The sequence below is a fragment of the Neoarius graeffei genome, chromosome 19 (assembly GCF_027579695.1).
Source record: "Neoarius graeffei isolate fNeoGra1 chromosome 19, fNeoGra1.pri, whole genome shotgun sequence".
Lineage (NCBI taxonomy): Eukaryota > Metazoa > Chordata > Actinopteri > Siluriformes > Ariidae > Neoarius > Neoarius graeffei.
Window position 1 is genome coordinate 30,161,467 of NC_083587.1, and position 144,179 is coordinate 30,305,645.

Sequence of the window (144,179 nt, forward strand, 5' to 3'; positions counted from 1 at the left end):
ACTGAGTAATGCGAGTTAACATTTCAACAAGTGTGTAATGTCATAAATTATATAGTTAACTGCCGATTGTGCAACTAACAGCTAAAGGTCATGTGTGTTTTGTCTCCCTGTGTTCTCTATGAGGCTTTAATAAGATTTAGTAATAGTAAAGTCCTGCACAGATGACATCAGAGGATACAGTGTCTTAATTAGTGACCCTGCTTATGTGAAGGACTTTTTTTTTAAGTGGATTAAATTATAAACAACACCTAAAGTGAGCTGTAAGCATAGCAGATAAGTGCTTGGTCCAGCTTATCATTCAAACCTTAAGTTGTTTTAATTTTCTGTTGAGTGCATATAACTAACCAAACACAAGTATTTTTTAAATGAATTAGTGGAAAATAGTGAAATAAAACCATGAAAATATTATTTCTTATGCAAAAAATAGGATGCCCTGAATCAACAATTAGATGCTAGACCTGATTTTTTTTATTTATTTTGTTTTTAAGGTCTTTAAAGATTGTGGTCTAGGTGCTATTAAAAAATAAAAAATAAAATACTTCTATACTCAAGCAAAATCCGGCAATCTCAGAGGCATGAACAACATGCAGGTGGTTATTTGCATAATCTGAATGGGACACTCAGAAATTCAACTTAAGTAGATCCATATAAATATTAGTGTAACCTTGTGTAAGTATTGACATAACCTTTGGAATCTTGTAACAAATAATTAGAAAAAACTTTTTGGAAATTGTGTATAAATTCATGTATTTGGGACACAGCCTTAACTGGTGAAGTGAAAAATGACAAAATATTGTTTGAGAACTATAATTTGTCTCCATTGCAGTAACCCATTCCTCATTGTTGGAGTAAAACCTGGTCTTGATAGTGAACATGAGTGTGCAGCTACTTAGTTCAGACAATAAATTTTTATCTTAGCAGGCAGGTAAATTTTGGACATGACATTCACCCATATGAAACCCCAGACCAATCATCACAGTTTCATATTATTCATCAAAAATCTGTCAGATATTTTGTATTGGGAGGGTTTTGCGTAGAGACTTAAAAGCCAGAAGCAAAATTTGGAATTTCATCTCCTCTTTGAGAAAAGACAATCTAAAACCAGTTAAATAAACTCACCCTACAAATAAATATCCACACAAATAACAGGTCCTTGTACACAAGACTTTATTTTATGATTTGTTATTATCTGAATGTAAAAGTATGGAAATTATTAAGGCATGAATAGGAATGCAAAAACCATTTTTTTTTCTTGGAGAGGAACTATGTTTCTGCACTGTAAAAATGAAGAATACTTGGGGCTCCCTGTAGGGTTCCTCAGTTTACTGGCAGAAACTTAGAGACCAGCTCTCTGAGGAAGCTTACAATTAGTCTCAATTGCATATCAAACGTTTTTTTTTTTTTTTTGGTGTAAATAATCAGATCTTTGGTAGAGGTATAATGATAATAATAAACTGTAGATGTAGATGTGGCTGAGTCTGGTTTACTTCATCATAAAGTGTACCAGCCGTCCACTTGGCTACATAGTGAGCATTATCAAATAACCTAGTATTTAAATTAATAGTGTATATGCTTAGCCTGCTGCCACCACGACCCGACTTCAGATAAGTGGAAGAAAATGGATGGATGGAGTGTACAGTGGGTACGGAAAGTATTCAGACCCCTTTAAATTTTTCACTCTTTGTTTCATTGCAGCCATTTGCTAAAATCAAAAAAGTTCATTTTATTTCTCATTAATGTACACTCAGCACCCCATCTTGACAGAAAAAAAAACAGAAATGTAGAAATTTTTGCAAATTTATTAAAAAAGAAAAACTGAAATATCACATGGTCATAAGTATTCAGACCCTTTGCTCAGTATTGAGTAGAAGCACCCTTTTGAGCTTGTACAGCCATGAGTCTTCTTGGGAATGATGCAACAAGTTTTTCACACCTTGATTTGGGGAACCGGCGGCACGGTGGTGTAGTGGTTAGCACTGTCGCCTCACAGCAAGAAGGTCCTGGGTTCGAGCCCCGGGGCCGGCGAGGGCCTTTCTGTGTGGAGTTTGCATGTTCTCCCCGTGTCCGCGTGGGTTTCCTCCGGGTGCTCCGGTTTCCCCCACAGTCCAAAGACATGCAGGTTAGGTTAACTGGTGACTCTAAATTGACCATAGGTGTGAATGGTTGTCTGTGTCTATGTGTCAGCCCTGTGATGACCTGGCGACTTGTCCAGGGTGTACCCCGCCTTTCGCCCGTAGTCAGCTGGGATAGGCTCCAGCTTGCCTGCGACCCTGTAGAAGGATAAAGCGGCTAGAGATAATGAGATGAGATGAGATGAGATTTGGGGAACCTCTGCCATTCTTCCTTGCAGATCCTCTCCAGTTCCGTCAGGTTGGATGGTGAACGTTGGTGGACCGCCATTTTCAGGTCTCTCCAGAGATGCTCAATTGGGTTTAGGTCAGGGCTCTGGCTGGGCCAGTCAAGAATGGTCACAGAGTTGTTCCAAAGCCACTCCTTTGTTATTTTAGCTGTGTGCTTAGGGTCATTGTCTTGTTGGAAGGTGAACCTTCGGCCCAGTCTGAGGTCCTGAGCACTCTGGAAGAGGTTTTCTTCCAGGATATCTCTGTACTTGGTCGCATTCATCTTTCCTTCAATTGCAACCAGTCGTCCTGTCCCTGCAGCTGAAAAACACCCCCATAGCATGATGCTGCCACCAGCATGTTTCACTGTTGGGATTGTATTGGGCAGGTGATGAGCAGTGCCTGGTTTTCTCCACACATACCGCTTAGAATTAACGCCAAAAAGTTCCGTCTTCATCTCATCAGACCAGAGAATCTTATTTCTCATAGTCTGGGAGTCCTTCATGTGTTTTTTGGCAAACTCTATGCGGGCTTTCATATGTCTTGCACTGAGGAGAGGCTTCCGTCGGGCCACTCTGCCATAAAGCCCCGACTGGTGGAGGGTTGCAGTGATAGTTGACTTTGTGGAACTTTCTCCCATCTCCCTACTGCATCTCTGGAGCTCAGCCACAGTGATCTTTGGGTTCTTCTTTACCTCTCTCACCAAGGCTCTTCTCCCACGATTGCTCAGTTTGGCTGGATGGCCAGGTCTAGGAAGAGTTCTGGTCATCCCAAACTTCTTCCATTTAAGGATTATGGAGGCCACTGTGCTCTTAGGAATCTTGAGTGCTGCAGAAATTCTTTTGTAACCTTGGCCAGATCTTTGCCTTGCCACAATTCTGTCTCTGAGCTCCTTGGGCAGTTCCTTCGACCTCATGATTCTCATTTGCTCTGACATGCACCGTGAGCTGTAAGGTCTTATATAGACAGGTGTGTGCCTTTCCTAATCAAGTCCAATCAGTTTAATTAAACACAACTGGACTCCAATGAAGGAGTAGAACCATCTCAAGGAGGATCAGAAGAAACAGACAGCATGTGAGTTAAATATGAGTGTCAAAGCAAAGGGTCTGAATACTTATGACCATGTGATATTTCAGTTTTTCTTTTTTAATAAATTAGCAAAAATTTCTACATTTTCTGTTTTTTTTTTTTCTGTCAAGATGGGGTGCTGAGTGTACATTAATGAGAAATAAAATGAACTTTTTTGATTTTAGCAAATGGCTACAATGAAACAAAGAGTGAAAAATTTAAAGGGGTCTGAATACTTTCCGTACCCACTGTATATGTTTGGTGGTCTGGGAAAACCCACTGAATGTCACTGTGGTTAAATTCTGGCAACCAGCAAAAATGAATGAAAAATTTTTTTTCTCCCATTATGAAACTTTGAAATCTCTACTTTAAGAAAACATACAGTATATACTTTACCTAAACAGTGTGGAAATGTTTTTTATTTAAGCTATTTTTCTAAGGCGGCACGATGGTGTAGTGGTTAGCACTGTTGCCTCACAGCAAGAAGGTTCTGGGTTCAAGCCCAGTGCCTGATGGGGGCCTTTCTGTGTGGAGTTTGCATGTTCTCCCCATATCTGCATGGGTTTCCTCCGGGTGCTCCAGTTTCCCCCACAGTCCAAAGACATGCAGGTTAGGCTAATTGGTGGCTCTAAATTGACTGTACTGTAGGTGTGAATGGTTGTTTGTCTCTGTGTCAGCCCTGCGATGATCTGGTGATTTGTCCAGGCTGTACCCCGCCTCTCACCCATAGTCAGCTGGGATAGGCTCCAGCTTGCCCGTGACCCTGCACAGGATTAGCGGTTATGGATAATGGATGGATCGATTATTTTTCTAACCTTGCCTTAGTGTCCAAAACCTAACTAGGTAAGTGAACATTTTCCCCAATTTCATCAGTTACTAGCATACAGGAACGGACACAACCATAATCTATTCAGTTTGTAATCAGGTACTGACTATACTAAAAAGAGTTATGAATAATTTAATTATTTATTATGCACAAGCTAGTTCTGAACCACGAATTTGATTGAATAAGCGGCATTCTGCGAGTGCACATATTTAGTACTACCACGTTGGGATATTTCACCATCTGAAACACTCAGCTCATCTGTGTTCATGAGGTAAAATTCCAATTCCAGCAACAGTCCCAGTGAAACCGTTAGGGCAGTACAGTTAGCGCCATAATCAGCTGACACGGCAAATGTCCATTACATGAATATAACTCCTGACTCAGAATATGAAAGCTTGTCAGATGAAAATGAAAAGGACGAAGGGATGCCAATTTCACTGAAAGTACCTTTAATTGAAATGTACAAATTATTGCGAGCTAGCTGACGGATTATCAGTGAGTGTGGTTTCTGCAGGATCTAATTCTGTTCACAGAACAAAAATAAACAAAATATTTGGCCATATTTTGTTTGAAATGGTAATTATTTGATATTAATTTCTTATTTAATAAAGCTGTTATATTAAATCAATGTCACACTTGCAATCATACTGTTATACTGAATATCAGCATTGAATATTGGTGCAGTATTGCTTAATTAAGACGTTAATAAAAAGAAATTTAGTCACAGAACAGAACTGTTCATTAAGGATGCTTCTAATCTCGCTTAAAAACATCAATCATGAACTAATGATTAATTTTCTACAGTGACAACGATGAGGCTCATGTTTCAGTGTGGCAAGTGATGATGCTGATAATTAAAATGATAATCCATTTCCGATTCTTCCTTCAGAAGTTCTTTAAAATTTGTCCGAAATGTTTTCCATAAATAGACTGGGTAATAATGTAGAGGAAGATGGGGCTTCTTTCACTGAAATCTTTAAATATGATTTCCTCTGCTTTCACTTTTGCGGATAATCAGACTTGAACATGCTAGAACTTTGCTTGTTATTGTACTTTTCAGATCTACATATAGACGAATATGTCAAAATTAGACCATGCGAAGGGATTTCCTCCACAAATATCCATCTTGCTGGCATAAATTAAATCTCTCAAGCTTTCACCGCCACACACTGAGTGAAATTTTTTTTTAGGCTTTTTTCACCTTTATTGGATACAACAGTGTAGAGACAGGAAATGAGCAGGAGGGATCAGGAAATGACCTTGGGCCGGAATCGAACCCGGGTCCCTAGATTTATGGTATGGCACCTTATCCACCTGAGCCATGACGCTCCCACACTGAGTGAAATTTTGCCACAAGAAGTTGGTTTCTTAAGATCTTTTAGAAATCTTTTGCTCGAGCATGGTCTAGATTATTTTGAAGTTCCTTAAGGAACATTTGCTTGGTTAAAAAAAACAAACAAGCAAAACTTATATACTTAAGAATAAAGTACATTGAAATAAAGTACGAACCTTCAAATGAAAGGAATCAGAAAATTAGGAACTGGGGTGGGTTTCCCTATAACATTGCACTTTAAGGCTAAAGAGCGAGATTAAAAACATCCTTAAGCAATGAACATTGTCTCTGTACATGGTTTTCCCAAACTCACTCATAAGAAGCAGTCTTAAGAGCAACTTTGATACGAGTGTCTTTGCATGAGGTCACATGGCATTTGTTTTCACCAAAAAACAATGAAATATAAAGCATTAAAACATGTTAATATATTGTATTGTTGTTAAGCATCACATATACAGTGGGGCAAAAAAGTATTTAGTCAGCCACCAATTGTGCAAGTTCTCCCACTTAAAAAGATGAGAGAGGCTTGTAATTTTCATCATAGGTACACTTCAACTATGAGAGACAGAATGGGGGGAAAGAATCCAGGAAATCACATTGTAGGATTTTTAATGAATTAATTGGTAAATTCCTCGGTAAAATAAGTATTTGGTCACTTACAAACAAGCAAGATTTCTGGCTCTCACAGACCTGTAACTTCTTCTTTAAGAGGCTCCTCTGTCCTCCACTCGTTACCTGTATTAATGGCACCTGTTTGAACTCATTATCAGTATAAAAGACACCTGTACACAACCTCAAACAGTCACACTCCAAACTCCACTATGGCCAAGACCAAAGAGCTGTCAAAGGACACCAGAAACAAAATTGTAGACCTGCACCAGGCTGGGAAGACTGAATCTGCAATAGGTAAGCAGCTTGGTGTGAAGAAATCAACTGTGGGAGCAATTATTAGAAAATGGAAGACATACAAGACCACTGATAATCTCCCTCGATCTGGGGCTCCACGCAAGATCTCACCCTGTGGGGTTAAAATGATCACAAGAATGGTGAGCAAAAACCCCAGAACCACACGGGGGGACCTAGTGAATGACCTGCAGAGAGCTGGGACCAAAGTAACAAAGGCTACCGTCAGTAACACACTATGCCGCCAGGGACTCAAATCCTGCAGTGCCAGACGTGTCCCCCTGCTTAAGCCAGTACATGTCCAGGCCTGTCTGAAGTTTGCTAGAGAGCATTTGGATGATCCAGAAGAGGATTGGGAGAATGTCATATGGTCAGATGAAACCAAAATAGAACTTTTTGGTAAAAACTCAACTTGTCGTGTTTGGAGGAGAAAGAATGCTGAGTTGCATCCAAAGAACACCATACCTACTGTGAAGCATGGGGATGGAAACATCATGCTTTGGGGCTGTTTTTCTGCAAAGGGACCAGGACGACTGATCCGTGTAAAGGAAAGAATGAATGGGGCTATGTATCATGAGATTTTGAGTGAAAACCTCCTTCCATCAGCAAGGGCATTGAAGATGAAACGTGGCTGGGTCTTTCAGCATGACAATGATCCCAAACACACTGCCTGGGCAATGAAGGAGTGGCTTCGTAAGAAGCATTTCAAGGTCCTGGAGTGGCCTAGCCAGTCTCCAGATCTCAACCCCATAGAAAATATTTGGAGGGAGTTGAAAGTCCGTGTTGCCCAGCGACAGCCCCAAAACATCATTGCTCTAGAGGAGATCTGCATGGAGGAATGGGCCAAAATACCAGCAACAGTGTGTGAAAACCTTGTGAAGACTTACAGAAAACGTTTGACCTCTGTCATTGCCAACAAAGGGTATATAACAAAGTATTGAGATGAACTTTTGTTATTGACCAAATACTTATTTTCCACCATAATTTGCAAATAAATTCTTTAAAAATCAGACAATGTGATTTTCTGGATTTTTTTTTTCTCATTTTGTCTCTCATAGTTGAGGTATACCTCTGATGAAAATTACAGGCCTCTCTCATCTTTTTAAGTAGGAGAACTTGCACAATTGGTGACTGACTAAATACTTTTTTGCCCCACTGTATAATGTGGTACTTAATAATTTAAACCATTTTACATTTTTTGTAGAGTAACATCTTTTATTCCAAGGGTATTTTTTTTACAGTGTCTTGCAAAAGTATTCATCCCCCTTGGTGTTTGTCCTGTTTTGTCGCATTACAAGCTGGAGTTAAAATGGATTTTCAGGGGGCTAGCACCATTTGATTTACACAACATGCCTACCACTTTAAAGGTGCAAATTGTTTTTTATTGCGACACAAACAATAATTAAGATGAAAAAACAGAAATCTGGAGTGTGCATAGGTATTCACCCCCTTTCATATGAAACCCCTAAATAAGAGCTGGTCCAACCAATTCACTTCATAAGTCACATAATTAGTTGATTAAGATCCATCTGTGTTCAAAGTGTCACATGATCTGTCACATGATGTCTGTATAAATCAACCTATTCTGGAAGGACCCTGACTCTGCAACACTACTAAGCAAGCAACATGAAAACCAAAGAGCACTCCAAACAGCTCAGAGACAAAGTTGTGGAGAAGTATAGATTAGGGTTGGGCTATAAAAAATATCCCAAACTTTGAATATCCCAGGGAGCACCATTAAATCCATTATAGCAAAATGGAAAGAATATGGCACCACTACAAACCTGACAAGAGAAGGCTGCCCACCAAAACTCAGACCAGGCAAGGAGGGCATTAATCAGAGATGCAACAAAGACATCAAAGATAACACTGAAAGAGCTGCGAAGATCCACAGCAGAGATGGGAGTACCTGTCCATAGGACCACTTTAAGCTGTACACTCCACAGAGCGGGGCTTTATGGAAGAGTGGCTAGAAAATAGTCACTGCTTAAGAAAACACATTTGGAGTTTGCCCAACAGCATGTGGCAGACTCCCCAAACACATGGAAGAAGATTCTCTGGTCAAATGAGACTAAAATTGATCTTTTTTGGCCATCATGGGAAATGCCTTGTGTAGCACAAACCCAACACCCTGAGAACACCATCCCTACAATGAAGCATGGTGGTGGCAGCATCATGCTGTGGGGATGTTTTTCATCTGCGGGGACAGGAAAGCTGGTCAGGACTGAAGGAAAGATGGATGGCACTAAATACAGGGCAATTCTGGAGGAAAACCTGTTTGAGTCAGCCAAAGGTTCAAGACTGGGACAAAGGTTCACATTCCGCCAGGACAATGACCCTAAACATACTGCTAAAGCTACATTGGAGTGGTTTAAAGGGAAACATTTAAATGTCTTGGAATGGCCTAGTCAGAGCCCAGACCTCAATCCAATTGAGAATCTGTGGCATAACTTGAAGATTGCTGTACACCAACACAACCCATCTAACTTGAATGAGTTGGAGCAGTTTTGCCTTGAGGAATGGGCAAAAATCCCAGTGGCTAGATGTGCTAAGCTAATGGAGACATACCCCAATAGCCTTGCAGCTGTAATTGCAGCAAAAGGTGGCTCGACAAAGTATTGACTTGGGGCTGGGGGGGGGATACCTATGTACTCTCCAGATTTTTTTTTCCATCTTATTGTTTGTGTCATAAAAAAACAACAGTTTTCACCTTTACAGTGGTGGACATGTTGTTGTAAATCAAATGGTGCTAACCCTCCAAAAACCCATTTTAATTTTGGCTTCTAATGCAACAAAACAGAACAAACATGAAGGGGGGTGAATACTTTTGCAAGACACTGTAATTAAATGAACAAATGTTCACACTAAAGAATGAGCAAATAATCAGCTAAATAATTAAGTAAATGTTTTACCTGTGCCCGCTTATTTCATTGTTACCCAATCATGCAGTAATGATTATTTCAACTGTTATCCACAATGGCTTGCAATGCACAAGAAAAGTAATTGAACATTGGCAGCCGATTCAACACCAGTTTCCACCCACCAATTGTGAGAGTCCCTTGGAGGCGCATGCGCATTCTGTGTTTTTGGCTGCGAGGAGACGTTCTTTGGCTACGACATTGTTCAGGAAAACCATGTTAGCTTAAAGATGGATCTTAAGAGGTAGTTAAAGATACACTTAGCCTTAAAAGGCTTTCAGAAAACCCACCTCTGTTCTTTTCTGATGGAATGGAGGCTTTCTTGAGCTGTGGATGTGCAGGAAAATTCCTGATATCTGAGTTAACTGATATTGTTAAATGTAAGTTTGAAAATTCCATCGCAGTACTGGTGCTAATGTCTCACAACATGTCCATAAACTACCCTAGGATTTTGGTTAAATGAAAAGCATTAGGGTTAAGGTGCTTGATGACTCAGTGAATCGAAAATCTTGAGTGCATATGATGGAACCCAGTTCTGATGTTTGAGGTCCCTGAAAAATTTACACCCTGTCAGAGATCTTCCAGTAACACCATCATTTAATAGGATGTTAGCCCAACTTCAAATCTCCTCTTAGGTTCTTTGAGTATGCTACAAGGGGTGTATTCTTTGATACAAAGTCTGCATTCTTTAGGATAATAAACAGCATTAACTGTACAATTAATGTCATTAAATATATATTTTATATTTGTCTCTAAAAACAAAGCAATGCAGTGGCAAAAGCAATGGATTTTGAATAATGGCCAGCCATGCATTTTAAAGTCATAAAAGTGCCTTGAGTTTGTCCAGAAAACAGTGAATGATGTACTACAGCATTTTAAGATGATGTCAGAGAGATTTGGGCCAAAGAACAGAGGATTATATGAAATAAAAAAAAAAAAAAACCTTCTTTGACCATCTAGATCTTAAAACCCTTAAAAGCCGATTGTGTTTCTGAAACAGGTTCTTACACAAATTTAGTTAGTTGTACAAGAACCTATTTGATGTTATTATTTGGATTAATGCAATTGTATTATATTACGGTATTTTATTTAAAAAGGGCAGCCAGAGCCAAACAATAGCTAAACTATTAAACAAGTATTCATGACCTTTACATTTGTCTCATAGTTCAAGTACAAAACTAAAGAAACTATAGAGCAAAAGTTTGTGCTAATTCATGTTAGGGGTTCAGAGCGAAACACCTACATAAAGTCCATATAGTGATTAGCGGCTCCTCTGAGACTCCAGCTGGTTTTCTCATTGAGAATGGTCATGGCACACCCCCGCCGTCTGAGACTGAGCCTCATGGGTAAACATCAGTGTTTCCCATTAAAACTTTTACCACAGTTATTTGTTGTAGAGATTCTGTGGATGACATTACGGGTGGTCAGTGTGTGCTAATTATTACTGACAGGTCAGATACTGGTGGCAGAAATGTCAACCCCAAAAAGGAAAAACACATAATTGTGCTTATAGAGTTATTTTACAAATGTCCCTCATAGAAATTATGAAATGATCCCACTTTGCTGACACATCTGTCGTTGTTCAAATGGTTGGGAGGGCAAAGGAAACAAGCAACATTTTTAACCAGCTTCTCATTTTCTTTATCATTAAAATGATTTGTAAAGAGTTAATTTTGACATTTTGTTATAGGCCTATTTAATCTTTTTTCTGTCAAAATTTTCTGCCTTTTTTTTTTATTTTCACATTTTTAAATATTCCACTGGAAATTTTTGGTGGTTGAAACTGTCTAATGTTACTTGTCTAATATATTTGCCAAGACAAATATACGTTAATAGATTTTATTTCACATTAATGAACTCAAATCTTTCTTCATTTATCCTGACTGTCAAAAGACAAAATTGAGTTAAGATGAGGACACTGGGCAAAACATTATTATTGTGAGATGGAGGAAGAAAGCGGGGGTTCCAAGAATCAATTAATATTGGAAAGTTCAAAACAACTGTCAATCATTCCACATTTATAAGATGTGGCTATTAAATAATGAGAGGAATGCTGTAATTCAGTTTTAATGAACAGTTACACTCACTGGCCACTTTAATAGGAACTTGTGCTTGATTCTAAGATCCCTGTTCTTGAACCCAATGTGGTCTTCTGCTGTTGCATGCTGAGATGCTTTTCTGCTTACCACGGTTGTAAAGAGTTGCTATATCCTTCCTGGCAGCTCAAACCAATCTGGCCATTTTCCTCTGACCTGTCTTATCAACAAGTCATTTGTTTCCACCCACAGAACTGTCGCTCACTTAATGTTTTTTGCACCATTCTGTGTAAACTCTAGAGACTGTTGTGTGTGAAACCCCCAGGAGATCAGCAGTTTCTGAAATACTCAAACCAGTCCATCTGGCTCAAACCAACACCCATGCCACAGTGAAAGTCACAGAGATCACAATTTTTCCCATTCTGATGTTTGAAGTGAACATTAACTGAAGCTCTTGATTTGTATCTGCATGATTGCATCAGCATTGTGCTGCTGTCAAGGGATCGGCTAATTAGATAACTGCATCAAACAGCAGGTGGATGGGTGTTCCTAATAAAGTGGCCAGTGAGTGTACATTTCGGTTTCTTTCCCCTTCAATAAATTCACCTTCAGCAATGACACACCACTGCGTTCTGGTCTTCCAATGATCAAAGCAGTGCAGTAGGTCTTCTTCCATTAGTTGTCTCAGAAGCTCTGTCATTTTCTTCTTCACGTCTGGAACGAATTGAAACAGGTCTGTTCTGACACTTGATCAAAAAGAAAATTGCAAGCGAATTTGTGTAGGCATTTCGGAAAACCAATCGATTCAATCCCAATTTTTTTGGAAAGCGACAAGACTTGGATGTTCCAGTATGATCCTGAGACAAAATGGTAGTCAATGCAGTGGAAAACACCATCACCAAAGCTGAAGAAAGCTTGATAAAGCAAGTCCAGGCTCGAGGCCATCTTGATTGTTTTCTTTGACATTAAGGGCATGATTATGGAGAATTGGGTTCCAGATGGAGCAATAGTAAACCAACACTATTATAAACAGGTTCCAGAAATTTTGCCAGAATAAAGGGTCAGAAGAATGAAAGCACAGGTGTGGGAAAATGGTTTCATCCTTCAACAGGACAGCGTGCCAGCACACTCAGTGCTCTCAGTGAAGCATTACAGTACTTGACCACCCTCTGTATTCACCTGATCTAGCACCATGCAACTTTTTCTTTTCCCTAAAATCAAGTCTGCACTCAAAGGAACCTGTTTTGAGTCTGTTCCAGTAAGAAAGAAGAAAATGACGATGCTTCTGAGTCAACTAATGGAAGAAGACCTACTGCACTGCTTTGATCAGTAGGGTGCATCAGTTGCCCTCACTTTCATAAAATCTGATGCATTTTTGTTTGGGTGTTCCTTTTCACCAATAAAGACATCCTGTAAAATTTTTTGACCATATTCAAAAGTCTAATGGTGGCACCATGAGGTTCATTTTTTGCCAAATGTTTTCACATAAGGTTTGAATCACAATGTTGGAGTCCATTTATTGATTTCTTGTGAGCCAGAGATCATGTTAAGAACCTTTGCAAGGGATTGAGAAGCATTAATGTGATTCATAATACATTTGTATTGTTTAAAAGTAGTTGAACAATGATTCAATGAACAGCTAAAACTCAAACTGTGCTTGATAATATATTTAGAATATGTACTAAAACTGTGTATCTAAGATATTTGGTATACTCTATAAGGTGCCATAATGTTTCATGAAAAGTGATTGAAATTTTGTCATAAAAGTCATAAAATAGCAGCTTTTTCCATAACTTTGAGCTCCTGGTGCCACCATTAAACTTTTGAATTTTGTCAAAATATTTCACCCAGTGTGTTTTCTTACCAAAAGGAACATAAAAACAAAAATGCATCATGATCAGAGGAACTTTTCATTTTTAGGGGGCAACTGATGCACCCTATTGATCAGTGGAAGACCAGAATGCAGTGGTGTGCAGTTGCTAAAGGTAAATACTGTATACTAAAGGGGAAAGGAATTGAATTGTAAGCTTTCTTCATTAAATTTGAATTACAGAATTAGTCTGGTTATTTAATAGCCACACATCGTATATGTAGATTGGCTCATCTTCCACCCTTATTGGGGAAAATTGGACAAATGTGAAGGTTGTGAAATGTGTGAAACTTGCTGTTCACCTGACCAACCAAAAAATCTCTTATAAACAAAATGAAGGCAAAACGAACCCAAATGTGTTTTATAAACACAGGTTTAGCTCAAAAATACATAACCGTGTGACCATGTAATGAATGTAACCATGTTTCTTCAAATAGGGAAAACGTGTTTGCTTGGTAATGAGTTGTCTTTTCATCTGTTTAATGGGTGATATATATTTTCAGTCATTTGTGCATCCAGAATGTACCTTTCAGAGAATTACCCAGAAAGACATTGAAGATGAGTTGTTGGTCATTTTTTGGTCTGGCCCACTTGACATTGGACAAAGTGTAACATGGCCCATTATGTAAAATTAGTTTTACACCCCTGGACTATAGAGATCTTGCAGTCACGTGACCGGAAAGTACACAACCGCCATCTTGTCGGTCAGAAACACCGCTGAATACTGCTGCACTCGTGTACAGAATGGATCAATTTCAACCGACGGACTACACGGCTCATTTTTCTAATGAACAGATAACTAGATAGATGTCTAAAATAAACGATCTACAGATTTGTGACCCTTATGGCTTACCGGACGGAGTTTTCATGACCGGATTTTGAACTGCCAGCAGAATACCCAGACGTGTATAATTACCTCATTAACTTTCCCTCGCTGTTCAGTGGTGAAGCACTGCGTGCTTATAAATCTCTGCACAGTTATCTTTACAGAAAATCAGGATTTGTCAGCGACTCAGATGTGGCATCTTGTAAACAAGAATCCTCATTGGACGGGTAAGTCACTTAAGTATTGAGTATAGCACTGACCAGCCATAGAATAGAATAAGGTAATTCCAGCTGTAATTCCAAATCGTCCGTCTTGTTTACATGGATCTGGCGTTGGAGAGGTAGAGGCTTAGCAGTGGAGGTTTGAGTGGCTGTTTTCTGAGCTTAGTCAACAGGCCGGCTCTGCAGCCTCGCTTTTGCTTCCGCTCCCGACGGCGCCTCCTTTGCTTTGCTTCCGATAACAATCCACGGAGACCCCGCTGGTCTCGCTGTCTCGTCCGGAATGTTGTGCATGCGATGGAAATCGCTACAAACCGTCATTTTCTGCTGGAAACCAATGTCCAGTAAGTCCATACGGTTGTAGTGGATATTGAAGTCCTGTACAGACGAACAACACGCAAAAATACACACAAAAAACATAAAAAACGTGCACAGGTAGGGAGAGCTTGTAGCCGCAGCCGTTGTAGTAGAATTGTATATAGTAGGTTTTTCCAGAAGAAAAGGTAGAAGTAGAAGCAGAAGTAGAAGGCGGAAATATGGCGTTTGACTGACAAGATGGCGTCTGTCACAATCTGGATCGGCTGTGACGTCACATGCAAGTGCTCCATACACTCATATCTGTGACTATATGAAATCTGAGTTCATTACAAGAGAAGTGTTAGACTACACCTCTAAAAGCACCTATTATTCAGTATTCACACTGTCAAGTGCTGATTAGCAAATATTCACATAAGCGAAACCCCACAATCTTAGTGGTTGTCCATGTTGGACAGTGAAAGTGAAGACTGAAAGAATGGCAGGAATGTTGTTCTGTGGGGTTAAAAGCACACTTCTGCAGCTCGTTTTACGTCACTACCACCCACAGTTTTCCTCCACATATGGACAAGTAATAGAGGTCCATTTCCTCGCCTGCTTCTAGATGACAAGGGTCAATTCACTAACGCCCTCTTTGTTGAAAACACCTGGACAAAAACCACACCATTACCCCTCAATCAGATTGATTGTTCTCTTTCCCAAATCACTGTGGTTGAACATGACCCCCACTGTAGAAGAGTTTCTTCTAAATGCTGTATGTTACAAGGTCAAAACATCATGCAAGCTATAAAGATGAGACAAAGAAGGAAGAAAAGACTCCTTACTGATGATCCAGAAAGCAAAGCATTACCGCTGTTGACCCCAATCTCATGAGAAATGTGGTTGATGCTGAGAAGTCAGGAGAAGTGGAATGGAGTCATTGCTTTTGATGATGGAGAATGGACCAGTGACAGTGACTCTTTTGTTTCCACTGTGATTATTGTGGTCTTTAGCTTCTTTATGCTTTGTCTTAAGGGCTTTAATTATATTATGACATTGGAGCCAGGACCATATCCTTGGTTTGCCATGACCTGAGAAATGTCTTTGCAGACAGCCTGTTTTCTGTTGTTAGATAGAAGGTGTGATGGTCATTATGTACATAACACACACTCATTCACACCTAGTGGCAATGAAATGGAGCTAATCCACCTACTGGTATGTTTCAGGAAGGTGGAGGGGAGTTCCTGAGCTCATTTTCCTGAGCTCAGGAACTGTTTAGGATTAACTATCATTCTGCCACTCAACAGATTTTATTTTATTTTTTACATAAATCTAACTATAATAGGTGCTTGGTACGTTTTAAACTCATACAAGTTGTTCACTGACCCTTCCTGCTCTTTAATATATCTAATTATTATACACACAGGCCAGTTTTTCGATGGAATAAAAACACGTGTTCTATTCCCTTCTAGCGGGTTTAATTTATTTGGTTTGATAGCATGCAATATTGTTCGCATATCGCTTATCCTACATGTATTACGTCACTCTACCCAATGGAGAATGAGCATTGAATATGGTTTACGATATTGCATGGTTGTCAAGACAACATGATGTCACATGTCGGAGCTGATGTGAATATTCAGTGAGAGAGTTTTCTGCTGTGCATGCACAGAAGCATTTCTTTGTTCACTGGAAAAGAGAAAGACGCATTGAGCACCCAAAAGGCTACCAAAACTTCATTAGATATTCTTCATGCATATTTACAAGAGAAAAACATACCAATGAACATCAAAAGTCTGGAAAAGAGTGTGTATAATAATAATAATAATAATAATAATAATAATAATAATGGCTTTTTTTGTGGTCTATCAGATATATTCTATTCAGCTAGCATGATATTGAATTCATCTTCGATTCGTTCAATATCATGCTAGCTGAATGGAATATATCTGATATACCATTCAACTCCAGCCAATATTATTTAAATATTCGCCCCTTTCACATATCCCACAATCCACTGCGCGGTTGGGAACTTCCGGTGGTCAGGCCCAGGCTGCTGATAACAGTACAAAAAACAATATTGGGCTATATAATCAATTTCAATGTTCAAATATCGGATGTTCAAATATTATTACAGGTTTACATGGTCTCTCAGATTTTTTCAAGATTAATACTGCTCAAAATGATCACACATTTACAATTTGTCATCAGTGTAAATGTACACTGTTAATATTGTTGGCCATAGTTATGGTGCTGAGTAGTTGGAACATGTATTTCGTGTAAACAGTGCAGAGAGTGAAAGTGAAAGGGCTATATGGGTGATAATATAAGGATGACCAATTAAAAGCTTCATGACGAAAAATATCATGGAACCAGTAACTAGACATATAAAAGCAATCTAATAACATCACATTTCAGCTTGCATCTGATATTTAAACATCAAAACTGATGACAAATTTACACTGATGACAAATTATAAATGTGCAATCATTTCAAGCAGTATTAATCTTGAAAAAAATCTGAGAAACCGTGTAAACCTGTAATAATATTTGAACATCTGATATTTGAACATTGAAATTGATTACATAGCCCAATATTGGTTTTTGTACTGTTATCAGCAGCCTGGGCCTGGCCACCAGAAGTTCCCAACCGTGCAGTGGATTCTGGGATGTGTGAAAGGGGCGAATACATCTGATTCCAAAAAAGTTGGGATGCTGTGTAAAGCATAAATAAAAACAGAATGCAATGATTTGCGAATGCTTTTCAACATATATTCAATTAAATACAATATGTAATGTTCAAACTGATAAACTTTATTGTTTGTATTTTTTTGTAAATATACTCTTATTCTGAATTTGATGCCTGCAACATGTTCCAAAAAATTTGGGATGGGGCAAGAAAAGACTGGGGAAGTTGTGGAATGCTCACAAAACACTTGTTTGGAACCTTCTACAGGTAAACAGATTAATTGGTAACGGGTGATAATATCATGATTAGGTATGACAGGGGCATCCTTGAAAGGCTCAGTCATTCACAAGCAAGGATGAGGTGAGGTTCACCACTTTAAGAACAACGTATATCAATGTACAATTTCAAGGAACTTATGGATTTCACTATCGACAGTCCATAATATCAACAGATTCAGAACAATCCAGAGAAATCTCTGCAGATAAGTGGTAATGCCATCCATGACCTTTGATCCCTCAGGCAGAACTACATTAAAATCTGTCATGATTGTATAAAAGACATTACTACATAGGCTCAGGAACACTTCAGAAAACTGTTGTCAGTAAACACAGTCCATGCATCTACAAATGCAAAGTGAAAGCCGTATGTCAGCAACATCCAGAAACAATGTTGAATTCTCTGGGCCGGAGCTCATCTAAGATGGACTGATGCAAAGTGGAAAAGTGTGCTGTGCTCTGATGAGTCCACATTTCAAATTGTCTTTGGAAATCATGGCTGTTGTATCCTATGGGCTAAAGAGGAAAATAAACATCCAGATTGTTATCAGCACAAAGTTAAAAAGCCAGCATCTCTGATGGTATGGAATGTGTTAGTGTCCATGGCATGGGGAACTTGCACATCTGTGAAGGCACCATTAATGCTGAAAGGTACATACAGCTTTTGGAGCAACATATGCTGCCATCCAGATAATGTATTTTTCAGGGACGCCCCTGCTTATTCCAGCAAAACAATGCCAAGCCACATTCTGCCTGTGTTACAACAGTGTGGCTTCATAATAAAAGAGTGTGGGTGCTAAACTGGCCTGCCTGTCTTCCATTGAACATGTGTGGCACATTATGAAGCACAAAATACAACAGAGACCCCGGATTGTTGAGCAACTGAAGTCATATCAAGCAAGAATGGAAAAGAATTTTACTTTCAAAACTTCAACAACTTAGTGTCCTAAGTTCACTTACACTTACTCAGTGTTGTTAAAAGAAAAGGTGATGCAACACAGTGGTAAACACGCCCCTGTTCCAATTTTTTTTGTAATGTGTTGCAGGCATCAAATTCAGAATGAGGGTATATGTACAAAAAACAGTAAAGCTGATCAGTTTGGACATTAAATGTCATTGTATTGTATTGAATTGAATATAGGTTGAAAAGGATTTGTAAGTCCTTTAAAACAAAGTAATATATATGTTTTGAAGATTATTATATTACTCTTGTAGTCCTTGCTGTTTAAAGTCAGAGTTCTTTCAACTCCAAGTGCCAAAATAAAGAATCTGTCAAACTGTGTCTTTGAACTCAAATGCCAATTTTAAGTAAACACCCAATGAGCGTTGATAAATATTTACTTAAATTTATGAGACATATGGTCTTATAGTCTACTGTTACTTTTATTATGGGTATCCAACAGATCCTGTATGTTTTTCTGGGCTGTGGCGATGGAGGAATCCCATACCTCTGTGATTATACTACATTTGCAAATAGTTTAGTCAGGATTTATATCCTGTTCTGTAAGTAGAGATGGATCAAATTATGAAACAAATGAACCTAATTTCACATTTTGTGAATTAAAATGGTTTAACCAGATATTTTTAAAAGGTGGTTCTTCCAACCCAAATGCCATTTTCAACAGCACAGTCTTCGGTGAGTGATTGCTGGCACGTGTGCGTTCCACTAAATTCACCACGTTGTGATTTAATGCATCTTTATGGAATTTATTCTGGAAAAATACACTTCACATGATGACCAAGACAAAAATCAATGCCTGTCAAAGGGACAAATGGTGCATCACTTAAGAGTGCTGTGGGATATGACCTACAGCTCTTATATACAGGTCTTTTTATATTTCAACGAGGTATGTGATGATTTATCTCTTTTATTATACACCATGGTCATAAATTTCTATAGAAATAGGGTAACACTTTATGTTAAGGACATATTGTGGGTTAATTAAGGTCTCATCCAAATTAGGCAAATGTTTTATTCACTATAAATTAAACATTACTCATAAACACTTGTATTATTTCATGATTGAACATGTTACATAAGCATGACTAATAAATAATTGATTAGTTGTGATAATGTGTAATAAATATTCTGTTAGCATAGCTGAGCGATATCAGTAGTGAATAAACCATTTACAAATGTCAAATTCAGGCAAAATTTATTTAACCATGAAAAAAGACCTTTCTAACCCCTGATATGTGTTCCTTAAAATATTTCTGCTGCCAGAAATAGTTTATATGCTCAGAATTATGATATAATGGTATAGAGTATAGGGACTTTGTTCATGGATGGTCAGAGGGAAAATACCCCCCCCCATAAATAAATAAATGCCAGTCAAACAAACAAACAAACAAACAAACAAAAAAAGAAACATGGACGCATGGTATTTTGTGGAAGTTTAAGTGAATCTAGTGTTGTTTGCAAGTTGATGTTGCGTTTTGTTAATTTTTTTTAAATTCGAATTTCATTAACACTAGATCTTTTCAATAAATTCTGAAAGTATAAAACAGGCTAATTTTACACATTTTCCATTTTCCTTTCCCCCTGAAGCTAGATCATCTATCCCTGCCATTATTACTAACATGGCACGAGTGGAAGCTCCTCTTCTGAGATCTTTTTTTCTTTCAGCTTTGCGGTTTCTGCTTTTTTTTTTTCTTTTGCAGTAAACATAAATTGTCAAACACACAGTTCTTTGGCTCATGCTGCTGGTACAACTTGAATTTAATCTCTGTAGTTAGGACGTTACAGCTCATTTATTTTCAGTCATTGCAGTTCCCACATCTGTCCATGTTTAAAGGATATACGCAGAACCTTTATTTTTAAATAAATTTCTAAGTGAATAGTATCTCCATCCTTGACTCTTGTATGCTGCATAAATAGGAATAAAAAATATATATATTTGAGAGTTAAAATCAACTGCAAAGTTGGCTTTCGAGCCGCCCCGCTGAGCCAGCCAGCCCTGAGTGCATGACGTCACAGCAGTAACCGGTTTTAAGGCCGAGGCCTTTGACAGCTATAGACCAAAGTCATATAAATAAAAATTTATAGTGTAAGAAATACCATTACCGACTTGCTCAACTAAGACTGATTTGACTTTATTGATTGTGGGTTGACTCTCATTAAAACAGGATAGGTGTTATAACTTAGGCAACATACATGTACGTACATGCATTTTCACTGATAAAACGTAAAAGGCTAATTAAATAATCAGATGAACTGAGACAATCACATTCTGAAGCAAATTAAATAATCTTATACCGGTAACTTAAACACACAATACAAGTTACATGTATTAATCTAAATGCAGGTAAACAATGTGTTGTTTTATATCCAAATAAGAGTCAGAGCTTACCCGTCTGTGTTCTCGCTTCTTGAAGGCCGATCTTGTGGCCAATTGTTTTGAAACAATCTGACTTTCAGTTGTTCATTCAGTTCTCCGTTCATTTGATTCTTCCATGTAAGGGCAAGATAGCAGCAATATCCAGTGGGGAAATCAGACAGCTTCTCCACTCATTCTCCATTTTCTCCATACTGAGTACTCCGCCATTACTGCTCGGCTCAGGCAATTACTAAAACCTGGGACGGGACGGAACATCACCGGTTTTAGCAATAACTGCAGGGAGGTCACTGCCCGAGTGATATGTCATGTCCCGTTCTGTCCTGGGTTTTACCAACAACCCTCAGCTCACACTCCGGGAGAACTGGTGCAACTGAACTTACTTTCCTTTTTTTTAAATAAAATAAATACTTTCCTTTTCTTGTAGTTTTCTTTTTCTTTAATTGTTGGTACTGCATACATGTCAACCTTTGGTCAATCAAACCTGTATAACCAACCTCCAAAATCCGTATTCCCCTTATAAAATCCGTATAAGATGCAAATTAAAATAATTTACCTAAAATTTGAATGATAATTAACAATGATATATCCCAGTTACTTTTTATTCAATATTAATAACAATAAACCTTCAGAATGAATACAAAGCTCCAATGTTTGACAAAAACACAAAGTGTTATCAGTGTAGTTACGAAGGAAATACTTCGTTGTTTGGAGACAGGTTTCACCGAGCGGCTATTATGCACGAGACTTCATATTAGCCACAAAGTCAGAAAAATCTGTTCGTAAAATTACGTTATAATGACCAAATACAATGAAAAGTATTTTTCCAGTCTCACCTGTGAAAGGTAATCCCATGTGATCTCGTTTGGACGGTAAACCTGTTGGTACAGTTAAACGCAGCACATGAATGAGGCATCTTTATTCTCAGCTACTGTCTAGACGCTATACCAGAGACGGGTGAAGAATCTCCACTTTGCCACATCCAATATGGCGGCGAGGATGACGTATGATTCTACACAGAAGGCGGCGTCTATGTTTATCTATGACTTCACGGTTGGCGGGATTCTCGCAATGCGGTGTGCGCATGATCAAAAGTGGAACGAAGTCTCGCTACCACAAGATAACGCGCGATTTCATAAGACTCTTTACTGGCTGTCTGTGCTTTCTGTGATGTACAGTACGTTTGTAAATGTTATGCGCTCTTTTATCATCGTGGGAATTGATTATAGCTCTAAATAAATATTGAAGTTTTTTTAAAGAATCCGTACAACTTTATTTATACGCCCGTATACTACGTTTATTGAATCAAATCCGTATAAAATATGGACATTCCGTATACAGTAGGTTGACATGTATGTACTGCACCTTCTTTCAGTATGGTCTTATAGCCAACACTCCTCAACAGATCAGAGGTCTCATACGAGTCTTCAGTAAAATGTGCAGAACAGAGGAGAGACCACTTCGTAGGCGCCCAGTGTGCCCGTGAACACACAAAATGCGTCCAAATCTTTGCAGTTTGAACATTCTTGGGCCATGAATGCAACGTAAATCCACTTTCTGTCGTGTTGCTGCACCGGCCAGCAACACATCTACATGGCATGGCGATAAATTAGCTCAAAATGGAGGCTCGGAGTTGCAGTCAGCTCTGTGTTTTAGTATAGCGGAAATGGCGATGAGACCGATAGACTTCCTGCTGTGACGTTATGGACGTCAAGGTCATTCACTCAGACCACTACCTATAGGAATCATTTTAATCATAAAAATTACTATATTAGATTTATTGTTAATGCTTAAAACTATTCCTGTGCCATTCTTGAGGTCTCAAGGCATTTATAAATGAAAGTGAGGCCATGGTTCTGTGTATCTCCTTTAAAGTTCCTAGTGGCCTTATAGAGAAGTTTTTTTCCCCCTTTGGTTGGTGTATTGGTTGAAATTTGTTACAATACCATTTGTATTGTAAACTCCTGATGCTAAGAAAGATTAATCAACGTTCTAGCAGTTTTCTTAACAGAATTAATGAACCTTGTCATCTCTGCTACAGCTTTATAGCATTAAATGAAACTGCTAGTGCTATAACTCATAACCTTAGAGTTATACTGGCTGAGCAATTAATTATTGGCCTGACTTGCAACCTGTATTATACATTATATAACCTGAAGGAAATACACCAAGTCAACCTTAACCCACTATGTCCAGGTATTTTCATTAGAATGTCAAATATTAATATTGTCCTCCATTTTATATGATCTTTACAAGCAAAATATTATATCTATTTGTATTCCTGTACCTGTCCAATCTGAACCATTTACTTGTATTTGGTTATGCCCTTATTACGTAGTTTAAAATACACCAGAACATCTCCAAGAAATGAATACAAAAATGCCTAAAATATCTCGAAATATCTTTAAGAATTCCTTAATCAAAGAATATGCACAAATATGCAGTTTGCAATATTCCCCTGTCTTGCGGCTAGCCTCTATATCTAACTGCTAATAAACTTGCTCATATTTGTCATATTAAATTTATTTTTTAATTCTATGTCTATGGATTGGAAGCTCTGAAAACAAAAGCTCTGTTCATAACATATTTATAAACTCAGATTTACGTAGGAACTACAAGGGCTTTTTTTTCTCTATATGACGAAGGCTTTTCGGGAAACTCTTCATCATTCGGTTCAAAGGTCAACACTAAATGTCAGCTTGATCATCATTCAACAAATTAAAGGTCATAAACTCAGATGTCAGAGTTTTTCCCAACCATGACAAGCTTGCCTTTTATGAGTAACAATGTTTTGCCATGTATGGAACTGTTGCTTTAATGCTGTGTAATCGCTAACTGAAATATTCCATCTGTAGGGAATATTGACCTTTCTTTGACATGATGATAACATCTAACAAAAGTAAGACGTCAGTGCTTTAACTCTGGTGTGAGTAAAACCTTTAATTTTCTGGTCAAGACAAAATGTCCAGTTTTATGTTCTAACTAAAAGTTGAATGGTGAAATAAAAGTGACGATGGTGTCTTATTTCTTCCTATTCCATCCATCTCTTATGTCTTCCACTGCACCTGCTATCACAAGGATCCCTGAGCATGTGGGACAGATTTTAGGGCTCTATTTCTGTCAGGGCTATTTCTATTCATCATGATTGAGGTAAAGAGTAGATAGATTTGAGAGTTTTAAAATAAACTTTACAGCTGCATTGCAATAAAATCTAAAGAGATAGCCAGGGCAACGTGACATAACATTACTTACAAGTGAATGTCACAGAGCATTAGTTATAGCTTTTCTCAGACATCTCAGTCTGTGTCATGCTGAGCCATTACACCTGGATTCAAACCGAGACTGCGTTCAGGCTGGTGTCAAAGGTCACATCAAAACATTGTGATTTTAACAGCAAAGAAAAATGTTCCTCTCTTCCCTGGAGATCTCACTGTTGAAGAAAACACACACGCGCACACACACACACACACACACACACACACACACACACACACACACACACACACACAAAGGAAGATTAGCCAAAGCAACCTTTACACTATGCCTGTCTTCCAAGCAGTACAATTCATGTCCAGTTGTACCAGGGCTCTAATTGTATCTCTATCTGTACCTGTTTAATACTTCAAATAACTACAGTATCAGTCAAAAGTTTGGACACCCCCTCCTCATTCATAGGTTTTTCTATATTTTGACTATTGTCTACTCTGTAGAGCAATACTGAAGACATCAAAACTATGAAATAACATATGAATTGTATATGGAATTACAACCCCAAATCATAAAAAATTGAAATTAAAACTGAAAATAATGATTTGTAAATAATATTTGACCTGTATTGCACTCAAAACAATACAACAGCACATGATTTGATGCTGTAACTCATTAATTAATTAATTAATTAATTAATTTTCAAAATAAAGCCTTTTCCATTTTGATTCTTGCAACACATTTCAAAAAAAGTTGGGCCGGTAAAGCTCTTTATAATGTTGCCATTCTTTATCACAAAACTCTCACAAAAAAGATGTTTAGGGACTGAAGACACCAAATGATGCAGTGTTTCAGGTGTTATTTTGTCCCGTTCTTCCTGCAAACAGGTCTCAAGGTGTGCAACAGTACAAAGTCGTCATTGTCATAGTTTTCATTTCAAAATTCACCACACATTCCCTATTGGGAACAGAGGGGACAGACACTCTCTTCTTCCACAGCTGTGCCTTTGTAATGTGTGCAGAATGTGGTTCTGAACTGTTGTTGAAATATCCTTGGAAAATTGTCATCTTGAAGGCAGCATATGTTGCTCCAAAATCTCAATGTACTTTTCTGCATTAATGCTGCCATCACAGAAGTGTAAGTTACCTTTGCCAAGGGCACTGACACAACCCCATACCATGAGACACCCTGGCTTTTGGACTTGTTGCTGGTAACAGTCTGGATGGTCCTTTTTGTCTTTGGTCTGGAGCACATGGCGTTCATTTCTTACAAAAAAGACCTGGAATTCTGATTTGTCTGACCACAATACACGTTTCCACTGTGTGATGGTCCATCCCAGGTACCTCCAAGCCCAGAGAAGTTGACGGCGCTTCTGGACACAGTTAACATAAAGCTTCCTTTTTGCACAGTAAAGTTTTAACTGACATTTGTGGATGTAACTCTGTATTGTGGTGCTTGACAAAGTTTTGTCAAAGTAATCCCAAGCCCATGTGGTTATATCAGCTATAGATGAGTGATGGGTCTTGATGCTATGCTGTCTGAGGGATCAGAGATCACGGGTGTTCAGCTTAGGCTTGAGCCCTTGCCCTTTACGCACCAAAATTCCTCCAAATTCCTTGAATTGTTTAAGGATATTATGTACCGTAGAGGATAAAATATCCAAAGCCCTTTGTATCTTTCTTCGAGGAACAATGTTTTAAACATTTCAATAATTTTCTCATGGATTTGTTGGCAAACTGGGGATTCTTGGCCCATTTTCGCTCCTCAAAGACTAGGCCTTTCCTGGATACTGCTTTTGTACTGAATCATGATTACAATCACATCATTATTTAATGGTTTTACCTCATTACTAGCCCTAAATTTCCCCTGTCTCAACGTTTTTTTGGAATGTGTTACGGGCCTGGAACATAGCAATGGATGTACAGTGATCTCCACAATTATTGGCACCCCTTGAATTATTTATTTATTTATTGAAATAAATTTGTTCAGAGAAAAACAAATCCATCATCACAAAATAATTATTTTCAACAAGACCATGTGCCACTATTATTGGCACCCCTGCATTTAATACTCTGTACAACCTCCCTTTGTCAGTCAAACAACACTGAGTCTCTCCTATAACATTTTATAAGGTTGGAGATACAGAGCAGGGCATCTGAGACCATTCCTCTTGACACAATCTCTCCAGATCATCCAGGGTCCTCGACCCTCTCTTGTGCTCTCTCCTCTTCTGATCACCCCGCAGGCTTTCAATGGGGTTCAGGTCAGGGGACTGAGATAGCCATGGCAGAAGCTTGAGTCTGTGCTCAGCAAACCATTTTTGTGCTGATTTGGACCTATGTTTTGGATCATTGTCCTGCTGGAAGATCCAATGACAACCCAGTTTTAATTTCCTGGCAGAGGCAGCCAGATTTTGATGTAAAATGTGCTGGTATTTCATAGAGTCCTGTTGGCATGGAGATGGCATATGATGGTAGTTTTGGAGACTTGGAAACCCCACTTTTACTTTTTCTTGTAATTCACCAACAGTGATCTTTTTTTTTTTTTGCCTCTCTTACCATCCTCTTCACTGTACATGAGGGCAAACTCTGGATGATGGACTATATTTGCATGACAAATGAAGTGTGGAGTGAGGGACTCCTGCACTGACCTGCCCCATCTACCACTGTGTTATTGTTTGTCTTGACCTTTTCTTTCCTCATTCAAATCATTTGTTTTCAGTAGTTTTTGGTGTTTTTCTGGTTCTGACTTTTTTTTTTCACTTAAGATAATGGATCTGTTGACAATGGATCTGTTAGACTTAAGATAATGGAACATGTTTACTAGAAATTTGCTCCATAAATAATTTTTGTCAACATCTTTTAATGTTATGTCCAGTATTTAATTCACATAGTAACATATGTTGCTCCTAACACCCACTGCTGATAGTTGTCATCTCTTATTGACTATGTGCGTCATGTATTACGTCCTTTTGTGCTTTCTGCTCTCAGCCAATAAGAACACGCTTTTGCTTGCTAGTCATGGCCTTAACTTTTGCACATTTCTGTAGCACTGTGTCAAAAACTGTATATATTTTGACATTCTGCATCCTGAAGGTTGAAAGGATTGCGTATTTTATCACATCTGTGTAGTGTAGCTGAGCTTGCTGGAGTGTTTTGACAAAGTGATTACGCTCTAGTAGCACGTCACTGCGCTGAAAAACACGTACACTTGCCAACAAGTTTTCAGTTAAGTTACCTTTTCATCTTTTCACCTTCTGACTCCTGCATATTTTCCCATCTGGGACAAAAGAAATTGCAGTCTGTTTTCATGAAAGTTCGCCTGTACTGCTCTTTATTATTACTAGTTTCATTTTTCAGCAAGAAAGTGTGTGCAAATGTAAGCTGTGTTTTTCCTAATTTTCACTCCTTTCCCCATAGTTCTCTTATCCAGCTGTAGTTTCCAAGTACTTGTGATTTGTTGGTCGGATAAGATATTTACTGCAGCCAAACTGAGAACAAGTCTTGTCTATATATATATATGTATATGTATGTACACAGTATCAGTCACGCCTACTCATTCATAGATTTTTCTGTATTTTGACTATTTCCTGCATTACAATACTGAAGACATCGAAACTATGAAATAACATATGGAACAGATATAGAATTATGTGATAAACAAAAAAGTGTTAAAAATATGTTTAAATTTTAGAATCTTCAGCGTAGCCAGATTTTACCTTGATGTCGCTTTACACATTATTGGCATTATCTTAACCAGCTTCATGAGGTTCCACTGGCATCTGGAATGCTTTTCAATTAACAGGTGTGCCTCGTCAAAAGTTAATTAGTGGAATCTCTTGCCTTCTTGATATGTTTGAGATCAAATAATAAATAGTAAATAATAAAAAATACTAAATCAATATATAGCCCTATTCTACAACTGTAGTAATGTGTATTATGCCAAGAACCACTCAACTAAGTAAAGAGAAACAACATCCATTATTCCTTTAAGACATGAAGTGTCTTTTAATTAATAAAAAATAAAGAAAAAACATTGGATTAGAAGTTGTGTCCAAACTTTTGACTGGTACTGTATAATTAGGATATATCTAGGAACCATCATCTGCCAGGACCTGAAGTGCAAGAATAACCTAGTCTCCGTCATGAAAAAAAAAGGCACAACAGAGGATGTACTTCCATTTAAGTAAGTACAACCTTCCTGAAGAGCTTTTAACCCAGTTCTACAGTGGTGTTACAGAGTCTGTCCTCTGGAATTCTATCACTGCCTGGATTGGCTCAGGGTTAGCAATATGAACTCAGACTAGAGGATATCCTGGACCACAGAAGATCACTGGCACAGACCTGCTCACCATTCAAGACTTGTACTCTGAGTCAGTAAACGACCAGCTAAAATGATCCTCGGCCCCTCGCATCCTAGTCAACCCATTTTCAAATGCCTCCCTTCTGAGTAGTGATGATAATAATAATAATAATCTCATCTCATTATCTCTAGCCACTTTATCCTGTTCTACAGGGTCGCAGGCGAGCTGGAGCCTATCCCAGCTGACTATGGGCGAAAGGCGGGGTACACCCTGGACAAGTCGCCAGGTCATCACAGGGCTGACATATAGACACAGACAATCATTCACACTCACATTCACACCTATGGTCAATTTAGAGTCACCAGTTAACCTAACCTGCCTATCTTTGGGGGAAACCGGAGCACCTGGAGGAAACCCACACGGACACGGGGAGAACATGCAAACTCTGTACAGAAAGGCCCTCGTCGGCCACGGGGCTCGAACCCGGACCTTTTTGCTGTGAGGTGACAGCGCTAACCACTACACCACCGTGCCGCCCCTAATAATAATCTCATCTCATCTCATTATCTCTAGCTGCTTTATCCTTCTACAGGGTCGCAGGCAAGCTGGAGCCTATCCCAGCTGACTATGGGCGAAAGGCGGGGTACACCCTGGACAAGTCGCCAGGTCATCACAGGGCTGACACATAGACACAGACAATCATTCACACTCACATTCACACCTACGGTCAATTTAGAGTCATCAGTTAACCTAACCTGCATATCTTTGGACTGTGGGGGAAACCGGAGCACCCGGAAGAAACCCACGCAGACACGGGGAGAACATGCAAACTCCACACAGAAAGGCCCTCGCCGGCCCCGGGGCTCGAACCCAGGACCTTCTTGCTGTGAGGCGACAGCGCTAACCACTACACCACCGTGCCGCCCCTAATAATAATAATAATAATAATAATAATAATGTAACTTATTTTGTGCCTTTCTTACACCCAAGGTCGCTTTACAATTACAATTTAAAAACGTCTACCAAAAGAGGTCAGAATGTAACTCCAGTGGCGTAGCTGGCCACAGTCCCACCAAAATATGCACGAAGGTAAATCCCACACCGCCTGCACAGCCGCAATGATGCCACCAGGCAACAGCACTCGGAACACCATGCAATGGATCCAGAAAGCGAACACAAAAGCACTACCGCACAGAGCGCCAGGCAACTCCTGTGTTAAAGAGAGCAACAAGCTCACTGCAGTCCATAGCAAACAGAACATGCATCACCCATGGCAGACCAAGGCCTGAGGAAACCACCACCCAAAACTGGGTTTGGAGCTATGCCACAACCGGCAGACAAAGAACAAACATCAAAACATTCAAACACATTAAAAAGAAAGGAAAGGGAAAAAAATTAAAAAAGAAAATGCTCCAGTGAGAAGCGGCAGCCAAAACGCGCATAGCGTACTCTCAACCAGAAATGAAATGTTCCTTTGGAATATTCAGTGCTACAAATCTGTGTGTCAAAACATCTAGACACAAGAATAGTTTCATTAGACTCATGAACAGTAATAGGTAATGCACATTTCTTAAACTTACAGGTCTTCTTCTTCTTCTCGAGTCACTACACAACTTTAGATTAAACTGTCCCTATCCAGTGTTGGATGCATTGTTTCACACAGGGGGACAATGCTTCTAGGTCTTCTTGGGTGCAGGGATCTGGTAGAAGTGGGCAAACTAGTAGATGTTGCATTGTCTGCTCCTCTGCAGACAGGGAGCTGGTGTCATTCTCTCTATACTCCCACTTCACGAGATTGGTTTTGCAGCAGCCTACAGTAGTTCTCATACGGTTAAGACATGACCAGAAGGGCCATGCTTCACTGGAGCCAGGGGAAGGGTTTCCTTAGGGCTTCCTTAGATCACCCTGTGCAGTGCTTGGGCAAGATGTTTGGTCCACAGGGACAGTTGCTGATTGTGAGGGCTGTTGATCAACAGAATGTATGAAGCTGTGCCTTGATTTCAGCCTTTTTCCCATTGGCACATGGTTGAAAAGAGGGTGGTGAGGGTTACTTTCCTGTTTCAGTTTCTCTTTCTGGGATGCAACAGTCCTTCTAATGCTAGGGGGTGCGATGCCACACAACAAGTAAAGGTCATCTACCTTCATGGGAACATACAGAACAATATCACCATGATTACCATTGCACTATTAAATCATGCACCTTTTTCTGTACCATGGAGTAGAACTTTATATATATTAACCCTACCACTATGGCCCCTAGAAGCACTGGAGAACAGGAAAAAAAAACCTACAAGAATGTCCTAGATATCCTACATATCACTACTGCCAACATGTAAACTCCTTGACTCTGATAGTTTCTCAACCTCCACTACATCACTCACGTACATTATTGATTTAAACTGAAATCACAGCTGGGCCCTAATTCTTCATTTACTGATTTCTTGCAGAAGATCAATGCACTTAATTATAAGTTTGTATCTCAGTGTTCACTGGAGCAGAGTTTTTAGAAGACAATGAGAGACAGTGTTTTGCTGTGAGTAACTTTCCTTTATTTAGAACTTACCCACTTACTGCCTTTAAAAGAAACTTTAAAAGAGCATAGTTTGAAAAAGTCTATAATAAACTATCATGCTGAAAAGGTTTAGATAGTTTGGCTTCACTGGGTAAAGTGTTGCCAGATTACACTGGATTCAATGCGATTGAGCTCCTAACTGCCTTAGCCGCAGTTGTAATTTGTGAACATTACATTTTGGGCTGGTTCAAAACCATAATCTGGCCTGGAAAAAGGACAAAAAAAAAAATCTGCCAACTTTAATTGGGCTAGTTTTGTTAACCTCTCTTCATAACTTAGAATGAGGGGTTGTGGGTGGTTTTAGAGTATATAAGACATAAAGTCTCACTCCAAAAGCATGAGAATTGGAAAGCCTAGCCATAACACTCTCAGATTCCAAACTTGTGAGTGATCGCATCAAATTATGAAAACAGTACTATTCATTCATCTTTCCCATCATCTATTCAGAGCTACACTTTGCATAAGTATTCAAAAATAATGCATATAAACAGAGTGGGGTGGGGATGTGGATGTATTGGTTGGGTCGAGTAGAATCAATACACAATTGCCATAAGACACCCCATAATTATAGGTGAATGGTGCCCAACCTGTGTCCACTCCAGATTTTATGAAAGACTAATGAACTATCAAAACAAGCTCAAGACAACGTTTTGGGAAAGTATCAATCAGGATTTTATAAAATAATAACTCAAATTTCAAACATCCTGTGAAATACAATTAAATCCATTATTAAAGAAGTAGAATTGGGGGATTTCTTAACCACCAAAAGTCTAGTCTTTCATGTGTCTAAGATGTGTGGCAGAAATACTCTTAAAATATACTTTAAACAGGAAGGACGCTATTAAGGGAAAACTATTTTAAATATGTGACCTTCTATGATGTTGACCATGTTTGGATCAATTTCAAAATCTAATCAGTTAATCTGCTGGTTATAATGATAATTCCATATACACTAGCAGTCAGAAGTTTATATACATGAACATGAAAGTCCTCATGGATATGAATGTCCTGGCAATATTGGGCTTTCAATGATGTCTTTGAACTGTTCTTTTTCTGTGGTAGAATGATTGTACAACATATATCTTTACTAGAAAAAAAGGAACATGAAGTTTTAATTTATTTTGGGGTCAAATATATATGTATACACAACTAATATTTAGTTAAATGTCCTTTAGCAAGTTTCACCTTGACCAGATGCTTTTGGTAGCCATCAACAAGCTTCTGGCAGAATTCTGGTTGGATATTTGACCACTCAATTAAAGTTAAATTAAAAGATCAATTAAATTTGGGTGGCATGGTGGTGTAGTAGTTAGCACTGTCACCTCACAGCAAGAAGGTTCTAAGTTTGAACCCAGTGGCCGACAGGGGCCTTTCTGTGGGGAGTTTGCATGCCCTCCCCATGTCTGTGTGGGTTTCCTCTGGGTGCTTCGATTTCCCCCATAGTCCAAAGACATGCAGGTTAGGCTAATTGGTGGCTCTAAATTAAATTGGCTCTAAATGTCAATGCCTCTGCAACGTGCTCTTAGCATATAATACAGAGCTTCCAGTCAGTCTTGCCTGTGCAAGAAGTTGATGGTCCTTGACCATGAAGACTCACAAGTTTGAATTTATTTGATATTTTCTCATACAGTGAAAACTGTTAATGCAGCAAAGGCTGAGGGGCTATCCTTTTACCACCTTTAACCACAGGAAACATATTCAAGTATGGGATACAACTAGGTTTGGATGTAAAAATTTATCTATACCTACCCCGATCGTTCATCCAGTGCCATTTAATTCCTGTGCGATCTGTACACCATCCGGGTAACTATATTAAAGTAATATAAAGCCCCATTATCCTTGCCTCAGCTCTCCTGTGCTGGCACATCCTGTGTATTCAGGTGCAGCTATCTAACTACATCTAAATATGCAAACTACAATATTAGATGTGGGGCTAATATTAGATAGCATTTAGGAAACTAAAATACACTATTACTAAACTATGACCAGAACCAGTACATTGATTACTGACTACAGAAAGCATGGCATTATAAAACAGAGTGTATTTAGCTGACACTGAACCTCATGCTGAGTTTCTCAGCAGTGGTGTCGCCAGTGTGCCCTGGCTGTGTTTTGACATCCACTCTATTACATTTTATTTGAATTAAATAATTGAATGAAATGGTGTTCATATTGAATTGTGAGGTAGATGGAAGCTTCCAAGCAATTCTAATGTTCCTATTTCAAATTCTGCATCTAGAAAAATGTAAAATTCTACACTGAGATCATCCATAACTGACCAGTCCACCTCACAACTGAAAACTGGCAGCCATCTTGAATTTTCCATGATGGGGGTGGATGCAAAAGGCAATTCATAATGATATGGTAAATAAATTTAACAAATTGTGTCCTCAATATCAAATTATATCCATCACACATAAAATGTTTGTTGCTGGCAGCCATTTTGAAAAATGGCTCCATATCGAGTTATTTTCAGAATGTCTTTGGCTATAAGTGTACCAAATTTCATGCTTTTATCGCAAAGTGCACAATTGTTTTGGTTATCTGCCCCACTAAAAGATGTACAGCATGTTGGACAATCATTCTGCCCCCACAAAAGAACAGTTCAAAGAAATCACTGAAAGCCCAATATTGCCATGACCTTCATATCCATATATGTAAACTTCTGACCACAACTGTAAATCCTAGATACAATCAACCACTCATTCTTGAAATATCACATTAAGAAGATTCTTGGATAGACAAGTGTTAGGTTTTGATCTGTCTGTACTGAAGGAGGTTGAATTGACAAAGTTTGATCTAGGAATGTAGACCTCTGTTGCCTCAGAGATTCTGCCTCACAGATCGATTGGGGAGCAGTCAGTGACAGACAAAGCTGCTAAGAGATGTTTCTCTGTTTATTGTACGACAAACATGAGTACAGTGTTTTGCAAAAGTATTCATTCCCCTTGGTATTTGTCCTGTTTTGTCATATTACAAAAATAACACGGAAGGAGCTGCAAAGATCCACAGCAGAGATGGGAGTATCTGTTCATAGGAACACTAAGCCGTACACTCCACAGAGTGGGGCTTTATGGAAGAGTGGCCCAAAAAAAAAAAGTCACTGCTTAAGAAAACTTGTTTGGAGTTTGCCCAACAGCATGTGGCAGACGCCCCAAACACAGAAGATTCTCTGTTCAAATGAGACCAAAATTAAACTTTTTGGCCATCATGGGAAATGCCATGTATGGCGCAAACCCAACACCCTGAGAACACCATTCCTACAGTGAAGCATGGTGGTGGCAGCAGCATGCTGTGGGGACATTTCATCTGCAGGGACAGGAAAGGTGGTCAAGACTGAAGAAAAGATGGATGGCACTAAATACAGGGCAATTCTGGAGGAAAACCTGTTTGAGTCAGACAGAGGTTTGAGACTGGGATGAAGGTTCACGTTCCAGCAGGAACGTGACCCTAAACATACTGCTAAAGTGACACTGGAGTGGTTTAAAAGGAAACATTTAAATGTCTTGGAATGGCCTACTCAAAGCCCAGACCTCAATCCAATTGAGAATCTGCGACATAACTTGAAGATTGCTGTACACCAACACAATCCATCTAACTTGAAGGAGTTGGAGCAGTCTTGCCTTGAGGAATGGGCACAAATCCCATTGGCTAGATGTGCTAAGCTAATAGAGACATACCCCAAGAGACTTGCAGCTGTAATTGTAGCAAAAGGTGGCTCTAAAAAGGATTGACTTGGGAGGGAGAATACCTATGCACACTCCAGATTTCTGGTTTTTTTTCTCATCTTATTGTTTGTGTCACAATAAAGCAACAATTTTCTGTTATGGGTGACGAGATGTGGTGAGTTAGGATCCAAAAGCAGAAACACAAACCAGAAAATCCAATGAAGAAAAAAAAAAAAATTTAATTGAAGTCCGAGAGTAAACGAACAAAAATAGCCCAGACAAAAACGAGGTAGGCAAAGATGCAATGCTAATATGCAAAAACATGAATAGTCCTGACAAAACTGTTTTAAAAAAAAAAAAAAAAAAAAAAAAAAGGCAAGACGAGAGTGCAAAAACTGTGGCAAAGAATAGGCAAAACCAGAGCAAAAATCCAGGAAGCAATAAATGGCACAGAGATATGAGAAACCAACAAGACATTCTAGCAAAGTCCCTTTATGAGAACAGCCCATTTATGCACAGCAGAGCAAACCAGGAAGTGGATGCCAGCAAGTTGGAAGTCCCATCCCGGATCCGGATTGTGCTGAACTGGGAGATAATGATTCTCCGGAGTGGAAGTCCGGGGCAGATCATGACAGTACCCCCCCCTTCAACAAGCACCTCCAGGCACTTTAGGAAGAGCATCAGGGTGTTGTCAGTGGAACTCCATGATAAGGTGTTGGGTCCAGTATGAACCTGGCGGGAACCCAACTTCTCTCCTCGGGACCGTAACCCTCCCAGTCCACCAGGTACTGGAGACCTCTGCCTCGCAACCGCACCTTCAGCAGTTTCTTGACTGTGTAGGCCTCACTGTCAAAGGACTGGAAACCAGATGTTTAAGCTGTGATGCATGAAAGGTAGGGTGAACACATCACATGGTGAGTGGTAATGCCAGTCTAACGGAACATGGGTTGATTACCTTCTTGATGAGGAAGGGTCCAAGGAACCTGGGTGCCAGCTTGCAAGAGACAGCCCTAAGTGGCAGGTGGAGAGCATAACTTGTTGGCCCACTCGGTAGGTGGGTGCCTTGGAGCAATGTTTGTCAGCCTGCTTCTTGGACACGAGTGTGGAGTGAATGAGTCTTCTCTGGGCCAATGCCTACGTCCTCCTGCAGCAGTGTATAAAGGCCTGGGCTGATGGTACAGCGACCTCCTCCTGGCTGGGGAACAATGGTGGTTAGTGAGCACTGGAACAGAGAGAGACCTGTGGCAGAGGAAGGGAGAGAGTATTGTGTGTATTCGATCCAAGGTAGGTACTTGCTCCAAGAACTGGCATCCCCGGACGCCATGCACCCGAGTGCAACCTCCAAAGCCTGGTTAGCCCGTTCTGCCTGGCCGTTGGTGGAAGCCTGAGGAGAGACTACACGTGGCCCTGATGAGTTTGCAGAAGGCTCTCCAGAACTGTGCAGTGAACTGAGGACCCTGGTCAGAAACTATGTTGGTAGGCAGACTATGTAGGCGGAAAACGTGGTGGAGGAGTAGTTCTGCGGTCTCTTTGGCTGAGGGGAGCTTGGGCAGAGGAATGAAATGGATGGTCTTAGAAAAATGGTCAATGACAGTGAGGATGCATGTATTGCCACCTGAGTTGGGGAGTCCTGTGAAGAAGTCCAGGGCGATGTGAGACCAAGGTTGATGCGGAGTAGGAAGGGGTCTTTGTAGGCTGGCAGAGGGTTGATTGGCTGTCTTGTACCAGAGCATGTATCGCAGGCTGCCACAAACTCCTGGACGTCCTCCTTGATGGATGGCCACCAAAAGCGCTGCTGGATGAGAGCCAGGGTTTGGGCGGCTCCTGGATGACAGGCCAACTTGGAACCATGACCCCACTGCAGTACCCGAGTTCACACATGACAAGGGACAAACAGATGGTTACAAGGAATATTGTTGGAGTTACCTTCACCAGGGTCCTGCTCCAGGGCCTTCTGCATGAGTGTCTCAACCTCTAAAATAGCAGCTCCCACCAGGCAGCGTGGAGGAAGGATAGTCTTGGGTGGCTTGGACTCCTCTTGATGGGAAGAGAACATCCTGGACAGGGTGTCAGGTTTGCTGTTCTTGGAGCCTGGGCGGTAGGAGAGTGTGAAGTTGAATCGGGAGACCAACGGGCTTGACAGGAGTTGAGACGTTTGGCAGACTTGAGAAACTCCAAGTTTTTATGGTCAGTCCAGACTAGGAACAGGAGATCAGACCCCTCAAGCCAGTGCCTCCACTCCTCCAAAGCTAGTTTTACGGCCAGTAGTTCATGGTCGCCGATGTAGTTTTGTTTGGCTGGGGATAGCTGGCGGGAGAAGGAGCATGGGTAGACCTTGTTGTCATTAGCCCTCTGGGATAGGATGGCTCTGACCCCTGACTTGGAGGCGTCGACCTCGACGATAAACTGCTTGGTAGAATCGGGTATGGTGAGAATGGGTGCTGTGGTAAACCTGTGCTTGAGACTGGAAAAAGCTTTTTCTGCTTCCTCCCCCCACTTGAACTTGGTTGAGGTCAGGGCTGAGAGAGAGAGAGGTCATTTCTCTGCTGACACCCATACCCGATCTACCTGCATAGGTTCGACGGACGAGGCAGGTGGTGGAGAGGGGTTGAAGTTGAGGCGGCTCCTCTCTCTCCTCCGTTGTTGAACCTGTGCGTCAATACAATTGGCAAGGTCCATCAGGCTGGAGAGGTCTGACGGCAGTTCCCACGAGACGAGTTCATCCTTGATGGCGTTGGATAAGTCATGTAGGAACACGTCAACCAGGGCACTCTCGTTCCAACCGCATGACGCTGCCAACGTCTGGAACTCAATAGCATAACCCGAGGTAGATCGGGACCCCTGCTGCAGCTCCATGAGCCCTCTTGCTGCCTCCCAGCCAGACAGAGAACAGTTGAATGTTCACCTCATTTCCTCAGAGAATTCCTTGAAGCTGGAACAGGGCGCATCGGCGTCCCAGATCGGCATCCCCCATTCCCTGGCCTTGACAGTGAGGAGCATGATGGTATAGGCTACCCAGGAGTTTTCTGTGGGGAAAGCCAGAGGTTGAAGCTCCAAGATCAGTGAACTGACAAAAAAGATCTGCAGGTACCTGGTTCTCCACTGTAGGGCTGAGGCGAAGGGAGTCTTGGTTTGTGGAGAGTGGCAGGAGGTGAAGAAAGAGATGGCTGGGCAGGGGTAGGCATGGCTTGGGAGTGCTGGAGTTGTGTGGCTAGGAGGTTGAGTGAGTCAGACAGGGTGGCCAGGTTCTGGGTGATCTGCCGGAGTTCCTGTTGGTGGGTCCTGAGGATGGCTCCTTACTGCTGCATAGCCGTTCTCAGATGGTTAAGTTCTGCTGGATCCATGTTGGCCAGAACGTACTGTTATGGGTGACAAGATGTGGGGAGTTAGGAGAAACACAAAAGCAGAAACACAAACCAGAAAATCTCATCTCATCTCATTATCTCTAGCCGCTTTATCCTTCTACAGGGTCGCAGGCAAGCTGGAGCCTATCCCAGCTGACTACGGGCGAAAGGCGGGGTACACCCTGGACAAGTCGCCAGGTCATCACAGGGCTGACACATAGACACAGACAACCATTCACACTCACATTCACACCTACGGTCAATTTAGAGTCACCAGTTAACCTAACCTGCATGTCTTTGGACTGTGGGGGAAACCGGAGCACCCGGAGGAAACCCACGCGGACACGGGGAGAACATGCAAACTCCACACAGAAAGGCCCTCGCCGGCCCCGGGGCTCGAACCCAGGACCTTCTTGCTGTGAGGCGACAGCGCTAACCACTACACCACCGTGCCGCCCACCAGAAAATCTAATGAATAAAAAAATATTTAATTGAAGTCCAAAATAAAAAAAAAAAGCAAAAATAGCCCAGACAAAAATGAGGTAGGCAAAGACACAATGCTAGTATGAAAAAAACATGAACAATAGTCCTGACAAAAAACTGTAAACAAAAAACATAGCTTGAAAAAATGGCAAGACAAGACTGCAAAAACTGTGGCAAAGAATAGGCAAAAACAGAGAGCAAAAATCCAAGAAGCAATAATGGCACAGAGATGACATGAGAAACCAACAAGACATTCTAGCAAAGTTCCTTTCTGAGAACAGCCTATTTATGCACAGCAGAGCAAACCAGGAAGTGGATGCCGGCAAGATGGAAGTCCCGTCCCGGATCCGGATTGCGCTGAACTGGGAGATAATGATTCTCCAGAGTGGAAGTCCGGGGCGGATCATGACATTTTCACCTTTACAGTGGTAGGCATGTTGTGTAAATCAAATGGTGCTAACCCTCCAAAAATTCATTTTAATTCCAGCTTGTATTGCAAGAGAACAGGACAAACACCAAGGGGGATGAATACTTTTGCAAGACACTGTACAGCAGGGGTGTCAAACCTGATCCATAAAGGGCCGTGTGGCTGCAGGTTTTCATTCCAGCCATGCAGCAGCACACCTGACTTGGCTCATTCAATCAACTGAACTGTCTTCACACAGTCAAATACTTGCAGCCACACCCACCCACAGCCACAGCACTGGTTAAAGTAGTAAACGACCTACTGTTGGCGTCTGATCAGGGCTGTGTCTCGCTACTTGTGTTGCTTGACCTTAGTGCAGCATTTGATACCATTGATCATTCCATTCTTCTGGATAGACTAGAAAATGTTGTGGGAGTTAAGGGAATGGCCCTCTCCTGGCTCAGGTCTTATCTAACTGATCGTTATCAGTATGTTGATATAAATGGTGATATTTCTAGACGTACCGAGGTAAAGTTTGGTGTTCCACAAGGTTCTGTCTTGGGTCCACTGCTTTTTTCTCTATATATGTTACCTCTGGGCGATATTATTCGTAAACATTGTATTAGTTTCCACTGTTATGCTGATGACACACAGTTGTATGTCTCTGCAAAACCTGATGAGAGACACCAGCTTAATAAAATTGAGGAATGTGTTAAGGACATTAGACACTGGATGCTTATAAATTTCCTTCTGCTTAACTCTGACAAGACTGAAGTACTTGTGCTAGGACCACATACAGCTAGAAGTAAGTTTTCTGATTACACAGTAACTCTGGATGGCCTTTCTGTTTCTTCACGTGCAGCAGTAAAAGACCTCGGAGTGATTATTGACCCCAGTCTTTCATTCGAAACTCACATTGATAACATCACCCGGATAGCTTTCTTTCATCTCAGAAATATTGCAAAGATAAGAAATTTAATGTCATTGCATGATGCAGAAAAACTAGTCCATGCTTTCGTTACCTCCAGGTTGGATTATTGTAATGCCTTACTGTCTGGATGTTCCAATAAGTGCATAAACAAGCTCCAGTTAGTTCAAAATGCCGCAGCAAGAGTCCTTACTAGAACTAGAAAATATGACCACATCACGCCTGTCTTATCCACACTGCATTGGCTCCCAATCAAATTTCGTATTGATTATAAAATACTACTATTGACCTTTAAAGCACTAAATGGTCTCGCACCACAGTACCTGAGTGAACTTCTGCTCCTCTATGACCCGCCACGCCTACTTAGATCAAAAGGTGCAGGCTATCTGCTGGTACCTCGTATAGTGAAGGCTACATCAGGGGGCAGAGCCTTTTCTTACAAAGCCCCACTGTTATGGAACAGCCTTCCAAGTAATGTTCGGGAATCAGACACAGTCTCAGCATTTAAGTCTAGGCTGAAAACATATCTGTTTAGTCAAGCCTTTTGTTAATGGTGTTTATGAGGTAAAGGAGTAGATCTGGAGGGTCCTCAGACATAGAGTGTTTTGGTAAACTGGGATGTATGGATGCTGTCAGTCCCCACTCGCTTGCTCACTCGAGTTTGTTGACGGTGTAGTGGCTGGCTGCTTTATGTCCCGGGGCTCCCTCATGCCTGTGTTACCTTCTGGCTCTCTCCTTTTAGTTATGCTGTCATAGTTAGTTGCCGGAGTCCCTGCTTGTACTCGGTGCAATATGTATACTGTTCCTACTTATTCAGGTGACATTGGGCATACCTAACCACCTGTGTTTTCTTTCTCTTCCCCCCACCCCAAATCTGTCCCTCTGAGTTACATGGAGTCAACAGGAAATCTTTTGGTGGAGAGGGTGGGGACCTCGACTGGCTATCGTAGCCTGCAGGGAATCGGCCATCAGACATTCTGTCGCATGTCCCAGACCCGGTGAAATGTAACTGAATTGTCTTGGCCAGCCCTAAGGGTCCCATCTGCATCTCATCATTGCTGAGGAGTGTGCTCCCATCACCCAATCAAGCATCCAGCCAGAGCAGGTCATGATATATTTTACCATATTAACATGCCATTGTTGTGTGTTATGCCTAATGTAAAGACTCTCGTCTCTGCGAGCCTACCACACAGATTTAATACTTGTCATTTTTAGGGCATACCTAACAACGTGTTTTCTTTCTCCCCCCCCCCCAATCTGTCCCTCTGAGTTACATGTTGATCCTGGGATTGAGATGCTGGCCTCTTCTGCCCCTCGGACCTGCTTGATCCATCCTGGTGCCCTGTGTCTGGTCGGAGTTTTATCGCCCCACTCCTGTGAAGGACGGCCCCATGAGGACAGTTGAGGGTTATACCTGTTAAAACTGTTAATATTATAGTCAGGCTGTCTGTTGTTGCCCAAATGAGGATGGGTTCCCTTTTGAGTCTGGTTCCTCTCGAGGTTTCTTCCTCATGTCGTCTGAGGGAGTTTTTCCTTGCCACCGTCGCCACAGGCTTGCTCATTGGGGATAGATTAGGGATAAAATTAGCTCATGTTTTAAGTCGTTCAAATTCTGTAAAGCTGCTTTGCGACAATGTTTATTGTTAAAAGCGCTGTACAAATAAACTTGACTTGACTTGACTTGACCCACCCTTGATTAAAGGGTGGGTGTGTCAGTTGATTGAATAAGCCAAATCAGGGTGCTGCTGCATGGCTGGAATGAAAACCTGCAGCCACACGGCCCTTTATGGATCAGGTTTGACACCCCTGCTGTACAGTATGTATTCACATTCAAGAATGTGTTGTAACTCTGCGATTGGATGATGATTTAATTGACTAAGCTAAGTTATACATGTATGTAACAGTTCCTGATGTGGGTGGAGCACAGAAGCACGGCAGGCGAGAGTTGATGTTCACATACACACTTTTTATTTGGCTTTTCCGATTCATTCATTCATTCATTCATTCATTCATTCAGTCACACACATATGTTGGGGTCGGGGAGCTCTTCTTCTATTCTCTCCCCTTCCTTTTATGCTTAATCCCTGTGACAAACAAACGAACACACCCACACACATTAATGACACCAGGTGTAATGACTTAGCCACTTACCTTCCCCGACCCCGCCCTCCATTCACAAACTGCTGCTTGGCCACGCCCCCGTTGCCACATACCCCCACCGCCCGACTCAGACCGGGGAGCCATCCGGCCTGAAGCAGACTCCCCCCCCCGATGGGACAGGAAGTCCGCCACCATCACCTGTGCCCCCGGCTTGTGGACCACCTCGAACTTAAACAGCTGGAGGGCGAGATACCAACAGGTGATCCGCGCATTGGCATCCTTCATGCAGTGGAGCTACTGGAGGGGTGCGTGGTCTGAACAGAGAGTGAAAGGATGCCCCAGCAGGTAGTATTGGAGGGTGAGGACCGCCGACTTGATGGCAAGGCACTCTTTCTTGATAGTGCTGTACTTTCTTTCATGCATTGAGAGTTTACAGCTAATGTACAGCACGGAGCGATCCTCGCCCTCCACCTTCTGGGACAAAACAGTCCCCAGCCCTCTGTCCGATGCATTAGTCTGTAAAATAAAGGGGAGAGAGAAGTCAGGGGAGTGTAAAAGTGGGCCCCCACACAGTGCAGCTTTTACCTTAGAGAGTGCCTGTTGGCACTGCTCTGTCCACTGGACTGGATCTGGAGCCCCCTTTTTAGTGAGATTGGTTAAAGGGCTGGTGACGTCTGAATAATTAGGTATAAACCTACGATAATAGCCAGCCAGCCCCAGGAACTGTCTCACCCCCTTTTTGGTCTTGGGCCTCGGGCAGGCCACAATCGCTGCAGTCTTGTTAATTTGGGAACGTACCTGCCCATGACCCAAGTGGAACCCCAGATACCGTACTTCCACCCGCCTAATTGCACACTTTTTTGGGTTAGCGGTGAGGCCCACATGCCTCAGTGACTTTAGAACAGCCTTCAGATGTTCTAGGTGCATACATGTCAACCTATACGGAATGTCCGTATTTTATACAGATTTGATTCAATAAACGTAGTATACGGGCGTACAAATAAAGTTATACGGATTCTTTAAAAAAACTTCAATATTTATTTAGAGCTATAATCAATTCCCACGATGATAAAAGAGCGCATAACATTTACAGACGTACTGTACACCACAGAAAGCACAAACAGCCAGTAAAGAGTCTTATGAAATCATGCGTTATCTTGTGGTAGCGAGACTTCGTTCCACTTCTGATCATGCGCACACCGCATTGCGAGAATCCCGCCAACCGGGAAGTATGGTAACATTGTTTGAAATGCGTATTTCCACCTGAGCGACTTTCAATAGCGACTGAAAAGATTCTGAATGGGCACTCCGGCAAGATCAACACAGACACTTGCTGTGACATGCAGCCTAGTGAGGTATTGGTGCAGACTGCTAAAAAAAGCTGTCATGGAGTACAATTCAGAACATTAGAGTGACATTTTGTGTTTTTGTCAAACATTGGAGCTTTGTATTCATTCTGAAGGTTTATTGTTATTAATATTGAATAAAAAGTAACTTGGATATATCATTGTCATTCAAATTTTAGGTAAATTATTTTAATTTGCATCTTATACGGATTTTATAAGGGAAATACGGATTTTGGAGGTTGGTTATACAGGTTTGATTGACCAAAGGTTGACATGTATGTAGGTGCCGCGGCCAATCATGGTTGTAGATTATTATATCATCGAGATATGCGGCCGCGTAGGCAGCGTGAGGGCGGAGGACCCTGTCCATGAGCCGCTGGAATGTAGCAGGCACCCCAAATAATCCAAAAGGGAGCGTGACAAATTGGTATAATCCAAACGGTGTGGAATTGGCCATTTTCTCTCAGGATAGAGGAGTCAAGGGGATCTGCCAATATCCCTTTGTTAGATCCAGTGTCAAATAAAAGCGAGCCGTGCCCAACCGATCGAGCAACTCATCAATGCGAGTCATTGGATATGCATCAAATTTAGACACCACGTTGACCTTTCTATAGTCCACACAGAACCGAACTGACCCGTCGGTCTTGGGAACCAGGACCACTGGGCTGCTCCAGTCACTGTGGGACTCCTTGATTATGCCCATCTTGAGCATGGTCTTGAGTTTATCCCAGACCACTTTTTTTTGTGTTCGGGTAGGCGGTAAGGGAGGCTACGCACCACCATCCCCAGGGGTGTCTCAATGTGATGTTCTATGAGGTGGGTGTGGCTGGGTAGGGGCGAGGACATGTTGGAAAATTCCTCCTGCAACTTGGCTACCTCCTTGAGTTGGGTCAGTGAGAGGTGGTCTCCACAGGGGACCGGAGTGTTTTGAGATGTTACCTTTTTTACCTCCGGCCCCAGCTCCGCCTTCTCTGGAACTATCGATGCCAATGCCACGGGGACCCCCTCATTCCAGCATTTTAAAAGGTTGAGGTGGTAGATTTGCAATGCCCCGCCCCTATCCGCTTGCCTCACCTCATAGTCGACATCCCCAACTCACCGTGTGACCTCGAAGGGTCCTTGCCACTTGGCGATTAATTTAGAACTCGACATGGGCAATAATATGAGCACTTTGTCTCCCGGCGTGAACTCTCTAAGGCGCGTGCCCCTGTCATACAGACGGCTTTGATGTTCTTGTGCCTGCTGCATATTCTCCTGTGTTAAGTGTGTGAGTGTGTGGAGTTTTGTGCGCAGGTCAAGAACGTACTGAATTTCATTCTTGCTAGGTGAAGGTCCCTCCTCCCAATTTTCTTGTAGCACATCCAAAATGCCACGTGGCTTATGCCCATATAATAATTCGAATGGAGAAAACCCCGTGGAGGCTTGCGGGACCTCTCGTACTGCAAATAACAGGGGCTTGAGCCACTTATCCCAATTATGTGCATCCTCACTTATAAATTTCTGAATTATGTTCTTGAGTGTTTGGTTAAATCGCTTCACTAAGCCATCTGTTTGTGGGTGATAGACACTGGTGCGGATAGACTTAATCCCCAGTAGCCCATACAGTTCGCGCAGTGTGTGTGACATAAACGAAGTGCCTTGGTCTGCCAGGATTTCTTTTGGAATCCCAACCTGGGAGATAAAGCGGAAGACCGCTTCCGCAATACTGCGTGCTGAGATATTGCGGAGAGGCACTGCTTCCAGATATCACATTGCATAGTCCACCAGAACTAAAACTAGAAAAGCACTCGAAGAGCGCAGACCTCCACCAAGAATCCTTTAAAAAAATCCGGAATCCAGAAGGTGATCCAGATCACCGCCAAAATTTAATGGATTGTTACTTGTGCCCAGTCACACCTCTGGAAAAAATTTCAGAGCAATCTGTTCATTACTTTTTCTGTGATGTTGCTAAAAGACAAACCAACAAACAAACCAACGCTACCAAAAACATAACCTCCTTGGCAGAGGTAATAATAATAACTAGAATGCATTTCCGGAGAAAATGTGAAAGTGTGCTTGCTCAGGTGTGCCGCCATGGCAACCCGGCAAGAGAGGTGACCGCACACCCACACGACAAGTTTTGTGTCAACACGCGAAAGTTTGGTCAAGACACAAGGCGGATTCTCATACGGAGATGACAGGCTGGCAAGGTTCTTTACAGGGACATCCCAGAGCATCACTAACATGAAAATTTAGATGTAATTCTAAATCCGTAAAGAGATATGACCCAAAACATGTTTTTTGCTCATTGTGGCACCCCCTAGTGGCCAAATGACACCAAATTTGATGAGGGTACATGAACTGGTGCCGAAAGTCATCTCAACAAATATGGTCTTGATATATGTCAAAGCGTTTCTGAGATATGAGCCAAAATATGTTTTTGCTAATTGTGACGCCCCCTAGTGGCCAAATGACACCATATTTGATAAGGGTAGTTTGGATGGTGTCCAAAGTCATGCCACTAAATATGGTCTTGATACGTCAAAGCGTTTCCGTGATATGAGCTCACTTCCTGTTTGGTGGCTTCGCCATCAATTTTGATTGGCTGCCACAGGCGAACACTTCGACGTATGAGAGCAAAACGAATATGTGGCAAGTTTCGTGATGATCGGACAAAACATGCAGCCAGGGTCACGCTACCTTCACTTTGGACAAAATTCAAAATGGCGGAAAATCAAATTAAGCAGAGAATGACGTCATAGGGTGCGTTGGAATCGTCTAGGTCCAGGGATTCCAATGGCACCAGACTTATGAAAATCGGACATAAGGATCAAAAGTTACGTGCATGAACGCATGTAAGACTGTGATCAGTTGGTGGCGCTAGAGCGAGAGACATACCAACATGAAATGAAATCAATCAGGGTCCACTCCTCTATCAGTGTACCAAGTTTCATGACTTTACACCTTACAGTTTGGCCTACAGAAGGAAAAATCTGTTTTTTTTTTTTGCGTCGCGTGCCCATTCATTTCAATGGGAAAAAAATGAATCCTTCAAAAAAATCTGGGATCCAGAAGGTGATCCAGATCACTGCCAAAATTTAATGGATTGTTACTTGTGCCCAGTCACACCTCTGGAAAAAAATTCAGAGCAATCCGTTCATTACTTTTTCCGTAATGTTGCTAACAGACAAACAAACCAACAAACAAACAAACCAACGCTACCAAAAACATAGCAATATCCCTGTGCTGACTGATCCAATGGCCTGACGAGATCCATCCCAATTCTTTCAAAAGGGATCTCGATTAGAGGGAGAGGGCGCAAAGGTGCTTTTGGAGTGGCAGCGGGATTGACCAATTGGCATTCACGGCACGCCGCACACCACCGACGGACGTCCCCGTGAATCCCTGGCCAATAGAACCGGTCCATTATTCGGGCTAGTGTTTTATCTTGCCCCAAGTGTCCAGCCATGGGATTAAAGTGAGCCGCATGGAATATGAGTTCCCTGCGGCTCTTTGGGATTAACAACTGAGTTATCTGTTCTCCAGTTTGAGTGTCCTGCATCACTCGGTACAACCTATCCTTAATAATAGCGAAATAAGGGAAGGCCGGCGTCGCATTTAGCTGGAGAATTTGACCATTGATTACTCTCACTTGGTCAAACGCATGCCGCAGAGTCTCGTCTTGCGACTGCTCTAACAGGAAATCCCCAAGGGAATCCCTGAGAGAGGGAGGAGGGGTGGGTGCTCCTCACTCCTCGCATCGCTCTGACATGGTGCTGACGTAGACGGCTCTGCGATAGCTTCCCCAGTCAATGCCACACCGGAAGCGTCCCGTGACGCATTTATGCAGGACCCACCTCTCATTATGTGTTCCATCAATTCTTTAAACCCTGGCCAATCAGTTCCCAAAGTTAAGGAGTGAGTGAGACGAGGGTTAACTGCCGTTTTAATTCTATGCGTTCGGCCCCGGAATAGAATATGGACGAACACTAGAGGGTAATTGTGAACATTCCTGTGCACACAACACCTTCACCGCTTGTGCTGTCCCCAATGCCTCACCTTGCACCAGGTGTTGGTGAATTGAGGTCTGATTACAACCGGAATCCACCAATGCGTGATAGGTATCCCCTTGAACACTTACTGGAATACGATACATTCCGGCTCAATCGGAGGTGGTCTCTGGCACGTCAGGGATCCAGATCACAGCTCCCACCTCCCTGGCAGAGCTCCGACTCTGGAGATGCTCCGACTCCCCACCGCGCCAGCACACTGGCCCAGGCTTTCCCTCTGCGTTATGGGAGTCACTCACCTGAGGAGGAGACAACACAGGCACGGAAGAGGGAGATGGGAGGACACCATGGGTGCGACAGGCTGGCTGGGGTGGAGCCGGCCACCACCTCCGTGGTAGGGGAACAGGGTGGGGAGGGGAAAGAGAGACAGAGGGGGAGAAGAGAGAGAGAGGAGAAGCAAGGAGAGATGCCTCGTCTGGCTGCCATCGGAACTGCCTCCAGATGGTCCGCCGCCAGCTCGATGGCTCGTCCTAGCGACGCCGGGTGATGACACTGGACCCATTCCGCTATTCCTTCCGGAAGTCGAGAGATTAACTGTTCCAGTGCCACCAGATCGATGATCTCATCAGTGTCACAGTCCTCTGCCCTCAGCCACCGACGGCAGGCGTCCTGGAGTTGCTGGCCGAATGCAAACAGCCGGCCGACCTCCTCCAATGCCAGCGTCCGGAAGTGCTGGCAATGTTGTTCCGGGGAGCGGCCGACCTACTGCAGGATGGCTTTCTTCAGGTCAGCATACACCAGTCAGCTGTCAGCAGGGAGCTGCTACGCTGCGAGCTGTGCTTCGCTAGTCAGGCGTGGGAGGAGGCGCACTATGCACTGCTCCAGCAGTCACCCCCACGCCTCGGCTGCTTGTTCGAAGAGGGCGAGGAACACTTCTGGATCGTCCTGTGGGCCCATCTTCATGAGGGTGCTGGCTGCGGTGATGGTCGACGCTCCTGCTGATGCGAGCAGATGCCGGAACACCTGGCGATCTTCCTGCTGGGCCAGCATCAAGGCTTCAAAGCGTTGCTCTTGTTCCTTTCGGAGGGTGATCAGCGCTTGATGCTGGTTCTGCTGAGCGGTAGTGAGGACAAGGATGAGCTCTTCGAATGGGAAGGACTCCATGGGGTGGTTCCCTTCTGTGCGTCCCAGGTTTCGGCACCACTGTAACAGTTCCTGATGTGGGTGGAGCACAGAAGCACGGCAGGCGAGAGTTGATGTTCACATACACGCTTTTTATTTGGCTTTTCAGCTTCCTTCCTTCCTTCCTTCCTTCCTTCATTCAATCACACACATGCATTGGGGTCGGGGAGCTCCTCTGCTCTCCCCCTACTTTTATGCTCAATCCCTGTGACAAACAAACAAACACACCCACACACATTAATGACACCAGGTGTAATGACTTAGCCACTTACCTTCCCCGACCTCGCCCTCCATTCACAAACTGCCGCTTGGCCACGCCCCCATTGCCACAGTGCATCACGTAAATAAGTGATGCAGCATTACATCACTGGTTTAGACTACACTATTGTATGAAAGAAGAGAGACATGTACCATTAGATCACCCATCAGGATCATAATCTGATGAAAAGAAGAAAGACATTACAGGTCAACATCACCTTCATTAAGCAGAGAGCAGAATGTATGAGCAAAAATAAATCCCAAGGATTTAACTTGCCAAAACAAATAACAATCAGAGCAGCCTGTTCCAGTTGCCAGCATGCCAAAAATATATTTCTGTCAACAAGAAACATCAAGGCTCTAGCAACTAGTCGCGGAGGCATGAAAATGGAAATAAGGTGGCACAACAATGACTGCCCAGAGGAGACCGTTCACCAGAAGTCAGTGACAAGGTAAAGAGGTTATTCATCAGATAAGTAACCAAGCTGAGAATTTCTCAAAAATGTTTGAAGCACTATGGTCCACTAGTTTAGAAACTTTAGCTCAATAGTCTGCCTATTTACACTGCCTGACTAAAAAAAAGTCACCATTTGGATTTATATCAGCAAATATACTCAGCAAAAATAAAAACTTGACACTCATTATTTTTCAAATAGTGTTTAGAAACTTTTCTTGAAAGAGTTCTTGTTGTGATTATGGTTAAATGCATTGTCAAGGGCATTACGTCACACAATCATTCTACTGGTCGGGCCTACGTAGCACGTGCGAGAGCACTGCACGCTAAAATCACGTTTCCACGTGACACAAATGACGTGACCTATTGATACACGTGCAATTGATCTCACGGTAGCAGAGTAGAGTGTCATCTCAGAAAAACAAGGTTTTATGGTTAATTATTCATTAATTTGCAATGCCACGACAGTCAAACATTCAGCGTGAACGTGCCATTGGCATGCTGAATACGGGAACATCCGTCACTGACGTTGCGAGGGTTATGGGATGCAGTTGACAGACCATCCATAATCTCCAGACACGTCTCCATCAAACTGGCACCACAGCCGACCGCCCCTGTCCTCGTCGACCACGTGTGACGTCACACGCAGAAGACCGACAGATTGTCTTACGTCATTTGCGTAATCGGTTTGTCACTGCCACATCCACTGGGAATGAATTGTATGGAGGTCGAGTGACTGCCCAAACCATTCGAAATCGCCTGCGCTCTGCTCTGCATTAAGTTGTGACTCACAGTTTTTGATCATGGACATTGTCGTCGCATTTCCGGTGGAACCGATTCCATGACAAACATGATCTGTATGCTATAGCATCTTTAATGACAAGATAATTGAATACAATCGTTATTTCAAACCTATTTTCCAAAATGTTCAAATTATTGACTTTGAAACGAGTGTAAAGTTTTTATTTTTGTTGAGTTTAGTTAAGAGCCTTTGAGTGGATAATTACTGCAGTGATTAATATGTTTCAGCTGGCAACAATAAGTTGTTCAATTAACAAAAAGTACCCAAATTTATAAAACAATTCATCAATATCCTCATGAGTGAGGATATTGAAAATTATTCTATCCACATTCACTGGATATGAGCAATTGTGCACTCTGACTGGCTACTCTACTACTAGGCTATCAACTCATATACCATGAGTACAGAAAAACAAAATGGTGGAGTGTGTTGCTGAACCAATCAAGGATAAAAACACCCCCCCCCCCAAAAAAAAGCAACAAAATATGGAATGAAAGTATTTAATGTAAGAACATATTTTTTTTTATTTTTCAAGAAATATTGTTATAGCATTTTTCACAAATTGCTACTGTCATTTCGCCGGTTTGTTTACATGCTGAGTGGAAATTATTTTGTCGAACGTTTTGTGTAGTTTTTATTTATCAAATTTGCAAAAAAATAAAAAAAGCTCTGTTTCTCAAAATCCAATGAATGTGGATAGAATAAAACAGTTATTCCACTCAATCTTGTCATACATGGCTTATAGCCAACTTGGTGCTACGCGTTTTATCGCCTATCAGCTCATGTACGACTCGATTTCCTGGAATAACTGTTAAATATGTCATGGTTGTGGTTCTCGATGTCCCGGATGTGGTTTGTATGAAAAAATACGAGTAGCGTATTTCACAGTAAAACACTCGTGTGTGTGCATGCATGCGTGTGTGTGTGTGTGTACCGTATATACACATATGTATGTGTGTGTGTGTGTGTGTGTGTGTGTGTGTGTATAGACACACACACAAGACTTGTTCTCAGTTTGGCTGCAGTAGATATCTTATCTGACCAACAAATCTGGAAACTACAACTGGATAAGAGAACTATGGGGAAAGGAGTGAAAATTAGGAAAACACAGCTTACATTTGCACACACTTTCTTGCTGAAAAATGAAGCTAGTAATAATAAAGAGCAGTACAGGAGGACTTTAATGAAAGCAGACTGCAATTTCTTTTGTCCCAGATGGGAAGATATGCAGGAGTCAGAAGGTGAAAAGATGAAAATGCAACTTAACTGAAAACTTTTTGGCAAGTGTATGTGTTTTTCAGCGCAGTGACGTGCTACTAGAGCGTAATCACTTGGTCAAAACACTCCAGAAAGCTCAGCTAAACTACACAGATGTGATAAAATACGCAATGCTTTCAATCTTCAGGATGTAGAATGTCAAAATATATGCAGTTTTTGACATAGTGCTACAGAAATGTGCAAGGCAATGGATCTCATAACACTTGGCCACCAGAAAACAAAATTTGTATCTTTATTTACACAAGTTAGATAGGTTTTTAACCAGTGCTTATTTTTATTTTTTTAATAACATGGGATTATTTACTAATATATTTTACCGACAATATTGATGAAAAAAAATTTTTTTTTTCATAGCGGGCAATGTATCTTTGCATAGTATGCTTTCTTTTACCTGAATGATTTCTTACTCTGCACACTCGTGTAAAAATAATTATTGTATAGTTCAACAGCAATTATGAGCATCTTTCCTCATTTTTAGATCATTTAAAACTACTGTGGATTGATATTCACTAATTCTTATGTCCAATAATATTCAATCATAACTATATAGTACTGATGTAAATTGAAAGCATTGGTTCACTGCTGTCCACCAGGCACCCAGCAGAGTCACACCATAATAAATGTCGTGGTGTTGTTTCTGGTGCATGGCATGTGATGTCAATGGTATCACTGTCACAAGACAATGCAGCAATTTACTGACTCAAAATACATTACACTCCACAATTCGATGGTTCATATGCTATAATATTATTATTCTATTCAGGTTGATTTTCTGCTCCCCTTGCAAATATTTTGCTCATATGCTCATTGGGAGCGGGCGGCATGTTGGTGTAGTGGTTAGCACTGTCGCCTCACAGCAAGAAGGTTCTGGGTTTGAGCCCAGTGGCCGATGGGGGCCTTTCTGTGTGGAGTTTGCATGTTCTCCCAGTGTCTGTGTGGGTTTCCTCCGGGTGCTCCGGTTTCCCCCACAGTCCAAAGACATGCAGGTTTGGTTAATTGGTGGCTCTAAATTGACTGTAGGTATGAATGTGAGTGTGAATGGTTGTTTGTCTCTATGTGTCAGTCCTGCAATGACCTGGTGACTTGTCCAGGGTGTATCCTGCCTCTCGCCCATAGTTAGCTGGGATAGGCTCCAGCTTGCCCGCGACCCTGTACAGGATAAGCGGTTACAGATAATGGATGGATGGATGGATGGACTCATTGGGAGCTCCGCTTTTAGGCAGTGCCTAGATATCTATATTATTGTTTGCTGGCTGAGCCAAACCAGGTAGTGATGGAATTCCAGAGGACAGACTCAGTAACAGCTCTGTATAACTGGGTTAGCAGCTCTTTGTACCAGTTAAGTAAAGTTGTACTGTACTTCCTTAACTGGCACAGGAAGTATATTCTCTATTCTTTTTTTTTCATGACGGAGACTATGTTAGTCTTGCACTTCAAATCCTGGCAAATGATGGTTCATAGATATGTCCTAATATACAGTACCAGTCAAAAGTATGGACACACCTTAAAATTCAATAACTTTTCTTTAGTTTTATTAATTAAAAATCACTTCATGTCTTAAAGTAATTTAGTTGAGTGGTTCTTAACATAATATTGATTACTACAGTTGTCAATTAGGGATATTTACAGTCTATTATTAATTTTTGATGAGACACACAGCTCTGGGGGGCAGCACGGTGGTGTAGTGGTTAGCGCTGTCGCCTCACAGCAAGAAGGTCCGGGTTCGAGCCTCATGGCCAGCGAGGGCCTTTCTGTGTGGAGTTTGCATGTTCTCCCTGTGTCCGCGTGGGTTTCCTCCGGGTGCTCCAGTTTCCCCCACAGTCCAAAGATATGCAGGTTAGGTTAACTGGTGACTCTAAATTGAACGTAGGTGTGAATGTGAGTGTGAATGTTTGTCTGTGTCTATGTGTCAGCCCTGTGATGACCTGGCGACTTGTCCAGGGTGTACCCCGCCTTTCGCCCATAGTCAGCTGGGATAGGCTCCAGCTTGCCTGTGACCCTGTAGAACAGGATAAAGCGGCTAGAGATAATGAGATGAGATGAGACACAGCTCTGGTTAAAGTAGTAAACAACCTACTGTTGGCTTCTGATCAGGGCTGTGTTTCGTTGCTTGACCTTAGTGCAGCATTTGATACCATTGATCATTCCATTCTTTTGGATAGACTAGAAAATGTTGAGGGAGTTAAGGGAACGGCCCTCTCGTGGCTCAGGTCTTATTTAACTGATCGCTATCAGTATGTTGATGCAAATGGTGATTTTTCTCGACATACTGAGGTAAAGTTTGGTGTTCCACAAGGTTCTGTCTTGGGTCCACTGCTTTTTTCTATTATATGTTACCTCTGGATGGCCTTTCTGTTTCTTCACGTGCAACAGTAAAAGATCTCGGAGTGATTATTGACCCCAGTCTTTCATTCAAAACTCACATTGATAACATTACCCGGATAGCTTTCTTTCATCTCAGAAATATTGCTAAGATAAGAAATTTAATGTCACTACACGACGCAGAAAAACTAGTTCATGCTTTCGTTACCTCCAGGTTGGATTATTGTAATGCCTTACTGTCTGGATGTTCCAATAAGTGCATAAACAAGCTCCAGTTAGTTCAAAATGCAGCAGCAAGAGTCTTTACTAAAACTAGAAAATATGACCACATCATTCCTGTCTTATCCACACTGCATTGGCTCCCAACCAAATTTTGTATTGATTATAAAATACTACTATTGACCTTTAAAGCACTGAATGGTCTCGCACCACAGTACCTGAGCGAACTTCTGGTCCTTTATGACCCGCCACACCTACTTAGATCAAAAAGTGCAGGCTATCTGCTGGTACCTCGTATAGTGAAGGCTACATCAGGGGGCAGAGCCTTTTCTTACAAAGTCCCACAGTTATGGAACAGCCTTCCAAGTAGTGTTCGGAAATCAGACACAGTCTCAGCGTTTAAGTCTAGGCTGAAAACATATCTGTTTAGTCAAGCCTTTTGTTAATGGTGTTTATGAGGTAAAGGTGTTGATCTGAAGGGTCCTCAGACATAGAGTGTTTTGGTAAACTGGGATGTATGGATGCTGTCAGTCCCCCACTCGCTTGCTCACTCGAGTTTGTTGACGATGTAGTGCCTGGCTTTTTTATGTCCTGGGGCTCCCTCATGCCTGTGCTACCTTCTGGCTCTCCCCTTTTAGTTATGCTGTCATAGTTAGTTTTGCCAGAGTCCCTGCTTGTACTCAGCGCAAAATGTATACTGTTCCTACTTATTCAGGTGACATTGGGCATACCAAACAACCTGTGTTCCCCCCCCCAAAAAAAAACAAAAACAAAAAAACTGTCCCTCTGAGTTACATGTCAATCCTGAGATCGAGATGTTGACCTCTTCTGCTCTTCAGACCTGCCTGATCCATCCTGATGCCCTATGTCTGGTTGGAGTCTCATCACATCGCTCCTATGGAGGACAGCCCCATATGGACAGTTGAAAGTCACACTTGGAAGACGCTCTGGACACTTACAGTAATGATTTTACAGCTGAGGACTACAGTTGACTTGCTAACTTTAGGACTGCAGTTATCATGAACAGTTTTGCACTCAAGTTTCCATTAATGAAAAGTTATAACATCAACGAAACTGACTTCATGTTAAAACTGTTAATGTTATAGTCATGTTATCTGTTGTTGCCCAAATGAAGATGGGTTCCCTTTTGAGTCTGGTTCCTCTCGAAGTTTCTTCCTCATGTCGTCTGAGGGAGTTTTTCCTTGCCATCAGCACCACAGGCTTGCTCATTGGGGATAGATTAGGGATAAAATTCGCTCATGTCTTAAGTCATTCAAATTCTGTAAAGCTGCTTTGGGACAATGTCTTTTGTTAAAAGTGCTATACAAACAATCTTGATGTGACTTGACTTGATATGTTAATTCAAAAGCATTCCAGGTGACTACCTCAGGAAGCTGGTTAAGATAATGCCAATCGTGTGCAAAGCATCATCAAGGTAATAGAATAGAATAGAATCTTTATTGTCATTGCACATCAGGTATACAATGAAATTGCAGTGCTTCTCTGGCCGGTGCATAATAAATATAAAAAGAAAACAGTAAAACTAAAATTTTAAAAGAAAACAGTAAAACAATAAAATAGGAATAAGAAAGGAGTAAAATAGGAATAAGAAAGGAATGCATATTTACATCATTTACACAATACACTAGCATACACTCTCTTTATGAGTTCAGGGACCTGATGGCCCAGGGAAAGAAACTGTTTTTAAGTCTGTTTGTCCTGCTTTTGAGGCACCTGTATCTCCTGCCAGAGGGCATGAGGGTGAACAGGTGCTGTCCCAGGTGTGAGGGGTCAGCAATGATTGCCCTCACTCTCCTGAGACACCGTGTGCTGGCGATGTCTTCTAACGAGGGTAGGGGACTGTCAATAATGTGTTATGCAGTTTTAATGACCCTCTGCAGGTTCTTTCTTTCTGCCACAGAGCAGTTGGTGTACCGGTATCAAGCTGTAATGCAGTACGTCAGGATGCTCTCGATGGTGCTGCGGTAATAGGCCACTAACAGTTTCTCCTCCAGATGGTTCCTTCTGAGTATCCTTAGGAAGTGGAGTCACTATCGGGCCTTTTTTACCACCACGGATGTGTTAGCAGTCCAGGAGAGGTCCTCGGCTATGTGTGTCCCAGTGGCGGCTGGTAGTCTTTCAAACAGGGGAGGCTGGTCGGTTACAATATTTCCATATTTTAAAAGAAAAAACACATCAATTTTGCCCATACTCTTGCCTCTGATCTGGCTGATTGTTGGCAGGGTCACAAACTGTGAAATAACAGGTTCTTTTGGCCCATTAGCCTACTGTCCAATATACATGATGGTGGTGTTGTGGGGGGCATATTTTAACATTTTATATTTTAAAATTGTGGCATGTTGTTTAAAATTGATCATTATTGAAAGCAGCTCTTTGTCAGGAACCTCAGCAGTAACAGCAGAGTGTTCTGGAATAGGCACAAGCACTGACCTTGGGGAGCCAAACATAGAGCTGGGTGCCACACATTTCATTCAATGACACTTTCCCTATATTTTACTTATTTTGACTGAGAAATGTTTTACTGACAATTTTGATAACCCTTCACTTTTAATCCAGGTCTGTAGTGTGAAATGTTCTCGGCTGTGTTTTTGTTTAAAAATGTTTTCCAAATTGTAGCTGTGTTTAATTCATATCCAGAAAAATATATATTCCAATATAATATACTCAGCATAAACATTTTAAATAGATTCTATATTTTTGGTCCATCCATGACATATTACTAAAGTAGCCTATTTACTGTTGTTGATGTGGGTCACTTGCTGTTAGCCAATTCATTTTCTCGTACCAGGAGAGCTGAAAGGAACGAGTATTATTCCCTACCTTTTTCACCAAGTCAATTTGAGGCGTTGGTCTACCCTTCTCTTTAATTTTAATTTTTTCCTCGAAAGGAAGACTGGCAAATGGCTTCGCCAAAATTAAATCAGCAATGCTTGGCATCCGTGCGCAGCTTTCTTGCTAGCTGACTAGCCCCCTCAAGTTCAAGTTCAGTCACTCAAATAAACAAAATTTCTGGAACTAAGATAGCAAACTTGACAACACTATATTTACACTTTATTTACAATGAAAATATATACAAACTAAAAAAGCTGGTAGAAACCGTATGTAATGAATGAAATCAAAATGTAATCTGATCTCTTACAATACACCACAGCACTTGCGAATCCGCATGGGACTGAACTGAAACTCACCGCTGCCTGTCTATATTTGAAACGAGCTGTCAATCAAAGATAATATCCGGCCACTTTCACCAATCACCAGTCTCCTCGCGGAAAGCTTTGCCATGTCCCTCCCACTGTGAGGCTGGGAGTCCGTGGGCGGGCGTTTTCGCAGTATTTGTCCAATAACCGTCTTGCATTTTGAGATTGAAAAGCGCAGAGCTCCCAAATGCCACTGAAGTCCACTGAGGCTGGGAGTCCGTGGGACTCCGTGGGCGGGCGTTTTCGCAGTATTTGTCCAATAATCGTCTTGCATTTTGAGATTGAAAAGCGCATAGCTCCCAAATGCCATTGAAGTGCACTGAGGCTGGGCTGCATCGCGCTGTCACGAGGGGGAAAAAACTCACGCACACATTAGGCGAACTGGGGAAAGTTATAGCGGAATGATTTCGCACTGTAGTTGGGTTGAGCACATATGGGTGATTCTTAGACTACGGGCACTTTTATGTCCTTTGATCATATTTTATGAAAGAAAGAAAAAAAGGGAAATTTCACACCTTTATAGTTATCTTTACAATGAGAGAGTGTTTTAGGAAATTTGTACTGGTAGTGTATGATGACTTTTTCACCTTTTTCAACATCATTATATATGCAAATGTTGCTGTTTTGTGGTTGTCCCACACCCAGACTTTTGATCTTCAATGATAAATTAATTGTAAAAAAATTTTTTTCTAATGTTTTAAAATGTCACCGAATAAAGTATCTATCAGTAAAATAATCACAACATAATTGGGGTATTCGAAGTCATTCAACTGTTTGTGTTTTTTTTAACCAAATGTAGTTGTCCCACACTATTGCTGCAATTTCCACCACAACACTGTAATGTCCCTTTAAAAGGTTTGTATGAAAGATTGTTTGGGTAGTTTCAGTGGAGATGAACAGTGACACCAGAGAACATGTCTGATATGGAGGGAATTTTGACTTCATCCATCAACTTTTGAAGAAAAGCCAAGGTAAATATAGCTTGAAATGAAAATATTTTTATTGCATGTAATTTCCAAACATGCCGTAACGTCAACTGAGTTTGTAAATAAGTTGTTTTTTTTAACGCACATAGATGTATTTTGTGTGCACAAAATGCTAGATACCACTTCTTAGCTAATATAAGATGTTAGCGTAGATTTTTCCTCAAAAAACTGTAGGATTGTAATTTCCACCACATTGCATTCTTGGGTGGAAATTACAATGGTGTGGTGGAAATTACATTTATGCATGCAGGCGAAATTCTTAGATCCCCATACACTGCCTTTGCTCTCTCACACACTCATCTCATGCTCTCCCCACACATTCAGCCTATGCACACACTTCACACACTCAGTCTACTCTCCCCCATCACATCCTGTCCATGCTCTCCCACATCCACATCACTGAACGCTCTCTCACACCACAGACACGCATAGACCCCAACTACCTCATGCCCCTTCACATTACCCCACTCATAGCTCACTTCTCACTGACACACACAAAGTTCATGGTGCCCATCGCATCCAGTATAGTCCATGTTGTCCCACACACTCCATCTCCCTTTCACAGAGAGCCCATGTCCAGGCCAACCACCACGGCAGTGTACCCTCACTCTCTCACACACACACGCTCCTCGCTTAGCTCAGAAAACTGTGAGTAATCAGAATGTTTCAATATCTCATCCAAATGTCTTCAGGTTTACTTGATTGCAAGTTCACATGATGGCTGTGTTGTGACGTTTTCTTTCTTTATTGTGAATACTGTTCCCAGCCCAATGACTTGTGTTCTCATTGTAACAACTCCAGCCACCGCCTTATTTTGTTTGTTTGTTTGTTTTTAGTGTTCCTGATTAACCATTCACATGCCAACAATGGTCATGCTCTCTTGGCCAACAATGGTCATGCTCTCAGGACAAACCTCCCTCTCTCTGTGTTCAGAATACTTTTCATGATACTGTCAAGACTACTGTTTGTGAACGGTTTCAAAATACTGTTCATGTTGTATGCAATATATGATATGAAATGTATATGAAGTTGTCTTTTTAAAAAGAAAGGTTCAAACATACTAAATGAATTTGTTGAATGGAATTGGGTGCTTCATAAAGTTTTAAAATAAAAGTTTTGTTTTTCTATGGGGTCCATTTATTGTAATTTCCACAACAACCAGTAATTTCCACTACGCCTAGTAATTTCCACCACCCCATTTCTTTTTAAACAAATAGTTACAAAACTCTAATCACTCATTAAAAACATCTGCATAATTTATGAGGTAATGTTCCACTTGAAGTAAAAACACAAGTAGTTACTCCTTGAAGTGTATCTAACCATTCCAATGTTATATCTCAGGTTGTGGTGGACGTAAGATTCGTGTTTAGTCCTCATCACAATTAATTTTCCTAATCCATAAATTCATGGGAATTACAATATAGGCATAAACTGCTAAAACTATATATGAAATTGGTCTTCCAGTGAAAAGAAATGATGTGTATCATACTATTTTAAAATAAATGACAAATATTTACATGTGATGGAAATTACATTTGTGCAAGGGGAGTCGGGAAATCTGTTAAAAATCACAAATTTGTCTTAGAATATCAGTGTGCTCTCTTATGAACCATCAAACTAGACTAGTTGTGTTTACCTATCCCAGTGTGACAATTTATATTTTCACACTTTTTTCCCCTTCAAGTTCACAAGGCCAATAGTGCCCATAGTTAAAGAATCACCCATATATTTCTATGATTCTGGATCTGAAATAGCAATGTTATAAGGTTGGCTATAACATAAGCCTAGCGCAATTCATCCTACACGATGTTCATCATTTTTAGAGGAGGCTGAGCCTCCCTCGTTGTCTTAGAGCAATCGCCCATGGTGTGTCCCAAGGAACCTGAAGGAGGACATCCGCTGAACACAGTCCCCATTGATGCTCAGTGGGGCTGGATCCCCCCTGTATTTCCTGAAGTCAATCACCATCTCCTTAGTTTTGCTGGTGTTGAGCAGCAGGTTGTGTGCAGAACACCAACCTGCCAGCATGTTGACCTCGTCCCTGTATGCAGTCTCGTCCCCTCCACTGATAAGGCTGATGACCGTGGTGTCATCCGCAAATTTAATGATGGTATTGGAGGGGTGGATGGGTGTGCAGTCATGCGTATACAGGGAATACAGGAGAGGGCTCAGCACACAGCCCTGAGGTGAGCCTGTGCTGAGGGTCAGGGTGGAGGAGCAGGTGGTGCCTACCTTAACTGTTTGAGGGCAGTTAGTCAGGAAATCCTTGATCCAGGCACAGGTGGAGGGGGAAAGAGCGATGTTGGTCAGCTTTTCCACCAAGATGTCAGGAATAATGGTATTAAATGCTGAGCTGAAGTCTATGAACAGCATCCTGACGTAGCTCCCTGGCTGCTCGAGGTGGCTGAGTGCTGTGTGCAGAGCTGTAGCAATGGCGTCCTCCGTCGATCTGTTAGCTCTGTAGGCGAACTGATGTGGGTCCAGGTTTGAGGGGAGACAGGCCTTGATGTGGTGAAGGATGAGCCTCTCAAAGCATTTCATGACTACTGATGTTAAGGCAATAGGTCTGTAGTCATTGGGACACTTTGGGGCAGGAGTCTTTGGGACAGGGATGATGGTAGCTGCTTTCAGGCACTGGGGGATGGTAGCCTGTGACAGTGAGAGGTTGAACAACCTGGCCAGGACTCCCCCCAGCTGGTTAGCACAGGTGCAGAGTACTTTTCAGAGTACACCATCTGGTCCGGCTGCTTTCCTGGTGTTCACAGACTTCAGCACCTGCCTCACCTGGTGTTCCTGGAGTGTGAGTGTGCTGTGACTGGAGGTCTGTGGTGGTCGTGCAGCTGTGTGTGGAGCCTCTGCTTCGAAGCAGGAGAAGAAACTGTTTAATTCATCAGCTAGTGATGCATCAGCGATGGTAGTGATGGGTGTGGAGCCTTTGTAGTTGGTGATGCTCTGTAACCCCTGCCACATCAGCCGCGGGTTATTGTTGGCGAAATGGTCCTCCACTTTCCTCTTTTAAGCAGCCTTAGCAGCTTTGATGCCTCTCCACAGCTCTGCCCTGACCATGCTGTACTGTTCTCTGTCACCTGACTTGAAGGCAGAGTTTCGGGTTCTCAGGAGTGTCCGGACATCCGAGGTCATCCATAGTTTTTGGTTGGGGTAGATCCGGATGCGCTTCTCCACAGTAACACTATCAGTGCAGTTCTTTATGTAGAACAGAACAGTCTCTGTGTGCTCCTGTAGGTCAAGATGTTCAAATATGCTCCACTCAGTGCGCTCAAAGCAATCTTGAAGCTGGGAGAGTGTTCCTTCAGGCCAGATGATGTTCTTTGTGACAGGTTTGGATTTCTTCCTGAGGGAGGTGTATGCAGGGACCAGGTGCAGTGAGAGATGGTCTGACATGCCCAGATGAGGGAGGGGTACTGCTCTGTAGGCTTGCTTCAGGTTGGAATAAACATGGTCTAATGTGTTCTTCCCTCTGGTGGAGCACTGTACGGACTGTACGAAGTTAGGGAGCACAATCTTAAGGCAAGCTTGGTTGAAGTCCCCAGCAACAATAAAAGGTCCCTCTGGATGGGCCTGCATTTGTTTATTAACAGTATCATACAGCTGAGAGAGCACTATGCTAACATTAGCATCTGGTGGGATATGCACAGCAGCAATGATCACCGTTGTCAGCTCTCTGGGCATGTAAAAGGGTCTACACTGCACAGTCATTACTTCCAGGTCAGGAGAGCAGTGTGTGTGTATGACCCTACTGTTTGTACACCAGTCCATATGAACATGAATACAGAGCCCCCCTCCTCTGCTCTTACCGGAGCTTTTGTTCCTGTCAAAGAGGTGCATGGAGCGGCCGGTTAGCTGAACGGCCGAGTCCGGGATGAGTGGGTGTAGCCAGGTTTCCATGATAATCATCACACTGCAGTCATGAATGTTCCGATTGTGTGCCATTAGTAACTCCAGTTCGTCAGTTTTGTGGATGATGGACCTAGCATTTGTGAGAAAGATGCTTGGTAGCGGGGGTTTGTAGGGCTGTTTTCTTAGCTGTGCTAATAGGCCGCCCCTGCAGCCCCGCTTCTGCCTCCACTCTCTGCGCCGTCTCCGGCGTCTCTTTGGCCCAACAACAATCCAGGGTGTGCCCGGCAATCTTGCTATATCCAGCGGAATGTTGTGGAGCCGCTGGTAATCCGTTGTAATGTCCACATGACACGAGAATCCCACCTTCCTCAGCATAGCTGGGGTGTAGATTTGTTTTGTCTCACTCACACACACTCGTACACACAAAAACATCCATACCATTACGAAAACTATACACCGAAACCGAGAGCTCAAAGCCGCTGCGTCCTTGTGCACCGCCATCTCTGGGGACATCCAGACCAGAAAATGAATGTTTTAATTAATTTCTACTTAAATAAATAAATAAATAAATAAATAAATGCTGGATACTTTGAAGAATCTAAAATTGAAACATATTTTAACAATTTTTTGTTTACCACATAACTCTATATCTGTTACATATGTTATTTCATAGTTTTGATGTCTTCAATATTGTTCTACAATGCAGAAAGTAGTCAAAATACAGAAAAACCTAAAGATGAGGAAGTACAACTGGTACTCTGTGTGTGTGTGTGTGTGTGTGTTGGTAGGACAAGATATTTACTGCTGCCAAACTGAGAACAAGATAACATATATGTACACACACATATATCATACAGTATATATATCTCAGGGCTTTACATTAGCACCCGCCCACCCGCCAAATGCGGGTAAAATTCGGCTTTGGCGGGTAATAACTTTAGTCTCACTAGCCACTTTGGCGGGTGGTTTATTCTGTGGTATGACAATATATTTTAATTGTAGTTTTCTCTGAAGGCATCTGATATAATAAACACATTGCAATGTAATATTACACGCCTACAACTCCCATGAGCACCTGCATAAACATTCTGACAACATGTTAGAATTGTTTTGAACGTTCGTTAACCTCTCAGATAAAATCAATGATACGGTAACCTGCGGTTAATGAACAAAGCAACAAAGTTGCTGACGACTGACAAGCGCACTATGTGGCAACATAAAGCTGGAGTTTCAAACCCTGCTGCTCAGGGAAAAAAGGGGGCAGAGATGAGCAGGGCCGGAGCAGCATTTTAAAATCACCGAGGTCCGTGATGCGCAAAGCGCGTGCCAAAAAAATGTCAACATATTTAAATGAGAGGGGTGAATTACACGTCACACAAGATATCTATTCCTGAAATTACTTTTAAAGGTGTTTGAACTGAATATTGTCAGTTTTGGAAAAAAAAAAATCATGCGTGTGGCAAGAGTATGAATAATTTAAGCTTGTTTAATGGTTTGATCTGGCCCAAGCAATGAGGACAAAAGATACCTTAACCATGTAGCCTATGGAACTAAGATACATTAACAATCTGGCATCCGTTACACCTACACAAAAAAAAAAAAAAATTCTGGGAAAAAAAAATCAGTATACACCACCATGTTTTAGGCAAAGTTATCCAAGGCAAACATAAGTTGAAACTTTCCACTCTATTGCTTTGGCTTATCAAATGATTTATTTTTAAAATCACAGACAAGGCAGGCTACAACTGCGCTGCTTCGAAAATGTCAATTTAACAGCTTCATGAAAGTGTGCTGATGGTTACCATGGAAACCCCGTGTCTGCTGCACTGCATTCCTCTCCCGAGTCATGCGCTCATTCGGTTTTGTGTTCTTGGTCTCAGAGCCACGCACACCAAACACACACAGAAGACAGAATCAACGTTTAACATAATTAACAATGCACTTTTTATGGAGACGTTTTAATGTTATTATTTATTTTTTTTATCCAGTTGAATATTTAGCGTACAAATGTATTTTCAGCTCTTAAAAATGACTGAGGTCCGGATCGCAGGGGCCTCAGAGCTGGCTATGGTCATGGAGATGAACAAGACGCTAAGAGGAAGATAAGACAGTTCAATGACAAATGGAAGTTTGGGTGAGATTGGCTAGTTCATAGCAAAACCGTAAATACCCTGTACTGCGAAGACTGTAGAAAGTCTGGCAAAGACAGGCACCAGTAATTTTAAACTCAAAACTATAAAGGACCACGAAAAGTCAAATGCACACATCGGTACTATAACATCAAAACAGGCGAAGACGACTGATTCACTACAGGACAGCACTGCTTTCAGTCCCTGGCTGTCATGAAGTCGGCTGAGCTAGAGAGGATGGAGCTGCTGTTTAGAAACATTCACGCGATTGGAAAGAAGTTGATCTCGCCACAGCTATCAACTTATGGCCTGCTGGAAGCCTCAGGTTACGAAGACCATTTTTCATGGACCATTCAGACTCATCTGATGATGAATGTAATGAGGACATTTAATGTCTCTCTCTACACATGTTCATACACACACACACACACACACACACACACTATTAATAGATAATACATAATATACATAATAATACTTGATAATAACACATAATACTTGCATATCAAAACATCAAATGTTTTTCAATGATAAATGTTTTGAATTGGACTTTTAATATTAGAATCAGTTCAGTTATACTGAACGTTATTTTTCATATTATACGATATTTCATATTGTAAGGGGCTTGAATTTGAGTTCAATAAACAGAATACTCTGTTTATATTTTTGTCTGAATTGGTTGCACGTTTTCATATAGGGAGCTACCTTAACAACACTGAATACTTGAGTGCTACTGTAGAGATACATTATATGCTGCCATTCATAATTAAATCTAGATCTTCCGAACTTTAATGCATCATGGTGAAGAAAAAACTGCGATTTCCTGGCAACAAAATTGTGGCTAGTGAAAAGGCTGAATGGCTAGTGACTCGGGAAAACCACTAGCCACAGTGGCCGGTGAGCAAAAAAGTTAATGTAAAGCCCTGATTTTATATATATATATATATATATATATATATATATATATATATATATATATATATATATATATATATCCATTATCTGTAGCCACTTACCTTGTTCTACAGGATCGCAGGCAAGCTGGAGCCTATCCCAGCTGACTATGGGTGAGAGGTGGGGTACACCCTGGACAAGGTTATTGCACAGCTGACACAGAGACAAACAACCATTCACACACACACATTCACACCTATGGTCAATTTAGAGCCACCAATTAACCTAATCTGCATGTCTTTGGACTATGGGGGAAACTGGAGCACCCGGAGGAAACCTACGCAGACACGAGGAGAACATGGAAACTCCACACAGAAAGGCCCTTGCTGGCCGCTGGACTCGAACCCAGAACCTTCTTGCTGTGAGGCGACAGTGCTAACCACTACATAACTACACAGACTGTGTACAAATGGAGGAAATTCAAGACCATTGTTACCCTCCCCAGAAGTGGTCGACCAACAAAGATCACTCCAAGAGCAAGGCATGTAATAGTCAGCGAGGTCACAAAGGACCCCAGGGTAACTTCTAAGCAACTGTGAAGGCCTCTCTCACATTGGCTAATGTTAATGTTCATGAGTCCACCATCAGGAGAACACTGAACAACAATGGTGTGCATGGCAGGGTTGCAAGGAGAAAGCCACTGCTCTCCAAAAAGAACATTACTGCTCATCTGCAGTTTGCTAAAGATCATGTGGACAAGCCAGAAGGCTACTGGAAAAATGTTTTGTGGACGGATGAGACCAAAATAGAACTTTTTGGTTTAAATGAGAAGCGTTATGTTTGGAGAAAGGAAAACACTGCATTCCAGCATAAGAACCTTATCCCATCTGTGAAACATGGTGGTGGTAATATCATGGTTTGTGCCTATTTTGCTGCACCTGGGCCAGGATGGCTTGCCATCGTTGATGGAACAATGAATTCTGAATTATACCAGCGAATTCTAAAGGAAAATGTCAGGACATCTGTCCATGAACTGAATCTCAAGAGAAGGTGGGTCATGCAGCAAGACAACGACCCTAAAGCCTAGGTCACAACCGGCCGTACGTGCTCCTACGGCCGGTCTACGTGCAAAAAACGCAAGAAACGCATGGAGGGCATGCGTGTGACGTGCTGATTTTCGAGCCGTAGACTGGCCGCAGAGGGTCTTTGTCATGTCAAACAAACTCTACGGGCGCTTACGTTTTTTTCAGGTTGCAAGACAAACTTACGGCCAACGTGCATCTTTCTCCACGAACAAAAAAAACCGCAGCGATTTGGGAAATGCCAAAAATTGCACGGCCAAAAAATCGTATGCCCGGTTGTGACCTAGGCTTAAGCACACTAGTCGTTTTACCAAAGAATGGTTAAAGAAGAATAAAGTTAATGTTTTGGAATGGCCAAGTCAATGTTCTGACCTTAATCCAATCGAAATGTTGTGGAAGGACCTGAAGCGAGCAGTTCATGTGAGGAAACCCACCAACATCCCAGAGTTGAAGCTGTTCTGTACAGAGGAATGGGCTAAAATTCTTCCAAGCCAGTGTGCAGGACTGATCAACAGTTGCTGGAAATGTTTAGTTGCAGTTATTGCTGCACAAGGGGGTCACACCAGATACTGAAAGCAAAGGTTCACATACTTTTGCCACTCACAGATATGTAATATTGGATCCTTTTCCTCAATAAATAAATGACCAAGTATAATATTTTTGTGTCATTTGTTTAACTGGGTTCTCTTTATCTACTTTTAGGACTTGTGTGAAAATCTGATGATGTTTTAGGTCATATTTATGCAGAAATATAGAAAATTCTAAAGGGTTCACAAACTTTCAAGCACCACTGTATGTCACGATTGTGGTTCTCAGTGTCCCAGATGTAGTTTGTATAAAAAAATATGAGTGGTGTATTTCACAGTAAAACACTCGTATCTATCTATCTATCTATCTATCTATCTATCTATCTATCTATCTATCTATCTATCTATAACCCCGATTCCAAAAAAGTTAGGACAAAGTAGAAATTGTAAATAAAAACGGAATGCAATAATTTACAAATCTCAAAAACTGATATTGTATTCACAATAGAACATAGACAACATATCAAATGTCGGAAGTGAGACATTTTGAAATTTCATGCCAAATATTGGCTCATTTGAAATTTCATGACAGCAACACATCTCAAAAAAGTTGGGACAGGGGCAATAAGAGGCTGGAAAAGTTAAAGGTACAAAAAAGGAACAGCTGGAGGACCAAATTTGAACTCATTAGGTCAATTGGCAATAGGTCATTAACATGACTGGGTATAAAAAGAGCATCTTGGAGTGGCAGCGGCTCTCAGAAGTAAAGATGGGAATAGGATCACCAATCCCCCTAATTCTGCGCTGACAAGTAGTGGAGCAATATCAGAAAGGAGTTCGACAGTGTAAAATTGCAAAGAGTTTGAACATATCATCATCTACAGTGCATAATATCATCAAAAGATTCAGAGAATCTGGAAGAATCTCTGTGCGTAAGGGTCAAGGCTGGAAAACCATACTAGGTGGCCCTTAGACGGCACTGCATCACATACATGCATGCTTCTGTATTGGAAATCACAAAATGGGTTCAGGAATATTTCCAGAGAACATTATCTGTGAACACAATTCACCGCGCCATCCGCCGTTGCCAGCTAAAACTCTATAGTTCAAAGAAGAAGCCGTATCTAAACATGATCCAGAAGCGCAGATGTCTTCTCTGGGCCAAGGCTCATTTAAAATGGACTGTGGCAAAGTGGAAAACTGTTCTGTGGTCAGGCAAATCAAAATTTGAAGTTCTTTGTGGAAATCAGGGACGCCGTGTCATTTGGACTAAAGAGGAGAAGGACGACCCAAGTTGTTATCAGTGCTCAGTTCAGAAGCCTGCATCTCTGATGGTATGGGGTTGCATTATTGCGTGTGGCATGGGCAGCTTACACATCTAGAAAGACATCATCAATGCTGAAAGGTATATCCAGGTTCTATAGCAACATATGCTCCCATCCAGACGTCTCTTTCAGGGAAGACCTTGCATTTTCCAACATGACAATGCCAAACCACATACTGCATCAATTACAGCATCATGGCTGCGTAGAAGAAGGGTCCGGGTACTGAACTGGCCAGCCTGCAGTCCAGATCTTTCACCCATAGAAAACATTTGGCGCATCATAAAACGGAAGATACGACAAAAAAGACCTAAGGCAGTTGAGCATCTAGAATCCTACATTAGACAAGAATGGGTTAACATTCCTATCCCTAAACTTGAGCAACTTGTCTCCTCAGTCCCCAGACGTTTACAGACTGTTGTAAAGAGAAAAGGGGATGTCTCACAGTGGTAAACATGGCCTTGTCCCAACTTTTTTGAGATGTGTTGTTGTCATGAAATTTAAAATCACCTAATTTTTCTCTTTAAATGATACATTTTCTCAGTTTAAACATTTGATGTGTCATCTATGTTCTATTCTGAATAAAATATGGAATTTTGAAACTTCCACATCATTGCATTCCGTTTTTATTTACAATTTGTACTTTGTCCCAACTTTTCTGGAATCGGGGTTCTATCTATCTATCTATCTATCTATCTATCTATCTATACACACACACACTTGTTCTCAGTTTGGGTGCAGTAAATATCTTGTCCTACCAACAGTGCACAAGTGCTTGGAAATTAGGAAAACACAGTTTACATTTGCACACACTTTCTTGCTGAAAATTGAAACTAGTAATAATAAAGAGCAGTACAGGCGAACTTTCATGAAAACAGACTGCAATTTCTTTTGTCCCAGATGGGAAAATATGCAGCAGTCAGAAGGTGAAAAGATGAAAAGGTAACTTAACTGAAAACTTTTTGGCAAGTGTATGTGTTTTTCAGCGCAGTGACGTGCTACTAGAGCGTAATCACTTGGTCAAAACACTCCAGAAAGCTCAGCTAAACTACACAGATGTGATAAAATACGCAATGCTTTCAATCTTCATGATGTAGAATGTCAAAATATATACAGTTTTTGACACAGTGCTACAGAAATGTGCAAATGTTTTAAGGCCATGACTAGCAAGCAAAAGCGTGTTCTTATTGGCTGAGAGCAGAAAGCACAAAAAGACGTAATATATGACACACGTAGTCAATAAGAGATGACAGCTATCAGCAGTGAGTGTTAGGAGCAACATATGTTTTTATGTGAATTAAGTCCTGGACATCATGCCAGAATATTTAGAAAAAACAACAACAAAAAACAAACAAACAATGTTTTATGGAGCAATTTACTGCTAGACATGTTTGTCCAAAACAGATCCATTATCTTAATTCCATAAAATAAGGTCAGAACCAGAAAAATACAAAAAGCTACTGAAAACCATGATTAGAACTCGGAAAGGAAAGGGCAGGACAAACAATAACACAGTGGTAGATGGAGCAAGTTAGCACAGAAGGAGTCCTTCACTCCACACTTCATTTGTCATGCAAATACAGTCCATCATCCAGAGTTTTGGAGTGGGAAATCCAACAAAGTTGCACAACCCTTAATCAAAGTTGGTCCTTACAATTAGATTTATTTATTCATTATTTAATAATTGCTTTATCCTGGTCAGAGTGGGCCCATAACGTGTCCTGGAAACAATGGACACAAGAATAGAATGCACCCTAGATAGGATGCCAGAATGTTGCAGGGCAACACACACACACACACACACACACAAAGGAAGATTAGCCAAAGCAACTTTTACACTATGCCTGTCTTCCAAGCAGTACAATTCATGTCCAGTTGTACCAGGGCTCTAATTGTATCTCTATCTGTACCTGTTTAATACTTCAAATAACTACAGTATCAGTCAAAAGTTTGGACACCCCCTCCTCATTCATAGGTTTTTCTATATTTTGACTATTGTCTACTCTGTAGAGCAATACTGAAGACATCAAAACTATGAAATAACATATGAATCGTATATGGAATTACAACCCCAAATCATAAAAAGTTGAAATTAAAACTGAAAACAATGATTTGTAAATAATCTTTGACCCATATTGCACTCAATAAAATACAACAGCATGATCTGATTTTTACCTCATGAATTTTACTTATTTATTCATTCATTCATTCATTTCTTTATTTATTTATTTTCAAAATAAACACTTTCCCATTTTTGATTATTGCAACACATTTTAAAAAATTGGGATGGTAAAGCTCTTTATAATGTTGCCATTCTTTTTCACAAAACTCTCACAAAAAAAAGATGTTTAGGGACTGAAGACACCAAGTGATGAAGTGTTACTGGTGTTATTTTGTCCCGTTTCTCCTGTAAACAGGTCTTAAGGTGTGCAACCGTACGAAGTAGTCGTCATATTTTTCATTTCAAAATTCACCATGCATTCCCTATTGGGAACAGAGGGGACAGACACCCTCTTCTTCCACAGCTGTGCCTTTGTAATGTGTGCAGAATGTTCTGAACTGTTGTTGAAATATCCTTGGAAAATTGTCATCTTGAAGGCAGCATATGTTGCTCCAAAATCTCAATGTACTTTTCTGCATTAATGCTGCCATCACAGAAGTGTAAGTTACTTTTGCCAAGGGCACTGACACAACACCATACCATGACACACCCTGGCTTTTGGACTTGTTGCTGGGGTTCAGGTCAGGGGACTGAGATGGACACACACACAAACATTCATCCACTCATTCACAACTAGGGGCAGTTTAGAGCCATTAATCGACCTAAGCAGGAAAAAAACAACCCTGAGCTTGAGATTGAACTGGTTATCTGTGATACAGTGATGCGTCCAACTATGCCAAAGCTATAATGAAATGCAGCATATAAACCCTGGTTAAATACAGTATTATACAGTGACACTGATGACATAGTGCAAGTTCAGAATATAAACAAAAATCCTCTGCATCAAGTTGAACCGGTGTTGAGCAGAGGTTCATTTAAACTGGACAGTAGAACACTGGTTGCCAGGTCTTTTTTCAGTTTGGGTTCCCACTGTAGCCTCAGAGACTTGTTCTTGGCTGACAGAGGTAGAAACTAATGTGGTCTTCTAAAAAGCTAACATGGTATACCTAAAAATTCAGCACATTGTTTATTCTGATATGCTTTTCTGCTTACCACGGTTGTAAAGAGTGGTGTTTCAAAGTTAAAGTCACTGAGATCACATTTTCTCCCATTCTAATGTTTGATGTAAAGATTAAAAACTCTTGACCTGTATCTGTATAATTTTATACATCACATTGCTGCCACAAGATTGACTGACTGGTTATTGCATGAATGACCAGGTACACACTCGTTGTACACACACTAATAACGTGGCCGATGAGTGTGTACAGATTGTTTTTTGAATGTAACTAATAAACTGACAGTGAATAACTCCATAGAGAAGAACGGAAAGAGTGATAATGATTTATGATAAATTAAAGCAGGAAGTAAAAAAAACAGAATTCATTTGGGTCATTTTTTTCCCAACATTATGAGCGAAAGAAAAAGAGAGAAAATGAGACACAGGGAGAAACATTTGACTTTAAAACCTTGTCATCTTATTAATTTATCTATAATAAGTGCATTTTAATAGTTGGGGAAAAAAATCAACTTATTTCACCACACTTATACACATTCCCAAGAGATTGTCAGCAACTTTGACAGAAACCAAACATACAGTGGTGCTTGAAAGTTTGTGAACCCTTTAGAATTTTCTATATTTCTGCATAAATATGATCTAAAACATCAGATTTTCACACAAGTCCTAAAAGTAGATAAAGAGAACCCAGTTAAACAAATGAGACAAAAATATTATACTTGGTCATTTAATTATTGAGGAAAATGATCCAATATTACAGTGGTGCTTGAAAGTTTGTGAACCCTTTAGAATTTTCTATATTTCTGCATAAATATGACCTAAAACATCATCAGATTTTCACACGAGTCCTAAAAGTAGATAAAGAGAACCCAGTTAAACAAATGAGACAAAAATATTATACTTGTTCATTTATTAATTGAGGAAAATGATCCAATATTACATATCTGTGAGTGGCAAAAGTATGTGAACCTCTAGGATTAGCCGTTAATTTGAAGGTGAAATTAGAGTCAGGTGTTTTCAATCAATGGGATGACAATCAGGTGTGAGTGGGCACCCTGTTTTATTTAAAGAACAGGGATCTATCAAAGTCTGATCTTCACAACACATGTTTGTGGGAGTGCATCATGGCACGAACAAAGGAGATTTCTGAGGACCTCAGAAAAATTATTGCTGATGCTCATTAGGCTGGAAAAGCTTACAAAACCATCTCTAAAGAGTTTGGACTCCACCAATCCACAATCAGACAGATTGTGTGCAAATGGAGGAAATTCAAGACCATTGTTACCCTCTCCAGGAGTGGTCGACCAGCAAAGATCACTCCAAGAGCAAGGCATGTAATAGTCAGTGAGGTCACAAAGGACCCCAGGGTAACTTCTAAGCAACTGAAGGCCTTTCTCCCATTGGCTAATGCTAATGTTCATGAGTCCACCATCAGAAGAACACTGAACAACAATGGTGTGCATGGCAGGGTTGCAAGGAGAAAGCCACTGCTCTCCAAAAAGAACATTGCTGCTCGTCTGCAGTTTGCTAAAGGTCATGTGGACAAGTCAGAAGGCTATTGGAAAGATGTTTTGTGGACAGATGAGACCAACATGGAAATTTTGGTTTAAATGAGAAGCATTATGTTTGGAGGAAGGAAAACACTGCATTCCAGCATAAGAACCTTATCCCATCTGTGAAACATGGTGGTGGTAGTGTCATGGTTTGGGCCTGTTTTGCTGCGTCTGGGCCAGAACGGCTTGCCATCATTGATGGAACAATGAATTCTGAATGATACCAACGAATTCTAAAGGAAAATGTCAGGACATCTGTCCATGAACTGAATCTCAAGAGAAGGTGGGTCATGCAGCAAGACAACGACCCTAAGCACACAAGTCGTTCTACCAAAGAGTGGTTAAAGAAGAATAAAGTTTATGTTTTGGAATGGCCAAGTCAAAGTCCTGACCTTAATCCAATCGAAATGTTGTGGAAGGACCTGAAGCGAGCAGTTCATGTGAGGAAACCCACCAACATCCCAGAGTTGAAGCTGTTGTGTACAGAGGAATGGGCTAAAATTCCTCCAAGCCGGTGTGCAGGACCGATCAACAGTTACCGGAAACGTTTAGTTGCAGTTATTGCTGCACAGGGGGATCACATCAGATACTGAAAGCAAAGGTTCACATACTTTTGCCACTCACAGATATCTAATATTGGATCATTTTCCTCAGTAAATAAATGAACAAGTATAATATTTTTGTCTCATTTGTTTAACTGGGTTCTCTTTATCTACTTTTAGGACTTGTGTGAAAATCTGATGATGTTTTAGGTCATATTTATGCAGAAATATAGAAAATTCTAAAGGGTTCACAAACTTTCAAGCACCACTGTACATATCTGTGAGTGGCAAAAGTATGTGAACCTTTGCTTTCAGTATCTGGTGTGACCCCCTTGTGCAGCAATAACTGCAACTAAATGTTTCCGGTAACTGTTGATCAGTTCTGCACACCGGCTTGGAGGAATTTTAGCCCATTCCTCCGTATAGAACAGCTTCAGCTCTGGGATGTTGGTGGGTTTCCTAATATGAACTGCTCGCTTCAGGTCCTTCCACAACATTTCGATTGGATTAAGGTCAGGACTTTGACTTGGCCATTCCAAAACATTAACAGTTAATGTTTTGGAATAGCCAAGTCAAAGTGGTTCCCAAACTTTTTGGCTGGGGACCCCCTTTTGGACTTCAGAATATTTTTGGGACCCCCTGACATCGACCCCCCCCCCACCACCCATTATGCAGTGTGTAGTGTAGTAATAATAACCATAATAATAATAATAATAATAATAATAATAATAATCAGACGGATATTAAAGTTGCTATTTTTTATTCACAGAAGAGCATTATCCACAAAAGAGCATTGCACATCATAATAAAACAGAACATTACACAGAACATCAGAATATTTTTTCAGTGACTTGTGTGTGCTTGCTTTTCAGTACAGAGTTTTTCAAATCTTGGTGATAACTGTGAGATCTCCACCCTTAGTTCGTTTTCAATGTTCAACTTTGCCCTGTATTTGGTCTTGATGGAGGCCACTGCAGAAAAGCCCACCTCACAGAGGTAGGATGTGGCAAAAGGGAGGAGTATGGCCACAGCCTTTCCACCCAACAGTGGGTAGTCTTTTTCCACCCCAATCCAAAAGGCAGACAGTGACTTGGCCCTAAACTGCTGTTTGTATCCTATGTCTGAGGTCACATCAATGAGCTGTTCCTGTTCAGTAACACTGAGATGAGCAGGTGGCCTTGTATTGAAGGGGTCTGTGATCCATTCATAGTGTGCCAAATCCATAACAGGAAAGTACCTCTGAAAATGTTGTTGGAGGGCAAAAATGTGAGAACGAATGCATGGCATGATTGTGTTGTGACTGTTGGTGTTATGGAGAAATGAATGCAAGTTCTGAAAGCAATCTGTTGTTCCCTCCTCAATCATCTTTCCCCACAGTTCCAATTTCCTTGTAAATGACTGCATTTTAGCGACAAGCTGAGGGAGATGGGTGTTGGGTCTTTGCATTTGCAGATTCAGTTCGTTCAGTTTTTGGAAAATGTCACTGAGGTAGGCAACTGTCATCAGGAACCGTTCGTCGTTGTAACAGAGTGCCAGTGCATGATTCTCCTCCTCGAGAAAAATCCGTATCTCCTCTCGCAGCTCAAACACCCTGTTCAATACCTTCCCACGTGACAGCCATCGCGCTTTGCTGTGAAACAGAACTGCCGTGTGTTTGGAGCCCATTTCTTCACAGAGAGCAGCAAAGAGTCGAGCTTTAACAGGGCGCGTTTTGATATAATTGACAGTGGCGATTACGTCCGTCATCACCTTGTTCAGTTCAGGACTCAGCTGCTTCGATGCCAACGCTTCTCGGTGAATCATACAATGGGTCCACTGCACATTGGGGGACACACGCTTTATGAGCACTTGTAGCCCACTGCGCTTCCCAGCCATAGCCTGAGCCCCGTCCGTACACACTCCAACACAGCACTCCCACTTCAATTTTGCCTCTTGCAAATAAGTGTCAATCACTTGGAACAGTTCATCAGCAATGGCTCATGTTTTCACCTCCTTGCAGAATAGCAGATCCTCTCTCATGTCCTCTGTATCAACGAAACGGATGTACATGATTAATAAACAGTCTTGGTTGCTGTCAGCGGCTTCGTTGACCTGCAGAGCAAACCGGGTGCTTGCACGTACTCGGTCGGTGAGCTGCTCCTCAATGTCGCCAGCGATGTCATGTATGCGTCTTCCAATCGTATTATTTGAGAGGGGGATCGCCCGTAACTTGTTTGCTGTTGCCTCGTCGACCATGGTCCTCACCATTTCAATGGCACAGGGCAGGATCACCTCCTCCGCTTCTGTGTGTGGCTTCTTGCTCTGCGCAAGGAGGTAGGCCACTTTGTAGGAGGCGAGCTGGGCATTGACATTGACAGACGCAACTTTAGTGAAGTTCACCCGTTGTGCCTGAAAGTTCAAAAGTTTCCGCCGAAATAATTCAACCGGCTTGTCCTTGTGCTCGGGGTGTGCCGTGTCCAGGTGACGCTTCAGCTTGTTTGGCTTTAAACTTTCTGTCGCCAGCACCTTCAGACAGAGAACACACTGCGGTCGTTCCTCACCACCCACCAATGTGCTCGTAAAGCCCATTTCGATGTATGCATCATCATACCGCCTTATCTTTTTCGCTGCCGAAGTGCATGGGAACTCGTCCTGTGCAGCAGCCTTGCGTTTTGTAGGAAGCACGCGTAGAAACTTGTCCATGTTGTCATAAAGTCGCCATCCGATGTTTTGTTCTGAATCTCAAAATAGGGACCTGTTTTATACAGTTTGTATTCACAGGAGGAGGGTTTGCTAATAACAACAACAATATCAGAGCAATCCAACAGATTGGAGGGCGGGGAGCGATTATGGAGTGAAAGGGGGTGATTGGGCTCTATAGACTGATTTAATGACTCTCTGCCGGCTGACGCATTACCAACATTCCGACGCCATTCAAAACATTCCAATGCCCGTTTTTTTTTCTGTGTTATGCAAACAGTCCCGTCTCTCCACGACCCCCCTGGAGTCCCTCCGCAACCCCCAAAGGGGTCGCGACCCCCACTTTGGGAACCGCTGCATTAACTTTATTCTTTGGTAGAATGACTTTTGTGCTTAGGGTCATTGTCTTGCTGCATGACCCACCTTCTCTTGAGATTCAGTTCATGGACAGATGTCCTGACATTTTCCTTTAGAATTTGCTGGTATAATTCAGAATTCATTGTTCCATCAATGATGGCAAGCCGTCCTGGCCCAGATGCAGCAAAACAGGCCCAAACCATGATACTACCACCACCATGTTTCACAGATGGGATAAGGTTCTTAAGCTGGGATGCAGTGTTTTCCTTTCTCCAAACATAACGCTTCTCATTTAAACCAAAAAGTTCTATTTTGGTCTCATCCATCCACAAAACATTTTTCCAATAGCCTTCTGGCTTGTCCACATGATCTTTAGCAACCTGCAGATGAGCAGCAATGTTCTTTTTGGAGAGCAGTGGCTTTCTCCTTGCAACCCTGCCATGCACACCATTGTTGTTCAGTGTTCTCCTGATGGTGGACTCATGAACATTAACATTAGCCAATGTGAGAGAGGCCTTCAGTTGCTTAGAAGTTACCCTGGGGTCCTTTGTGAGCTCGCCGACTATTACACGCCTTGCTCTTGGAGTGATCTTTGTTGGGCGACCACTCCTGGGGAGGGTAACAATGGTCTTGAATTTCCTCCATTTGTACACAATCTGTCTGACTGTGAATTGGTGGAGTCCAAACTCTTTAGAGATGGTTTTGTAACCTTTTCCAGCCTGATGAGCATCAACAACTCTTTTTCTGAGGTCCTCAGAAATCTCCTTTGTTCATGCCATGATACACTTCCACAAACATGTGTTGTGAAGATCAGACTTTGATCGATCTCTGTTCTTTAAATAAAACAGGGTGCCTACTCACACTTGTCATCCCATTGATTGAAAACACCTGACTATAATTTCACCTTCAAATTAGCTGCTAATCCTAGAGGTTCACATACTTTTGCCACTCACAGATATGTAATATTGGATGATTTTCCTTAATAAATAAATGACCAAGTATAATATTTTTGTCTCATTTGTTTAACTGGTTTCTCTTTATCTACTTTTAGGACTTGTGTGAAAATCTGATGATGTTTTAGGTCATATTTATGCAGAAATATAAACAATTCTAAAGGGTTCACAAACTTTCAAGCACCACTGCGTGTGTATTCATTTTTAAAGGCAAGCAAGTCTTACATTAAACCCTTTCATATAAAAACAAGTGCTTTGAACAGGTTCTCCGCACTGATGCCTTCAGCCTGCAAGGCTTCCATGTGAGAAAGACTAATCTCACTTGAAAACTGGCCAAAGTACATGTAACCTTCTGGCCATTAGAATATCAAACATGAACAAAACCTTCATGAACAGGAAGCCCAACCCTCTAGGGCTCAACCCAGCAGATGAAAAAGGCAGAATGATAAGCAAAGTGGGAAAGAAAAGCAAGGAGATAATGATATATGATTAATTTAAGCAGGAAGGGCATGAGAAAAAGACAGAGAGATATGGCTTACATCACTGATAAACAAATTGTCACAATTTCTCTTCCACCATCATCAGAATTTGAGGTCATTTTCCTTCAGACTGTGAGAATAAAACAACTTTCTCACATCCGTTGTTGGCCAAATTTCAAACACCAAGTTATTACTATCTCGTAAGTAAAGCATTATTCTAAAACAACCCAGCCAATTTGATTATTGATAGAAGGTAGTGTGATACTCCCTTCTGTCAATCTAATGTATTATACTAAAATGAAGGCCATGTGTGAAAGAGAAGTGCAAGAAAAGCCTGGGCTACAACCTTTTTATTTGCTTATTCAGTGATGAAAAGCTAATCCAATTTTTTCAAATAATATTTCTCCAATAAGGCCCAAGACAAAATAGTTTGGGTCAGGACCTAAAATCTGTTCAGTGTGTAAGCCAAAATAGGGACAGCTATCTTTAATGGTTCTTAAATTTTGGAGTAAATTTGAAGCATTGCATGTGTTTATCATTGAAAAGGCAATCCCATGATTCTGTTCATCCAGTCAGTGTGAACATGAACATTTGAGCAATATGGTGGATAAAAATGGCACTTTCACTGAGGACAAACAACCCATTTAGATCATATTGGGATGTAACAATTTAAAATAATTGATTTGGTCTCCATTTTAAGTAATTAATTATTTTGAAGGGTAAGGATCATTTGAGGAAATGTGTGCATTTTGGGTGCTTATGAATTAAAAATAGACTCAAGAATACAAAGTTTCCTGAGTAATTAGTCCTGCAAGATGACCACGGTAAAGCTGAAGGTGTATTTCTTAAGTCCTGTGTCATTCTAATTTGCTGAATCTGGCCTCAGAAAAGTAAAACTTCTAATGATCCTTAAAAATGTAATGGTTTGTTTGGGTGGTAACAGATGAGGCCTGTCACAAATTACTGCAGACAGCTTGGAAAAGCAAACAACATTATAGCAACTTCAGATGGATCTAGCACTTGGATTAAGTATAAACTCAGATTAGGTATGTTGTGTACCAGTTATATGATATACAGTAATTATGGGCAATTTATACAATGATTGCATGGTAGGGCAGTGGTTAGCACTGTCACCTCACAGCAGGAAGGTTCTGGGTTCAAGCCCAGTGGCCAACTGTGGCCTTTCTGTGTGGAGTTTCCATGTTCTCCTTGTTCCTGCGTGGGTTTCCTCTAGGTGCTCTGATTTCCTCCCACAGTCCAAAAACATGCAGCTTACTTCAATTGGTTACTCTAAATTGCCCATAGGTGTGTATTGCCGCTTTTCCACTACAAACGCGGCTGAGTCGGGCTGAGCCGTGCCGTGCTGAGTCGAGCTGAGTGGGGCTGTTGGAGTTGCATTTCGACTACAACCGCGCTGAACCGTGCTGGCTGGAAGTGGGTGGACACATTGGGTGGAGTTAGCGAAAGTGGGTGGACGTCACGTGATGTTGTTAAGCAGCGCAAACAGTGACATCAGTGAGCTTTTAAGCGGTAGTCTCATGACCTGGATAGTAAACAATAAACATGGAGGACATGGAGTCGTTAGTGTTGCTGGTCTTGGTTCTGTGGCTTGTTGTCACCGACAACGCCAACAGATACTGGCAAGAGCGTATAGATGAGGCGAGGCGCATAAGGCTTCATAATTCTCGTAATTCGTAATTCTTCTCCTTCCGGGTTTACGGTGTTTACAGATCCCAGCGTGCTCGCGGGGCGTGTGTGGGCATGTGAGGACACTCCTCCTCACCAATCAGTGCACAGGGGAGTGTCTCCTCACGCCCCTAGCCCCACTCGGCACGGTTTGGCTCGCTTCAGCCCTACTCCAAAACGGTGCGAGTTTTAGGGGCTAAGCAGGGCTGAAGCGAGCTGAGTCGTGCTGTTTTTTGGTAGTCGAAACGCGAGCCGTGTCGGGCTGAAGTGAGCTGAAGCGAGCTGAAGTGAGCTGAAAAAGGGTAGTGGAAAAGGGCCATATGTGTACCTGCCACCGGATGAGGGTTTGGGTCTCTCTAGTGCACTATAATCACCCAAGTGAATTCATGGAAGCTAGTTGATGGCTTCCTGGCTTGCTGACCCTCAGCTATGAGGATGACAGATACAACAGTTAGTTCCAGTCCATTAATTTGATTGGATAAGCAGCGTTCCAAGAGTGATTATATTTATTATAATCACACTAGAACTTTTCACTGTGTGCATCACTCTGTTCATCTGTCTTCACTACATAAAATTCCACTTCCTGGTTCAAAGTGGTTACTACAGTAGTGTTAGCGACATCAGTGGACATGGCAAACAATACATTTTTCAAGAATATAACATTTGGCTTAAAATATGAAAGCTCGTCAGATGAAGATGAAAAGGAAGAAGGGACACCAACTTGACCTGAAGCACATTTAACAAGAATGTACAAGTCAATATGAGCTCGCTGGCTAGCTAGATGACGGGCTATGAAGTGAGTGTGGCTTCTTTGAGATCTATTTCTGCCAGCAGAGCAAACATAACCAGAACATTTGGCCATATTGTATCTGAAATGTTACTTGATATTAACTGCTTGTTGATAGAACTGTTGTATAAAAGTAATATTGCACTCGCAATCATGCAGTTATGCTGAATATCAGCACAATAGTCATGCTTGCTCATGTGATATTGCTGAAATAAACACTTCAAATATCATCTGATGCATATGCTATGTTTGTGCTCCTGAGACCACATAATATTTTTTTTGTTACACAACTCAATATTGTTTTAACCATCGTGACATTTTGGGCAGTTACCGTGATATGGAAATGACATGAAAATGAGCACATATCTAATCAAAGCTTAAACTCTTTCACGTCAGTGGCTACAGATTGGGGAAAACCTATACAAAAAGAAACCACCTTTCAGAAACCTAGCAATAGTTCTACTACTTGGAATCACATGAGAGAATTAAAACATTTTTTGCACCTCATGGATATTTCTGGAAAGCAGAAATGGTTTTGGTTTTGGAGTTGAACAGGACTAATTCAAATCTCACCATTTCAATGGTGTAGGAGGCTGGGAGTCTCATACATTCTTTCCACCAATGTGAACTAGGTGCTAGTGCTAGTCCTGGCTTGGAGTTGGTTCAACTTGTGAACCTTCTAAGAACCAGTTTGCTTTTCCACAGGCTAGAGAGCCACCATAAAGCCATGCCGTTACATCACTGTATATATCTGTGTACACCTTGACTATCAGCAATGCTAGCACTAAGCATAACAACAACAACAACAACAACGGTGGACTACTGGCTTAGGCAGACTAGCTGCTACATTAGTTCATCTTGTTGGCCACGATAATCCTGCTTCCAAGCCTTGATGTAAATGGTTCTTTGTTCTACACCAGCAAAATGTTGGTGCCCCTCGAAGGAGTTTTCCTGAGAGCTGGTTTTTTGGTTATCAAAATGTGAAGAACATGTGTGGCATATCTTCACACATGTCAGAACATGGCATGTGAAGAACATTAGGCAGCTACTCTGAACCGGCCCTTGAACTACCTTGGTGGAAAAGGGGTATCAGAGAGAAGGCTGTCAAACCAGTTCAACCAGGGACCTGAGAAACCGCTCTCCAGATGTTTTATGTCTCACTCAAACAAAGGTTTAGTATGATCATCATTTTTACTCTTGTACACTATATTCCTTGGCATTTTTTATGCTTCCTTGCAGGATGTTGAATCCACCACCAGGTCACAGAGTGTCTGCTCAATGAATAAAGGTAAACTGCACCCTATAAAAACCTATAACATAGTCTTTAAAGTCAGCAAAGTAGCCCCCCACTGTGATAACAGTACAGCTAGTTCTCTTTTGAGGGCTGTCTGATGTAAAATACATTAAGAGCACTGATTTCCAGAAAAAAATATAGGAAATGATTTTTGCAAGTCATAATTTAAAAAAAGGAGAGTTGGATGAGGAAGAATCAGCAACCACATCTGTTACAACAATCATTATGTAAATGAATGGCCAGTTGCATGATCGAAACCACAGTATCTTACTGTCATGAACTCTTCCTGTTTACTTCCTTAGCTGCCATAAACTCTGATCTTTACATTCACCTGTTTCTTAACAGTATGCTAAAATAATTTATAGAGAAAAAAAACGCTGAGAAATGGTGATGCAATTGGGTGAATATTCAATTCATAAAAGCTGCACCTGATGTGGACGTTTGTTATGATTTTTGTCAGAATGAGGGTCTGTCTAGCTAACATTGCTAGCTAGCAATACTTCAACAAGCTAGCTAAGTTCCTTGTTTTGACTTCTTATATCTCTCTACAGAAGCCTTTATCCCCTAATAGGAAAGAAGTCAGCATCTATACTACACAGATATACTACATGCTTAGAGAGTATTTTGAGGATCAATTTCAATAATATATATCTACTGTAATTGTCAACACCAGTAGATAGTTATGATGTGTCACCCCGTTCATTACTGCCTCCAAGAGTGTGCACAAATTTGGAGTTCTGTCAACCTCAACACTTATTTTGGAAAAATAAAATGCTCTCTGTGAAGATTGCAGCATGCAATAGTGAAATGAACTGTTATCCTGCCCTCTGTACATTTTGCTTGCCATACTTTTATACTAATATCTACATCAGCGTCTACATCGTTGTATAGCAACGTCATTGGAATTAAACTTTCCTACATTTTTACAATGACTCCTTTCTTTTCAAAATTGACTTTGCAGTTAGCAGCTGGAACCTTTTCCCATTAGCCTAGAAATGAGCTATGATGTAATGTGGTGTCACTTATGAAATACAGTAGGAGAACATACATCCATTCAGGATGGAGGACATTGAGATGAATGATCTTATTGTCCTGTCTAAAGCTGGATGTCTGGCTATCCTATGAGACTGCCACAATAAAGTTGCATGACAAACTCATTATGATGGTAACAGTTCATCAGGCTGCCTCTGTATTTCCAAGTTAACTACAAGCTCCTACTCCTTGCCTAAAAGTCATTTTCTGAATCCATGGCCAGGCATCAGAACATACAGAATAACTGGATGATAAAAGGCAAATCAATAATATTAATAGAAAACAGGCAAGCTAAAGATAAGACCAGAATTCACTGGAACTCTGTTAAATAGAGTTTAACAGACCCAGAACCAGGAACTTGGAACTCTGAAACACTGGAACAATGTACTTAGAACTCAGGACACAAAAACTGTAACGCTAAACATGGAACTCAAGAAGCTGGGATACTGAACACAATTCAGAACTTCCAATTCAGAACATAGAACTCAGAACTTATAACTACATGGAACTTAGAACTCAAGAAGCTGGGATACTGAACACAATTCAGAACTTCCAATTCAGAACATAGAACTCAGAACTTATGGAACTTATAACTCAAGAAGCTGGGATACTGAACACAACCCAGAACTTATAATTAGAAATTTAGAACTCATAACACAAAACACTAAAAACGGAACTCTGAATACTGGACACTAACCATGGAACTTGGAACTCAGAACTTAATAACTAGAAACTCCGAACACTGAACACAGAACACTAACAATGGAACTTGCACCTCAGAATGTATAACAAAAACTGTGGAACACTCAAAATGGAACATGGAACTCAGAATAAAAACTGTGGAACAGAGAACTCTCAAAATGGAACATGGAACTCAGAACTTATACCTAGAAATGTAGAACTTGAAATCATCATCTTATTCCAAAATTAAGCCAGCCAATGTCTAAACCTAAAAATACCAAAGCTTCTCACAGTTTAATTAGGATGGAGCTCAAAGTGTGGAACTACAGACACAAAATTTGGAACATGGGAGTCAGATATAATAAGCCAAAACCAACAATACAGAATTAGGAACTCAGAACACTGAAGCAGCATATCAGAACTAGATTGCTGAAGTTGGAACTCAAAATGATGCAATTGACAACTTAAGATCCATAAACCATAAAATGAAAATATTCAAGCTGAGACCAAGACAACAATACACTTGTGAGAAAATGTTGAACTAGGAAGTTTCAAATTCAGATATCAACAGTTATGTTTGGCTTGAACTGTAGACCCTGCGTTTACCTATTGTAGTTTGTCCTTCCAAAGGTATTTATGAAAATGTTGAATTAGGAAGCATCAAACTTATAGACCAAAACTCATAATAAAGAACCAGGACACAGAAAAAAAAAATTCAAACCAAGGAGTATTAATATACAGACTGGATTTATACAGCAAGGTACAGGTGGTAGTGGTGGTGTTGGGGAGGGGTGCCTGAGGGCTAAGTTTAGACATGTAGAGCATTTTCATGTTTGCTTGTATACATCAGAAGTTCTTGTGAAATGTCTGAGCGCAGATGCAAAGCTCACCATACTCCCTCTCTAATATGGCATCAAAGATCTCCAGAAATGTCTTTTATATTGAGTGAGAATATTTTGGCTGGAAAGGAATGTCACAGGTTAGAAATAGAAACAGCACTCTCTCTCTCTGTGTGTGTGTGTGTGTGTGTGTGTGTGTGTAAAGCAAGGGATTTGATTTAAACTAAAAGCTGCCTAGTTCCTGTTTGGAACTGACGTGTTGATATAACATTTTCATGTAATATTCAATATTTTATTTTGATTTACATCAATTCAGTATTATTGTATTGTCTACTACCTGTTTTTGTGGAAAAATCATAGTTAGTTGACTATTATAGTTAGCTACACAGCCTAGCCTGACAGATTAGCTAGCTGAATTTAACCACAGGATGGACTGATGGCAATGACCAGGGTTAGTCGTGTTCACGGGAACATAAGTATGTGTGTGTGGCAGGGCTTAAAACTTGAAAATAACCAGGCATTAGCCAGTAAACGCCACTTTTCATTGAATTTTTCCATCAGTGTAGATTTTTGTAACTGTTTGTTGACAAATATAGGAAAAATTTATGGGCATAATTTAGCTTCCACAATAAGTAGTAATCACAATAGTAATCAAAATTGTGGGTCACATATCTGGCTCTTTGAAAATATGCATGTACAAGAAGACATACTTTAAGGGTTACATGTAAGAAACACATTAGGCAGTAAATTTATCCACCCACCTGTCTGGCTAATTAATTAACGGTGTTAAGTAGGTATGTAATGATTCATCCAACTGACAATTTGATTCGATTCACAATATTGGGTTAATGATTCAATTTTCCCATGATATTTTTGAAAAAAATTAATGAAGAAAATATTATTAACCAAAAAAGCAACATTTATTTTCTTATTCTTTATCAACTTCAATATTCCTTTTGTTAAATCATAAAAAAAAAACTTGTGCAATTTTTTAAATAACCACCAACAATTATTTACCCATATCTGTAAAGGTTGGAGTAAAATATAATAGCCTATTAACTAATATATTCATTTTATTAAAAATGAAAAAAGTTCATAACGTATAAGCCTTTTCTGAATAAACTTTTGAGTATTTGTATTACCTTCATTTGCTTCTCTTTTCTTTAGCATTCAGCACTCTGTAAAAAGAGAGCTCTGATTTCTTGTGAAATCTATTTGTACAGTCAGTCACACAACAGCTGTTTCCCATTTTAAATCTGATTTTTGTGTGTTTTTGTGTGTTAGCATTAGAGCTGTGTTACTTCCACCAAGGGTGAAGTCATGTGCATGATACATTATTGCACCCTCTGCTGTGTAAAACAATACTATTACAGTTAGGAAAGACTAAGAGATTGTGCAGCCTGATAATTAAATCGCAATTCATTTATTATTTAATAGATTCAAAACATTGTAAATTTGTATCGTGATTTATCATTGCACATCATTACATACTGAAATAAATTTTGACCTATCATTTTGGATATCGTTGTATAATGTGCAGTAGTGTGCAAAAGTCATAGGCACATGTAAAGAAATGCTGTAGACCAAAAATGGCTTAAAAATAATGAAATGAAATGTTTCAACATTAAAAAAAATTACTATAAATAGAAGTAAGTTGGGTGGCACGGTGATGTAGTGGTTAGCGCTGTTGCCTCACAGCAAGAAGGTCTGGGTTCGAGCCCCGTGGCTGGCGAGGGCCTTTCTGTGCGGAGTTTGCATGTTGTCTGCGTGGGTTTCCTCCAGGTGCTCCGGTTTCACCCAAAGACATGCAGATTAGGTTAACTGGTGACTCTAAAGTGAGTGTGAATGGTTGTCTGTGCCTATGTGTTAGCCCTGTGATGACCTGGCAACTTGTCCAGGGTGTACCCTGCCTTTTGCCTGTAGTCAGCTGGGATAGGCTCCAGCTTGCCTGCGACCCTGTAGAACAGGATAAAGCGGCTAGAGATAATGAGATGAGAAGTAAGTCATAATAAATGAAACAAAGCCAATATTTGGTGTGAGATGACCCTTTGCTTTAAAAAAACAGTAGTCTCAAGTACAATGAGTGCAGTTTGATAAGGAAATGAGCTATAGGTTTTACTGAGCATCTTACAGAACCAGCCACAGTTCTTCTGGACTCTTTAACTGTCACACTCACTTCTTCATTTTGCACCAAAACCCAGTAGCCTTCATTATATTTTCTTTTTTAATCTGAAAAGTGGGTTCTTATGTAATATGCTGCTCAGATACAAAAATTTTTTTTTGTAACATTTAATTTTGTGTTGGAAAACGAACGTTTGGACTCTAAAATGTTTTTGTATTGACTCGATATAATCTATAACAATAGATAAAATCTATAAAAACTATAACAAAGTTTGTATGAAAAAAAGGGTGTCTAAGACTTTTGCACAGTGTGTATATATATATATATATATATATATATATATATATATATATATATATACACACATACATACACACACACACACAGGTGCTTAAAAGTTTGTGAACCCTTTAGAATTTTCTATATTTCTGCATAAATATGACCTAAAACATCATCAGATTTTCACACAAGTCCTAAAAGTAGATAAAGAGATCCCAGTTAAACAAATGAGACAAACATATTATATTTGGTCATTTATTTATTAAGGAAAATGATCCAATATTACATATCTGTGAGTAGCAAAAGTATGTGAACCTTTGCTTTCAGTATCTGGTGTGACCCCCTTGTGCAGCAATAACTGCAACTCAACGTTTCCGGTAACTGTTGATCAGTCCTGCACACCGGCTTGGAGGAATTTTAGCCCATTTTTCTGTACAGAACAGCTTCAACTCTGGGAAGTTAGTGGGTTTCCTCACATGAACTGCTCACTTCAGGTTCTTCCACAACATTTTGATTGGATTAAGGTCAGGACTTTGACTTGGCCATTCCAAAACATTAACTTTATTCTTTGGTAGAACGACTTGTGTGCTTAGGGTCGTTGTCTTGCTGCATGACCCACCTTCTCTTGAGATTCAGGTGGGGTTTACATTAGACCATATCAGCGGATCATCAGATTAACGTTTTTAAAACGATTAGTGTGCACACAGCAACACCAATACACGATTCGCGTGCACACAGCAACACCAATACACGGATACGCTCGGCTCCGCAGGCATCCTGCGCTCCAAATCACTCCGCCCTGAACAGCGAGTGCCCTCTGGAGGGTGCACACTCCGGCCCTGCGCAGCTCACAGAGCGCGCGAGTGAAGTGCACAAGCAGTGATTCGGGACTGAGCCGCTGTGTGTGTGATCCCAGCGCATATCACTTACCACTTGCAAGTGGAAGGATGGCAAGCCTAAAGACAATCATAACTACACAATGGGCAGTATTTGCATCAGTATTTGCAGTATTTTCATACTTTTATACTCTTTAATGAAAGGTGATACAAGGCGGAAGTCCGCGCCATTTTTCAGCAGTCGCGTCACATGACCAACGCCAGCGAATCAGGAAGGTGGATGTCACAGTGACGTTGTCCAATGACGACGCCAGCTAGAGCTCAGCACAGCGTATCCGCATATTCTCAATGTTTACACAGCACCGGACCAGACACGATCTGGATTGAATACGTGGACCCTGGCGGATTCCCGTTTCCCGGCGTTTCCAGGCGTTTTAATGTAAACGGACAGTGCATCCGCGAAGAAAACGAGACACATACGGTCTAATGTAAACTTGGCCTCAGTTCATGGACAGATGTCCTGACATTTTCCTTTAGAATTCGCTGGTATAATTCAGAATTCATTGTTCCATCAATGATCGCAAGTCGTCCTGGCCCAGATGCAGCAAAACAGGCCCAAACCATGATACTACCACCACCATGTTTCACAGATGGGATAAGGTTCCTGTGCTAGAATGCAGTGTTTTCCTTTCTCCAAACATAACACTTCTCATTTAAACCAAAAAGTTCTATTTTGGTCTCATCTGTCCACAAAACATTTTTCCAATAGCCTTCTGGCTTGTCCACATGATCTTTAGCAAACTGCAGATGAGCAGCAATGTTCTTTTTGGAGAGCAGTGGCTTTCTCCTTGCAACCCTGCTATGCACACCATTGTTGTTCAGTGTTCTGATGGTGTACTCATGAACATTAGCCAATGTGAGAGAGGCCTTCAATTGCTTAGAAGTTACTCTGGGGTCCTTTGTGATCTCGCCGACTATTACACGCCTTGCTCTTGGAGTGATCTTTGTTGGTCGACCACTCCTGGGGAGGGTAACAATGGTCTTGAATTTCCTCCATTTGTACACAGTCTGTCTGACTGTGGATTGGTGGAGTCCAAACTCTTTAGAGATGGTTTTGTAACCTTTTCCAGCCTGATGAGCATCAACAACGCTTTTTCTGAGGTCCTCAGAAATCTTCTTCGTTCATGCCATGATACACTTCCACAAACATGTGTTGTGAAGATCAGACTTTGATAGATCCCTGTTCTTTAAATAAAACAAGGTGCCCACTCACACCTGATTGTCATCCCATTGATTGAAAACACCTGACTCTAATTTCACCTTCAAATTAACTGCTAATCCTAGAGGTTCACATACTTTTGCCACTCACAGATATGTAATATTGGATCATTTTCCTCAATAAATAAATAATCAAGTATAATATTTTTGTCTCATTTGTTTAATTGGTTTCTCTTTATCTACTTTTAGGACTTGTGTGAAAATCTGATGTTTTAGGTCATATTTATGCAAAAATATAGAAAATTCTAAAAGGTTCACAAACTTTCAAGCACCACTGTGTATAATGAATGATATGGCACATGTCAACTCTGTAGGATTTCTTTGGTTTTTAAAAGAACTGTCATTCCTCACCCTGCACTGAGACAGCGATGAGAAATGGCTTTTGTGTCCCGGTGTTTACACTCTATTCAAGGGCTTTACGTTATTACGTGCACTTGACAAAGCTCAAGTAGAAAATCTCAAAAGTAAAATGTAACAAAGGCCCCACGTTAAGTTCTTGAAGTCATGTATCCAGACAACATAGTGGGAAAACATGTGAAGAGCTGCAAGCTGGACTGGTAAACCATATGTGCTAACACTAGCTTGTAAAACGTTGTTCAAATGCTTTGGAGAGAAACTGCGGGCGCAAGGTTTGCTATTTTCGTGTGACCTAGTTTTAACTTGCTGTTGTTAAGTGTTTGAAATCTGGAAGCCTTAGTGGTTCTTCCATTTTTTTCACTCAGGTACTATGTAGAAACTTACCGTACGGTGGAGTTCCTCCGTCAAAAAGGAGTCCAGGTTGAACACTTGTAGGAAGCTCCAATTCCATGAATAACCTTTTTTTTTTTGAGAATATACAAAGCCATTGATCAAAATGGCAGCAGAAGATCTATACCTTGGATCCAAATGAGGCATCATAAAAGGTGTGATCGTTGAGAAGCACTGTGAATATCATAAATTTGACTTCAACAACAACAAAAAAAGGGCTTCGAAGATGACTGTCTGTGGCTTTGAGACTGAACTAAACTTTTTACATTGCATTGTGAAATATACAAAATTTGTGCATTAATGTTATACTGGCAAGAAGCAAACAAACAAAAAAAAAGAGGGCAGTCACGACAATTCTTTTTGTTCTATGGCCAGTGATAAATAAGTAAGTAACCTCAGATTTACTTTTATTTTTCTCAGTCTCATACTGACTGTCTTCAATATAACACAGCATATGAGGTGCAGAAAAGGGACACATCAGGAGCAAGAACATTAAATTTAACTGCAGTGGAAAGAATGGGGAGTAAAAAATGTTTAAAAGTTAATTTTAGATTCTTAACTCTGATAATACACACAGCATATAGCTAAATTTCCTCTCTATTCCATTATACATAATATCAATGTTGCATTTGTAAAATTGCCTTTTATTCAGTTTAAAGCTTGCATGTGCTCTCAGTTCATTCTGTGCAAGCCATTCAACCACTGAGAATAACACTGGACACACATCTGAAAATCTAAATAAAAATTCCTTCATTTATGGCTCATGTCACAACTAGAATTTCCTGATCTTCATAGCTCATGAGAGAAAGATAGGTTCTCAAAACAGAAATCACAAAACAAGACACCTGCCCCAGTTTCTGATGAGGCCTGGGCATGAAAAACTAATTTCTGCTCACATTCAAAGCCAACTTTTTTCAAAGATAACACTTAAGCGATTTTCCTAGACAAGCCACTCTCAGCCAAGAGAGTAAAAGAGAAACCAAATCCTTCGGGTGGAGATCACAGCTGTGAATTTGGGACTGATGGACGTTTCTGTTCATCTCTTTGTGCTGGAGAGAAAGGAAAATTAGAACTGCGCTCCAAGTAAATCAATTTTCTGTCTGTATATTTTACAACACAGCTGAACTCTCTGACTCTGCTTTCTAATACAAAGGTGATTGTGTGTTTCTTCACATGTCAATACATGACCTAATGCTCTATGGCCTAACATGGAAATGTACCGTAAATAAAATTAACTCGGATATACGGCATTGTACTGTGTGGTGCTTTAAAATGCCCCCCACTTCTGAAATCCCAGGCTTTCAAAGCAACCTAGAGAAAAGTTGCAGAAGAATTTGTTAATTTGTTGCATACTGACTGATGAAGCTTGTGGGTCATTAACATGATTGTACACTTTAATAGGTACACCCATACACCTGCTGTTTGATGCAGTTCTCTAATCAGCCGATCCCTTGACAGCAGCACAATGCATAAAAACATGCAGATACAAATCAAGAGCTTCAGTTAATGTTCACTTCAAACATCAGAATGGGAAAAATTGTGATCTCAAAGTGTGACTTTCCCTGTGGCATGGGTGTTGGTTTGAGCCAGATGGACTGGTTTGAGTATTTCAGAAACTGCTGATCTCCTGGGGTTTTCACAAAAAACACTGAGTGAGCGACAGTTCTGTGGGTGGAAACAAACGCCTTGTTGATAAGAGAGGTCAGAGGAAAATGGCCAGATTGGTTTGAGCTGCCAGGAAGGATACAGCAACTCATATCATCACTCTTTACAACCGTGGTGAGCAGAAAAGCATCTCAGCATGCAACAGCAGAAGACCACATTGGGTTCCACTCCTGCAGCCAAGAACAGGAATCTTAGAATCAACAAGAAGTTGTGTGTGAAAACCCCAGGAGATCAGCAGTTTCTGAAATACTCAAACCAGTCCATCTGGCTCAAACCAACACCCATGCCATAGTGAAAGTCACACTTTGAGATCACAATTTTTCCCATTCTGATGTTTGAAGTGAACATTAATTGATTTGTATCTGCATGATTTTATGCATTGTGCTGCTGTCAATGGATCAGCTGATTAGAGAACTGCATCAAACAGCAGGTGTGGGGTGTACCTAATAAAGTGTTCAGTGAGCGTATGTGATGTTCCTGTATATCGCAGAAACCATGAAACTTCAGTTAGTGGTTAGACTTAAGAATAATTGTAGTGTCGTTTAATCAAGCAGAACCTTTTCCTAGTAATGCACTTGCACATCTGAGGGAAATATTGATATTCTTGATGGATGTCTTTCTTTTCCATGATTACCATGCATTCGCATGGTCTGTATTTAAATCTGTATTGTACTCAAGACTTAAACAGCTACAAGCTAAACTGTTAAACTTCAGTCATTAGCTAGCTTAGGCTGAGTGTCCATATTTTCCAGTTGCCTAACAAAAAAGCTGTGGTGTATTCACAAATACAACCAACTAAAATTGCACATTGTACAAAAATTGAGCATTGTACACACAAGGATATTTTATTTAATTTGGTTCTCATGTCACAATAGCTGACATCCCCAGTAACACACAGAAACTAGCAGTCTGCAATTCTTGCTTTTATGGCATGACTTCAGGCCTTACACAGCATCACTTCCAAGAAAGTTTGGAAACGGTGGGTTTTTAGAGAAGCGAGCACAGGAGGGAGGGAGAGAAATCCTGCGTCACACTACTTTAATTTGTTCACCAGCTGCCAATGAAAATGATGACCTGCTGAAGGGCCTCAGTTCCTGGCACTGTGGACGCTCAGGCATGCCAAATCTGCTGGAATCCAGCACCGAACAAGTGTAGTCTTTACAGTACTGTACAGCAAATTATAATAAATACAAGAAAGAAACAAATAGATTTGAGGGACCTGGATCTTGCCAGGCCATTAAATTCTCTTGGACTTCCTTCAAGTGTTCACATATGTTCAAACAACTGTTACATTACTGTGTGACCATATGGAGCCTTGGGTCATTGTGGGATCTGATAAAGTTCACACACACACTCTCCTGCTCTATGAAACACCACACACACACTTAAGACAAGACACAATGTGTACACATTCCTCACAAATCTACCAGTCAGTTTGATTCTTTCAAAATTACTTATTTTTGAAAATATTAGAAGAAAAGTATCTCAGGATGCTAACGTGGTTAGCAGTGGGTCAGGATTTCAGCCTACAATTACAATGTTTACTAGCTAGGTGCTATTCTCTGCCTGAGCTTATATTAGTTCTTTCCAACATTAGTATTTTGCTCACTTTGTTCATTTTACTGTAACACCCATCCCATGTAGCTAATTGGATACATCTAGTGTTGTAGTACTATGGGCGGGGTCCTGGGTACATATATCTGTGGTTTAACATAAAAGGAACAAATGAAAGGAAATGAAATGAACTTACCAGTTTTTTAAATGGTTAACTTGATAATGAAATGATTAATTATTTGGCGGTGCCTCCACTTAGCAGAAAAAATACAATAAGTTTCCACCTATTTTGAATCCCACTAAGAATTATGTTAACTTATTACCCTTTTTACTCAACCACCCCTTCAAATATACACATGACACACACCTTAAATCCAAATTGTGAATTTAGTTAACACAAAAGGTAAATAATAATATCAATAACAATTAAAGATAGTACAAAAATGAATAGACCTGAATGAATTTACCTTTAGAATTTCTCAGACATTAGTATTCTTGTTAATTTACCACTTTTTTCACCTTTAATCTTACCTAACAGGCCCACACTCTGCAACAAAATAAAATAATGTCTCTCTTTTGAAAAAAAAAAGCAAAAAATAAAACTCGTTGCAGGCCTGAGTCGTTGCTTGGGAGCGTGGAGACCTAAAACAAAATGGCCGCTTCACTTGTACAACGCAAGCAAAAGAAAAATAGCAGTGTACTGATCAATAGTTACTCACAAGTCTTGGAGAGGATAAAGGGCAAAAGAGGGCTGAAACTGGCTAGAAGATGAGCGAGGGGATAACGATGATACCGGGGGTACTGGCAACCCAGTTCACTACGGCAAACTTGGCACGAAGCACATCTACCCATCCAAAAGAGTCCAAGGATGACTTCCTGGTCCACAGTCTGATAGATGTACAACAGCATTTCTTTAAGTCACTTAGACCTAACACAAACTAATAACTCATCATATCATGCCAGGCTTTACACAAGTCATCATGTTAACACACATTAACCACAACAGGAAACAGTATTTGCTACCAAGTGAATAACGTGTTAATAGGCTAGTGTGCTAATGCGCTAACGGCAATTAGCATTATCTCTATTAACAACATGGATCAAAATGAAACATTACACAATATACACAAAGGTTAGTTTTACCTTCGGCAAGAGATATGATGTCTGATACAGCTTGATGAGACTCTGCATCCATCCACGTATAAACACCACACACTGCCACCACGTTTCCACTGTCTTCCACAGCTTGTCTATTAACCTCTGACTGAGCCCTGTTATTCACAGTACGGGGTTTCCTCTATATCTCGCCTCTATGCACCTCTTACTGGCCAATTAACGAATAAACAACCAGTGTGATTGAATAAACCCAAGATTGTCAACCTTATTCCCTGCAAGGCTAGGTTGTACCTAACACGCTTTCTATGTGCATATCAAACAAACTTTCTCCAATAACCTGAATTACATCAAACAATATAACAAAGATGAATCAGTCTGCCTATAATGATTTTAATTATTTAACTGCTTTACTGAACTTGTTTTTTTTTATCAGAGTGACTTTTTAAACATTGAAGCTTATTTAATTATTTACACATTTCTTTGTCTCTGTCTTAACTGAAATCTTTTAAGACCGGGCTACATTACCATTTTATTTGATATATTTTTTAAATGAGAGTAGTAGTGACAGAGACGGTTCTGACACATGTAGCAAACTTAATACTGAATATGGACTAATATTCGGACTAGTTAGCCTCTTTTCCTCTGTTTTTCTCAGTGGTTTTAGCCTCCGTATGGCATATACATATACACTGCTCGGTTCACAAAAGCGTACCATGTAACACTGCAGCATTTTAGTTAAACGAATGAAATTAGCAGATCTAAGTGAACTAAATGCTCGCTCTCATTTTACTGAAGTGATATACACACTCATATTCACTTTATTAAGAACATCTGCACTATACTGCACTTACCTAGTCAGCCAGTCATGTTCTAGCAGTATGATAAAATCTTACAGATAAAGGTCAAGTGCTTCAGATGTTCAAATCAGGCTGGGAAATATCAGAATGGGGATAAAAATGCGATCTCAGTATCTTTAACTGCACCATGGTTGTTAGTGCCAGGCAGGGTGGTTTGAGAATTTCAGAAACTGCTGACCTCCTGAGACTCCTGGGAGTCTCTAGTGTTTACACAGAATGACCTTGTTCATAAGAGAGGTCGAAGAGAATGGTAACACTCGTTGAAGCTGACAGAAAGGCTATGGTAACTGGTAACTCTAACACCCACTCTTTACAACCATGGTGAGCAGAAAAGCATCTCAAAATGCTGAGATCACACACAACACGAAAGCAGAAGACCACATTGGGTTCCTGTCAGCCAGAAACCTTTTGTCAAGGTGGTCTACTATCTTGAGTGGCTCATTCTTTGTTTTGGTCAGAATAAGCTGGATTTTTCAGCAGGATGTTAGCAATAGCATTTCCTAGAAATTGCTTAATGATTTCCATTCAGTAACCAGTTTAAGAATCATTGATGTAAGAACAACCAATGTGATGAACCAAGATGCTGGGAACTTTCTTGACTAAAGCTATGTATATGGAATTTCATTCTACCCTGCGTGATTGACAAGTCTATAATGCTAACATGTAATAATTTAGTGCATTTTCCCTAAAAGGAAACACTGAGGTTAGCGCTGTCGCCTCACAGCAAGAAGGTCCGGGTTCGAGCCCCGTGGCCGGCGAGGGCCTTTCTGTGTGGAGTTTGCATGTTCTCCCCGTGTCCGTGTGGGTTTCCTCCGGGTGCTCCGGTTTCACCCACAGTCCAAAGACATGCAGGTTAGGTTAACTGGTGACTCTAAATTGACCATAGGTGTGAATGTGAGTGTGAATAGTTGTCTGTGTCTATGTGTCAGCCCTGTGATGACCTGGCGACTTGTCCAGGGTGTACCCCGCCTTTCGCCCGTAGTCAGCTGGGATAGGCTCCAGCTTGCCTGCGACCCTGTAGAACAGGATAAAGTGGCTAGAGATAATGAGATGAGGAAACTGATTATTTTAAAACTCAGTCTTGCTACATTGAAATCAGGATCTGAAACTTCATCCATCCATTATCCGTAACCGCTTATCTTGTGCAGGGTCATGGACAAGCTGGAGCCTATCCCAGCTGACTATGGGCGAAAGGCGGGGTACACCCTGGACAAGTCGCCAGGTCATCTCAGGGCTGACACATAGAGAAAAACAACCATTCACACTCACATTCACACCTACGGGAAATTTAGAGCCACCAGTTAACCTAACCTGCATGTCTTTGGACTGTGGGGGGAAACCGGAGCACCTGGAGGAAACCCATGCAGACACGGGGAGAACACACAAACTCTGCACAGAAAGGCCCCTGTCAGCCGCTGGGCTCGAACCCAGAACCTTCTTGCTGTGAGGCGACAGTGCTGATCTGAAACTCAATTATCATAATAATCATGTATCCTCTATTTGATCGCTGTTCATGAATACATAAATATAGTCTTTATATAGCTATAACATATATTTTGTTAATTGTATTTCACTTCCCCTTTGAAATATTATATATATATATATATATATATATATATATATATATATATATATATATATATATATATATATATATAATAAGCACCTTTATTTTGTTTTACTTGCATAATTATGTAAAGTTCAAAATTTCACCATGTGAAGTGTTTCCCTAGTTTGCCACGTAATAAAGGAATTATTTATCAGTATATTACAGTGTTCAGAAAGACGTCTTTCCCTGTTCTAAGGTTTGGCGTCACACTTGGCTCTAATCATGCAGGCTTTCACAGTGCTGATCTGTGTTTCGGGGGTCAGTGGATAATTTCCCTGCTTATCTTCTGTTTTCTTTTCTACCCTTGCCAGCTGTGCAAACCAAAAGCAGATGTTATGATTAAACCTGCCAGGAAATGGGTGAGAGAAACAAAGAATTGCGTCTGCGAGTGATGTGTTTCAGGTGATGGGGTGGAACTCCAAGCACCTTCAGAAGTCCTGAAGGCTTCTTTTTTTTTTTTGCGACAGTCACTGTGCTATATAAAGGCAGCAGCTCCACGCTGAAAGCAGAGTCATCTTGTCTTTTACAACAGGAGGAGTTTTGCAGACATACTGGCTTTTGGACACACACACACACACACACACACACACACACACACACACACACACACACACACACACACACACACACACACACACACACAGGAATAAGGACCTGTTACTCCAAACAAAGACACTCTTTCATCATTTTAGTCAAGGTATAGACTTTTAACCTGCAGCTGGATTGTGCATAGATTGTTTGACACTATAAGCTATTGAATGAGTCTTTACTAATGGATGAATGTGCTCTTGTTATTTAAAGCTCAGAAAGCTGTTTGGATTTTTGCAGAGAATTTGTGAAAATACACAGCCAAGTCAATCAACTTTTTTTTGTCACTTCTCCAGCAGACAGATCTTGAAGAAAGGATTTCCTGAGCCAAAACCTCTAGGTCATGATGAATGAGCACGGATTGGCCATCGATTTGCTGCTCATCTGCATGTCTTGTGGAGCAGCAAGTGTACTTGCAGCATTCAATTCCACTGTCTCTGCTCCACCGTCCACCAGTTTCTCTGACAATAACTCCACATATCACACGGACCATGTAAACTTTCCAAAAAACAGACGGAAGAGGTACATTTCCCCAGACGACCGGCTGGTCATTCTTGATTACCACAATAAAGTCAGAGGAAATGTTTTCCCTCCAGCTTCTAACATGGAATACATGGTAAGACAGCATATTAACCTTAACATCTGTTTTTTTTTCCTGTCAGAAATCTTAAATAATTGATATATTTGAGTAGAAAGTTTGATTTCTGCTTGTATGGGTGACCCAGATCTCAATAAAGTTCATTGGGTTCAGATTCTCAGTGCAAGAGGAAATCAGTCTTTCCAAGCATATTACAAGAAAAAATATTACTAGCATGGAATAGTAAAACAGTGCTGACAGATATAGTAAGATTCATAGCTAAGATTATGACTGTCTAGCTGCACTTGTTATAACTTTAAATTTCTAGCTTGTAGTCACTTACTGAGATAAGTTAGAAGCACAGTATTCCATACACTTAATGAAACAGTAAATTACACTCAACAGGCATGTATTATAAATATAACCTGACACTATTGTTATAATTTTTTTTTTCATCAAAGCTATTCATGAAACCACATGTGCTGTGACCTTCCTTAAAAATCACAGTATATAACAAATCCCTTCTATGACAGTCGTGACCCTTACGGTATGTGACATTGGGATGCATCAGCTATGCTACAGATATGTGGTGGAGAAAACTTTTTGCCCTGACTGATTAAATCTCCATATTATTATTAGCGTGCATTGACAATAAAGTAAACTTGACATCACCTACAACTTCAGATGTGAGGAACTGCATTAAAAAAGACAATTTTTGAACATGTAGAACACAATGTAGTGCTAGTGTATTGCATTTCAAGAAAATTTCACTTGATGCTGCCATTTTCTGTAAAACTATAGCTATTGGTACAAATTCTATCAATCCATTTTGGTTCTTAGGTAGATTTTGAAGCAGTGTTGTTTTCGTTAACAATGACAATGATGAAATTATTTCATTAACGCACCTTTTTTCATGACTAAAACGAGACAGTGACGAGCCAAACATAACTCTTTGATCACGAAAATATGACGAGACTTATCTGTTTTTGTTGACGAGACGAGACGAAAATGTTAGTGGGTTGGCTATAGGACTATCAAAATGCATGGCGTTTCCTCCAACGGCGCATGCAACCTGTTTGCCAAATGCTGAAAATATCAGCAATGCACCTGCATCCTGTCCTTGTTTGGTCACGCCCACCACCAGGCATGTCCGGGCACAGTGCACACCGGGGCAGCCACACACAGTTCATGGACCATCGGCAACGCCAGCACAAGGGCTTGGTGGGCGGAAAAGACGTGATGATTTATGAACATACTTTACACATAATCCAGTAGAAAATAAAACGGAATGCCTTGTAGTGGGAGACAGAGGTACACGCTGTGGCTATAAACTACGTGGCAAGAATATGACCAACCTCAAGAGGCATCTAAAAGCTCACCATGCTGCTATTTCTGCTATGGTAAGTTAACGTTACAAGAAGTCCTTAACAGATCATGTATACGTTTGCTAGCTTTGGTTAATGTCACTCAGCAATTGGTCTGTGATGAATTTCCTATGAAGTTTTCCAAAACACCGTGACTTGGCGAAAATGAATGGGACCGCTAGCTTCATGCTAAAGTTAGCTTGGTTAAGCTAACTTAAATTCAATTAACATGTCATGAGTAAAATTTGTCCTGCAGGGATTATTAGTGGGACAGCAACTGAATGCTTTGTCATATATTGACCCTTATTTGAGTTACTGTGAAACATATGGGGGGAAATGTAACTTTTCAGACCTGTTGCTGTGCCTTAATATGTCTAAATGAGCAGCAGCACACCTGGCTACTCTAACATTAGCAGCACATTTAGCCATCATATTTACATTAACGGACAGCGTGGTCATCTTCTAGTTGTGTGTTCATCATGACATGTTTGTGCTCTATCAGAGCATTGTGACATGTTAAACGGAGGCAGAAACACAAGTCTGTGAACAATGGAGTATGCACACTAGACAGCGTTTATGTATACAGACATCCCAAGTCTCCCGGAAGTTCCGGGAGTCTCCTGCATATTGATAGTGGCTCCCTGATGCCCACAAATTGGATAATATCTCCCGGAATCTAGAGCAAGCGAGCAAGAGTGTGCACGCGAAACAATGTCTGCATTGCGCATATGACGGAGTGCGCGAGGGACAGCGAGAGAGACTGCGTGTGTGCCTGTTCATGTAGCGCATGCTATACAAAGAGCATCCTGATTGGTTTACAGACATCCAAACTCATTTCAGGGAGGTGTCGTGACCCCCCGCTGATGGGGAAAAAAGTCATGCGTCACGACACCTCCCTGAAATGAGTTTCTGCAGGTTGGGATGTCTGTGTAGAGAGTATACATGCTAGACAGCGTTTATGTAGAGAGCATGCACACTAGACAGCGTTTATGTAGAGAGCATGCACACTAGACAGCGTTTATGTAGAGAGTATGCACACTAGACAGCGTTTATGTAGAGAGTATGCACACTAGACAGCATTTATGTAGAGAGTATACACACTAGACAGCGTTTATGTAGAGAGTATGCACACTAGACAGCGTTTATGTAGAGAGTATACACACTAGACAGCGTTTATGTAGAGAGCATACACACTAGACAGCGTTTATGTAGAGAGCATGCACACTAGACAGCGTTTATGTAGAGAGCATGCACAATAGACGGCGTTTATGTAGAGTATGAATGAATGAATGAATTAACCCTTTATTGTCACTAGTCACATGTACCAGCGAAATTAGCCGTCAACCCGTCCGTACATATACATACAATTGACACAGGGATAGACAGGACAGGAAGACAGGGATGAAAAATACAGAATAACATGAGGGGAGAGGAGGAGAAAAAAAACACAACCCCCACACTATGCTTCTGTGGGAATACAGAGAGAGTCTGACTGCAGTGATCTTCAGAGGGAATTGTTTTCCCAGCAACGGCCTTGGCCAAGGCATTGCTGGCTGAGGGAGCCGAAGATAAGATTGGGATTTGTTTGGTCTTGGAATGAGTAGACGCATTCTTTTCACAACTACCCTGCTTGTCCATTCTGGTCTCGATTCATTTCCCTTTGCAAGGCCAACAGCTTCTCCAAGATGGTATCCACAGTGTGGTTCAAGTTCTGACTAGCCACAGTCTGAGTGCAGACAGCTCTGCCCACTGCTTCAATCATGTCGGGCAGCTTTATGGGGCTTTGGACAGCCGTCACTGTTTTCTGATTTCCTCGATAAACCAGAGCAATGCCTAATCCAAACAGCAAAAGTCCTGTAATCATGGTTCCGAATAGGTAGATGTCTTCAATGTCCTCCACAGAAAGAACTGCCAGGCACACGACCCGCCACTTCTCCCACACGTCTATCGTATAGCCAGCTGTGAACGTTCCGGCAGGACAGGCTGGTTCCCCCGAACCCAGGCTTCTCGTCGAGAAAATAGTGTCAATTGCGTGAAGAGACCAGTTTATCAATTCCATGATTTTTAGTTTAGAGAGCAATGCGGAGAGAGTCTCTCAAAAGCATAGACAATAGACAGACGAGACAGCAGAACAGAAGCAGGAAAGATAAGGGGAGGGAGAGGCAGAGAAATGCGACTGCCTTCCGTGGAAGCACGGAGAAACACACTAGACAGCATTTATGTGGAGAGTATACACACTAGACAGCATTTATGTAGAGAGTATACACACTAGACAGCGTTTATGTAGAGAGCATGCACACTAGACAGCGTTTATGTAGAGAGCATGCACACTAGACAGCGTTTATGTAGAGAGTATACACACTAGACACCGTTTATGTAGAGAGCATGCACACTAGACAGCGTTTATGTAGAGAGCATGCACACTAGACAGCGTTTATGTAGAGAGTATGCACACTAGACAGCGTTTATGTAGAGAGCATGCACACTAGACAGCGTTTATGTAGAGAGCATACACACTAGACAGCGTTTATGTAGAGAGCATACACACTAGACAGCGTTTATGTAGAGAGTATACACACTAGACAGTGTTTATGTAAAGAGCATACACACTAGACAACGTTTATGTAGAGAGCATACACACTAGACAGCGTTTATGTAGAGAGTATACACACTAGACAGCGTTTATGTAGAGAGTATGTTATGCACAACCTGTCAACCTCGATTACAATTTCCTATCTCTGTATTGGCCTAATTTAATGTTTTAAAGTAATTATTTTTTTGACTAAAATGAATGACTAAAACTGGACTAAAACCCTTTTAGTTTTTGTCGACTAAAACTATACCAAAACTGTCAAGGATAGAATTGACTAAAATGTGACTAAAACTAATAAGCATTTCGTCCAAAAGACTAAGACTAAAACTAAATCAAAAATGGCTGCCAAAAACAACACTGTTTTGAAGAGCCAAACAATCATCATAGCATGTGTGAAATCAGATATTTCCATAATATCCACTGAAAATTGAAAAAAAATCTTTTGTGTACGAAGTGTACTGTATGAAGTACCGTTGTCCCACATTATTTCTAGGATGCTTTCTGAAATTGCATTATTTTACTGAGTGACTGGAAAGATTGAGAGACTTTTTACTGCTAGTATCACGTTTTGTTTAGTCAGCAAGGTCCAACTAACAAAGGACCAAAATATTTTAGTTTGCTCAGTAAAAACTAGCATGTGGCTAACTACAGCTAGGTTGTGTCTACATACCTCTGAGGGGAAAAACAGTCCTGTACATTTACAGCTACAACATCTTTTATTGTTTAGCATCTACATGTAATATCAATATCTTAGAAAGTGCTGATAGTAGATGCAGTGAAGATAGATAGGGGGTTGGGGGAAACTCACCGCTTTAAGAATGGTTTCTGAAATGTGTCAAAGAGTGAATTTGACCATAAAATCAATCAGTCGTGAAGTTTTATGAGTATATATGCTCACTGGCCACTTTAATAGGAACTTATTGTTGATTCTAAGATTCCTGTTCTTGGCTGCCCTTAGCAAAAAGTAGTATACTTAAAGTTCATTTTGTAAAGTATTCTGAAGTGTAAGTATAAGTATATCAAGTGTACTACAGGCCATGTACTTCAAGTGTACTAGAAAGCATACTAATTTAATACTTCTTCGGACTAAATTGGAACATTTTAAGTTTATAAAAGTATACTTTCAAGTCCGTTTTAAGTTTACAAAAGTACACTTTCAAGTATACTCATTTATATACTATCAATGCACTTGGTATATCCCTATTGTGTACTTGAAGTATATCATAAGTACACTTATTTATGTACTGCCATTGTACTAGTTATATACTGTAAGTATATTCATTTATATACTATCAGTGTACTTGGTATATCCTTATTGTGTACTTGAAGTATATCATAAGTACACTTATTTATGTACTGCCATTGTACTAGTTATATACTGTAAGTATATTCATTTATATACTATCAATGTACTTGGTATATCCTTATTGTGTACTTGAAGTATATCATAAGTACACTTATTTATGTACTGCCATTGTACTAGTTATATACTGTAAGTATACAAGAGGGATATACCAAGTACATTTACAGTATAGATATAGTATAGATGAGAGTACTTAAAGAGTACTTTTGCTAACTTAAAAGTAACTTTGAAGTATACTTTTATAAACTTAATGTTCCAATTTAGTCCGAAGAAGTATTAAATTAGTATGCTTTCTAGTACACTTGAAGTACATGGCCTGTAGTACACTTGATATACTTATACTTACACTTCAGAATACTTCACAAAATGAACTTTAAGTATACTACTTTTTGCTAAGGGAAACCAGTATAAAAATGTCATATAGGCTTGCCATTGAAAAGTTGTGTGGGAAACTAAGTAACTGCTTTTGGTCTTACAACCGTTTTTTGGTTGATGGAGTTACGTACCACAGTAAAACCTATGACAGACTAAAGAAGAGATTCAACAGTGCTGCATACTTGAAAGATGGTACATTTTGTTGTATTATAGAATTGGTTGTTTTTAAACAAATATGTTCACATGAAATCTCTGCTTTTTGTCCATGTCGCAAACTATGTTGTGTTTTAATTGACGTACTTAGTAAATCAGGCAGGCCTGTATGTAAAGATTCGCAAATAAATGTACAAAGTCATTTTGTATATGATGTTCAAAAAACTGAAACTGTTCATGCTGTCTCGCCTGACATGATCAAAACAAAATGTGTCCTTGTTGAAACAGCTGACACACTGTACATAACACCATTGCCAAACCCTTTTGAAAGGGACTAGTTAAATAAATAAAGTCAAGCCAAACTTTTTTCTGTTTTCCTGTTTTTGTGTATGATGAAGTGTAAGGGGGCGGCACGGTGGTGTAGTGGTTAGCGCTGTCGCCTCACAGCAAGAAGGTCCTGGGTTCAAGCCCCGGGGCCGGCGAGGGCCTTTCTGTGTGGAGTTTGCATGTTCTCCCCGTGTCCGCGTGGGTTTCCTCCGGGTGCTCCGGTTTCCCCCACAGTCCAAAGACATGCAGGTTAGGTTAACTGGTGACTCTAAATTGACCGTAGGTGTGAATGGTTGTCTGTGTCTATGTGTCAGCCCTGTGATGACCTGGCGACTTGTCCAGGGTGTACCCTGCCTTTCGCCCGTAGTCAGCTGGGATAGGCTCCAGCTTGCCTGCGACCCTGTAGAAGGATAAAGCGGCTAGAGATAATGAGATGAGATGAGATGAAGTGTAAGGTACATGAAGATAATGCAATTCAGTACACATAATGACTAAGTGTTAATCTCCAGAATTATAATAAGACATTAAACAAGACATGCATGTTGACGGTTGGGTTGGCTGGTAATGTTCATCATGTGCTGTTGAGTAAGGCTGCTGCAGAGGGGATGAAGGACTTTTTGTTTATAGTGGTACATTGTAGCGCCAGCCTGATGGGAGCAGTTGGAAGGAGTGATGGAGGGGGTGAGAGGGGCCCTCTGATCAGGTTGGATTCCCTAATCACTTACCAGCTGTATAGCTCAGCTAATGTAATATAAATTATAAATATAATATATATATATAAAATATAATGTAATATAAATTATAAATATAATATATACATATAGTATAAATATATAAATTAAACGTTGAGTCAATTAATGAGTTGACCTTATTGTGCTCTTGAAGCAAGATATATGCTAAGCATTCCTATTTTGTGGCAAAAAGATTTACAAAGTATACTTAGGTCCAAGTATAAGTTTTAGTATTAAAGTAATGTATAAGTGTAAGTCTTAGTATTGATATAGGTCTACTTATACTTTTTTATACTTGGTTCAGTATAAACCAAGTATACTTCCCTGTACTATGTTGTAAGTGTATCAAGAATTAGTTTATAAGAAGTAACCTTCAAGTACACTTCCTCGATTTTAGTATAAAATAAGTATACTTGTAGCACACTTGATTAAACTTCTTTTTGCTAAGGGTGCAGGAGTGGAACCCAATGTGGTCTTCTCTTGTTGCATGCTGAGATGCTTTTACTGCTCATCATGGTTGCAAAGAGTGATTATATGAGTTGCTATATCCTTCCTGGCAGCTTGAACCAATCTGGCCATTTTCCTCTGACCTCTCTTATCAACAAGGCGTTTGTTTCCACCCACAGAACTGTCACTCACTCAATGTTTTTTGCTTTTTGCACCGTTCTGTGTAAACTCTAGAGACTGTTGTGTGTGAAAACCCCAGGAGATCAGCAGTTTCTGAAATACTCAAACCAGTCCATCTGGCACCAGCACCCATGCCACAGTGAAAGTCACACTTTGAGATCACAATTTTTCCCATTCTGATGTTTGAAGTGAACATTAACTGAAGCTCTTGATTTGTATCTGCATGATTTTATGCATTGTGCTGCTGTCAAGGGATTGGCTGATTACATTACTGCATAAAATAGCAGGTGTAGGGGTGTTCCTTATAAAGTGGCCAGTGAGTATGTTTTGAACTGTTTCTTTATAAAGTTTTCCGACAGCGGAAAGTATTCAAGACAACGTAAGACTACCATTTCTCAGTAATATTACAAAGTGCAATGTTTTGTTTTAGTAATATCAAGAGAGGAAAAAATGATACTGGTGCTGTTTTAACATATAGTTAGTGAAAACAGGAACTAACTTGTTTCATGGATGTTCCTTGACATTAAGTGTAACTACTGTATAAATGGATAAAATATATGATGTAATTCTTTAATAAATAAAAAAAAAGTTGTTAGCATTGACAAATTGCTCTGGTATAAGAGCAATATAACACTTTGGGACATGCTGTTATAAGAAAATAATAGTAGAAAATACTGGTCATGACAACACTAACAAGGATATCACAACAACAGCTCCAGTTAACATACAAGTAAATGTACTGGAATGTGGCCTGGAACCTGCTCTTTGTGTACAATTATAGCTGATCTGTCGTAACAAGTGTCTCCTTGACTGTCCGGCTGTTGTGACAATTCAAATGACCCAGACCACCAAAGTTACTGGAACTAGAGCTTAACAAATACTTAACAAAGGGATGTTGGTAAGAATGGATTGATTGTCCAAGGAAGATTAATCATCGTTCTTCTGGGTAAAATAACAAAGACATGCAAAAGCAATGTCGTAAGTAACAATGTCACTTTCCATCTTCTATGAAGTAGTTGTGTTTTATAGCCACATGTACTTCTCATTTTGAGCCTTGCAGTGTTGGCCAATCACATAATATTATACCCTCTTGGAAATAAAGACATTAAACTGGAATTTTCCTTGTCGCTGGGGTAGTATACCAACAAAAGTACACGTTATGAACCCTTAGTATGTATCTTTATACAGTGTCTTGCAAAAGTACTCATCCCCCTTGGTGTTTGTCCTGTTTTGTCGCGTTACAAGCTGGAATTAAAATGGATTTTTGGAGGGTAATCACCATTTAATTTACACAACATGCCTACAACTTTAAAGGTGCTAATTGTTGTTTTATTGTGACAAACAATAATTAAGATAAAAAAAACCCCAGAAATCTGGAGTGGGCATAGGTATTCACCCCCTTTTGCATGGAACCCCTAAATAAGAGCTGGTCCAACCAATTCACTTCATAATTAGTCAGATAATTAGTTGATTAAGATCCATCTCTGTGCAATCAAAGTGTCACATGATCTGTTACATGATGTCTGTATAAATCAACCTGTTCTGGAAGGACCCTGACTCTGCAACACTACTAAGCAAGCAACATGCGAACCAAGGAGCACTCCAAACAGGTCAGAGACAAAATTGTGGAGAAGTATAGATCAAGGTTGGGTTATAAAAAATATCCCAAACTTTGAATATCCCAGGGAGCACCATTAAATCCATTATAGCAAAATGGAAAGAATATGGCACTACTACAAACCTGACAAGAGAAGGCCACCCACCAAAACTTACAGATCAGGCAAGGAGGGCATTAATCAGAGATGCAACAAAGACACCAAAGATACGGTAACACTGAAGGAGCTGCAAAGATCCACAGCGGAGATGGGAGTATCTGTCCATAGGACCACTTTAAGCTGTACACTGCACAGAGCGGGGCTTTATGGAAGAGTGGCCAGAAAATAGTCACTGTTTAAGAAAACACGTTTGGAGTTTGCCCAACAGGATGTGGCAGACTCCCCAAACACATGGAAAAAGATTCTCTGGTTAAATGAGACTAAAATTGAACTTTTTGGCCATCCTGGGAAATGCCATGCATGGCACAAACCCAACACCCTGAGAACACCATTCCTATAGTGAAGCATGGTGGTGGCAGCATCATGCTGTGGGGATATTTTTCATCTGCAGGGACAGGACAGCTGGCCAGGACTGATAGAAAGATGGATGGCACTAAATACAGGGCAATTCTGGAGGAAAACCTGTTTGAGTTAGTCAGAGGTTTGAGACTAGAACGAAGGTTCATGTTCCAGCAGGACAATGAACCTAAACATACTCCTAAGCTACACTGGAGCGGTTTAAAGGGAAACATTTAAATGTCTTGGAATGGCCTAGTCAAAGCCCAGACATCAGTCCAATTGAGAATCTGTGGCATAACTTGAAGATTGCTGTATACCAACGCAACCCATCTAACCTGAATGAGTTGGAGCAGTTTTGCCTTGAGGAATGGGCAAAAATCCCAGTGGCTAGATGTGCTAAGCTAATAGAGACATACTCCAAGAGACTTGCAGCTGTAATTGCAGCAAAAGGTGGCTCTACAAAGGATTGACTCTGGGGGGTGAATACCTATGCACACTCCAGATTTATGTTTTTTTTTTTATCTTAATTATTGTTTGTGTCACAATAAAACAACAATTTTCACCTTTAAAGTAGTAGGCATGTTTTGTAAATCAAATGGTGCTAACCCTCCAAAAATCCATTTTAATTCCAGCTTGTTAATGCGACAAAACAGGGCAAACACAAAGGGGGATGAGTACTTTTGCAAGACACTGTACATATAAATGTAATGTAAGGTGCATGATAGACCTTCAGGGCCATCGATGTACCTCTCTATCTTTACTCTAGAAGCTAATTAAAGGTACATCACATGCACCTTTCCAGGTAAAGGAAACACGCTAAAGTTGCAAAACATGTCCTCTTCATGGCACCACTTCAGTAATTAGGAAAAGTACAGTTTGGTACCTTTATTTCTGAAAGTTTATACTGTGTGTATGTGTGTGTATTTGTGTTTTGTTAGACTAATGAAGAGCTTTTGCCTCACTACTAAATTCTCGTCTGCTGCTGGGAGTGAGCCAAATTATATCATGTTTGGTCGTTAGTGTTGCTTATAATCTGACATGGCAACATTTTTCTTTGACAAGGCTCCATTTCCATGGTTGTTTTCTATTGGAGGAAATTTAAAAAATTAATTTTTTAAAAAATGTTGGATAAAATACATAAAAATATATACCTGTGAACAGAAGCTGTCTTGTTGTTGTTTATCTGCCATAAATGTATATAGTGTTTACTTCTAATATGAGGCATATCAGGTGAAAATTCAAATTCAGTCCAAATTGCTTGAAACGACTCTCGCTGAATTCAGAATTGAATGCAGGACAACATACTTTTTACTGAATTAAAAATGTATTTATCCGTTCTTGAGATATTACAAATCAAAGATTGAAGAAACGGCTTAATTTTTAGAAAACCACTGTAATATTCTGTATGAGGATCACATGGTCTAAAATGGGCCTCATTCACGAATGAGATCAAATGTTTTTTTTTTCTTAATAACTTTTTTTTATTTTTCAAGATATTTACATGGAAATTGGCAGGCACATAGATGGTTATATACTGAATACAAAGTTTGAACTGAACAGATTTTAACGAGATAAATTTCTTTGGAAAGCAGAAATTATAAACTTTTTAATGATAGTATTCATGACAGAAAATATTTAAGAGTTAAGCAATAACAGATTTGGAAACTTAGATGAGTGTTTGCATGCACAATTTTCACAGCACGGCCAGCGAGCGTCTGATGGGCCTACTCATATAGTCAATCTACCAAAACATGTTTGTTGTCAAAGAGTTGTATACTGGATATATGAGGCTAATGTTGCTAATAAGTAACACTCTTGGAAAATAGATTTTTAATCTCAATGAAACTCTTAATCCTGATTAAATAAAGTTGATTGACTGAAGTAATGGATGATAGTTCTACCTGAATTGTTTGTTCGTAAATATGAGCCAAGATTTTCACATTCTTGCTTCAAATGATATTATACAGCTTAGTATAGTCCATCCATTATCTGTAACCGCTTATCCTGTGCAGGGTCGCAGACAAGCTGGAGCCTATCCCAGCTGACTATAGGCGAGAGGCGGGGTACACCCTGGATAAGTCGCCAGATCATCGCAGGACTGAGACAAACAACCATTCACACTCACATTCACACCTACGGTCAATTTAGAGCCACCAATTAGCCTAACCTGCATGTCTTTGTGTGGGAAACTGGAGCACCCAAAGGAAACCCACGTAGACATAGGGAGAACATGCAAACTCCATACAGAAAGGCCCCTGTCAGCCACTGGACTCAAACCCAGAACCTTCTTGCTGTGAGGCGACAGTGCTAACCACTACACCACTGTGCTGCCCAGCTTAGTATAGTTTAAAATAAAATTTAAAATAAAACAGTCAGTAGTTACCAATTTAATTTCAAAATAGAACGTTTTCACCACTGTCACCTCTGGGGGCAGCCATGACTTGAAGGTTAGAGAAGCAGCCTTGGGCCCAAAGGGTTGCCAGTTCGATTCCCAGGACCAGCACGAAAAACATGAGGGGAGTTGAGTGAATAAACAGCACTTTCCCTTCCCTCTGTATCAAAGCTGAAGTGCCCTTGAGTAAGGCACCTAACCCCCAACTGCTCCCTGGGTGCTGTAGCATAGCTGCCCACTGCTCTGGGTATGTGTGTGTGCTCACTTGTGTGTGCATGCATGTGTTCACTGCTTCAGATGGGTTACATGCAGAGGAATTTTGCTGTGCTCGGGTTTACATGTGACAAATGAAGACTTCTTCTTCTTCTTCTTCTTCTTCTTCTTCTTCTTCTTCCAACTTTCCTTTCCATTTTGGCCTTAGGGGCAGAATGATACAAAAACTGTGCTAAGAATCAAAGTACAACTGAGTCATCCAAGCAACATAGACAATAAACCATGTCAACAAGCCTCTGTGGTATAGATGACTTGCAACCACGTGATCAAAATGTGCTACGTCATGAGCGTCCACCATGATGGTGGATACACAAAGCAACTAGGATGGCAGCCGCTGAAAGCGTGTCTGTAAACAATGCTGAATTTTCTCAGTATTACCATGATTCTAACGGTTCAGCGAAGATTTGATCCAAAGAGAAGATAGATATGTGTGGTTTTGACCTATATTATTTAAAAAAGTCAGGCTTTTCTGAAGATAGGATGCTTCTACTGACCATTGAGTACCCAGATATCGCATTCTATCTGGTTTGGCTGCCGAAGAATCAAATCCAACCTTGGACAAAACATAGCCCATTTTCTGAGTGGGTGCCCAGTCTGGATTGTTTCTATCGTATAATTTTGCTGGTGCTCCTAGAAGCAAAATGATAATACACGTGTTAAAATTATAACAATGACCGAATGAACCACGACAAGAGAGCACTCATTTTATAGCAAAATTCTAGCAACACGAAATAAAATTCTTCCATGATATTATCGAGAAAGCTTTTGAATCTCACTTGAGATAAAAATGATGACTGCAAACACGAGCTGTTTTGGTTTTAGCCTCTGTTATATCAGCCCTGCCGATGTTGTTCAGCCGTGCTCGTCTCCTCTCCGTACTAAGCTTCAGAGATTCCTCGCCCTCTTTCCGAATCACAGATGGGATTCTAAAAAATCGGAATGTGCCACGGTCACGAGTACTGTTGTGACCACAATATACAGCACAAAGATATGGCACAGCTAAAAGAATGCTTAAAGCAGTGGAAAAACAAAGAAAGTTGTGCACGCGTGACTATGTTTTGTATGGAATGTCACTTGACCCCGCGTTTGTATATCCACCAACATGGCCGACATCTGGGCTTCTATTTTGCTTTGACATCACTTGCAAGTCAAGGATTACTGGGGGATATGGGATAAGGACAACACTGTGCTTCATTTTTTTCTGAATTCTTCCAGCAGCATTGCCATGCTGACTTGATAGTGTTTTTTAATTTTTTAATTTTTATTTTTACTTCATTCACTTAATGGTATTCTGTAACTGCTGGATCAGGTTTTTAGGAAGTATGCTTAAAGGAAACATAATTAGTAATCAATAATTAATTATTAATTATTTGTTGTTTTGCTGTGTTTTCAGGTTTGGGATGAAACACTCGCTCAGAGAGCAGAACAGTGGGCTTCTATGTGTCTTTGGGAACACGGCCCTCCTAATCTTCTCAGATTCCTCGGGCAAAACCTTTCTGTACGAACTGGAAGGTATCTATTGCACATGTACATATTTCTTATTAAACATAACAAGAAACTCATCTACTATGAGGTTGGATTTGGACATATATAACATAGAGTACACTGCCTGACCCCCAAAAAAGTCACACACTTGGATATTTTGTTAAACCGTCTTTAGCCTTGATTATGGCACACATTTGCCATGGCATTGTTTCAACAACCTTATGCAATGTCACAACTTTTACTTCCATCCTGAGTTGCATTCATTTTTCACTGAGATCTTGTCTTGTCAATGGGGGCGTTGAACCACTGCGTAAAGTCTTCTCCAGCATCCCAAAGATATTCAATGGGGTTAAGATCAGGACTCTGTGGTGGCCAATTCATGTGTGAAAATGATTCTTCGTGCTCCCTGAACCACTGTTTCACAATCTGAGCCCTAATTTTATGCCTGTGCCATCAGGGAAGAAAAAAAAAGCTATTGATGGGATAACTTGATTGTAGCAAATCCCTGATGTGGATGGAATACTGAAGCGTGGCAGGTGGGAACTGATGTTAACACAGCCTTTTATTTTCACTTTCATGCTTTGCTTTTCAGTTTTACTTGTCTCACTCGCGTGGTCACACACGCACGCACATGTTCTGCTAGGGAGAGATCCCCTCTTGTCGCTCTGTCCCTCCTTTTCTACCTTCCATCCTCACTGCAAAACATACACAGAAACAACATTAATCAACAACGGGTGTACTGACTTTGCCACTCTCCTTCCCTGGCCCCACCCTCCATTCACAAACTGATACTGGGGCATGCCCCTGCTGCCACATTGATCATTCAGTACATTCAGATAGTTAGCTGACTTCATTTTATTGCTGTGCTTCGACCTGACCAGGTGACGCAACCTCAGATCACAACACTGCCTCCAGAGGCTTGTACAATGTCCATTATGCATAATGGGTTCATCGCTTCATTGTTCCCTTCTTACTGTGACGTGCCCATCACTCAGGAATAGGGTAAATCTCATCAGACCACATAAACTTTTCCATTGCTCCAAAGTCCACTCATTATGCTCCTTAGGAAATTGAAGCCTTTTCTTCTGATTAACCTCACTAACAAGTGCTTTTCTTATATCCACACAGATGTTTAGTCACAATTGTGTGAGTTCTTGTCTCATTTTGCATATGGAAATGCTCTTACTTTCACAATTAAACATGTGAGTTCTACTGTTGATTTTTTATGATTTGACTTCACCAAGCATTTAAGTGATTTCCAGTCACTGCCAGTCACGATTTCTTGCCGACCACATTTCTTCCGTGAAGTTGACGGTTCATCACTATCCTTCCATGTTTTAATAATGTATTGCCCAGTTCTTAATCCAATTCCAGTCATTTCGGCAATCTCCTTAGTTGTTTTCTTTGCTTGATGCAGGACAATAATTTGACCCTTTTGAAACACAGTAACAGCTTTTCAAGGACCCCAGGATGCGTCTTCTGACATATTAAAGAAATGAGAAGCTACTCACTGCATCATTTAGGGTTAAAAGGATTGTTGCCAACTGAAACACAATCACTACAGTAATTATCCAGTCAAATGCTCTTAAGGATTGGCTTATTTAAATACAAATGGCAACTTTTGTTTTGGCCAGTTAGTATATTTTACATATTAATATATGTCATACAGTAGATGGGGTGGCACAGTAGTTAGCACTGTTGCCTCACAGCAAGAAGGTTCTGGATTCGAACCTCATGGCTGACAGGGGCCTTTCTGTGTAGAGTTTGCATTTTCTCCCTGTGGGTGCTCTGGTTTCCCCCACAGTTCAAAGACATCCAAATCAGATAAAATACCCAGCTACTGGGATTATACAAGGCAGTGCATGCTTAGTGCTGGTCCCAAGCCTGGATAGACTGGGAAGGGTTGTGGTGTAAAACCTATGCCAAATCAAATACTCAGAAAAGATCCGCTGTGGTGACCCCTAACAGGAGCAACCAAAAGAAGATATAGATGAGTGGCACGTTAATGTAAAATGTTTGTTTGTTTGTTTGTTTAGCTTTTATTGGTGTGCTTTAGCTCTACTTGTCCCCTAAAGGCCAATTTATGCTGACAACCCAGTCCTCGCAGACGGTGTCGCAGATATGCCGCTTTTCCACTACAAACGCGGCTGAGCCGTGCCGTGCCGAGTCGAGCTGAGCGGGGCTGTTGGAGTTGCATTTCGACTACAACCGCGCTGAACCGTGCTGGCTGGAAGTGGGTGGACACATTGGGTGGAGTTAGTGAAAGTGGGTGGACGTCACGTGATGTCGTTAAGCAGCGCAAACAGTGACATCAGTGACAGTGGCGGAACAAGTCAGAGCCGGGCCGGGGGCGGGGCAAATGACCGGGCCCTTTATTAAAGCTTATCATAACATCATTTTAGGCTACAAAATGTCCGCAACTGCGGTGTTTACCAATTTCAACACTACCAGGTGCAACTATATGTTATTTAGTACATCAAGTCCTTCAAACGAACATGTAACTCAGAAACAAAAAACATTAGGATACTGTACATGGCTCATAATAAAATATCAATAGCCTATACTGCGCACATTATTTGAAGGGCATACGAATGAGCGCTCAGAGTGGTGACAGGAAGAGTCAGAAATAAAAGGAGGGCGGTGCAAACCTCACTGAATGCACTGTGTTTACCAATTTCAACACTACGGGGTGCAACTATGTTATTTTGTACATTAAGTCCTTCAAACGAACATGTAACTCAAACAAAAAAACATTAGGCGACATACTGTACATGGCTCATAATAAAACATCAATAGCCTACTGCGCGCATTATTTGAAGGGCATACGACGAGCCTTGCGCTCCGCGAACTCATCCACGATGCTCTGTATGTCACTGATTCAGTGAGCTTTTAAGCGGTAGTCTCACGACCCGGATAGTAAACAATAAACATGGAGGACATGGAGTCGTTAGTGTTGCTGGTCTTGGTGCTGTGGCTTGTTGTCACCGACAACGCCAACAGATACTGGCAAGAGTGTATAGATGAGGCGAGGCGCATAAGGCTTCAGAAATTCTCGTAATTCGTAATTATTCTTCTTCCGGGTTTACGGTGTTTACAGATCCCAGCGCGCTCGCGGGGCATGTGTGGGCATGTGAGGACACTCCTCCTCACCAATCAGTGCACAGGGGAGTGTCTGCTCACGCCCCCAACCTCACTCGGCACGGCTTGGCTCGCTTCAGCCCCACTCCAAAACGGTGCGAGTTTTAGGGGCTAAGCAGGGCTGAAACGAGCTGAGTCGTGCTGGTTTTTGGTAGTCGAAACGCGAGCCGTGTCGGGCTGAAGTGAGCTGAAGCGAGCTGAAGTGAGCTGAAAAAGGGTAGTGGAAAAGGGCCAATAGTGTCTGCGTAGCCCCCCCACCTTCGCAGACGCTCTGCGCGCACCTCCCAAAAATTGTGACCACCGCAGAAGCCTCGCAGACAGCGCCGCAGACAAGAGGGCTCTGATTGGTCCACTCTACATCCGCTGTACACGCACTTCCGCTTCCCTACTTTCCCAGTTTGGTTTGTTTTCACGACCGCCATTTTTAAAAACACGAGCGAAGCTGGAGCAGCACGAAGAGCGGTTGATCGAGGAAGTACGTACATCTATACGACTCCAGTTCTAGTCATTATAAAAAAAAAAGTTCTAGTCATTATAAGTAACCGGAGGATAAACACTCCACTAACCACACCCACCAACTACTCCTAGCGACTTTGCGCCCCCTTGCGTTGTGCCGGTGAATAACATCGCGCACGCCTATTTCTCCCCGCTCAACAATAAATTACAACTGTCTGCGAAAAGCTATCTGCGAAAGCCTTGTCGCAAGAGCATGCAGAGGCCTTTAGATGGAATAGTCACTGCAAATCAATGGGAGTGGTCTCTTCCAGTGTGACCCCGCCCCATCCACAGGACATGAGGGCTCACTGGATGGTTTGTATGGGTATGAGTAAGGAAGCGATATAAATTATATGCTATGACCTTCACAGTCAGCAGATCTTAAGCCAGTTAATAGATTTTGGAGTGACGTGTTTGACAGCTCTCTCCATCACCATCATTAAAACACCAATTCAGGGAATATATTTTGAAAAAAATAATGGTGTTCATCACACCAGTACAGTTCCAGAAACTTGGAGAATCTATGCTATTGTATATCGACACTGTTTCTGAGGCTTCTAGTGGCCTTGACTCTGAGACACTGTATATCAGAATTTTCTTTAATTTGTCACCCAACTGCATCCATCTATCTATCTATCTATCTATCTATCTATCTATCTATCTATCTATCTATCTATCTATCTATCTATCTATCTATCTATCTATCTATCCCATGCTGCCCAACTCTTCTGTATGTTTCCCCAGTAACACTTTGCTTTTGGACGTTTTAGGTACAGATCCATCCTGCAGCTAGTGAAGCCATGGTACGATGAAGTGAAAGATTATTCTTTCCCATATCCACGTGACTGCAATCCCAGATGCCCTCTTAAATGCTACGGGCCTATGTGCACACATTACACACAAGTGAGTTTATTATGACAATGTGTATTGTATATGACATTCTGAGAAATTTAATATATAAACCTATAAGCACAAATTTTAATATTAAAGATAAAAATAGTCAACTTATCTATTTACAATGATCATACTAGCAATGATTGCACTAGTGTATTAGGCTAAATATTAGTTTGCATAGTCTGGACATTAGAAAGAAAGGTAGAGTGTAAAAGTGATGTGGTTTAGTCATTTCCCATGTACAGATGTTTCTGATTGGACTTTGCAGATGGTTTGGGCCACGTCGAATAAAATCGGATGTGCTATACATACATGTCACAATATGAATGTGTGGGGCTCACTGTGGAAGAGAGCAACGTATTTGGTGTGTGACTATTCAGCAAAGTAGGTGTAAACACACACACACACACACACACACACACACACACACACACACACACACAAATCTATTTAGAGAGTTATCATAAATAGAGTGCATGTTGTCATTTAGCTCCAAATACATTATCTAGCGCATACCACAGCTCTACTGAATTTCCAAATCTGATTGGTCATAAAGCTTTATGATAATCCCAGGTTTATAATAATGCACTTGTTCTAATGTGTTATGGTTTCTATAGTAACAGCTAATTCACAGGGACTTGTATGACAAATGATCCACATAACTAAACCACTAAACCAAATTATAAATAGAAGACAAAACGTTAACAAACAAACAAACAAACAAACAAACAAACAAACAAACAAACAAACAAACAAACAAACATATAATCACTGATATGAATATGAAATTTAAAACTTAGTAAAGTTTATTAAACATTTATGAAGGAGTCTTCCATGCCAGTATTTGGTAACACTTGGAGTTAGAGATGTTCCTTTCAGTTTTCTGCCACAGGAAAGTCTTCAGGATGTTTTCTCAGTAATATGACAAACCATCTCATTTGTATCATTAACCTGAAAGAGAGAAAACAAGAGGCTGGTAAGGGAATTTATAGCTGCTATAATACAAGTATAAATAATAGTAGGAATAATTTGTTTTACATCCATTCTACAAGATTACAGTGTCTTGCAAAAGTATTTATCCCCCTTGGTGTTTGTCCTGTTTTGTCATATTACAAACTGGAATTAAAGTGGATTTTGGGGGGTTAGCACGATTTGATTTACACAACATGCCTACCACTTTAAAGGTGCAAATTGTTGTTTTATTGTGACACAAACAAAAATTAAGATGAAAGAAAAAAAAACAGAAATCTGGAGTGTGCATAGGTATTCACCTGCTTTCGTATGAAACCCCTAAATAAGAGCTGGTCCAACCAATTCACTTCATAAGTCACATAATTAGTTGGTTAAGATCTATCTGTGTGCAATCAAAATGTCACATGATCTGTCACATGATGTCTGTATAAATCAACCTGTTCTGGAAGGACCATGACTCTGCAACAATACTAAGCAAGCAACACGAGAACCAAGGAGGACTCCAAACTGGTCAGAGACAAAGTTGTGGAGAAGTATAGATCAGGGTTGGGGAATACAAAATATCCCAAACTTTGAAAATCCCAGGGAGCACCATTAAATCCATTATAGCAAAATTGAAAGACTACAACTACAAACCTGACAAGAGAAGGCCGCCCACCAAAACTCACAGACCAGGCAAGGAGGGCATTAATCAGAGATGCAACAAAGACACCAAAGATAACACTGAAGGAGCTGCAGAGATCCACAGCGGAGATGGGAGTATCTGTCCATAGGACCACTTTAAGCCGTACACTCCACAGAGCGGGGCTTTATGGAAGAGAAACACACACACACACACACACACACACACACACACACACACACACACACACACACACACACACACACAAATAAATGCAGTATTACATAAAGGATGTGCAACTTCTTCAACTTCCTTATGTTGCCCTGGATGTGGAATTTTTCTAGATTTTCATTCATCAACAACATGGACTGAATTCCCATCATACTGGCTTTGGGAGTGTAAGAAAAGTTACTGTGCGCAATTAAGGTAGTTAAAAGTTCAACTTACAAGGAAAAAAAATGTAAATATATTGATTGGTTTGTATTATGTAGCTTAAAAAAGTCAACATTTATTCATTTTCATGTTAAATACAAATGCTGAAAAGACTGATGAGCAGCAACTTTTCAACATGTGAACCAGATTCAGGGTAATTATGACGAGAGAAGTACAATTGTTCCCCGTGAGCGGCTGAGACTGAGGAAATACACACCAGATGTGTCTCAATATCACAGTATTAACCCTTTGGCTGGGGTCTAAATGTCCTATTTGAAATGTTTATTTGAAAGTGGAACAATACTAGAAATGATCGTTCCATGATGAAACTTTTTTAAATAAATGAAAGCGAATGAAAACAATAAGAATTGAAAACAGTTACGCTGGATGAAGATGATAATTAAGTCCACCTGCACTAAAGAACATAATGTTTCGTTGTTAACTCATCTAGATTGGCATTTGGGTCAAATTTATGACCCACAATATCAAATTCACCTTTTCCCACCTTTTTATAGATAGACAAATCTTTTTCCCCCAATTTTATAGTAACAGTGAGTGAAATCAGTAAGCACTAAACTCTGAAGTTGATCACTGTACTCACTGCCCAGATACATCAACGATTCCGTGGCCGGATGTCTGTTTGGACTCAGAGACAGTCAAAGATCCAGGCATACACAGCTGCAATTCTACAATGAAGCCTTTTGCCATAGCTAGAAACACAGTGTAAACACTGTAGTAGGAGGAATGGGCGTGATCGTCTGTATGTAAGAAGGTCATAGGGATGTTTTGAATCGCATATATATACATAGGTCATTGCATTTTTAATGGTGGGAAAAAGTGTTAAGATGTTGCTAAAGCATTTTATTAGTTACACATAGATTCAACATAGATCATTTCTAATAGTTTAAGCACTAACATTAAAACCACTGACAGGTGAAGTGAATAAAATTGATTATCTCAATACAATGGCACCTGTCAAGAGGTGGGATATATTAGGCAGCAAGAGGACAGGCAGTTCTTGAAGTTGATGTGTTGGAAGCAGGGAAAATGGGCAAGTGTAAGGATCTGAGTGACTTTGACAAGGGCCAAATTGTGATGGTTAGATGACTGGGTCTGAGCATCTCCAAAATGGCACATCTTGTGGGGTGTTCCTGGTATGCAGTGGTTAGTACCTACCAAAAGTGATCCAAGGAAAGACAACAGGTGAACTGGCAAAAGGATCATGGGTGTCAAAGTCTCATTGATTCACATGGGGCACGAAGGCTAGCCCATATGGTCCAATCCCACAGAAGAGCTACTGGAACACAAACTGCTGAAAAAGTGAATGCTGACTAAAACAGAAAGGTGTCAGCATTCACTTTTACAGCAGTTTGTGCTACAATAGCTCTTCTGTGGGATTGGAGCATATGGGCCTTGCCAAAGTTGATCAGATCCTTACGCTTGCCCATTTTTCCTGCTTCCAACACATCAATTTCAATAACTGACCGTTCTCTTGCTGCCTAATATATCCCACCCTTTGACAGGTGCCATTGTAATGAGATAATCACTGTTATTCACTTCACCTGTCAGTGGTTTTGCTGTCATGGTTGATCGGTGTATACACTTTCAGTGCATGTCTTAACTAAGATGAGGAAAAAATATACTGGAAATTTCATTATCCCACAATTTGTACTTGTTATTTTAGTCATTAACTATTCCTACCCACTAGCTACTTTTTCCCTGTGACATGACACACCACCAACCAGAGAGCATCTTTTTGAACTGCTTCTCACGCTACCTCACAGGGCAGCTGAATACACTCAGAGGAAAGTGCCATCTACCCTCTTCTGCATACATGAGCTCACAGATGTCCATGACTGGTGAATGTCACCACCTCTCCTAACCAGAAAACATGGCCAGCTATTTATGCTCTCTTGGATTCCTGGAAACAGATGGCTGTCCTATGGTTGGGATTTGAGCTTGTCCATAATAGGAATTCTAAATATTGTTCTTGTTGTTTTTAGGGGTAATTGGATTGGTGAAGCTCCCTATAAAGTGGGCGTGCCTTGCTCAATGTGCCCTCCCAGCTACGGTGGCTCATGCATGAACAATATGTGTGTTCCTGCTGTGAACTCAAACTACCTGCACTGGTTTAAATAAACACACACACACACACACACACACACACACACACACACACACACACACACTTTTTTTTCTCTATCCCTCTGGGAGACTTTGCACAACATTCCTGATTTGTATATGTGGCTCTATTTAAAATATAACCATGTTTTCCATTTCTTATCTTTTTCCTTTCTTTTTTTTATTTTTAAATGATAAGTCTCTAAATTATTTTGTTAATACGTATACTGTATGTACCAGGTACTGAGATGGCATAAAAAACACAAAGTATTATTTAGGGGTGGGTTATACAGGAGAACTATCATATTACAACACTTGACCATGTTTCAGAATAGATTATACAACTATATATCCTGCATAACAGCATAATGTCCGATCAGTCACTCGCTAATATGCACTCTTACTCAGACAGGGTTTGTCATTAGTACTGTTTGTTATTTCAATTGGTGCAACTGTGTTTTTAATCACATGTACATGTGACTTATACCACAATACTCTCAGATACTCTCATATCACCCACGTCTAGTGTTATTCATAGATTACATATTCATACATTACAAATTCATTACAGTTTAAAATTATATACAGTAAAGTCATGTTAGTCAGTCTGTTTTGTTTTATATCACATGAACTGGTTGTGTTATTTTGGTTCAGTGTAATAATCTTGTGTTTTTGAACTTAGCATGGTAATTTGGCCAAAATGCAAAACGGATTTAACTGAAGAACACTAGACCCTCATCATATTGTACAGTATATATAACCAACTCACAACTTTCAGTGTTCAGGTCAAGAGAATGCCAATGCTGGTGTAGTGATCTACAAAATCACATATATTGTATGCCAATATTTAGTATAAAACTTAAAAGCAAATTATATTTGAGTTAACCAGATGTTTTACCAAATTATTGTCAGAACCTCAAAGTTTCAGAAATTATCCAAAAATCATAAGTGTATTAATTACACACCTATAAGTGCAAGCTGATGTTTAAGTCTAACTGCCTTTGAGTTAAAACTGTTTATTGGCCAGAAAAATGTAAATATATTTTTTGTATAATAGCTATTAAATGATTTTTTAAAACATGTTTTTTGTTGTTTTCATTATTTTGTTATTTAATAAGTGTGATTTCTATTGTGTTTTTATTGACCAGCTATAGCATTCTGACATGAATAATTCTAAAAGTGAGTTAAAAAGGGTGCCAGTTTGTCCTGTACAATATTTAGCCTTTAATTCACACAATTTAAATCAAGACATCATTTGTTGACATTAAATGTAAATAGAGGATATGACATGGTTGTACAAAGATATTAAGTTTATCTTAGAGTGGTGAACATATTTCACAAGTGAATGAAGCGAACAAGATAAACTTCATATTTTCACGCTGCCGTGTAATGTTCTTTATATTATATGGACACATCCACAAAAAAAGCAAGTTAATCAAAAGAATTTTAATTTTGAACCTGTTCGCCATTTTGACAACATGTGGCCAGTCAGCGGGAAAACACTGGGAGTGACATCATCGGAGTGAAATATCGGGAATTATTATACATATGGGTCACTTTTCCCATGGAATAAAACATGTATTCTATTCCCTTCTAGTGGGTTTATTGATGGCATGCAATATTGTTATCATATCGCTTATCCTCTATGTATTACCCCACTTTCCCCAATGGAGAATGAGCATGCAATATTGTTATAATATTGCAGGTTGTCAAGACAACATATCACACATCGGAGCTCATGCTAAGATCCAATGACAAAACTTTTCTGTTGCGCATGCACACAATCATTTCTTGGCCAGCCAGGAGAGAGAGAAGACGGAGTTAATTCAGTGCTCAGATTAAGCACTAAATAAATAAACAGAAAACTGAAACTAAAGACGTGCTGAACGCCCAAAAGGCTACCAAAAGTTTATTATATATTCTTCACACATATTTACAAGAGAAAAACGTATCAATGGACATCAAAAAACTGGAAAAGAGACACGTCAGAGATGTAAAACTTCTGCACTAGTGAGTGACTGTGACAGTTTGTACACAAACATGGTCACGAGGTTTGCTTCATTAAAAGCAGAAGATTTAGAGAGAATTTTGAAAGTGAAAGATGTGTTGAACACTCAAAAGGCTACCAAAACTTCACTGGATATTCTTCACGCATATTTACAAAAGAAAAACATACCAGCAGACATCAAAAAACTGGAAAAGGGACACATCAGAGACATAAAACTTCTGCGCTAGTGAGTGATTGTGATAATTTGCATACAAATGGCCGTGAGGTTTGCTTTGTTAAAAGTGGAAGATTTAAAGAGAAAGACACGCTGAACACCTGAAAGACTACCAAAACGTCACTGGATATTCTTCACGCATATTTACAAGAGAAAAACATACCAATGGACATTGAAAAACTGGAAAAGAGAGCAATAGCAGAAATATTGCCAAACTTCTATTTGGAGGTGAGGAAAAGTGATGGAGACTTTTACAAAAGAACTTCACTTGTGCACTTCACTCAGCAAATCCCTTTTGTTTTGAACAACTGCAATATAACAGTTAACCACTACCAAAAGTAACTTTGAACTTGAACTATAACCTGTACTGTATATAGCTTGTATATAAGTTGGGTTGTTGTTGAGGCTTTTTAGACTTGTACCATTTTTATTGTGAGAACTTTGTACATTGGATTGACAGAACATTGAATTACATTCGATCAGAATCAGCATTCAGTATTGGTAAGTTACCACCCTGTTCTTACCTTTTTGTAAAATATATAATTGTTCCATTGAATATATAATAATAATAATAATAATAATAATAATAATAATAGCTTGCCTGCAACCCTGTAGAACAGGATAAAACGGCTAGAGATAATGAGATGAGAGTTTTTTGTGGTATATCAGATATATTCCATTCAGCTACTCGTCTTTGACTCGTTCAAGATCATGCTAGCTGAATGGAATATGATATATCATGAAAAAAAGCCAGCCAATATTATTTAAATACAGTGATGCTTGAAAGTTTGTGAACCCTTTAGAATTTTTTATATTTCTGCATAAATATGATCTAAAACATCATCAGATTTTCACACAAGTCCTAAAAGTTGATAAAGAGAACCCAGTTAAACAAATGAAACAAAAATATTATACTTGGTCATTTATTTATTGAGGAAAATGATCCAATATTACATATATGTGAGTGGCAAAAAGTATGTGAACCTCTAGGATTAGCAGTTAATTTGAAGGTGAAATTAGAGTCAGGTGTTTTCAATCAATGGGATGACAATCAGGTGTGAGTGGGCACCCTGTTTTATTTCAAGAACAGGGATCTATCAAAGTCTGATCTTCACAACACATGTTTGTGGAAGTGTATCATGGCATGAACAAAGGAGATTTCTGTGGACCTCAGAAAAAGCGTTGTTGATGCTTATCAGGCTGGAAAAGGTTACAAAACCATCTCTAAAGAGTTTGGATTCCACCAATCCACAGTCAGACAGATTGTGTACAAATGGAGGAAATTCAAGATCATTGGTACCCTCCCCAGGAGTGGTCGACCAACAAAGATCACTCCAAGAGCAAGCCGTGTAATAGTCGGTGAGGTCACAAAGGACACCAGGGTAACTTCTAAGCAACTGAAGGCCTCTCTCACATTGGCTAATGTTCATGAGTCCACCATCAGGAGAACACTGAACAACAATGGTATGCATGGCAGGGTTGCAAGGAGAAAGCCACTGCTCTCCAAAAAGAACATTGCTGCTTGTCTGCAGTTTGCTAAAGATCAAGTGGACAAGCCAGAAGGCTATTGGAAAAATGTTTTGTGGACAGATGAGACCAAAATAGAACTTTTTGGTTTAAATGAGAAGTGTTATGTTTGGAGAAAGGAAAACACTGCATTCCAGCATAAGAACCTTATCCCATCTGTGAAACATGGTGGTGGTAGTATCATGGTTTGGGCCTGTTTTGCTGCATCTGGACCAGGACGGCTTGCCATCATTGATGGAACAATGAATTCTGAATTATACCAGCGGATTCTAAAGGAAAATGTCAGGACATCTGTCCATGAACTGAATCTCAAGAGAAGGTGGGTCATGCAGCAAGACAACGACCCTAAGCACACAAGTCGTTCTACCAAAGAATGGTTAAAGAAGAATAAGGCTACATCCACACGACAACGGCAGCGAGACTTTTTTTTTAAATATTGCGTCCACATGGGCAACGGATCAGTAAAATTTCAGGTACATATGGCAACGCAACGCTTGCTGAAAACGATGCAATACACATGCCACACCACTATGTGCGCTGTAAGATGGTCCCATCGGAGACACCAGAACAATAGAAGAAGTAGACGCATGTGTATAAACCCCTTCTTCTGTAGCATTAGCCACATTAAGTTTTGATTATTAATCAGCAGCGTAAAACGAAAGACGTGGAAAGAGGAATGAATGGGGGTAGATGGAAGCCGGTACGCCAACATTCTGATATCCTCCAGAATTCTTTAATGGTCCGGAATAAATTGAATGCTACACGTTGATGGATTACTTTGTTCTTCTACGCCCTTTTTGAGGAATGTATTGTCGGACTTAAACCAACATCTGAAGAGGTGAGATCGCTCCATTTTTTTCCCTATTTTTGCTGGCGGGATTGTTTTTGTTTTTGGAAAGCGCACGGGCGGTGCACGGTTTGGTACTGCTTCCACAGTGTTTGGACTAAAGACTCTGCCCTAAGGGCTATTCTCTCACTCTCTTTCTCTCTCTCTCTCTTTCTCTCTCTCTCTCTCTCACTTTGCACCATTACACAATAAATATTCACAGTGAAAATATTTTGTAAGCGGGTTTCATGAACCAAGTTATAGGATTTGTTGACAACTCGCATCGAGTTCGTTACACTTCTACCCGGCGTGAAGCACTGACAGTCATGTGGTTGTGATGTCATCGTAAACAAATCCATTCTACTCATCCAGACGACTTCGCAACGGCGCCGTTGCCAGATTTTTTCACTCTGGAACCCGTTCTCAAAAGATTTCGTTTTGGGGCACCCAAAACGCCGGTGCCATGTGGACGCCAGGCTGAAACGATAAACAATTTTATCAGATTCACCTGAATCCATTGCCATGTGGACAGGGCCTAAAGTTAATGTTTTGGAATGGCCAAGTCAAAGTCCTGACCTTAATCCAATCAAAATGTTGCGGAAGGACCTGAAGCGAGCAGTTCATGTGAGGAAACCCACCAACATCCCAGAGTTGAAGCTATTCTGTATGGAGGAATGGGTTAAAATTCCTCCAAGCCGGTGTGCAGGACAGATCAACAGTTACTGGAAATGTTTAGTTGCAGTTATTGCTGCACAAGGGGGTCACACCAGATACTGAAAGCAAAGGTTCACATACTTTTGCCACTCACAGATATGTAATATTGGATCATTTTCCTCAATATAAATGACCAAGTATAATATTTTTGTCTCATTTGTTTAAATGGGTTCTCTTTATTTACTTTTAGGACTTGTGTGAAAATCTGCTGATGTTTTAGGCCATCTTTATTCAGAAATATAGAAAATTCTAAAGGGTTCACAAACTTTCAAGCACCACTGTATGTCTCTCAGATCTGCAGTGTATTTCATATGAAAAATGCAAGTTTTCAACACGAGAAGAGAAACTTCATATCTTCAAGCCAATGTGTGATTTTCTTTTTTATTATATCAACGTTCACAAACAAAAAGTACCCAAATTTATCAAAACAATTAATCAATTTCCTCACAAGTGACATATAGATATTTATGTCATGGTTTTGGTTCTCCATGTCCCAGATGTAGTTCATATGAAAAATATGAGTGGCATCTTTTCCAGTAAAACACTTGTGTCCCCATAATGTATACTGTTGAATGAGAGTTGTCACAGTTTCATGCACACTGACTGCTTAGAAACATAATTTGTATTCATTATTTCCTACCAAACTGCCCTTTCTTTTGTATTTGTATTTTGTACTTCTGAAAAAAGCCAGACTTTTATCTTCACTTAAACGACCTGGTTTCTTGTGTCAGTATTGAACACAACCACACATGACTTTTGTTTATTACACTTTAAACCCTTCTTTACAGTGGGGGGGCAAATCTGACAGTAATTATTTTAAGAGTTGTATAGTCTTGTACGTCATCATCTAATCTTCTTTCCCATTGAGCATTGCCATGTCTTCATCAAAAACAGGACTTCAGCTGAGTTTTATTAAGTAATCATCAACTTATTTAGCCAATTCTTTTAAAAACAAAGCCTGTGTTCAGGACACCATGGATGATTCCTGTATCTTCGGCTCTGTTTCTTTCTCTACTCTCAGGATTTATAAATACTCATGACTATCGAACACCTCCGGCTAGGGGAAATACTTTAATTATAATGATTTGAAAACCAGAGCAGAAATACGAAGCCAGAGATGGTGGCTGAACAACAGCCAAACACAAACAGACCATCATACAGGCTGGAATTGGCAATAAACATGCAAATGTGAAAGGAAATCTGTCCATCATGAGCAAGATGGGAAAACAATCCAGGGAAATGGCTTGTGACTACTTATCGCATGTGACGTCCTTCACAAAACCTGATGGTAACTTTCCTGTAATTCAAAAGCCTGAGGTGGAGAATTTTGAAGGAGGTCCACAGTAAAATCCATTAAAATCCTTCTCCCAGTTTGGTCACAGCCTATTTCCATTTGCTCAGAGTACCAATAGCTCAGTGGTCACTTTGTGACCATGACCCCATGTAAGCAGTCTATAAAAGGGCCCCGAGTGACCTGAGTGAGTCAGCCATACACCTTCAGTTACATATGTAACCTTGTGTTGTACTTCCTTGTTTTCAGAACTGCCAGGGAGGAAGGCTGTATATCAAAGTTATTACAATGGTTCATAACACATCCTGGTAGTTCCAGACATCACTCAGAAATAGTGCTGATACCGTAATTTATTGAGAATGAAAATCACTCTGGTGCTGATACTATTTTTGAGAATAAAATACTCAAAGCCCTAATTATTCTCTTGAGCATGAGAATCACTCAAGCATTAACACTACTTCCAGGTAAGGATGACAAGCACCAAAATTCACCAGAGAGCACATAGGGTGTCATGAAGCAACATTCTGCCTATAAAATTTGACAAATGCAGGCACTCCATTTTGCTGGTCCACAAGTCTACATGACACTCCGTTTAGTGTTGTTCAGGTGGAAGTTACAGCATGTGTCGGTTGGCCTGTGCATATTCTTGTCTGCAAGAGCAGCTAGGCTCATGGATTTATTAACATGCCTATTAATATCTTAATCAAGATTGCTGGCTTCAGTCACAGAGTAACATGTTTTAAATTCTGGTCCCCAATGCAGACATTTCACTTGCTTGTCTGGCCAGAGTGATGGCCACCAAGAATATTTTCTAAAATGAAAGACATTTTATGGCCTTGTGTTCCACTGGATTATTAGGTAAATTGTACAAAACACCAAGTCCAGATCCCACTACTAGGGCAATGCTAGTATGCAGACAAAGCAGCCATGTAGCCACAAAACCTTTCCACTTGCTTGCATACAACTGACACACAGATCAAGCATGTGCACTCATATGAGAATGTCTGAGTATACAGGGGTCACTCCAAGGGGCCAAACCTATAATTTCAAGGTGTGTGGTCTGCTTTGTCACAGTGGCTGGATCATACAGGACTACCAGTCTTGTCTTAACAACAGGAGGAACTATGGTCTGTTTGGCCAGAATGGAGTTATCAACACAGGGCTATCTTGGCAAACTTTTTCTGTGTCAAGGTGGGCCACTTTTTTTATCCTATTTGTTGAAGGATTGGTCTCATGGTCCACTGTACTGCACAGGGGGCCATATTCTGAAACACACTTTTGGGCTAGGGTAATAAGACCAGTGTTGCTGAGCTCCCCACATCCTATTCAACATCTAGAGATCATCAAGAAGAAGAAGAAACCTTTATTTGTCACATGCACACTTCAAGCACAGTGAGATTCATCCTCTGCATTTAACCTATCTGAAGCAGTGAACACATGCACACACACCTAGAGCAGTGGGCAGCCATACTACAGCACCCAGGGAGCAGTTAGGGGTTAGGTACCTTGCTAAAGGGCACTTCAGCCCAAGACCACCCCATGTTAACCTAACTGCATGTTTTTGAACTGTGGGGGAAACTGGAGCACCCAGAGGAAATCCACGTAGACACAGGGAGAACATGCAAACTCCACACAGAAAGGCCCCCACTGGCCGCTGTGAGGCGACAGTACTAACCACTACACCACCGTGCCGCCTTCTTGCATCAAGCATCAATCATCATAATTGATTTCAGCTGATTTCATCAATCGGCATGTGTCCCCCCTTTTATGCATTTATGCATAGATTTTGTAGCATGCCTGTTGGGAATTGCCCATACAGCTACAAGAGTATTAGGCAGATCAGGCACTGATGTTGGGCAAGAAGGCCTGGGGCTCAATCAGCATTCTAGTTCATCCCTAAAGTGTTCAATGGGGTTGAGGTCAGGGGTCTGTGCAGGGTACTCAAGTCCACACTGCAAAAAATGATATCTTAGCAAGTGAAAATATCTTGAAAATAGTTGAAACGATTTAGCATTTCCTATTAGAAGAATACAAGACACCCATTCTGAGATTATTAAACCTTGCAACCAACTTATTCTAAGATGTCTTATCAAGTAAAAATATTTGTCCATGCAGCAAGATAATTTCACTAGTATTAAGTAATTTTCTTGTCAAATTCAGTTGTCAATTTTTGGTAGTGCATGAACTCCAAACTTGCTAAACCATGTCTTTATGGACCCCTTAGTTCCAGTGAAGGGAATCTGTGATTCTACATCATACAAAGACATCCTATTTGAGGTGTGATCAAAAAGTTTTGAAACTGTTCCTGTTGTGATCTAACAGAGCATGGCAAGGTAATGTGTGTGCAGTAGGAGTGAGCAGTAACTCTTGTGAGTCAGTATGCTGTGTGATGTTGTGCTGTCAACATCAGGACCAAAGTGTCCCAGTGTTCCATGATGCTTTTTGACCAAGTCAACCAAATGTGAAAGTGTCAATGCTGTATTCTGCTTGTACATGAAGAACAAAAGGGAATCTTAGTGTCTGGCCAGCAACTGACCATCCGGTTTTATACGAAGTTATGTGTCCAGCTGTGCAACCTGTTATACAATAAGGTACTGATATTGGTGGGGGCAACTAATTATTTTGTCTAGGAAGCTTATCTGAATATAATAAAAGGCTATTCAATTGAAAGAGTTGGCCTGGGAATGGACACAACTTTGTCACAGTGAGCAACATTGGACTCTTGGAAAACAAGGTCATAAATTAACTCCTAGATATTATCGCAAGTCTGAATCCCTGGGGAAATTGGAAAATATACAGTACCAGTCAAAAGTCTGGACACACCTAATTCAATGGGTTTTTTTTCTATTAATAAAAGGCACTTCATGTGTTAACATAATAATGGATGTTGTTTCTCTTTACTCAGTTGAGCAGTTCTTGACATAATATGGATTATTACAGTTGTAGAATAAGGCTATTTACTGTATTATTATTTACTATTTACTGTTTGATCTCAAGTGTATTTAGAAGGCACGAAATTGCACTAATTAACTTTTGATGAGACACACCTGTTAATTGAAAACCGTTCCAGCTGACTACCTACAGAAACCGGTTAAGATAATGTCAATAGTGTACAAAGCGTCATCAAGGTAAATAAATGGTGGCTATTTTGAAGAATCGAAAATGTGAAACACATTTTGTTTTTTCACACTGTTTTGTTTACCACAGACAGTAATTCCATATATGTTCTATCTGTTATTTCATAGATTTGATGTCTTCAGCATTGTTCTACAATGGAGAAAATAGTCAAAATACAGAAAAACCTATGAATGAGTAGGGGTGTCCTAACATTTGACTGGTATTGTGTATCCTTTGTTTCAGTGAATGGTGGAAAAGGCAGTGGGTTTATATCCTGTATCTGGTCTGCCAAACACACTGTTAGGGGTGGTGGAAGTGTGGTGAGATAAGGATCCACAAGCAGAACACAGACTGTAATCCAATAAATAAGGTGATTTAATCCAGGGAAAAGGGCGTGGTAAAAAGGTAAACAAATGGGACAAAAACAAATGGCAAAATAGTCCAGGTAAAAAGAGACAAAAACATGAGGCAGACAAGGACAAAAACACTAGAGCAAAAAACCATAAACAAGAAGAAAACCCTAAGTGCATAAATCATGAACCAGAAAAATCTAGAAATTCAAAGAACTGGAAACCAGAGGTTTAAGCTGTGACACGTGGAAAGTGGGGTGAATACGTCGCATGGTGAGTGGTAATGCCAGTCTGACGGAACATGGATTGATTACCTTGCTGATGAGGAAAGGTCCTAGGTACCTGGGAGCCAGCTTGCGGGAGACGGTTCTGAGTGGCAGGTGACATGTGGAGAGCATGACTCGTTGCCCCACCCAGTAGGTGGGTGCCTTAGAGTGGCGTTTGTCAGCCTGCCTCTTGGATGCTAGGGTGGAGTGAATGAGTCTTCTCCGGGCCATTGCTCACGTCCTCCTGCAGTGGCGTATGAAGATCTGGGCTGAGGGTACGGCGACCTCCTCCTCTTGGTTGGGGAAGAGTGGTGGTTGGTAACCTAGGGAGCACTGGAAGGGTGAGAGACCTGTGGCAGATGAAGGAAGAGTGTTATGAGCGTACTTGACCTAAGGTAAGTACTTACTCCAAGAACCGGCATCCCTGGACGTCATGCACCTGAGTGCCACCTCCAAATCTTGGTTCGCCCATTCCACCTGGCTGTTGGTTTGAGGGTGGAACCCTGAGGAGAGGCTACAGGAGACCCTAATGAGTTTGCAGAAGGCCCTCCAGAACTGCGCAGTGAACTGAGGACCCCGGTTGGAGATGATGTCAGTGGGGAGTCCGTGTAGGCGGAAAATGTGAAGGGTGACTAATTCGGCAGTTTCTTTAGCTGTGGGAAGCTTGGGCAGAGGGCTGAAATGGACTGTCTTGGAGAAATGGTCGATAACTGAGGATGCATGTGTTGCCACCTGAGTTGGGGAGTCCTGTGATGAAGTCCAGGGTGATGTGAGACCAGGGTCGATGAGGAATCGGGAGGGGTCTTAGCAAGCTGGCAGGGGATCGATTGGCTGTCTTGTTCTGGGCACATGTGTCGCAGGCTGCCACGAACTCCTGAATGTCTTCCTTGATGGATGGCCACCAGAAGCACTGTTGGACGAGCACCAGGGTTCGAGCAGCTCCCGGGTGACAAGACAACTTGGAGCCATGACCCCACTGCAGCACCTGGGTTCACACAGAACAGGGAACAAACAGATGGTTAGGTGGTATGTTGCTTGAGTTACCTTCACCGGGGTCCTGCTCCAGGGCCTTCTGCACGAGCGTCTCAACCTCTAGAATGGCGGCTCCCACCAGGCAGCGTGGAGGAAGGATGGTCTCAGGTGGCTTGGACTCCTCTTGGTGGGAAGAGAACATCCTGGACAGGGTGTCAGGTTTGCCATTCTTGGAGCCTGGGTGGTAGGAGAGCGTGAAGTTGAACCAGGAGAAGAAGAGAGACCAACAGGCTTGACAGGAATTGAGATGTTTGGCAGACTTGAGGTACTCCAGGTTCTTATGGTCGGTCCAGACCAGGAAGGGGAGATCTGACCCCTCGAGCCAGTGCCTCCACTCCTCCAAGGCTAGCTTGATGGCCAACAACTCTGTCGCTGATGTCATAATTATGTTCATTAGGGGACAGCCGGCAAGAGAAGAAGGAGCAGGGGTGGACCTTGTTATCGCTGGCCCTCCGAGAGAGAATGGCTCTGACCCCAGACTCAGAAGCATCAACCTCCACGATGAACTGTTTGGTCAGATCAGGTATGGTGAGAATGGGTGCTGTGGTGAACTTGCGCTTGAGCATGGAGAAGGCTTTCTCTGCTTCCTCCCATTCGCATCTGGATAAGGGAAATGGCACAGTGAGGATCCTCTTCTTGGACTTCTCGAGTGCCTTCAACACCATCCAGCCCCTGTTGCTTCAGGACAAACTGAACAGGATGCGAGTGGACCCCTGCCTGGTCACCTGGATCTCCAGCTACCTCACTGACAGGCCGCAGTACGTCAGGCTGAAGGACATCACATCTGACACTGTGATTAGCAGCACCAGAGCACCCCAGGGCACAGTGCTGGCCCCTCTTCTCTTCACCCTGTACACCGCGGACTTCTGCTACAACTCTGAGCTGTGTCACATTCAGAAGTTTGCCAATGACACAGCCAATCATTGGGTGTATCAGTGACGACAGAGAGGAGGCGTATAGGAGCCTGGTGAGGGACTTTGCTGTGTGGTGCAACAGGAACCATCTGCAGCTCAACACCTCGAAGACCAAGGAGCTGGTCATTGACTTTGGGAGGTCCAGACCAAGGTCACGACCAGTTCTGATTGAGGGAGTCGAGGTGGAGGCTGTGGATTCCTACAAGTACCTCGGGCTGTGGCTGGACAGCAAGCTGGACTGGACTTGCAACACCAAACACTTATACAGGAAGGGACAGAGTAGGCTATACTTCCTTAGGAGGCTGCGGTCCTTTAACATCTGCAGGAAACTCCTGTGGATGTTCTATCAGTCTGTGGTCGCCAGTGTCCTGTTTTACACCGTGGTGTGCTGGGGGGGGCAGCACATCCAAGAAGGACACATCCAGGCTGGACAAACTGATCAGGTGGGCCGGCTCTGTGGTTGGCATGAAGCTGGACTCTCTGGTGATGGTGGCAGAGAAGAGGTCTATGGACAAACTATTGAACATCATGGACGATGCCAGTCACCCTCTGCACACCATCATCAGCAACCAGAGGAGCCTGTTCAGTGACAGAATGCTCCTTCCCAAGTGCAGGATGAACAGACTCAAAACCTCCTTTGTCCCTCACACCATCAGACTGTACAACTCCTCTCTGGGGGGGAGGAGGGGTAACAGGAGGACAGAGGACGAGAAGGAGCAGTAGCCTAGCCTAACAATAAGCGATACCGGACAATGTGCAATATAAAGTGCAATATCTCTCCTACCGCCACCCCCCCTTCTCACCACTTTTTTCCCCCTCCTTCCCCCCTCCCCCTTCCTCTCTTCCCCATATCTTATCTTTTTATATATTTGTATGTGTAAACACTTAATTTATCTAGAAGTTTTCTCTAGGGATGAGTGAGTACAGCATTATCTGTATCCGTTAACCATATGAATTATCTGTATCCATATCCGTACTCGGAGTGGGTGGGGCCTAACCCGGAAGTGGGTTTGGTTGTCTTGAAACGGGCGGGGCTTTAACCAGTATGTTATTTTAAGCATGCAATTGATATGGGTTGATCAGAAATTGTTATATTTATTGCTGATTAGAAAACTATTTACAGGACAGCATCAGCATTGAGCTTCAGATCAATGGTTTTGATCACGATAGCAAATGAACTATTTACAGAACAAGTTTTGCAACAATTGAAATGTAATGAACAAGAGTTTTCATACTCAACATAACTTTCTTTTTTTAACTTTTAATTTTTTTATGATCAGTGTGTTTTTTTTTGGTTCTTTTTAATTTTTTTAATTTCCACACCAGGTGTGTGTGTGTGTGTGTGTGTGTGTGTGTGTGTGTGTGAGAGAGTGTGTGTGTGTGTGTGTGTGTGTGTGTAGCTTAATTTGTAATATTATTTATACCACTACTACCTAGAAAGTGTCAGACACTCAGTGCGTGAAGTAAAATAAAACTGGTTAGAGCCAACTGACGGTTTAAAAAAAAAAACTCAGACGACCGGCAGAGAGAGAGAGAGTGTGTGTGTGTGTGTGTTTGTGTGTGTGTAGCTTAATTTGTAATACTTATACCACTACTACCTTTATTTTTACATGAATTACAGCAAGAAAGTGTCAGACACTCAATGCGTGAAGTCAAAAAAACCTGTTTTTAACCGATGGTTAAAAAAAGAAAAAATCTCTAACAGGCAGAGATGCAACGCGAGTCGCTTTCTACCAAGCACCACGTCTGAATGAACCCACGTTTACCAGAACTCTACTGGTTATAAGTAAGTACAAACTGAAATAAAAACAAACTTGAAGCTGAAGAAACCCAAAATGTTAACAGAAAGAGACAGAGAGCTGTTCTCTGTGTGAGTGAGCAGAGTGGTGTGTGTAGGGGAGGGGTGCTGTGACACTGTGTGAGGATTTTCATTCAGTCCGAGCACAGATATTGACTCGTATTACTCGTATAATACTTGTACTCGGCAAAAGTGCTTTATCCATACCGGATACTCGTTTCAGCTTAGTATCCTGCTCAACTCTAGTTTTCTCTATTTCTTTTCTCTGTTTATCTGTAATGATGCTGCTGGAATCTTAATTTCCCTGAGGGAACCCACCCAAAGGGATCAATAAAGTTTTATCTAATCTAATCTAATCTAATCTAATCTAATCTAATCTAATCTAATCTAATCTAATCTAATCTAATCTAATCTAATCCCCCCACTTGAACTTGGTCTTAATCGAGGTCAAGGCAGTGAGAGGTCCGGCCACCGTGCTGAAGTCGCGGATGAAGCGCCTGTAGAAATTAGCGAATCCCAGGAAATGCTGGAGCTCTCATTGCGAGGATGGGGTAGGCCAGTCTGCGACTGCCTCAAGCTTGAGGGGGTCCATCTGGATCCTAGCCGGGGAGATGATGAACCCCAGAAATGAGACAGAGCTCTGGTGGAATTCGCTCTTTTCCACCTTGACAAACAGCTTGTTTTCTAGCAGCCACTGGAGGACCTGCCGGACATGGCCCCGATGTTCCTCCAGGGAGCGAGAGAAGATCAGGATGTCATCCAGGTACATGAAAATGAAGGTGTTAAGAAAGTCCCTTAGGACGTCGTTGACGAGTGACTGGAAGACTGGGTGCGTTGGTCAGGCCAAAAGGGACCACGAGGTACTCATAGTGGCCAGTGGTGGTGTTAAAGGCCGTCTTCCACATGTCTCCCTCCCTGATCCTGACAAGATGGTAGGCATTGCATAAGTCCAACTTGGTGAATATCTTGGCTCCCTGGAGTAGTTCAAAGGCTGTAGACATGAGTGGTAGGGGGTAACAGTTCTTGATGGTGATGGCATTGAGACCTCGATAGTCAATGCAGGGGCAGAGCGACTTGTCCTTTTCCACGAAGAAAAATCCTGCCCCTGCTGGGGAGGAGGAAGGGCGGATGATCCCAGCTGCCAGAGACTCAGAGATGTACTTCTCCATGGCTTTCCTTTCAATGGGAGAAAGAGAGTAGAGTCGCCCTTTGGGTAGCGCCGTCCTGGGCAGGAGGTTGATTCCACAGTCATAGGGTCTGTGAGGAGGGAGGGACACTGCTTGGGTCTTTCTGAAAACAAGTCTTAAGTCCAGGTATTCCAGAGGCATGTGAGAGAGGACGGGAAACTCACTGGCTGAAGGCTGTGGTGGTTTGGCGGGAGGCAGAGTGGAGTTCAGGCAGGAAGCTAGGCAGGAATGGCTCCAGCCTAGGATGGTATTATCGGCCCAGTTAAGGTGGGGGTTGTGCTGCGTTAACCAGGGTAATCCTAGGATGATGTGTACATGGGGGTTGTTCATGACGTGGAGTTGGATGGTTTCAGAGTGGTTGCCAGAAATCCTCAGGGTGAGTGGGGCAGTAAGGTGGGTGATGGTGGTCAAGCCGGTGCCATTGAGTGTCAGGACTGTGAGAGGGACATTGAGGACGAGTAGCGGAATTCCCAGATGCTTGGCAGTGGCGGAGCAGATCAGGTTCCTGTCTGCCCCTGAGTCAACAAAAGCCTGGACATGGTGATGCTGGTTGTCGTGGATGACGATGACAGGGAGTAACGGTCAATCAGCGGGGGGTTGGTTCCAAGTGTTGCCCACCAGGGCCCCTGGATTCACTGGTGGTCTCATTCCCTTTAGTGGGCAGGCTCGGCAGATGTGTCCTTGCTGACCACAATAGAAACAGGCCCCTGTGCTCTGCCGATGCTGTCATTCCTCCGCTGACACCCGACCCTGGTCTATCTGCATGGGTTCGACAGACACAGTGGGGGGTGGAGAGGAGATGAAGCTGGGGTGGTTCTTCTCTCTCCTCTGTTGCTGGACCCGGGCATCGATGCGGTTGGTGAGGTTCATGAGGCTGGAGAGGTTCGATGGCAGTTCCCGCGATACCAATTCGTCCTTAATGGCATCAGACAGGCCGTGCAGGAACACGTCAATCTGGGCGTTCTCATTCCAACCGCATGATGTCGCCAACGTCCAGAACTCAATGGGGTAATCCGAGGTAGACCGGGACCCCTGCCGCAGCTCCATGAGCCCTCTAGCCACCTCCCGGCCGGACAGAGAGCGGTTGAAAGTTCGCCTCATCTCCTTGGAGAAATCCTTGAAACAGGAACAAAAGGGTGCATCAGCATCCCAGACCACTGTTCCCCACTCTCTGGCCTTGCCAGTGAGGAGCGTGATTGTATATGTTACCCGGGAGCATTTTGTGGGGAAGGCCAGAGGTTGCAGCTCTAGGTTCAAAGAGCATTGAGACAGAAACAATCTGCAAGTACCTGGTTCTCCATCATAGGGCTGAGGTGCGGAAAGTCTCAGTTCGCGGAGAAGAGCAGTGGCAGGAGCTGAAGTAGGAGACGGCTGGGCAGGGGTAGGCATGGCTTGAATGTGCTGCATCTGTGTGGTGAGGAGGTTGAGTGAGTTGGACAGGGTGGCAAGGTTCTGGGTGATCTGCTAGAGGTCTTGTTGATGGGTCCCAAGGAGAGTCCCTTGCTGCTTGGATGGCCCTTGGATGGCAGTTCTCAGACGGGTGAGTTCTGCTGGATCCATGTTGGCCAGAACGTACTGTTAGGGGTGGTGGAGGTGTGGTGAGATAAGGATCCACAAGTAGAACACAGACAGTAATCCAATAAATAAGGTGATTTAATCCAGGGAAAAGGGCATGGCAAAAAGGTAAACAAACGGGACAAAAACAAATGGCAAAATAGTCCAGGTAAAAAGAGACAAAAACTTGACAAAAACATGAGGCAGACAAGGACAAAAACACTAGAGCAAAAAACCATAAACAAGAAGAAAACCCTAAGTGAAAAAACCATGAACTAGAAAAATAGCTTGAGCAAAAACCATGAAATGCAATAAAGGCACAGAAATGGCTGGAATAGCAAAATGAGACGTTCTGGCAAAGTCAGGGTCTGAGAATGGCCTTTAAATAAGCAGGGGTGAAAACCAGGAAGTGAGTTAAAGGTGAGCTGGGATTCCCGTCCCGGATCCAGATCGGCGCTGGTGTGGGAGATCCGTAATCTGTAGAGTGGATGTCCGGGGCGGAGCATGACACACACACACTGGACCTTCACCTGCTCAAAGGGTAAATCCAAGCTGTACACTGCCAAACATGGTTCCATTATCCCACTTGCAACAGCAAGAGTTTCCATCCAACTGCTTTTATGACAGCATTGAACTTGAAAAAATTATTCAATCAATATATTTAAATTAATAGCAGAATTTCAATGCAATTAAAACATGCTGATTAAAGAAAAGTAAACAGGTAAATAATGTCACATTTATGTAAAGCATATTAAAGCTATACTGCCTTTCAGATTTTTCAAGTTTAGGTCATAAAAAGAATCTTCCCTGATACCCAATTATTTTTGTTTAGTGGACTGAAAGCTATTCAATTTGAATCACAGACTTCCAATTTTATTAGTTTTTTTTAAATAGAACAATTAATGAATTTAGGGCCACATGGCCCTAAATTCTCCGCTATTTTTCAAGATACCAATTCAAGATACTATGTCATGCATCACATGGTGGGCTTTCCCTGTTCATGCAAGGCATTGTGGGATACAAATTTGAAACAGGAGAGAACAATGGAGGACGTGAGTGTGTGAATGAAACATGAAAGACCGACTACAGTAATGGAAACCAAGAAGAAAAGACATTACAACGTTATGTTGTGAAGGAAAGGAAATGCAGGACCAAACTAATAAAAATCGGTGGTCAGCGAGCACCTCGGTGTGATCAGCTGTTCGTTTAGTGACAGAATTATGTAACTGTCAGTGCATGGTCAAGTTAACCTGTAGATGGTAGTAATGTAACACTGTGGATGCCAGCTGCCGTAAAACCCAAAAGAAGAAGAAGAAGGTAAAACTGCACATGCGCACAGGGACTTCCTCTGTCTGCTTGACTGCATGAAGCAAGAGATTTCATGCACATTATTTGCTCAGGAATCTCCTCAAATTAAATAACTTCCCAGCCACAGAATGGTCTGATATTTTGTGAGATATTACAAAAATAAACATATGTCACAATGACCAAATTTCAGAGGGAATTAAATTTCACCAATTTTATGAAATCGAAAGGCCGTCTAGCTTTAAATAGAAATCGTTTCCAAACTTAATTCATTGTAGTAACCCGGACATTATCTATATCAGTATGCAAAAGCTGCATAAGGCCATAATCACTTTTTTGAGTGTGGCAGAAAGAAAATAATAGTTAATTATATCAGCTAAGTGGTGTGTTTGTTGATGGTCTGGAAATTTGATTCAAATTTGTGAAATACTTCTGCAAAAATATAGTGGTGGCTGAAACAATTCTAGCTAACTCCTCTATCAAGACTGCGAAGGAAATAATTTGCTGTAGTCTGTCATCACTTGAACACCTGCACGTCATCAGGACAAAGAGGCAAGCAGAAAAAATCATCAGTGACCCCCCTGCTAATTACCTATTTCAAAAAGTACCATCAGGAAAGTGATTCTGCTTCCTGATAACAAGAACTGCACACCATCGAAACAGATTCTTTTCCACTGGCACTTTCTGTTATTGACCAGGCTGGCTAGGCAACATTTGGTAATCACTTCATTGCTGACCTGCCAGTAAGAAGCAATCTTGCACTCAACATTATTATGAATAATTGGGTTAGTATATGTCATCACTATTGTTTATTATATAATCACAATTCTTCCACTCCGTTTAATGCACCCTGAACTGCATCCAGCTGTTATTTCTACCTTCCCTGTAATGTAAATTAGAACTGAGCCTACCATTTCTGCTGAAGGTGTAATATTTGTTTATTAGGATGGTAATAATGCTGTGTTGTCTGAGATATGTGTGCTGACTGTATCGTGTTGTGACCAAACATAAAATGATTATGATTTTCTGTCAACAAATTAACACGGTTTGTCTTGTTCTTCCAGGCTGTATCTGTAGATTTTATAGAAATATAATATCAAAATAAATAATCCAAGTAAAATCAGCCACCCAAAGTCTCTCTTTCTCAGAGATCCTGTTGATAATGGGTGTGTGCATACAGGTCGGAGTGTAAATACAAGATGGAAGGAATGGGACAGAGATTAACTTCACTTTTTTGCTTCACATAAAAATGTCATGGAAGTGCGAGAAATGTTTCTACACAGTGAGTGAGTTTTGCACATCTGTTTGATGGAAAGCAAGTGTGAGCTATCGGACTGTCCACATGACCACATGGAGATGTTGATAGATGTTGGCATGCTTGTGTTATTGCTGCTGTAAATCCTTCAAAAGATAATTTCAGCAAGACTTGAGACACATCCGAGTGTTTCGGTTCGGTTTCAGACAGAATAATAATCAGCCCTTGATGACAGCGTGTGTAACTGAACAGGCCTGAGTTTCCCAAAAGCATCATCTTTAAATGGTAGCGTGAGCAGCACAATGAATGCGCTCTCTTCACTTAGCTTCTCATCGCTTAGCGTTAAAAGGCTTTTGGGAAACCCAAATGTTTTTGGGAAACCCAACAGTAATGTTGCTTATACAGTACAGGCCATCTGTCCTGTACAACAGGGTATCAAATAATATGTCCAAAACAGTATATTTTTACTTTTATTAACTGCAAAGAAGACTTTAAGTTATATCATCCTTTCAATACACTGTTATTCTACAGTGATTTATGATTTTTACCTGTGAACAGCTATGAAGCATTTTGAAAGGACACACATGACATTCACATGGAGTATTTAAGACGTTTCTGAGTGTTTTTGTTAAAGATGGCACAAGCTGTGTTTCATATTGAATACTTCTGCATGATTCAATAATATTAAAATACTATGTGTTCTGTCGTATTTGGTAAAATATTTTATTAAACAGATCTTTCTCTTCGGTAATGGTGCAAATCTGGCTGATTCATGGGAAAAGAGTTTTGGTGAACTGGAATGCTTTGAAGATTTTAGCACACACCGTAGCATCAGAGCATACCCAATGATATTTTCTCTCTCTCTCTCTCTCTCTCTCTCTCTGAGTGCCGATGTTGCCCGCTGTGATGCAAATGCCACTTTCTGCTGCTCCACGGAACGTCAGTTTTCTTGCAGTTGAGGAAGCAGCAGCATAAATATGTTCTGAAATATACTACTTCCTTCTCTGTCTCATCATTTTTTTTCTTTCGCGTTTTAGCCGACATTTCTTTGTGACATTTGTGCCTCTTTTCTTACCAACACTGCTGTTTGTTTAATTAGTTCAGTTTGATAGGGTTAAAGCAGCCTGAAACAAGCTTAATGCTCAAAATAGGCCCCTTCCAAATCCTATACACTGTGTTTCAATATTTAAACACATGGCTGTTATTGCAACTTGCATTGTAACAATATGTTTTAACGAAGCAGTATTAAGGTTTTCCAATTACAGTCCAAACTAAGCTCGCAACACTGCAATGTTATGACTTCAATTCAGCTCACAGTCCTCTCAATACCATTCAAGCACAGTGTGTACTAGCAAAATGTAGTCTTTTTGAGTTTACCATCACTCCATATTTGGAGGAGGTTCTTTCATGTTTAACGCTTTTAACTCTTGCATTAAAACCTTCAAACACCCACAACCTCTGTACTGCTGTTGTAGGCAGCCATGTTGATTCTTTCTGCTACAAGCCCCGCCCCTTAAGATCCATGGTTTATAAGGAGGAGGAGGAGGAGGAGGAGCCCTTAAGCATCATCAATCCAGTTCATGACTCCTTCATAGAGTAAATTGCTGCCATGTACAGCCATCTGTAAGCTATTACTCAATTATCAGGGAAACGTGAACAAGAACCACAAGGATAAAATATGTTCAGTGTTTCAAACGTTCACTAAACAAAATATATCATATTTGTACTGCGACAGTAGTCACAGCTTTTATCTCACAAGCATAGATGCCCTCTTAAAAACAGTATATTGTGTGTTGGATATTGTGGTGCATGGTACCCGTATCATGATATTATTGTGGGTTTCTTTGTACTCTGAAGCTGCTAAATAATAATAATAATAATAATAATAATAATAATAATAATAATAATAATTATTATTATTATTATTATTATTATTGCCCTTTGTACTTTTTATGACATATAACTAAATTTAATTTATATATCTAAAAATACATTTGATTTCATTACATTTTTAATGATATTAATCATTTATTTAATCATTTATAGCACCCCCCCCCCCCCAAAAAAAAAAAAACCTTTCACAGCATGCACAGTGCAGCCTCTGCAGCAGTTTCTTGAGACATCAGTTTTTATTTCAATGTAATCTTTGTTTCAGTGCAATCTTAATTTCTTCCAATGAAAGCAAGCATTGTGCGTTTTGTTTAGATCCTATGTGCCAGTTAAAGAGCTGCACTGCTTATTTTCACCCACATCTGTTTAAGATAATGGTGTGGAAGCAATTTCAACCACACTGGACTCACATATTTCCCTTTCACTAAGCTACTAAGGATCATGGGTATTACTGCACCTCTCCAGTCTATAAAGTAAGTCATAATTTAACTGATCAAGTACCAATAAAAAGAACAATAACTGTGAGGTATAATACGTTAAGAGAACTGAGTGGATGTGTGTCTGGAGAAAGACTGCCACCTGTTGGACTTTTTCCATAAAATATTACAGGAATTTGTGTCACACTAGAGTGACTTCATACATTTTTTTAAAGTAATAAACAATACAGACTCAGTTATGCTTATGTTTATACATATACAGTGGCTTGCAAAAGTATTCATTCCCCTTGGTGTTTGTCCTTATTTGTCGCATTACAAGCTGGAATTAAAATGTATTTTTGGAGGGTTAGCACCATTTGATTTACACAACATGCCTACAACTTTAAAAGTGCACATTGTTTTTTTATTGTGACACAAACAAAAATTAAGATGAAAGAAAAAAACAGAAATCTGGAGTGTGCATAGGTATTCACCCGCTTTTGTATGAAACCCCTAAATAAGAGCTGGTCCAACCAATTCACTTCATAAGTCACATAATTAGTTGATTAAGATCCACCTGTGTGCAATCAAAATGACACATGATCTGTCACATGATGTCTGTACTGTATAAATCAACCTGTTCTGGAAGGACCCTGACTCTGCAACACTACTAAGCAAGCAACATGAGAACCAAGGAGCACTCCAAACTGGTCAGAGACAAAGATCAGGGTTGGGTTATAAAAAATATCCCAAACTTTGAATATCCCACAGAGCACCATCAAATCCATTATAGCAAAATGGAAAGAATATGGCACCACTACAAACCTGACAAGAGAAGGCTGCCCACCAAAACTCACAGACCAGGCAAGGAGGGCATTAATCAGAGATGCAACAAAGACACCAACGATAACACTGAAGGAGCTGCAAAGATCCACAGCAGTGATGGGAGTATCTGTCCATAGGACCACTTTAAGCTGTATGCTCCACAGAGCAGGGCTTTATGGAAGAGTGGCCAGAAAAAAGCCATTGCTGAAGAAAACACATTTGGAGTTTGCCCAACAGCATGTGGCAGACTCCCCAAAAACATGGAAGAAGATTCTCTGGTCAAATGAGACAACATTTAACTTTTTGGCCATTATGGGAAATACCATGTGTGGTGGAAACCCAACACCCTGAGAACACCATCCCTACAATGAAGCATGGTGGTGGCAGCATCATGCTGTGGGGATGTTTTTCATCTGCAGGGACAAGAAAGCTGGTCAGGACTGAAGGAAAGATGGATGGCACTAAATACAGGGCAATTCTGAAGGAAAATCTGTTTGAGTCAGACAGAGGTTTCAGACTAGGATGAAGGTTCATGTTCCAGCAGGACAATGACCCTAAACATACTGTTAAAGTGACACTGGAGTGGTTTAAAGGGAAACATTTAAATGTCTTGGAATGGCCTAGTCAAAGCCCAGACCTCAATCCAATTGAGAATCTGTGGCACAACTTGAAGATTGCTGTACACCAACACAACCCATCTAACTTGAAGGAGTTGGAGCAGTTTTATCTTGAGGAATGGACAAAAATCCCAGTGGCTAGATGTGCAAACCTAATAGAGACATACCCCAAGAGACTTGCAGCTGTAATTGTAGCAAAAGGTGGCTCTACAAAGTATTGACTTTGAGGGGGATGAATACCTATGCACACCCCAGATTTTTTTCATCTTAATTATTGTTTGTGTCACAATACAAAAACAATGTGCACCTTTAAAGTGGTAGGCATGTTGTGTAAATCAAATGGTGCTAATCCCCCAAAAATCCATTTTAATACCAGCTTGTAATGCGACAAAACAGGACAAACACTAAGGAGGATGAATACTTTTGCAAGACACTGTATGTGCCATATGCACAATATGTATGGCAGCAAGTATAATGCATGTGTATGCTTTCATGGCTTTATTATACCATAAAATACAATGACATAATATTACAAAGAGACTGTTTCTACTGTTAAGTGTAGAAATGCACAAACTTGTTTGTTAGCTAATAAATGGTCTATAGTCATTATTCTTGTGCTTACAACTCTACATTTTAAAAGAGTTCTAAGGTGGTTCTTTAAGAAATCCTACCAGGTTAGCTAATGTTCAACAGCTAGCTAGTGTTAGCAATGAAGACTGGAAAGATGGCTTTCCATGACTTAAAAAAATCCTGTTAAAAGTTCTGCCAGATTAGCTTATATTAGCTAGTTGATTAACATTAGCAGAACATAATGGACATTATAAAAAGACTAAAAATCTGTCAAAGAATCCTGGAAAGTTAGCTTATATTAATTTGCAATGAAAAATAGAAACATTTACTGCTTAAAAAAGTCACTCCAAAATGTTAGCTCATGGTAGCCAGCTAGCTAGTGTTAGCACAGTCGCTACATCCCCCAAAACACAATCCTCCTCGGTCTTAAGTTATGACGCGGAAAAGTCCCAAAGCCGGGGGTTCCTGTGTTAGAAGTCATGTATTTCAAAAAACTGCTAGCTCCATGGCCAGTCTACCAATGTTATTTTGATCAAGAATAAATGAAGATTACTCGGCCCAACACATTATTCAATTTAAGTTGATAATATTGATCCAAACGGTTGATTTTTTTTTCAACTAAGAAGAAAACGTCCAGTCTACTCTGCTAATGCTGCCATTTTGGAATTACATGATGCATTGCTGCATGCTGATTGGTTGAAAGGTGAGTGATGTTGAATTCATCTGCAAGAAATCATGCACCAATGTTTTAAATGTGAACTGTCAAAATGCCCCTCCTAGAACTGCCACCTTATTGTGGTGGAGGGGTTTGTGTGTTGAATGATCCTAGGAGCTATGTTGTCGGGGGCATTATGCCCCTGTTAGGGTCTCCCAAGGTAGACAGGTCCTAGGTGACAGGCCAGACCAAGAGCAGTTCACCAAAACCCTTATGGAGAAT

At 40.9% G+C, this 144,179-nt stretch overlaps 1 protein-coding gene across 3 annotated transcripts; it reads left to right on the forward strand.

Annotated features, from left to right (window-relative positions):
* The first annotated feature begins 57,811 nt into the window (after nucleotides 1-57,811).
* Nucleotides 57,812-119,625, forward strand: pi15a (peptidase inhibitor 15a). Of its 3 annotated transcripts, none has more exons than XM_060900878.1 (6): nucleotides 57,812-57,979; nucleotides 96,815-97,134; nucleotides 110,801-110,919; nucleotides 115,296-115,428; nucleotides 115,688-115,803; nucleotides 119,449-119,625. In XM_060900878.1, exons 2-6 carry the CDS (start codon nucleotides 96,862-96,864, stop codon nucleotides 119,582-119,584), a joined length of 777 nt encoding a protein of 258 aa, XP_060756861.1. In that variant the 5' UTR covers nucleotides 57,812-57,979; nucleotides 96,815-96,861; the 3' UTR covers nucleotides 119,585-119,625. The 3 variants fall into 3 exon arrangements, with proteins under 3 accessions (XP_060756861.1, XP_060756860.1, XP_060756862.1); XM_060900877.1 differs by lacking the exon at nucleotides 57,812-57,979 and adding an exon at nucleotides 96,522-96,627; XM_060900879.1 differs by lacking the exons at nucleotides 57,812-57,979; nucleotides 119,449-119,625 and adding exons at nucleotides 96,522-96,627; nucleotides 119,230-119,348.
* The last annotated feature ends 24,554 nt before the right edge of the window (nucleotides 119,626-144,179 follow it).

Bases quoted from the DNA above. Each gene is read 5' to 3' on its own strand.
- pi15a (XM_060900878.1), top strand. From the start codon at position 96,862: ATGATGAATGAGCACGGATTGGCCATCGATTTGCTGCTCATCTGCATG. The intron at 110,920-115,295 runs GTATCTATTGCA...TGGACGTTTTAG, and splicing joins CTTTCTGTACGAACTGGAAG to GTACAGATCCATCCTGCAGC. The intron at 115,429-115,687 runs GTGAGTTTATTA...TGGACTTTGCAG, and splicing joins TGTGCACACATTACACACAA to ATGGTTTGGGCCACGTCGAA.